This window comes from Aethalodelphis obliquidens, unplaced genomic scaffold (assembly GCF_003676395.1).
Source record: "Aethalodelphis obliquidens isolate GAN/ISIS:26980383/991018 unplaced genomic scaffold, ASM367639v1 scaffold3, whole genome shotgun sequence".
Taxonomy (NCBI): domain Eukaryota; kingdom Metazoa; phylum Chordata; class Mammalia; order Artiodactyla; family Delphinidae; genus Aethalodelphis; species Aethalodelphis obliquidens.
Window position 1 is genome coordinate 61,820,700 of NW_020837947.1, and position 144,179 is coordinate 61,964,878.

General features: G+C 33.5%; 1 pseudogene; it reads left to right on the forward strand.

Annotated features, from left to right (window-relative positions):
- The first annotated feature begins 14,487 nt into the window (after positions 1 to 14,487).
- Positions 14,488 to 65,264, forward strand: LOC113613147 (nuclear receptor coactivator 7 pseudogene; annotated as a pseudogene).
- The last annotated feature ends 78,915 nt before the right edge of the window (positions 65,265 to 144,179 follow it).

The window sequence follows — 144,179 nt, forward strand, 5'->3', positions numbered from 1 at the left end:
TTCATCTTTTTCTTAAATCAGTATTCAGAATGGCATCATACTGTCTAATCTTGGGCCTAAGCAACCACAGAAGTTACATTTTCATTCCTACACAACTTTTTCCTTGAAGTTGCTAATTGCCTCATTTCATTCACTTAGATTTCTGGGTACCTAACATTAATTCATTCCCAAATATCCTGACAAACTATAAAAATTTCTTGCCATACAGTAAAACACACAGTTAATCTGTCAAGTGATTTTATGTCCCATATCTGCTGACCACCCTCTCTTGGAGTCCTCTGACTCCCTGCACTGATCTGAACTGAATGGTCCCAGTCCCAGTAGTCCCAGGAAGTCCTTTCATATGATTCTGAGCAGTTGTCTCCTGTTTGTCTGGGTTTGATCATCGTTCTTTATAAAGACTTTCAATGAATTCTTTATAAAGACTTTCAACTCCACCCTCAAAAGCAACCCACCTTCAAAAGCATCTGGTGTCACCAAATTCCCAGCCTTTCTAAAAATAATGTAAGCGAATGATGATAGCCTTTATTCTCTCTCTTCTCTCACATACACCTATTCCCATTCTCGTAGCATAAGACTTCAGCTTTCTCTCTTCTGCTGCTAAATTTAAAATATATTTTTCTTCCTTCCCCCCTCCCTCCCCCCCTTCCTGCCTTCTTCCCTTCCTTCTTTTTTTCTTTCTTTCATGGAGGTTCAAACCAGATGACCCTGGTAGACCTCTCATTTGAGGAGAGAGCTGAGAGTCTGAGATGAAAAAGATTAGATTTCACCGGGAAGAACAATGGAGAAAGCTATGCAAAAATGTGAGATTCATACAAAAATCAGTCATGGTTCAATATATTACTAACAATCAAACAAAAATGAAAATAAAACAATAATACATTTATAATAGTATCAAAAATATGAAATACTTAAGAGATACATTTGACAAAAGACATAAAAACTATCAAATTAAAAAGACCTAAATAAATGGACAGCTTTACATGAACAGAAGATGTGATATTTCCCAAAATGATCTGTATGTTAAATATATAACCTATATTAAAACTCCATTAGGCTTCTTTGTTTTGTGTTTGTTTTGGTAGAAATTGACAAGCTGATTCTAAAATTCATACAGAAAAGAAAAGAGTCTATGGTAGCCAAAACATAAAGATGTTTTATGACAAAGAACAGAGTTGAAAGGTTAACAATAACTGATTTCAAGTCTTATTATGAAGTTACAGGTAATAAAAACTTCATGGGACTGACAAAAGTATAGACATGTAAGTTGGTAGAAGAGAGAATCTAGAAATAGACCCATGCACATATAAACAACTGAGTTTTGATACAACTGTAAGGATAATAAGTGGAGAGAGAAATTTCCAACATGATACTGAGAAATTTAAATGTATGTATGCAAAAAGATTAATTTTCATCCCTACCTTGCATGATAAAATTAGTTTATAATTCATTTATCTATTATACAGATAACAGATCTAAAAGTAAAATATAAAACTATAAAAATTGTTAAGACTAAAATAAGAAGCTTAGGTTAAACAAAGAGTTCTTGGATAGGACACTAAAAAGAAAAATAATTGATGAAATGGACCATCAAAATTAAAAACTTCTGACATATATATACATACATATGTGTATATATATAAATAAAATCAGATAAAATGATATATATTACATATATGTGTATATATATATATATATAGAGAGAGAGAGAGAGAGAGAGAGAGAGAGAATCTTAAAACTCAATAATAACATAAGAAGCAATCCAGTTAAAAAATTGGAAAAAGTTTTGAGCCAATACTTCACCAAGAAAGATATATGGAAGGAAAATAAACACATAAAATGATACTTGACATCATTAGTCACTAGGAAAATGCAAATTAAAATCACAATTAGATACCACTATATACCTATTAAAATGGATAACATGTAAAAGTCTCATTGTACTTAGTGTTGTCAGGGATGGGAAACAACTTGAGCTCTTATACTACTGATAAGAATGCATATGGTCCAACCACCTTAGAAAACAGTTTTGCATTTTCTTAAATTGTCATACTTTCATCTGCCAGACAAATCAGTCATTCTATTCCTAGGTATCTATTCAAGAAAAATGAAAGCACATGTCCGTACCAAAACTCATGCATCCATGTTCATAGTTGCTTAATTTTGTAAAAGTCCAAATTTGAAAGTAACTGAAATATCCACCAAATAGTCTGTGGATAAATTGTGTTATATTTATGCATTGGAATAATACTTAGTGATTAAAAGATTTAACTATTGATATAGCAACAACATGGTTGAATCTCTTATGCTGAGTTAAAAAAAAAAACAGGTGAAAAAACAATATAAGATTCAATTTATATAAATTTCTAGAAAATGCAAACTAATGTAGGGACAGAAATCAGATCAGTGGTTGCCTAAAGATGGGTGGGTGTTTTGGTGGCAGGGAGATAAGGAAGAGTGGGATTACAAAGGCACACAAGGGACCTCTTCGGTGATGGATAAATTTATCTAGATTGTGGTGATGATTCTTAATTTTATACAGACGTCAGAAAATGCTTTAAATTTTATATACAGTACTAAACAGGCCAATAAAAAGTAAGAAAAAGGTATCTGCTCTCTTGTTTACTTTGTCTTTATAGGATTATGCCTTTCAAAATTCCATTATTTAATGTTTTTCTTGGGGGAGTAGGAAAAGCTGAGTTGAGATAAACATGTATATTTAGTCATATTTAACCAAAGGCAATATTTATTTTCAGTTTCTAGTTTATTTCATTTTAAATTGAGACTCCATTAAATAACACCATATAAAATTGTATTCCAAACACAATTTAAAAATGACAAAATAGTTAATTTCCTCCATATCAGCAATGGCTGGTACACTATAGCCTGTCTCTTGGTGAAAAATTCTATACAGGACAATGAAAAAAAAGATGAGAAGTTGCTTGCTTATATCCTATAAATTACTTTCCCCCACACCTTCAAAACTTGTGGATGTGGTAGGAGATCGGATTATGAAAGACCATTGTTGATTGCAAAGCATTATACAAAAGCAAGGTGACCTTATTATTCAGCCAACTGAAAGAAGGATATGAATCAAAACCAGGTTGTTATGGTCAGATTCAGGGATAACATTCTACGTAACCAATAGTAGAAGTATTCTTGGAAAAGAGGCTTGGATTATAATTGTATCCCTAGAACATGTTTGACAGGAACAGAAAGGGGCCCTGGATGCCATTGGCCCTAACTCCTCAAGGTGTATAAGACAATGGTGAAACCCTGTGAGCAGAGGTCATGTGTCCATGGTACCCAGTCACAAAGAAATTGTCAGGTTCCTGTCAGAAAGGCAATATCTATGACTCCTTGCTTAAATCTCATTCCAGTACACCCAAGACCCCTGTTATCTAGGGAAAAGAACATATGGTTAAAAGTCCTAACTTTACAGCCAGACTGCCTGAGTTTGCAATTTGCTTCCACTACTTACTGGCTGTAACCTTTAGATATAAGGCTGTTCATAAAAGAGATTCACATCTCTCTTTTTTTTTTTTTTTTTTGGAGATATGGTAGGATTGGCATACAGTAGGATTGTACTTTCCTCTTTGAAAGTTGGTGTGATCCTGTGACATGCTTTAACTCTCCAAATGTGAAAAAAACCCCAGCATGTATCACTTCTGGGAAACGCTTAAGGATCAGTGCATGATTTGTCATGTCTGTTTCCTCTTGTCAAAGTGGGAGGGAAAGCTGGTTCCAAATGAGGACTTAGTCAGCTTGGGTCCCTGAGCAACAATAGTGAGCTTGAACCCATGGAAACTTACTAACTTGTAGCTTTAGGAAGAAACTTTGTCAAGCCTCTAAAATTTGCTTTGTTTATTGCAGCATGACCTAGCTTATCTTGATCAGTATTGTGTGTGACCTTGGGCAAGATGCTTATCTCTTACTCTTCAGTTTCTTTGTCTGTTAAATTAGAGTCATAGTAGTATTTATTCTGAGAGTTGCATGAATTAAATGAGAAAATGCATGTAAAGTTCTAAGAATATCCCAAGCACATAGTAATTTTTATTAGTAACAAATTGTTAGTAGCAGTACGTCTTTTGAAGGGTTGAAAAACTCAGCGATCCCCATGTATAATTAAGGTACTATTTAAAGAATACTAACTATAATCCTGATAATATAATAATCACTTTACATAAAATATAAAGAATAATCAACATTGTAAAACTTTATGAGCATTAGAAGCATTATTCAGATCTATAGTTTCCATAAATGAGTACTGAGAAATACTTGTATAGCTGTTTTTGGCAGCAAATGTCCTATGTTGATATCGGCAAATGTTTTACTTTTCAAGTTTTCATTAGAAGGACTTAATTGAATCAAAATAAATGAAAGTATATCTCAGCACGATTAGAGTAGCTTTCTATCTTAGTTAGGTTTATTCTGACTGCTATAACAAATTGACCCAAATCTGCATCATAGATTATTTTTTCCTTACGTGTCAATGATGCATCTCTCTCTCTCTCACTCATAGTTATTCATTGACCCATGGAGACAGAGACTTTGCCACTTTGAACAAAGTGTGCCCAGGGTCACCTTGCCAATTGTCTCCATTCCAGCATTTTTAAGTGAAAACAATAATAAAAAAAAAACATAACGAGTCTACATGGGAGGTTTTTATGAGGCAAGTCTGGGAGTCAAATACATCATTCTGCTCATACTCTGCTGATTACAACTTAGTCGCTGGGTCATACATAAAGGAAGATCAAGAAAAGTATTCTAATAATATATCCAGGGAAAGAGGAGAAAAGTAGATGTGTGTGACATAAGCAATCTCCACCTCAGTTTTTTAGACTTTGAAATCTGTGATTAAATGATCTATCCACTCAAGGTAGCTCCTCACAGAATAATTCTAACATATTTATTTCAATGTTTTCAGCTTGTGAATGTCCTTTCACTTTCATTTATTTTCATTTTGCTCCTCACAATAACCCTCTGAGGAATAACACAGGTGTTATTATTATTCTTCACTTAAAATGGAGAAAATTGGAATAGGGTTAAGAGTCTCTGGGTCAAATGGAGCAGAACTACTTAATAGAGAAATTAAGTGGATATTGTTAAAAGGGATAAAGTGAAGCTATGCTCAATTCCCAAACCTCAAGAGAGGGCTCAGGCAAGAAGTAGTTTTAATAAGCCTTTACTCTTAGGGACATTTATGTATACCCTCACTTCAAGTTAAACTATTTTTAAAAATTTTTTCTTAAGAAAAATTGGTCACATAAGATTGATGTGTTACAGACACAAAATCACTGTACTTTTTAAAATTTCATGAATATATGCACTGTGACACAAAAACTTTTATTGCCTTGTCTTTTCCAAAGGTTGATTCATTCTAGGTGGGTGAAAATAGGAAAGGAATTATAATTTAATGAGCAGGCATGTATTTATGAAACATTCTACATATATTATCTCATTTAAAGAAAGGTTCAGGACAGCAATATCATCTAAATTTTATTCATGTAAACCTTGAAGCTAGAGAAATTAATGTTTCTTGGAAGTCAGGAATGAAATTCTGGAAGATTACACTGTTCCTGAAATAATGGTGATAGAAAGCAACGGGGATTGTTCTGGAGATTGTGAAGGCAATTTTCCATAATAATTATCACATAAATGGCAAGAGAATGTTTACACAAATCTATATCAGGTACAGTTGTCAATGTTGACTTTAGCAAAACTAAATATTGATGGTTAAAACATTAAAGGAGTCTTGTGTTGATAGCTTCAGAAATCAAATAACAAAATCTGATTTCAATATAATGCCATTCTTAAAAATAAGCTATGAGAGAGTAAGTTAATTTTTGAATAACTTATATTCTTAAGCATGGTCACTCCTTTTAAGTCCAGTTGGGTAACTCCTGTGCCAATCAACTCATATATCCCAAGTACACAAGCTGAGCCCCTGGCAGAGGGATGAGTAATTCAGAGAATAGGTGAACAGACTGTGGATGCAGAATCCCAAAGAGCAGATCTACAAGTACTCTCCAATTGCTTGCCCTTTATCCACATATGTTTTGAACAAACCATTATATTTGTAAGAAAAAACAACTAATCTGTCTTATTATCATTCCAGTCACCTGGTGGTTCCAGATGAGAACCTATGGTTTAGAATTTTATTTTAATCTCTGTCATGTACTGGCTCTGCTGTGCTGCTCAAGCTATCCTCTTTGAGCTTCATTTTCCTCATCTTGTCAAACTGAGAGAATAATACCTACTTTTCAAGTCACAAAGTTTAGAGGAATTATAAAAATAACAAAAACCATTTGTAGCACATAGTAAACCCTCACTAAATATTTATAGTTGTTGTTACTGTTATCATCAGGATGATAAGGATAATGATGATGGCGGTGATAATGATAATTGGTCAGTGAAGTCCAATTAATTTAACATATAGAATATCTTAACAGTGGTTCTTTGTGTTTTAGGCATAGTAAGTTTAACATTACCTGAATGTGCTAAAACCTATTTTTGGGAAAACATTTTCAAACATGCCACCTCATTTGATCCCTAAATATTAACTCCCATTTTAAGAACGAATGGAGTCTAATACTGATGTCTCATAGCCACCATTATGATTCTGTTACAATGTTATTTTCCTTCTAACTCAACATTTCTTTGAGAAACATTTTTTAGTACTTACCACAAATATGACATTGAGCATAAAACTGAACCACCAAACTTCATTATATAATTTTATTAAAAAATGTAAATCACTATTTTTTGTTTATCCAGAGCCAAGTACCACATACATGTGGCACAAGCAAATCACTATAAATGATTTCCCCAGAACAGATTCAAGGATGCTGAGGCTAATTTACTTTCACCTAGGATGGACTGAATCAACAGCCTGATGAGGCCTCTGGATCCTGGGGCCAGGAAGAAGTGGGGTCATTTTTCGATGATGTGATTGCCCTCAGAGAGCAAAAAGTATAATCCAAGAGAAAAACAAAAAAATGAACATTTAAAAATAGAACACAACAAATGTCTATTTAAATCTTCTGCACATTTTTTTGAGTTGTTTTTTTGCTTTTGAGCTGTATGAGCTGTTTGTATTTTTTGGAGATTAATCCCTTGTTGGGCACATTGTTTGCAAATATTTTCTCCCATTCTGTGGGTTGTCCTTTTGTTTTCTTTATGGTTTCCTAAAGCACATGAAAAGATGCTCAGCATCACTAATTATTAGAAAAATGCAAATCAAAACTACAATGAGGTATTACCTTACACCAATAAGAATGGCCATCATCAAAAAATCTATGAACACTGATTCACTTTGTTATAAAGCAGAAACTAACACACCATTGTAAAGCAATTATACCCCAATAAAGATGTTAAAAAAAAAAAAAGTCTATGAACAATAAATGCTGGAGAGGCTGTGGAGAAAAGGGAACCCTCTTGCACTGTTGGTGGGAATGCAAATTGGTACAACCACTATGGAGAACAGTATGGAGGTTCCTTAAAAACTAAAAATAGAGCTACCATATGATCCAACAATCCCACTCCTGGGCATATATCAGGAGAAAACCATAATTTGAAAAGATACATGCACCTCAATGTTCACAGCAGCACTATTTACAATAGCCAAGACATGGAAGCAACCTAAATGTCCATCAACATATGAATGGATAAAGAAGATGTGGTACATATATACAATGGAATATTACTCAGCCATAAAGAAGAATGAAATAATGCAATTTGCAGCAACATGGATGGATCGAGAGATTATCATACTAAGTGAAGTAAGTCAGACAAAGACAAATATCATATAATATCACTTATATGTGGAATCTAAAAAAATGATACAAATGAATTTATTTACAAAACAGAAACAGACTCACAGACATAGAAAACAAACTTATGGTTACCAAAGGGGAAAGAAAGGTAGGGATAAATTAGGAGATTGGGATTAACATATATACACTACTATACATAAAACAGATAATCAACAAGGACCTACTGTATAGCACAGGGAACTCTACTCAATACTCCGTAATAACCTATATGGAAAATAATATGAAAAAGAATAGATGTAGGTATGTGTATAACTAAGCCACTTTGCTGTACACCTGAAATTAACACTACATTGTAAATCAAATATATTCCAATATAAAAAATCATATTAAAAATAGAACACAATAAATGCTCTAATATAGGTTCAAAGCAGTGTTTAGAAAGCCACATGTCCATCATGCTGACATGGGTCAGTAGTAGGAACAAACTACCAAGATAGCAAACTTAAATTTGTTAAGAATTAAACAAATTGGGAATAAAGAAAATTATTTGTTGGGTTAGTTGGTCAATTGATTAAATATAAAAGATACAAAAAGTAGACAGCATTTTCATATTACCCATTCTCGAGATCAGCAACATCCTTCAAACTTAAAATAATGGATTCAGTTACATGAGGCTCTCCAATAGACACCATTGCATGGGGCAACCTGGCCCCAAAATTTTAAAATCTGTGGAGTTATGGAACCAGAAAAAGGATCTGTTATAAAGGCAGCCCAGAGTCATCATGCCTTCCGCCATCTGTGAGGTCTCTCCTGCAGGGGCACAAGCAGAGAGGCAGTGCCCTGGAGCATAAAACCCTAGATCTTCTCAACACTTTGAAGTCAAGCGGGACAAGCAGTGTTCATATTTGGAAGTTAACTGATAAGGACTAAGCTGGATATTATGGCCACAGTCAGTGATCTGAAGTTTGGGAAAGGATTCAGTCTAAGAGTGAGGTAGAAAGTACCATGGGGCAACAAGAATGTGTTTTAATCTCAAGCTCCATTATTTGTGGAGTAGACATGGAATCCAGAAGCTATTATTATGCTTTTGGCATTGAATGGAAAGAAGGGTAAACACTGAGTGTGACATTTTTCTGTGAATCCGATTGCTTGAAGTTGTGCAAGTCTAAGACAGAGAATGGGAATATCACCAAAAAGGCAAAGAACATATTGGTTAGATAAGTAGCTAAGTGGATCTAGTTTAGGAAGAACTATAAGTTTTCCACATTAGCCTGAAGCCACACCTCTTTTTCCCACTAGAAACTGTGTTATATGGTTTCTTGAGCTTTAGTCCAAACAGAAGAGTCATTCCTAGAGTTTGAATTCATTTTCATAGCTACGTTTCACATAAACTATGTAATTTGCTTCAAACAGTAATCCTATGAGGTATTATTACTATAAACTTCTTGACAAATAAAGAACCTGAGGTTTAGATAGGTGAAGAGACAGCCAGTAAATGATGGCACCAGAAGTAGGTTTTACACCCAAGGTGCTTCCAACTCCACTTCCCTGTTTTTTCTCTTTCACTTTCTTTTTCTTCTTTAAGGTTATTATTATTTTTTGGCTTTTATTTCTATTACAAAATAACATATGTTAATGTATAGTAAAATGATAAAGTTCATTTTAGCCAAAAAGAAGAAAATAAACTATGCATAAGTTCATCACCCATAGATAATTATAACTAAGATTTTGATGTACTTCCACCATTTTACCTGTAAGTGTGGGTATGTGTGTAGGTGTATGTGTAGGCTCGAGAGTACCACATTGTCATCATAAATGCATACGAATTTGGAAACCTACTTTTTTTAAACAATGTATTTCAAACATTTTCCATATACCCATATATTTTAGTTTTCAAATATTTTTATTAAAAATGATATCTTCTTGATAAAATAATGCAGAAAGGTGTGCACAGTGAAGATCAAAAATCCCTTGAATCTTCCATCAGAAATAAACAGTTAACATTTAAATAGATATCTACTGATTTCCAATCTGTATGTGTATATATAATGAACGAAAGGATGAAAGGAAGGGAAAATACACACACGCAGGCACGCGTGCGCGCTCACACACACACACACACACACACACACACACACACACACATGAACTTCTTTAGTAATGAATGGAGTTACATGAAGTAAAGTCCTGGTTTTAAAGTCAGATTCCATGGAATCAAGCACTGTAAAATAGGGACAATTATAGAACTAGGCTCACGGATTTTGTCATAAGAATTCAATATGTTTGTAGGTAAAACCTTTAAAAGAGTACCTTTGCTTGATCATAAAGTAAGTGTTCAATCAATATTAACTGCTATTATTATTGTCATCATTGTTTTAATATCTATCATGACTATAATTATAATTTTTTAAACAATGCTAATTGCTGTTAGTTTTTTGTTTAGTTTTTTGTTTTTGTTTTAGTGTTTAGTTTTTTGTCTTTAACATTTCCATGTATACCTCATACAGTTCCACAGAGGACTGTTTTTAAGTCCCCTGGGAAGAATACACTGACAAGTCTTTTATAAGTAACAGTTTTCTGAAAGAGCTAGAAAGATATACCATAACAAAAACAACAACAACAACAACAAAAAACAGGCTGGGGTAATCAATCAGGACTCCTGTTGTTCAAGATCCACATGAGAGAAGTTCAGGTCAGTGGTGATTAGTTTCAAGTTGTCTAAATTGAATTTCTGCAAGGCTGTGGGAAACCCTGAGTGTGGCTTTCCAACATCTCAATCTCCAACCAGGAAATGTTGAAACTCTGTGATAAATACCTTTTATAATAACCTTTTATAATGCCTTTAGCAACCCATGTCACCTGGCTCTAACATTTGTGTTGTGAATATAATTTTTTACTATGTCACTGGAAAGCTTACTTACTTTTCCACAATGTATAAAAAGAAATAACCAGGCATCACACATGCACAGTTACATAACAGTAATGAAATGATGATCTGGCTGCAGATAAGAGCTATCTCTATTCTACAAGATGGAAGAGGAAGTAACTAGTCTTGGGTTGGAGCTATCACAGCCCTATTTTGTGTCCTCTTTACTTTTTTTTTTTTAACATCTTAATTGGAGTATAATTGCTTTACAACTGTGTGTCCTCTTTACTTTTTATACTTCCTTAATTTATTTATTTTAATAAATTCTGAAAGGGGGTACTGGGTGAAAGACTATATATAGTTTATGTGTTGAGATCAGTGCTAAACTATGGTAGAGAAATATTAAACAAATTTGCATTCCTGTGAAAAGTTCATAGGGAAGGAAGCCACTGCATTTGTGCTAAGATGGAACACGGTGCTAGGCTCACATTCCTGTGGCACACAGTCCTACCTCAGGGAGGTTTCTCTAATCCAAAACCATCCCACATGACACTCGCTGTCAATGTCTTGGTCCAGGCTTTGTCCACTATTTCCCCAAACCTCAAAAGTCTCCAGACAGGCCTCCCTAGCACCACTCTCAACTCTAATCCACCTTTTCTCATTCCCGCCAGAATGATCTAACAAAAAACACATGACAGTTACAATTTTACAGCAAGAAAATAATCTTCTTAAATCCTTTCTGAAATGTTGTCCCGTTTTAATGTCTCTAAAAAAACCTTTAAGAAATCTACCCTGCAGTAACTGACATTTCTCCTCTCTAGAAGACAACCGAAGGGCATGCATTTATCATACTGTAACAATCAAGACTGTACCTTAAGTCTTGCTATACTGCTTAGTTCAGCTTGTAATTATGAAAATTGCACCCTGTTGTGTTTTATTGATTAGTATTTTTGGCCTAGACCCATATATTCATGCATTTTAAAATTTGCATACCAAAGCAAATTCTTCTGTGATAAGAAATGTAGTAAAATGTCCTAAATTTGTCAGTTCAAGTGTATGTTTAGTCATTTGGGGTAATACTGTTAGTTTATATTTCACAAGATTTAGTGAGAACTACATGTTTTCAGTGCAAAAATATGATACAGGTGATATTTTGTATTCTGTTGCTGAGGAGAATTTACCTCTTAAGTTTTTCTCTAGGGCCTGGTTGTTGCAATAAGAGGCCAGAGGCTCCCCACTTGGAAGAAAGCACCCTCTCCTTTATCCTCTTTGCTTTACACTTTTAGAGACACAAAAGGAACCACAGGAAGGTTCAGAAAAACTGCTAATTTTTCTGGTTGAATTAAGCCAGCTGTAGTAAACCTTATTTCTGAGAGTTCAAAGGAGTTTGTAGCTCCCTCAAATTATTGCCCTTCTCACCAGAAGCTTAATTTATATTCTGGACTCAAATAAATAGCTTTTGTGCCAATTATTCGAGTTATTTAGTTACATGGTCTTCACCTCTCCCTCAAAAAATGTGTGGCATCTGTAGGCAGCTGGATTAATGAAAATTAGACTTCGGTGTTGTTTTAAATTTTTTTCCAAATATCAAAACTTTCATATGATTTTTTAAAAAATAGAGTAAAATTTAGAGTCATATACTACTAGAGGTCCCTATTAATGATTTCCATTTTACACACATGCCTACAGGCGCAGGGTCCCAAACTCTATCTAGCGTCTGAATTCAGCCCTGCTGCAGCCTCAGCCAACCTGGCCCTAAACAGAGTAGATAAAGGAAACCGTTTGATTGGGCCCACAGCTCAGGACTGATTCAATACCAGCACTGCACCTGCTCTGTCAGCTTTTGTGTAGTGATTTCACTAACCATCTTGCCTGTGTTAACAGAACTGTTTTGTATTTGTTCTTTAACCGCAATTTAACTAACTCCTTTATGATGAGACAATCATATTTCTGCACTTCTTTGACTTCAAATTCCTTAATAAAATTCCCTTGAGGGCTTTTGTCTTCCAAACCAAATAATTGTACAGACATTTTTGTTTCTCCAAGTAATGCCAGAAGCTATGTAGTTAAGGTAGATACAACCCCGTGATATAATCACAACATAAAATAGAGAGCTATAACCTGAAACGTGCTATTATTTCCCTTAGGTGGGAGGTGCTAGAAAGACACGAATAAGGTATATGTGCTCACTATTAACTCCAGGCTGTACCAAGAACTGGTAATACAGCATCACCTATAATTTTTTAGTTTATTCCTCAGATGTTTTCAATCACTAATACATATATTTCTTGTAGTGATACAGCCAATATTGTGTACAGATGATAGCATTGCTTTATACAGTCATAAATTCACACTGATGATAAACACAGACTGTCAGAATTTTCCTATCACTCAGTGATTCCATTTTTTTTTGTTTGTTTCTAAGGTGCCATTCTTTTGACAGACACAAACATGTTAGTTTGTTTCCTGTGAGGATTTTCAGTGTTACTCTACTGATAGATATAGCCAGATGGTGAAGAGTTCCTATTAAGCCCACTCTGTGAGTCTCATGTTCATCCTTGTACTTATTTTTGTATTAAAAGGACTTACCTGCAAAATACCTCGTAGTGCATCAAAGTTCAAGCTCAAATCTGGCAAATTGTAAGTTTTTCTTTAACATGAAAACCTGTGTTCCATCCCTTATAAATGGTCTCCCATGAAAATTATGCATAACATATAGCAAACTAAATTCAATGACAACTGATTACAAACAAACAATGATAAAATACTCTCAAGTTAGGTTATGAAATTAGAAGAAGCAGAACGAACCATGATGGATAACAAATAATACATGGAATAGTTGAAGCAGGGATTTGGGGCATGAATCCTGCACGACCTTGGCTGAGTTGCTCTTTGTATCTTAGTGGTCTGATGATAGAAAACATGCCTAGGGCTTCCCTGGTGGCGCAGTGGTTGAGAGTCCACCTGCCGATGCAGGGGACACGGGTTCGTGCCCCGGTCCAGGAAGATCCCACATGCCGCGGAACGGCTGGGCCCGTGAGCCATGGCCGCTGAGCCTGCGTGTCCGGAGCCTGTGCTCCGCAACGGGAGAGGCCACAACAGTGAGAGGCCCGCGTACCGCAAAAAAAAAAAAAAAAAAAAGAAAGAAAGAAAACATGCCTAATTCTCCGTGCTGTGTTAAGCATTAAATCAGTTACTATGTGATAAGAGGAACAATAGCTGCCATTTGGAAACATACTATTAAAATTAACTACCATTACTTGATAGCTTTCAGGCTTTAAGTTTACAATTTGACCTTGCCTTTCTTAAAGGTAATTCAGTAACCCATCCTGGACTACTTCTCCCCTACCGCACCCCCCAAAACAAAAACCTTTTGTTTTGTCAAATGCTTTTTCTTCATCTATTGAGATAATCATATGATTTTTGTTTTTCATTCTATTAGTGTCTTGTTTCACATTTATTGATTTGAATCATTCTTGTATCCCAGGGATAAATACTACTTGATGATGGCTTACGATCCTTTTAATGTGCTGTATATTTGGGTTCTCTTGTAGCTCTCTGAGCATCTTCAGAACAATTATTTCAAATTCTTTGTCAGGCAATTCATGTACCTCTATTTCTTTGAGGTCAGTTCCTTCAGTGGTGCCCTGTTTCCCTGATTCTTTGTGATCCCTGCAGTCTTGCGAAGGTGTCTGCACATTTGAAGAAGCAGGCACCTCTTCCAGATTTGACTGACTGACTTCGGGCAAGGAAAGAACTTCACCTTCAGGTGGCAGCACTGGAGCACGCTGTGACCCCAAGCCTAGTCGCATAGGGAGCTGGTGTAGGGCACATAGTAGCTCTGGGATGGTGGGGCTGTATCTCTTTGGCTCACTGGAGATCACTGGAGTCTGCAGCATCAACACCTGTGTAGTCTTTGGTGAGGGCTGTGCGCGTTCAGCAGTAGCTACAAGTGATGTTGGGGTTCTCAGCAGTGCCTCCAGGTCCAGTGGCAGGTAGTGGTGGTAGCTGGAGTGATGCGCACACACTGGCCTGGGGCAGGTTGCAAATACACACGTTCTGGTGGGGGGCCAGGGCCAGCAGCAAAACCAGGGCCAACTGCAGCCACTCTGGCAACTGCAGTGGTTGTGGGGTCAGCATGCACTCCTGTGGCTGCAGGGTCTTGCCACAGATGTGAGCACGGCAGTGAAGGCTGCTGAGGGAAGTTGGGCCAGTGGGACGCAGGTACACAGTCAGAGGGTCTGGTTGCAAGCAAGGCCAGCAGAGCAGGCCAGCTACAGGAGACAGGTCTAGAGCTGGGTTCACAAGCAGCTGTGGGGACCTCAGCTTTCAGCACTCAGCTGTACTCTTGCCACTGCAGGGTCTTCCTAGGGGTGAGTTCATGGGAGTGGAGGCTAGTGAAGTGACTTGGGCTAGAGGTGTACATGTGCAGAGCTGGTGGACATAGCTCTAGGTGAGCCTGATGGCGCAGGCCAATGGGAGGATATAGGGCCTGATCTGAGTGTGCATTTCACGGTCACCGGATCTCACCACAGGCATGAACATAGGGACCCAGTCACAGGCATCAGAACTGCCGTGTGCAGGTGCACAGGGTCTAGCCCCCAAGGCTCACGCAGCAGTAGGGGTCAGCCACCCATGTCTAGGCTGTCTTGCACTCATGCAGCAACAAGGCATGGGCTGGATGCCCGTGCAAATCCTGGCTCTGGCAGGGTAGGAAGGAGAAAGGGCAGGCAGGGACTCAGGTGGCTGGCGTCCGCAAACTGAGTATCTATGAGGCAAAAAATGGTCAGCTCTGTAGGGCGTCTATGGTAGCTGTGCTGGTCATTGGTTTCTTCAGTAGTGAAAGCTTCTGGGGCCCTCTGCGGAGCAGGTCACTGGGAACCATGGTCATTCCCACCATGTGGCTGATACCTATAGCCCCTGTTCTTCTTCCTTGTTCCTGGCCATCTAGATACTCTCAGTTTTGCCAGTGTCTGGATGGGGTGAAATCAAAGCAACGTCCTTCATGTTGTGCCCCAAATGGCTGAGGAAGCTGGTCACTCACTCCCTTCTCCCTTTCCCAGAGAGGGAAGTCTTTCTAGGTGAGGTTTTTCCCTCTTACTTCTGAGCAGTGCCTGCCTCTGTGGTGGGATGATGCAGGCAGAAGAAAACCATTCTTTCTTCCCTTTTTATGTGGTTCTTCTCAGGTTTTGTTGTTCTACTGTGTTTCCTGAGGTTTCGTACGTGGGCTCCTGAGCAATCTAAGAGCTGCTTTTTTGGGGGGATAGCTATCTACTTGTTGATCTTCAGGGGGCATGGAGACTGAGGTCTCCTACTCTGCCAGTTTGGTAATGTCACTCCTCCAGATTTAATTTTTAAATACTAGTATTATTGGAAAAAGCATATCTATGATTACCGAATGTTATTATCATTCAGTATGGTATGCTCTCATACCATTCTGGAGCAGAGATATACTTTCTACGTACAAAAAGAAATGTTGAATGCATTATGACATTCTTATGGAATTTATAAAAAATTGAAAGGTAATCTAAAAACACTAAATTTTCAGAAAATTGGAAAGCAAGTAGGTCAAAGGTTTCATATGCTAAAAACGATAATTACGTGATAAAATAGATGAAAATACCTTTTAACGATTAGGAAACTATTACAGGGAGAAGTCCAGTTTTATCTTAAAGAATGGAAAGAGTACACTTTTTGTTGTAAGTAACTGAAAATCCAACTCAAATCCACAAACAATATAAGAAATAAAATGTTTAAAGATTGCTGTGGGCACAGGTGAGCATTGAAAGAATTTTTGAACACTGTCATTAAAGTCCAGTTACTTTGCATTTCTGTCCTGTCTTCATCAGAACTGGCTTCATCCTAAGGCTGGTTTCACTCAAGGTCCCAATATGGGTGCAAGGATTATTCATGGCCAGCTATAGCAGGAAGAAGGCATATCTTTGTTGCAATACTCCCAGCAAAATGAAGGGCTTAGAAATGACTGTTAAGTTTCTGACTTAGGCAACGTGTATGGCAAAGTGTACGGCAGCACTGTTTTGCCAAACAAAGGAACTTGTGTGATGGAAAAATTGGTCAATGGCAGACAATTCTCCATGGGTCTCACATTTTTGCACATCTTGAGAGCAAGGCACTGCCTGCCTTTTCTTCCAAAGTATCTTGTCAAAAATGTTTATGTAGTGAACAGCCTTGAAAAACAAAATGAATGCTTCTCTCTAGAGCAAAGAGAAGGGTATCTCAGCACTTCTCTCTCTCACACCCCAGTTCCAATCCACCAGAAAATGTTAGCTCTGCCTTAAAAACATAGCCAGAATCTAATGTCTTCTCCATATTTCTATGGTTGACACCAGGCTCCAGTGGAGTCCCTAGGGGGGCTATCTAGCCCAGCATGAGCCAAACCTTCCCATCCTCATTACTTCTCTGACCTAACCTCTTACTACCTTCCTCTCCATTCATTCTGCTCCAGCCACACTACATCCCATGCTGATCCTAAAGTGGATCAGCAGGCCTGGCATACTTTACCCTTTCAGCCAATGCACTGACTGTTTTTCTTCCTGTAAGTGTTCTTCCTCCTGTTATCCCATTGCTAACTTCTTCACCTTTTTAAAGTATTTGTTCATAATATTACTTTTTCAACTCCTGACTATCTTTTTTTTTTTTTTTTTTTTTTTTTTGCGGTATGCGGGCCTCTCACTGCTATGGCCTCTCCGGTTGCAGAGCACAGGCTCCGGACACGCAGGCTCAGTGGCCATGGCTCACGGGGCCAGCCGCTCCGGGGCATGTGGGATCTTCCCTGACCGGGGCACGAACCCGTGTCCCCTGCATCGGCAGGCGGACTCTCAACCACTGCGCCACCAGGGAAGCCCTGACTATCTTATTTACATTTAAAATCTCTCTTCACTCCCATCCCAGCCCTTATCTTTTCAACCTTTTTTTTTCTTATTTCCACAATACTAATCACCTTCTAATATGCTATAATAATTTGCTATATAGAGTCTTTATTCCTTTGCTGTAATTTGAAGTCAACAGGACATATTTTTATCTATGTTTTCAATGATGTTTCCAAGCACCTAGAACAGTGCTACACACATAATCCCTGCTCAACAAATAATAGTTTAATAATGATAAATGTCTCTCCTCAAAGTTTCTGTGGAAGAAGACAAAACATACTTGTGTGCATACATAATTCATAGTCATAATTGTGTTGTCCCTATGCTTTTCTTAATAGAAGCAATTTTAACAATGTTCCAAAGTGTTCCAACCAGGATAAAACCCCTCCTGGTATGATGTAAGTTTTGAATATACTGTTGGTCATGACTTAGGCATATTGAGGTTCTCAGTTAGAAATTAACCTTTGTACTAAAAACTGTGTTGGGACTGATTAGCAATGCTTTCTTACTGAAAACAGAAAATATGGGCCCCCATTGGAATTTACAGTAAATGTGTCTTCACTGTTTGCTGTTCATTTTCTTGTTTCTTTTAGAAAAATATTTTGCAAGTTTCAGGTTACAGCTTTCTATTTTTCTCTTAAACAACTTTGTCTCAATTTTGATGATGTGATTACATCATAATGCTCTATCTGCTTTAACTACAAAACTTCGGGCACAAGTTTGGGCAATTGCAAAAAGTGTAATTATTTACATTGGAAGAAAGCACAAAAGTGACTTAACTAAGGCAGTAAACATTAGGGAAAATATAGAAACCTGATGAGCTCTTCATTGTCCTATTCTGTTCTGCTAACAGATGAACCAAACAAATAGTGGTGTAGAAATAAAATTTAAAGTTATTATCTTACAAAGTAAAACTTAAATTAATTAACTTTAGGACAAATGTATGATATACCATACATACTGTTCATGCCTTAATCAAAAAACCTTAGATCTAGAAGTCAAAAAAATGTAAGCACATTCTTAAAAAAAAATAAAAACAACTGTTAACTTTATGAAACAACATAAGGTGATAAAATAATTATATAGTTGTTTTTTTGTTTGTTTTTGTTTGGTAACAATGTGCAACCCTACCAGACATATGTGAGATTTCCTGGCTCAAAGTTAATCCTCAATGAATATCAGCTCCTTTCATTAACTTGCTCCTATGCAATCTTGCCAACACTTGGTATTAAAATAAAAAAATTCCAATGTGAAAAGGAAAATGAGGTATTTTATTATTGTTTTAATATGCATTTTTTTGTGATTAAACCCTTTTCCCATAGGTTTATTGGCCATTAGAACATCTTATGTTCCTTGCAGGGGTCTCCCTTTTACTTTTCTAATAGAGTATTTATCTTTCGCTTATTGATTTCTTAAAACTTTTATAGGATAAGAATATAAAGCCTTTGATTTACATATATGGCAAACATTTGACATTTATTTATGATATCTTTTTTTTCACTTCAGGTTAATTAAATTTTTATATAGCCAAATCCATCAACCTTTCCTTTGCTGGAATACTTAGTAAGACCTTCCCCAGCTTGAGACCAGACATATATTTTCCTATACTTTTTAAAAGCTATTTTCTAGCTTCATTTGTTATATTTACTCTATCTGAAATTTATTTTATAATAAGGTACAAGACAAAAATAATTTGTTTTTTTCTAAATAGATAACCAATCTGCATCAGTTTAATGACACAATATTTATCTTGTAGAGATAAAGCTAAGCTACAATTGTCATCATTTGGACTTCTTATTGCAAAAAACACAATTCTTAATTCTTAAATGTCTAAAATAAAGATGTGTGCAATAAAAATTTATTTTAGTGCTTAATTATTCAATGCCTTTATTTAAGTTCTGGGTGAAGAAATCCAAAATGAAAATGTGTACATTAAATGCATTCCATGAATGTATTAATGTTAGAATATTACTATTCTAGAAATTGATAATATATATGATACTTTATAAAAAATAATCTTCTAGAAAACAAAACAAAATTAAATGGGGGAAATAATAGATAGATCAATGGAACATAACATAGAGCCCAAAAATAGACCCACACAATATATAGTCAGCTGATCTTTGACAAAGGGGCAAAGACTATTCAATGGAGAAAGGATAGTTTTTTAAACAAATGGCGCTGGAACAACTGAACATCCTTTTGTAAAAGAAAAGAATTTATAAATAAATGTTACTAAGGGAAAAAAGCCAATTTGGAAAGGCTACATACTGTATGACTCCAATTATATGATATTCTGGAAAAGGCAAAGCTACAAAAATAGTAAAAGGGTCAGTAGTTGCCAGGAGTTTGTTGGGGTGAAGGTGGGGGATGAATAGGCAGAGTACAGGGCTGTGAAAATACTCTGTATGATACCATAATGATGGATACATGTCTTTATAGATTTGTCCAAACCTATAGAAAGTGCAATACCAAGAGTGAACCCTAATGTAAATTATGGTCTTGGGTGATTATGATTTTGTCAATACAGATTCATCAATTGCAACAAATATACCACTCTGGTGGGGGATGTTGATAATGGAGAAGCTACACATGTGTAGGGGCAGTGGGTAAATGGAAGCTCTCTGTCCCTTCCTCTCAATTTTGATGGGAACCAAAAACTGCTCTAAAAAATAAAAGTCTTTATATATAAGGAGAAAAAATAATTCTGGACATAGACCTCACACCTTTCACAAAAATTAACACAAAATGATCATAGACCAAAATATAAAAGGCAAAACTATAAAACTCTTAGAAAATAACAGAGAAAACCAGATGACCTTGGCTTTGGCAATTAATTTTTAGAGATAACATCAAAGAGATAATCCATGAAAGAAACAAACGATAATTTGGACTTCATTAAAATCAAAAACTTCTGCTCTGCAAGGATACTGTCAAGAAAATGAGAAGACAAGCCAAAGACTGGGGAAAAAAAAAAAAAAAAAGGTTTCAAAAGACATATCTAATAAAGGACTGTTATCCAAAATAGACAAAGTACTCTTAAAACTCAATAAAGTGAACAACGCAATTAAAAAATGGGAAAAAAATCTGAACAGATACCTCATCAAAGGCAAATAAGCATATGAAAAGATGTTCAGCATCATATGGCATTCGGGAATTAAAAATCAAAATACCAATGAGATACCACTATACACTTTTTAGAATAACCACAATCTAAAACACCGACAACACCAAATGCTAATGAGGATCTGGGCAACAGGAACTCTCATTCATTGTTGGGAGTACAAAATGGCGCAAGCAGTTTCGAAGATAGTTTTTTACAAAACTAAAAATATTCTTACTATACTGTGCAGCAGGTGTGCTCCTTGGTATTTACCCAAATAAGCTGAAAACGTACGTCCTTACAAAAACCTGTGCATGAATGTTTATAACAGCTTTATTTATAATTGCCAAAACTTGGAAGCAACCAAGATGTCCTTCAGTAGTGAATGAATGAATAAACTGTGGTACATCCAGACAATGGAGTGCTATTCAGCTCTAAAAAGAAAGCTTAACAGTTGTACTCAATCAGTATATAAATGTGTTGAATTGAGTGTTACTTGTAAGTGCTAACAGAAATTTAACCTCTCTGTGAAATGTATACTCATTTGTATGTATATTATACATTGTTTTGATCAAAATGTGATTCTCATAAAAGAAAAAAGGAATATTAGATGATATCTAGAGAAAATAGAAAAGACAATTTGACAGAGCTTCGTAAAGATAACTGGAGAAATAAGGTGATTTCCATACACTCCTTACCTCTACTTTGACTACTTTGTTTATTGGGGAGCTCAGTTAGATGAAAACACCTTCAACATCTTTATATTTTCTATTAAGAAAATTATAATAAAGGAAAATCCTGAATAGTTTCAGATGTTAAATCAGCAGAATAAGAAGGAGAGGGAAATCTATTTTATCAAGGCTTAATAGTGTGATAAAATCATTATTACATTTAGTAGGATGGAGAAAGAGTGGTCACAAGGGAAACAGATAGGTAAATCCAGTTAGTCTCATAGAAATAGGGTGGGTCTTAAAGTAAAACGCTCAACTGAGGGAAGTTCACTTTTATCAGTACCAGTCTGGTACAAGAAAAATTGGCTTAATAAAAAGGTAACAACAACAAAAAGGGCTTAATGCTGTCTGACTGCAATACAGAGAAAAATCCTCCACATGGCTAAATATTAGCATGAAGAAAAATGAAAAGTAAAGTTATTACCAACAGCAGTTTAGAATAAGCCATTATTTATGTAAATTTTATAACTACGTGAAAGAATGCCGTGGAATTCTCCTTTTGAAAAAGTTGAAAAGTACAACTTACATCAAAATGTCCTTAATATGTTTATTTTTTCTTTGAAACTAAACCCTACTCATAGTCATATTCAGAGGCTATTGGCAGGTCTGGAATGAAGCGTTTTTAGAAACTTTAGGAAATTAAGAATTAAACTCATGATTCCCATTATACCCCGATTACATCTTCATGAACAGTAAGGTTTCTTAAATTTTGTATGTTCATGAATATATTAAATCTGCATTTATATACTTTATTAAAATGTCTAATACACACATACACATTTTGCTAAAGTCCAATTAAAGCTGTAGAGTAGAATTTTATCTCTGAAGTGCAGTCACTTTGCCTGAAGTCCAACAGCACACAACCCATTACTTATCACAGCATAAATACTTGTTAATGATCACAATTATAAAGATAGAAAGAGTCTGCACTCTAAAATAGGGTTAAAACTCTTTTTGGTGACAGTGACCCAAACTATAGGAATGATATCAGGGAATAAATCATATTAAATAGATGGACACAAATAATTCAACTGTGCTCAGTTTCTGGAGAGGTTTATTGGTACCTGTGGAATATATAGGCATAGTTGCTTTTTTTCCAAATGAGTAACTAATGAAGTTTATTTATATAACGTGTTTAGAACACATAAAGGTGAAATGATTGATAATTTGGTTTTATTAACATCTATCTAGGGATCAAAAATGAAATGAAATACTCCAAGAAAACGTTTAACATTTTAGTTGTAACTAGTATATTGACGTAACTAGAACACTGAAGAAAATTGGAGTGAAAATCCATAATATCTACAATCAAAGAGAATAATCTTAAAATATACCAAAGGGAGACAAAGCAGCTTACTTATAAATTAGGAACATTAAAATTTCAGATTTTTTTTTCTTGTAAAAATCAATGGCAAAAATCAATGGCAGAAGAGACTAGAATAAATTTGAAGTGATCAGGAAAACAATTTTGAGCCTAAATTTTTTAAAGGAAGAAGTAATTCTGCGAGAAAACATGTAAGATAGACTGTTCTCTCCCTATTTCAAATATGTTGACATACTGGTTACAATTTAACTGCAAAATGATAGAATACTTAGAACCCCCCCCCAAAATAATTAAGGATAAATTTCTAGGGTCTAGAAACAAAAGTATTGGAAGACATTCCCTATGGGTTTCTCACATTAGGGCAGGTCTTGTGGGAGAGACACTGTCATTTTGTTCCTATCTTTTGAAGGAATCTATGTGGCAAACAGCCTTGGAATTTAGAGATGATGTATCTCTCTACGGCAAAATGCAGATTGGGTTACAGATTGGAAGATAAAGATAGTGCATTTTGAAAAAAGTCAGACATGAAAGATCCAGGATCCCTAAACTCATGGTTCCTCTCCTAAATATATCTACTGAGTGTTCAAGTTTCACCTGGCCCTCTTAATTTTCCTGTTGGATTTGAAGCTTGGTAAACCAGCACAAGAAAATACTAATACTCTGTTTACTGCTATTGTTGTGAACAATAAACTATCCTTCACCTCTCATCTAGGAGTCTCATGTCTTCTGCGAAACTGCGGCAGGCTGACTTGATAGCTTGAAAGTAGGATAAAATCTCTAATCTTTCACAGTTCTTGACAGAAGGAAGTAATGATCTAAGCAATCATTGTGTGAATTAGTGCTCTAGATGCCCAGAGAAATATTGTATTCAGATAAAGGCTTTAGAAGCTAGATATTGGAGTTGCAACTTCTTCAAAAAGTCTAGAGATCAACTGAATTCACACAGCTACATAAACAAAGAAAAACTATAATCTGTTTTCTTACTTAGGAAAGCTTGGCTCTGTATGGAGCTGTGAATGGGGAAAGCGCCTCCACTAAATAATAGAAACACCATGTCTACATCATGCATGGATATATGGACAGACTTTCCATAGCCCATGTGGTGCTGGAATCTAGCAGGTGAGATAATATCACAAAAATAAGTAAAATCCCTTGGGCAGAAACAAGGGCAAAATCACAGTCTAGAGATACTTCCTCATTTTAGGAATATGTTGGAATCCCATAAAATATAGTCTCCCACTGAGTATGAGTTCAACAACAAAGATGTAAAACTATATAAAGAAGCAATTCATCATAAGGTAGAGATAGTAGATTAACCAAATAAGAGTATCACAACCCCAAGTCTAAGAGATAATACAATAATCTGAAAGATAATACATAATGAATATGTTTAAAGGATTACAAATATAAAAGAAAAAAAACAAAGTGAAAGAATAGGAACCCAAAATCATATGAATTAAAAAGGAGCTATATAAAAGGAGCTATATAAAAAATATATAATAAAATATAAAAGGAGCTGAATTAAAAAGGAGCTATATAAAAAATACATAATAAAATATAAAAGGAAATTCCAAAAACAAAATGAATTATTGATATAAAACTCATATGAATTTATTAGAATATTAGATACAGTAGATGAGAACATTGGTAAACAAAGAAATCTAAAGAAATTTTACAAAATGCAATATATAGAAAAATTCAGAGTTTAAAAACAGGGTAGAAAGAAAAGGCCCAATACTATATATATCCAATACCTCATTGGTTTATTCAGTAATTTATTTGAATATTCATACATGTAAGTATGTTTGAGTATAATTTATTTATAGTTCTTACAAAATTCATTAGAGTTTGAAGAAATATTATTTCCTTGAACATGCACAAATGTGAGAGGTAAAGATAATGTAGCTTAGAGACTTTTGAGACATTGGTACTTTAAAGATAAAGTAAAATCCTCTAAGTTAGATACCTTTAAAAAAATACTATGGTCAATCTTATTTGGTGTTTGAGTTCTAAATCATCAAATTAAGAAGATGATTTCATATTGTCCTTTTAGGTGAATATCATGTGATTTGCTTTTCATGTGCACAGGAGGCCATGTGATTAGAAGTAATCTAGCAGAATCAGACTCATTGCTAGAGCTGAGACAAAACAGTCCATGGTCAAATCCAATGGGCAAAGTTTAGGATTTGGGAAAACACTTCAGAAAGTGGGCATAGGGAACCTGCTTCAATGTAATAAAGGCCATATATGACAAACCCACAGGTAACATCATACACAATGGTGAAAACATGAAAGTATTCCCTCTAAGGTGAGGAATATGAAAAGGATGCTCACTCTTGCCACTTTTACTCAACATAGTTTTGGAAGTCCTAGCACAGCAATCAGAGAAGGAAAACAAATAAAAGGAAACCAAATTGGAAAGGAAGAAGTAAAACTGTCACTGTTTGCAGATAACATGATACTATGCATAGAAAATCCTAAATATGCCACCAGAAAACTACTAGAGCTCATCAATGAATTAAATAAAGTTGCAGTATACAAAATTAATATACAGAAATCTATTACAGTCCTATACCCTAACAACAAAATATCAGAAAGAGAAATTAAGGAAACAATATTTACCATTGCATCAAAAAGAATAAAATACCTAGGAATAAACCTAACTAAAGAGACAAATGAGGGACTTCCCTGGTGGTGCAGTGGATAAGAATCCACCGCCAATGCAGGGGACACAGGTTTGAGCCCTGGTCCGGGAAGATCCCGCATGCTGCGGAGCAAGTAAGCCCATGCACCACAACTACTGAGCCTGAGCTCTAGAGCCTGCAAGCCACAAGTACTGAGCCCACATGACACAGCTACTGAAGCCCATGTGCCTAGAGCCCGTGCTCCAAAACAAGAGAAGCCACCACAATGAGAAGCTCATGCACCACAATGAAGAGTAGCCCCCACTCGCTGCAACTAGAGAAAGTGTGTGCACAGCAACAAAGACCCAATGCAGCCAAAAATAAATAAATTTATTTAAAAAAAAAAGAGGCAAAAGACCTGTACTTGGAAAACTTTAAGATGCTGATGAAAGAAATTGGAGATGACACAGATGGAAAGATATAACATGTTCTTTGATTGGAAGAATCAATATTGTTAAAATGACCATACTACTGAAAGCAGTCTATAGATTTAATGCAATCCCTATCAAATTGTCAACAGCATTTTTCACAGAACTAGAATGAATAATTTTTAAATTTGTTTAGAAACACAAAAGACCCCAAATAGCCAAAACAATCTTGTTAAAGAACAGAACTGGAAGAAGAACACTGCCTGACTTCAGACTATACTACAAAGCCACAGTAATCCAAACAGTATGATACTGGCACAAAGACAGACACATAGATCAATGGAACAGGATAGAAAGCCCAGAAGTTAACCCACTCATTTATGGTTAATTAATCTATGACAAAGGAGACAAAAAATATATACTGGAGAAAAGTGGGGCTGGGAAAACTGGACAACTACATGTAAAAGAATAAAATTAGAACATTCTCTGACACCATATATAAAAATAAACTCAAAATGGATTAAAGACCTATATGTAACCCTGGATTCTATAAAGCTCCTAGAGGAAAACACAGGCAGAACACTGACATAAATTGCAGCAACATTTCTTTGGATCTATCTCCTAGAATAATGGAAACAAAAGCAAAATAAACAAATGGGACCTAATTAAGCTTAAAAGCTTATGAATAGCAAAGGAAACCATTAACAAAATGAAAAGAAAACCTACAGAATGGGAGAAAATATTTGCAAATAATGCAACAGATAAGGGATTAATTTCCAAAATATACAAATAACTCATATAGATCAATATCAAAAAAAAAAAAAACCACAAACAACCCAAACAAAAAATGAGCAAAAGACACATTTCTCCAGAGAAGACATACAAATAGCCAACAGGCACAGGAAAGATGCTCAACATAGCTAAATATTAAGAGAAATGCAAATCAAAACTACAATGAGGTATCACTTCACACCTGTCAGAATGGACATCAAAAACTCTATAAATAATAAATGCTGGAGATGGTGTGAAGAAAAAGAAACCCTCCTATACCATTGGTGGGAATGTAAATTGGTGCAGCCACTATAGAGAACAGTACGGAGGTTCCTTAAAAAAACAAAAATAGAGTTACCATATGATCCAGCAATACCATTCCTGGGCATATATCCAGAAAAGACTAAGGCTCTAATTTGAAAAGATACCATGCACCCAAATGTTCATAGCAGCACTATTTACAATAGCCAAAACATGGAAACAACCTAAGTGTCCATCAAACAGATGAATGGATAAAGAAGATGTGATATACATATATACATATATATATATATATATGTGTATATATATATATATATATATATATATATGTATCTCACACCAACTGCTGGGTGTGAGCTTGTGCTCCTGGAGCTGTGGGAGTGGCCTGTGTTCCCTGTGGGGACACAGCATGTCCACAAGGGGTGAAGCCAGACAGATGGACTTGCAAATGCTGCTCCTCCATCTGTGCTCTGATGGCACAGGCTCAGGGTGTGTGTATGCAATGACACATCAGATCACCATATAAACATATACCCAATGGAATATTACTCAGCCATCAAAAAGAATGAAATACTGTCTTTTGCATCAATATGGGAGAACTTAGAGATTATCATACTAAGTGAGGTCAGACAGAGAAAGGCAAATATCATATGATATTACTTACATGTAGAATCTAAAAAACAGTACAAATGAACTTATTTACAAAACAGAAACAGACTCACAGACATAGAAAAAAAACTTATGGTTACCTAAGGGAAAAGGGGGTGGAGAGGATAAATTAGGAGTTTAGAATTAGTAGATAAACACTACTATGTATAAAATAGATAAACAACAATGTCCTACTGTATAGCACAGGGAACTATGGTCAGTATTTTGAAATAACCTATAATGGAAAAGAATCTGAAAAGAATATATACATATATATATATATATATATATATATATATATATATATAAATCACTTTGCTGTATACCAGAAACTAACACAACATTGTAAGTCCACTATATTTCAATAAAATAAAATTAGGAAGAAAAAAAAAAGAAATGGCAAACCAAACAGTCTGTTCATAGTGGAGACATTGAGAGTAGGACATATAGTTGAGGGAAAAGGAGGGTCACCAAGGTGATTCATGACTGACTGTGAAGTGAAATCCTATTCCAGGAGGTGTTTCCACATACTACCTTGCAACTTATTTCCTAGTATTTTGAGGAATATTGCCATCAGGCAGGCTATATAGTTTTCAATGATTGCATAGCACCTTACATATGTGTGTGTGTTTGTGTGTGTGTGTGTATGTGTATAAAATAAATAAAATTAGCAATGATTATTGACTATGTGTTTTCTAATGGATAGTGTTCAATAAAATGTTTATGTAATTTAAATCATAGCTGCTTTTTTTTCATTATATGAGTTTCAGGTGTATAGCATTATAATTTGACATTTGATTGAAATACAAAGTCATCACCACCAGAAGTCTAGTTGCCATCCAACACCATAGAGTTGACCCCTTCCAAAACATAGTTTCTCTTAACTGTAGTAATAATAGAATGAATTACAAATATTAGATAGGAAGGAATGCAAGTAACAAAAGTTTTATATATATAACAAAGAATAAAAAATAAATAAGTGAACAATAAAATGATTTCAATATAGAGAAATATAAATGTATTTATGTATATAACCAACATAATTTACATTAAATTATACTGTTTGAGACTTTGAGACTATTCTATGATTCTGATCATATGGAGTATGAAAAAAGAAAGGCAATAAAATGAGGAAACAGAAAAAAACATTTTATTTGCCTTTTAGAAAGGTTGATCAATAGGTCCATAAATTTTCTTGATTTTGGCTCATTAAAGGAAAACAACACATTAAATATGGTTTCCAGTTTCCAGAAAATAATTGCAGTATATGTACATTTGGTTTCAAGTTTTATGTCTTCCTACTGAACTAGTCATACTCTAATCAGTCTACCATAGCTGTGCATCTTTCCTTCCAGTCTATGACAGCAGTAATTCAAGACAACATCTACTTCCAGCAGAATGTTAAAGTTGATTGGGCCTTAAGGAACATATATTTCAATCCTAGCAGTTTACATATGAAAGAACTGAGTATCTGAGAGTTTGAATTATTTTCCAAGGTCATATATCTAGTTAGAAACTGAATTGGTTACCTTCAAAAATCACTGGAGTTGAAAGAGAGTTCTTTATGCACCGCCTGAGGAAATGTAATATTTACAGCAGTGAGGAGAAAATTAGAATATTCTTATCCCACCATGTGCTTTAAAATTACATCTTTAAAATATTTTACAATATGGTTTACAAATTGACATTGGGTAAAAAGAAACATTTAAGATTCTCTGTTAATTCCCTATGGAAAGGACCATCATTATTTCACAATAGTGGTAAAAAAAATAGGGATTCCATAAGACAAATGGGCACTAGAGACTTTTCTACTATTTCTACTGAAATCATAGGATCAGGTTTAAGTATTCTTATTTAAATCAATTGTTATCTTTTTGGGGGGGGGTATTTTAAAATAATTTCCGGTGTTCCCCCTCTTATTTTCCAGACTCCAATACAAGCTAAATATGCCATACAGAGCCCTTATGGCATAAACACATGGGTGAGATTTTGAACTAGAAACATTTCATTGTATTGAATTGGGTTTTCTTCTCCAAAAAATTTACTTTTATTCCCTTCTATTTGGTGAAAAGTCACTAAGTTCATAAATTGATAATGAATGCCCTAAAGTCACAAATATGATGTCAAAGATCCAGACAAAAGTGAAAAAATTAAAATGGATTTGCATGTATGGTTGCAGACCTAGCTTGATACAAAGACTGGCCAGCTCTGAAATGATGCTCAAAGCTAGTCTATCAGCATAAGATCCAGAAATATTGCTTTCTTCTGTCCAGAAAGATAGATTGCTTTGATTGTTAAAAGAATGGGCTCTGGCATGACTCAAAGATAGTTTTGTGTTGTAACTCAGCACTGAAATTGTACATATTGCTGTTTACCTCAATTTTTGTAGTGATTAAATGACAGTTTATGTAAAGTGTATAACCACAGTCTCTAGCACCTGATAACCAACCACTATTCCACGTTTATTTCCTCTCTTTATATTCTCAAGTTCCTCTGTTACCCTCTACTCACTGAAATACTGGTACGTTTATTTGACATCTCTTCATAGAAATTCCTAATGCTCCTCGTGGAGTGAATCGTATCTTTCTCTAACTACTTTTTATATGTCGCTTGCACCTCTTTTGCAGTATTTTCCTTTCTTTGAATATTACGTTTAGTTACATCTGTGTCCCTTTCAAGAGGAATTGCTCCTGAAGTGCTGTATCTTATGCAGAATTCAGTCTTGTATACAAAATGTACTTATAATTTTTCAGTAAAAATTATTCAGAGTAAAATAATTATTGAAAAATTAACCCTACTGAGATGAGTGTTATGCCATGTCTACATAATGCTATATATCTAATTAGCTAGAATCAGGTTTCGTTCATTTCCACAATACATAGCTAGAACATATGTCCTTGTGTTGACGAAACATTGTCATCCTTGACAAAGAAGTTTATTAATTTGTGTATGTTTATATTGAATTTAGCCTTCAAGTTTGCACCTACATTATCAAAACATGTTGCTCAATTTGTCTACTTTGCATAAAATTTTATTTCTATCTATAGTCAGTTTTTTCAAAGCATTAAATTTAATTTCAGTAGCATAGCCAATATGTTGCTAATAAATTAAAATTCAGTTGTTGGTCAGTTCTGGGTGTAACTTTCAGTGTAACCTATATATGAAACTTCTAAGAGGCAATCATAATTCCTAAGACTCTAAGGAGCAATTTATCCTTTGAATCACATATAATAATGACTAAGACTTGTGTTTTGATACTTATAAGAAAAAGCATCCATATGCTTTTTATTAAAAAGTAAATTTTTCAAGTTTCACTTCTATCTTAACCTTTCACTTATCTTGTTACATCTGAAGTGACAGGAAAAAAAAAAGACATATTTGATTTGATTTTTAATCTTAGGTCCCTGACAGTCAAAAAATGTAATTAACATCCAAAACTGAAAAGGAAAGAATAGAAGCTTTAGGTTTAAATCCTTAATGCCAAAATATTTGGCTTACTATATAGGAAAATATGAGGCGGTATTAGGCCAGGTCTCAGTATCTATTTACTTTAATGTATAATTTAGTATTTGTTTGCTTAGATGGAAGATATCTTCCTTCAATTATACCAGATTCTGTACTTCCCTAAGCATTACATGTCATGTTACTACTTGAGTTTATGAATATAGTTTAATCGTGCCTGAGGTATTTCATAAGAAAGTAAATAATGACCATTTGTGATAATTTTATTACACAGTGGAAACTTCTCTCTTCCGTAGGTTAAATTTAGGTGTTTTAAAATAAAATACTCCAGATGAATAGCTCATCCTAGGTTATGAATTTTTCTTTTGCATTTATCTTTTGAACACAAAATTTGTTTCTCTGTAATCAGGAACAGATATTTAAATTACTTTTGTGGGACCAATTAGATATTGAACAAATACAGGTATCTTTAAGCAAAATTAAGTAATATTTTTCATTATATAGTTCTATAAAATTTAAGGTTTAGTTTGGGGAGTTTTCACAGCAGCAAGAAAGGAGGAGTACAGTTTTCCTGCATATCTTATTTTTCCATATCAAAATTATATCTCCTAATAGGTTGCTTTACAAAGGACATAAATGAATCCCTTAGTGTCTGTTATATAATTAACCTTTATTTGCTCAACTTCTTGACTTTCCAAAGCTATGTTACTCCTCTATATCTCAGAAAAATCAAAAGTACAACTCTGACCAGAATTATCTACAAAGGGGAACAGTTTACAGTAATGAATAGACACAGTAGGGGGTATTAACAACCAGGTGCTATACTCAGAAACTTAAGACAATTTCTTAATAAAAACTTTTAAAACACTCTAAAATAAAGTTAGGGATAGAGAAAATTAACTGACATTGCATACTTGGTTGCTTTAATCTGCTCAACCTTATGTTTTACACACCCTTAAGTTGTTACTTCTTTTAAATTTTTGGTTCTTTTTTTGTTCTCTGTACCATAGATGTCTCATTCTACTATTTCCCTTACTTCCAACCGATGAGTTTATTTAAATTATTTGTTATTTTAACTGACCATTTGCAAGATATTGAACATACATACAAACATTAATATATATGTATACATAACACTTCTAATATTAAATCCTTATGTACATACATATAAAATTTTACTTTTGTCATAGGTATATACAAAGAATGAATTATGAGAGAGAATACTAGTAAAATGTTATTATATACCTTTAAAATGTGAAAAACACAGCTAATATTTTAAATGCATTTCTCTATGAGTATTTGAGATTAAAAGTAAATTACTTTTGGGCTTCCCTGGTGGCGCAGTGGTTGAGAGTCCGCCTGCCCATGCAGGGGACATGGGTTCGTGCCCCGTTCCGGGAAGTTCCCACATGCCGCAGAGCGGCTAGGCCCGTGAGCCATGGCCGCTGAGCCTGTGCGTCCGGAGCCTGTGCTCCGCAATGGGAGAGGCCACAACACTGAGAGGCCCACGTACCAGAAAAAAAAAAAAAAAAGTAAATTACTTTTTTACAGTGTCACACTTGTTTGAACAAATCAAATGCACACAAAATTTAGAAGCAGGAAATGCTAAGCTTGTTGATTAAAGTCTTTAAGTGTTGTAAGAAACTCAAATTTAATTTCAGAGCAAGTGTTTGTATAGTTACTATATACTGACGATCATTAGGTTTGGGATGTTATTTTCTAATAATTCTGCATTAGGCACTTGATTACAAATTTGACTTTTTATATAAAAGCACAAGTAATTTTTGGTACTTAATTTCTAATATATGTAATAAAAACTATAAATACCTTATTTTTTACATTTGCATAGCATAGCTATGAAGTATGCATTAAACTGTTGAACCACATTGTCTTGGATGTTTAGATTACCAATGATTTTTAGTTTATTTTTCTGTATTTTCCAAATGTTATATAATTAAGCATATGTGACTTTAATAATCAGAATAGAATTTTTTTCTCTAAAGAGAAAAAAAATTAAATATAAAAAGGTTTTGTTTTTTTTTTTGTAAAGACTGCCCTCTCATTCAGTGTCTTGCTGGGAACCCCTGAATGGTAGTATGGGAGCTGCTTGCCCCTGCCTTCATGTTGATCACTCCAGCATATGTTCCACTGTCACTCTTGGCCCGAGTATAGATTATGTATTTGGAGTGATTTTGTGTCAGTGTGCACAACAACCCAATTTCTAATTAGATTAGTGAACAAGAAAATGACATATAAAGACATTCTAGACAAAATGAAGAGAACTACAAACATGCAGACTATGTAGGTTATCAAGGGTGTATTGTTTTCTAACTCAAAGTTCTATTACCTTATAAATAAGAATATCATTGACTACATTTGTTAATATGAGGCTCAAGTTTCTTATTATTTTCTATCTGTAAACAAAATAATAAGCCCAATTTTGCATTGTGATAAAGTTTTGCTAACGTTACATATATTTGTGGAATTATTATTCTAAGTAATCTGTAACAGGAAACTTTGGGGTTGCACTTGGCCACTCATCATGCAAATTTAAATGTAAATCTTGTTAGAAACAACCCAAAACAAACTTCCTCATAATTCTCTTCTCCAAAATAGAATAAATTGCCTAGTTTGTGAATCACCTAATCTGACTAAAAATTATTTAAATATTCCTTTAGCTATTTTGAGTTTATACCATACAAAGAGTAAATTGTTTTCAATCCCTCTTACTTGTATTCTCATCCCTAGTGTTGAAGTGCATTTATTCACAGCCTTTGGATTATACTTTCTGTTTTAAGTAAAACATCTGTGTGTTACTGCCTGCCTACTACCACCCCTGCAAAACCATGGATTCTGGCAAGCTAGCAAGAACAAACTGACACACCAGATATACATAGCTGTAGATAGCCAAGTTCTTCCATCTGTGGTGCATGCCACTTATGGTCATTCGACAAAGGTTATATAGGTTGGAATAACATATGCAAGGCAAAATTCAATAAAATTAAAAATCTAACTTTATGATATTGAAATCTTTTCCTCCTTTTATCTTTTGATTATATTGTTAAATAAAGATAAAATAAATCTTGATAATGTGCTACAAAATCATTTTTCATACAACTTCACCAAATATCATTGTTGCAACTTCAGTAACAGAATTATGATTATTTCATTTATTTAAAATAATATGGCATTCTTTAGAGGGGTTAAGATATTCCCTTCTATTTTTTGAAACTTTCCTATCAATATGATAAAATTTAACGTGTTAACTTCTAACTATGAGCTTTAAAATTTTTACCTTAGCATATTTTAACCATACAGGAATCTCTCCATATAGAGCACTGGTTCAGGCATCCCAGATTGCTATCAGGATGGTTTCATTTTGACGGGGATGACCTAAAGCCTGTCAATTAATTATAATGTTATTCCAATTATAAGAAGTCTTATTTTAAAGAGGCTTTCAGTGCATAATAGGAAATTAATCACTTTCATCTGTATAAATGACAAAGCCCTCCTAAGCGATATTATATAATTTCAAATATTTATTTCTGTCATTCATTTTCAAGAAATGTTTTCAATTAAATGATATTTATTTTTCTAATTTTATGTATAAGTGATTAAAATGTGTAAATTAAATTCATTGCCTTGTTTTCTTACATTTATAAGGTAGAACTATTCCTCATTTTTGAAAAAAAATTTATAATACAAAAGTAATTTAAAATATAAGAAGCTAAGCCTAATGTCTGTATATACATTTTCAACAAATCATGAGAGAATTTTCTTTTCTCTGGCTATCTGCAGCAACATGAACATCCCAGTCAGATCCCATTAGAATCAAATTCAATTTGATTGAGGTATAATTTGCACTAAAAAAATTCATATATTTTAACTGAACAATGTGATGATTTTAACAAATGTATATCTCCATGTAATTACCACCACAACAGTCAAGATATAGAATATTTCTATCACCACAAACCATTGCCTCATGTAACTTTGATGTCAATTACTTCCTCACTTCTCCGTATCTCTGGCCCAACTAACAGTGAACTGCCCAACTATTTTCTGGCAACGTACGTTACTTGTACCTCATCTAGAATTTTATATAAATATGTATGTGGTTTTGTTGTTTGGTTTGTTTTGTTATGCTTTTTGCCATAGCATTTTAAAAATATATTTTGTATTTATATGTCTATATTTTCATGTATATTGTACATATTATGGATGTACTTTCAATGGGTATTTTTATAGGTATCAACCATTTGTTTCTAAAAATGTGCTGAATAATATTCCATTGTATGGCTATAAAGCAATTTATTCAGTTTTTGTTGAACATTTTTTCCAGTTTTATTATGAATAAAATTATTGTGAATATGACTTGTGTACACTTCTTCTTGTAGATCCATGTTTTCGTTTCTTTTGGGTAACTACCTAGGAGTAAAATTGTTAGGTTATATAATGTATGTGTTTAACTTATTTTTTTTTTTAAGTGATAAATGGTTTTCAAAAGTGTGTGCAACATTTTCTCCTACTACCAGCAATAGATGAGTGTTCCAGTTGCTCCCAGTCCTCACCGACACCTTGTGGTGTTCATCCTTTTACTTGTAGCCATTAGAGGGTCTTAAGTGGATCTTTTGTGGTTCTGATTTCCATTTTGTTGATAACTAGAATTTTAAGTATGTTTTCATGTGATTATAGGGTATGTACATTGATATGTCATTCGTAAAGTGTCCATTCATATCTATTGCCCATTTTAATACATTTGTATCATATTAGCTAATTATAAAAGTTTTTTTTTAATATCTTCAAGATTGCAAATCTTTGTCTTTATACATTCTGGATTGTAGTCCTTTGTACTCTGGATATTTGTTTTCATTTTTTCAAGTTCAATTTACTGTTTATTCTATAGTTAGCATTCTTTTATGGCTTGTCAAAGAAATATTTGCCTATACCAAGCTCACAAAGATCTTTCTTTTGCTTTCATCTATATATTTTATATTTGGGGCTTTTACCTTTGCAGTAATTTTTGTTTATGCTGAGAAGTAAAGGTTGAAGTGTTTACTTCCAGCTTTCAAGTGTAGATTTGGTTGGACTAGTACCATTTGTTGAAAAAAAGCAATCTTTTCCTTTTAATTTAATCTTGAATTTCATTGAAAATTAATTAACCTTGTACAGGTCTTTTTAAAGGATCTCTATTCTCTTTCATTGATATATATGTCTACCTTAACATCTTTTTTCACATTATCTTGATTCCAGTGATTTTATAGTGACACTGAAAAAAGTAAATCCTCCAAATTTTTTCATCATTTTCAAAAAAATTTTGGTTACTATAAGTTCTTTGGATTTCCATGTGTATTTTAGAGTCGTCTCTATTTCTGGGGAAAACTTCTGAGAATGCGATTGGAATTATATTGAATCTACAAGTAAATTTGGAAACAATCAACATGTAAACAATACTGATTCTTCAAACTCATGAATATTTTGTTTTCAGAATATATATCTTGCTCATATTTAAATTGGTTCTTACAATTCATACTGTTGATGCTTTTGTAAATGGTACTTTTTAAAAATTAATTTTCAATTGTTTATTGCTAAGGTATAGACATATAACTGTATTTTATAGTGACATGATGTCTGTGTCCTTGCTACACAGGGTCATTCCCACATAAAAACAGCCCTTTAAGACCATGGTAGATAACTGTTTCTCCTAAATTCATACAGTAAGAGAAATAAGAAAAAGTGAAAAATAGAACTATTCCCAATTAAAGGAACAAGAGAAATCTCCTGAAAGAACAATAATATGGACCTCTCCAGTATACGAGACCCTGAGTTCAAAAAGGAGGTAATAAATATGCTGAAGGAATTAAGAAAGAATATAGAAATGTGGATCATTGACACAAGGAACTAGAAATAATAAACAGGAGCCAGTCAAAATTAGACAACTCAACTGCCAAGATGAAAACTGAGCTAAGGGCAATAAATAGCAAACTAAATAATGCAGAAGAATGAATAAGTGACCTGGAAGTCAGAATAACAAAAATCACCCAATCAGAACATCAGACAGAAAAACAAATGAAAAAATGATGGCAAAAGATGAGATCTATGGGAAGACAAAGGAGGACACTATATCATGATAAAAGGATTAATATGAGAATATCACACCCATTAACATATATGCACCCAATTTAGTAGCACCTAAATACATAAAACAAATATGATAAACATAAAGGGAGAAATTAAGGGGAATACAGTAATACTAGGAGACTTTAACACCTCACTGACATCAGTGGACAGATGTTCCAGACAGAAAATGAATAAGGCAGCAGAGATCCTGAATGATACAATAGACTTAACTGATATCTACAGGACCCTACATCCAAAGAAAAAAAAAAAAATGAATACACGTTTTTTTCAAGTGCACATGAAACATTCTCTAAGATATACTGTATATAGGACACAAAACAAGCCTCAACAAATTTAAGAGGATAGAAATTATTTTAAGCATCTTTTCTGAACACAACGCATGAAACTAGAAATTAAGCACAGAAAGAGAAACGAGAAAAAGATCATATGGAGACTACACAACATGCTACTGAAAAACAGTGAGTCAATAATGAAATCTAAGAGGAAATTTAAGATAACCTTGAGGCAAATGACAATGAAAACACAACCATACAAAATCCATGGGATGCAGCAAAAGCAGTCCTTAGAGAGAAGTTCATAGCAATACAGGCCTTTCTCAAAATATAAGAAAAATCCTAACTAAACAACCTAAACTACCACATAAAAAAACTAGAAAAAAAGAACAAACAAAACCTAAAGTCAGCAGAAGCAAGGAAATAATAAATATCAGTGAGAAAATAAATAAAATAGGGATTAAAAAAAGAAAATAAAATCAATAAATACAAGAGCTGGATTTTTGAAAAGATAAACAAAATTGACAAACATCTGGCTAGGCTCACCAAGAAGTAAAGATAGAGGACCCAAATAAACAAAATAAGCAATGAAAGAGGAGAAATAACAACTGATAACACAGAAATAAATAATACCTTAAGAAAATATTATGAACAGTTATATGTTAACAAAATGGACAACCTAGAAGAAATGAACAAGTTCCTAGAACCATACCGTCTGCCAAAACTGAATCAAGAAGAAACAGATAATTTGAACATACTGATAACTAGAAGTGAAATAAAATTCGTAAAAAAAAAAAAAAAAAAAAAAATCTCCCTGCAAACAAAAGTCTAGAACCAGATTGCGTCACTGGGGAATTCTGTCAAATGTGCAAAGAAGAATTTATACCTATCCTTCTCAAACTCCAAAATATTGAAGAGGAGGGAATATTCCAAAGTCATTCTGTGAAGCCCCATCTCCCTGATACAAAAACCAAAGACTCTACCAGAAAAGGAAATTACATGCTGTTATTCTTGATGAATATATATGAAAATATCCTCAAAAAATATTAGCAAACCAAATCCAATAACACATAAAAAAGATCATACACCATGATCAAGTTGGATTCATTCCAGGGTCACAAAGATGTTTCAACATATACAAATCAAACAATGTGATATACCACAGCATCAAAAGAAAAGACAAAAACCACATGATCATCACAGTAGATGCAGAAAAAGCATTTGATAAAATTCAACATTCATTCATGATAAAACTCTTGCCAAAGTGTGTATAGAGTGAACATATCTCAACATAATAAAAGCCATTTATGGGCTTCCCTGGTGGCGCAGTGGTTGAGAGTCTGCCTGCCGATGCAGGGGACACGGGTTTGTGCCCCAGTCCGGGAAGATCCCACATGCTGCGGAGCGGCTGGGCCCGTGAGCCATGGCCGCTGAGCCTGCGCATCCGGAGCCTGTGCTCTGCAATGGGAGAGGCCACAACAGTGAGAGGCCCGCGTACAGCAAAAAAAAAAAAAAAAAAGCCATTTATGACAAACCCACAACCAAAACAATACTAAATGGTAAAAAGCTGAAAGCCTTCCTGCTAAAATCTGGAACAAGACAAGGATGCCCACTCCTGCTATTCTAATTCTATTTGACATAGCTTTGGAAGTCTTAGGCACAGCAAGAAGACAAGAAAGAGAAATAAAAGTTATCCAAATCAGAAGGGAAGAAATAAAATTGTCATTATATGCAGATGACAAGATATTCTATATAGAAAACCCTGAAGACTCCACACAAAAACTATCAGAACTGATAAATTCAGCAAGGTAGCAGGATACAAGATTAATATACAGAAATCTGTTGCATTTCTTTACATGAATAAAATATCAGAAAGAGAAAGTAAAACAAAACAAAAAAATCCTGTTTAACGTTGCATCAAAAAAAAAAAAAAAAAACAAACTTGGGAATAAACCTAAAGAAGGAGGTGAAAGACAACTCTGAGAATTATAAAATATTGATAAAGGAAATAGAAGATGATTCAAGGAAGTGGAATGATACCGCATGCTCCTGGATTGGAAGAATTAATATAGTTAAAATGGCTATACATACCAAAGCAATCTACAGATTGAACATGATCCCTATCAAATTATCCCTAACATGTTTCATAGAACTAGAACAAATAATCTTAAAATTTATATGGAACCACAAAAGACCCAGAATTGCCAAAGAAATCCTGAGGAAAAATAACAAAGCTGGAGATATAACCCTCTTAGACTTCAGACATTACGGCAAAACTACAGTAATAAAAACAGCATGGTGTTGGCACAAAAACAAATATGTTCAAGATCACTTGAACAGAATAGAGCCTAGAAATAAATCCACACACCTCTGGTCAATTAATCTTTTTATTTAATTAAAAAAATTTTTTTAAATTTTATTTATTTTTGGCTGTGTTAGGTCTTCATCACTGCACACGGGCTTTCTTTAGTTGTGGCAAGTGGGGGCTACTCTTCATTGCAGTGAGTTGGCTTCCCATTGTGGTGGCCTCTCTTGTTGTGGAGCACACGCTCTAGGCACATGGGCTCAGTAGTTGAGGCACATGCATGGGCTTCAATAGTTGCGGTGTCATGAGAGAAATGCAAATCAAAACTACAATGAGATATCATCTCACACCAGTCAGAATGGCTATCATCAAAAAATCTAGAAACAATAAATGCTGGAGAGGGTGTGGAGAAAAGGGAACCCTCTTACACTGTTGGTGGGAATGTAAATTGATACAGCCACTGTGGAGAACAGTATGGAGGTTCCTTAAAAAGCTACAAATAGAACTACCATATGACCCAGCAATCCCACTACTGGGCATATACCCTGAGAAAACCATAATTCAAAAAGAGTCATGTACCAAAATGTTCATTGCAGCTCTATTTACAATAGCCCAGAGATGGAAACAACCTAAGTGTCCATCATCGGATGAATGGATAAAGAAGATGTGGCACATATATACAATGCAATATTACTCAGCCATAAAAAGAGACGAAATTGAGCTATTTGTAATGAGGTGGATAGACCTAGAGTCTGTCATACAGAGTGAAGTAAGTCAGAAAGAGAGAGACAAATACCGTATGCTAACACATATATATGGAATTTAAAAAAAAAAATGTCATAAAAAACCTAGGGGTGAAACAGGAATAAAGACACAGACTTACTAGAGAATGGACTTGAGGCTATGGGGAGGGGGAAGTGTAAACGGTGACAAAGCGATAAAGAGGCATGGACATATATACACTACCAAACGTAAGGTAAATAGCTAGTGGGAAGCAGCCGCATAGCACAGGGAGATCAGCTCGGTGCTTTGTGACCGCCTGGAGGGGTGGGATAGGGAGGGTGGGAGGGAGGGAGACGCAAGTGGGAAGAGATATGGGAATATATGTATATATATAACTGATTCATTTTGTTGTGAAGCTGAAACTAACATACCATTGTAAAGCAATTATACTCCAATAAAGATGTTAAAAAAAATAAATAAAATAAAATAGAGAAAAAAAAAATAGTTGCGGTGTGTGGGCTCAGTGGTTGTGGCACGTGGGCTCTAGGGTGCACGGGCTTCAGTAGTTGTGGTTCATGGGCTCAGTAGTTGTGGCTAGCAGGCTCTAGAGCCAGGCTCAGTAGTTGTGGCACACAGGCTTAGTTGCTCTGTTGCATGTGGGATCTTCCTGGAACAGGGATCGAACCCAGGTACCCTTCATTGGCAGGCACATTCTTAACCACTGTGCCACCAGGGAAGTCCCCTGGTCAATTAATCTTAAATGAAGGAGCCAAGAATATACATTAGAGAAAAGACAGTTTCTTCAGCAACTGGTACTGGGAGAGCAGGACAGCAGCATGTAAATCAGTGAAGTTAGAACATTCCCTCACACCATTCACAAAAATAAACTCAAAATAGCTTAAAGACTTAAACATAAGACAAGATACCATAAAACTCCTAGAAGAGAACATAGGCAAAACATTCTCTGACATAAATCTTAGCAATATTTCTTAGGTCAGTCTCCCAAGGCAAAAGAAATAAAAGCAAAAATAAACAAATGGGACCTAATCAAACTAATAAGGTTTTGCACAGCAAAGGAAAGTATAAACAAAACAAAAAGACAACCTAAAGACTGGGAGAAAATATTTGCAAACAATGCAACCATCAAGGGCTTAATTTCCAAAATATACAAGCAGGTCATAAAACTCAAAAACAAACAACCCAATCAAAAAATGGGCAGAACACCTAAATAGACATTTCTCCAAAGAAGACATACAGATGGTCCACAGGCACATGAAAAGATGCTCCATGTTGCTAATTATTAGAGAACTGCAAATCAAAACTACAATGAGGTATCACCTCACACCGGGCAGAATGGACATCATCAAGAAGTCTACAGGGCTTCCCTAGTGGCATAGTGGTTGAGAGTCCACCTGCCGATGCAGGGGACACGGGTTTGTGCCCCAGTCCGGGAATATCCCACATGCCGTGGAGCGGCTGGGAGCGTGAGCCATGGACACTCAGCCTGCATATCTAGAGCCTTTGCTCCGCAATGCGAGAGGCCACAATAGTGAGAGGCCCGCATACTGCAAAAAAAAGAAAAAAAGAAGTCTACAGATAAGAAATGCTGGAGAGGGTGTGGAAGAAAGGAAACCCCCCCTACACTGTTGGTGAGAGTGTATATTGGTTCAGCCACTACAGAGAACAGTATCAAAGTTCCCTAAAAAGAATAACAGCAACAACAAAAAAATTGGAATTACCATATGATCCAGCAAATATCTGGAAAGGAAACAATCTCTAATTTTAAAAGTTACATGCATCCTAATGTTCATGGCAGCACTATTTACAATAGCCAAGACATGGAAGTAACATAAATGCCCATCAACAGATGAGTGGATAAAGAAAATGTGGAATATATGTGTGTAATATTACTCAGCCATAAAAAAGAATGAAATAATGCCATTTGCAGCAACATGGATGGACCTAGATATTATCATACTGAGTGAAATAAGTCAGAGAAAGACAAATATCATATGATATCACTTATATGTGGAATCTAAAAAAATAGTACAACTGAACTAATTTACAAAACAGAAAGACTCACAAACATGGAAAATAGACTTATGGTTACCAAAGCTAAGGGAGCTGGAGGCATAAATTAGGAGTATGGGATTAACAGATGGTCACCACTGTATACACAATGGATAAAACACGATTTACTGTATAGTACAGGGATCACTATGCTGTACGCTTGAAACTCATACAATATTGTAAATCAATCACACTTCAATAAAAATTTAGATCTATTTTTAATCTCCAGTTTTTCTTAACATTTTCTTTTTTTTCCTACTTATTACATTCATATTTTCTTTAATTCTTTCAACATATTTAAAATCAGCGTTTTGAAATCTTTCTCACTTTCAAGTTTGTTTCTATTGACTGGTTGTCCTCCTTATTATGGGTCATATTTATTTATTCTCTCTTTTTCTCTTCCTCTCTCACATGCCTCATACTTTTGATTAGATGCCAGAAACTGTGATTGTTACATTGTTGAGTGTCCTTCAGACTTTGCCTACTCACTATGTTGGGTTTGGCGTGGACTCAAGATTACCTCCATCTTCTTCCCACCACAAATAACACTGATGAGACTCTTAAACATATTCCCTCATGAATCACTGTGAAGATTTATCTGGAAAATATCCCCAGGAATGTTATTTCTGGGTTATAAGTAGTTTTATCCTCAGTTCCTCTAAGTAGAACCAAATTGCTCTCTGGAAAGACTTCCTCAACAACCATCCCCTAGCAATGCTAGGGATTCATTCTCCCCCCCAAATTATACTTTTATCATCTAACACTGTAATTTTTGTCATTCTTATAGGCATGTAATGATATCTTATCCATGTAATTTGCATTTCTGTGATTGCTAATGATTTTGACATCTGTTTCTTTCTGAGCATCGTCACTTATTGGATGATATCTCCTGTAAATATCCTTTTTATATTATTTGTCCATTTCTCTCTTTGATTTATAGGTGTACACAGATCATTCTGCAGGTGTTAGGCCATATTTAGAAGAGAAATTTAAGCACCCACAAACAGGCTGAAATTTCTTATTAGTATACTCATGTTTCTGCAAGCTTGGATATGTATTCAGTTTGGGAAAAATGACTTGAGGATAGGAAGAACAGATCAAAATACATAAGGTAGCAATGATAGAATTGAGAATAATTTTAAAGAAGAAAAAACCCATGTAAATAAGAACAGAGCATGATTCTTCTTGTCCAGAATTAGTCTGATGTCCACAACCCCCCATGACATGACATTTAAATTTAAATGAGATTGAATTCTATAGAGTTAAAAATGATTAGTCAAAGAAAACAGGGGATAAAAATTAAAGGAGTATATAGTCTGAAAAAAAACACAACACAGAATTAATTTGTAGGAAACTGATTTTTTATAGTGGTTGATATATGTGGTCTGTACTTGTTTATATTGTAAAAATTTTGAAGTCTAAGCTCTTTGATAACAAGCTCTGTTTGTCTCATTTAACACTCTCCAGATGCTGCAGCTTTTATTTTTTCCATTCCTTATTCTTTAAAAAAAAATAAGAATGATCAAATCAGTTGTGCTTAATATATTCAAAAGTACTGCTTACAAGAACTAACTTTTTCTAAGATTCAGGAAAACAAGGAATAAGAAAACAGATCATAATTTTAGTTAATCTTCCTTATTACGTTTAAATTTGAGGATTTGACTCATACGTGACAGAATGGGAAATCATAAGGAATTTCAGTATATTTACAGTAAAATATATTCTATATTCTACTGATCCATCAAACTTCCTTGAATCCTCTTAAAGTCGCAATAAAACAACCAGTTATTCCATTATCTCTCCTAAGCTCAGTATCTAAACCCTGAAAAATGCTTCCTATCCATTTTTGTTCTTTTAAAATAAAGTCATGTCTGGGACTTCCCTGGCAGTCCAGTGGTTAAGACTCCACGCTACCATTGCAGGGGGCACGGGTTCAATCCCTGGTTGGGAAACTAAGATCCCACATACCATGTGGCATGGTCAAAATAAATAAATAAAAATAAATAAACAGTCATACCTTATTGTCTAATAAGGGAACTCTTTCAAGAGCTATCGCATTATATTACTGCTGCCTTTCTTTACCAAAATCTATAATTTTCAAACTGCTAGATTATTCCGTATCAAAAAATTCACTAGGATATTTTTTTTTTAAACATGTTCAAAATCCAATATTTTCCACCAACACTATTGCATTTGATGAGAAAAAAATAACCTTTCAAAGTTTTAGGTAGGGATTTGTATAGACGAAGATAGTGAGGCTTTAGAAAATATATTTTCTTGAATTTGTTTGCCCTGTACATATTGGAAAAAAACTTAAAACTTGAATTTAAATTTCAAGATAAATTTCACTGTCTTAATAACAATATACTCTATATATTTCATTTTTTAAAATCTTTCCCTTTTGTGACACCCTACAACAGAACTCTGACTTAACGACAGTGATGTTCTCAATTGTTTATTCTTCCCCATTATGCTTTGGTTCATGAAAAATTTCTTATTCTCCCTTTTTTTTCTCTTCCAGCACCAATTTCCTTCCTTCTCTTCCAGATGTGCAAAAATCCCTTCTGGAATTCAAGACCAAAATCAATACCACTATTCTATGAAGCTTTATTATAATTGTATAAATAACACTCACAAGCATAATTGCATTTTATTTATGTAATTGATTTATTTATATTTTATTTTATATACACAGATTTTTTTTAAAAGGTACGTTCTTCTTCACAAGCCCCATCCCACCATATTGGACTGAGTTTCTAGAAAAAAGAACCAATTTTAATTTTTGGCTTTATGTAATCTGGTAATAAATACCTTATGCATATCTTATTAATTAATACAATACATAACCTATTTGTCAATGTTCACCCTTTCTGGGATTATAGCATCATTTCAGCTATTTCTTTCATAAAGACTAGTTTTTGATTATCTAATCTACTGGTAATCTAGTGTTTTGGTTTCTTCCGAGGAAACCATATCACTAGGGATATGAACTGATACAAATTTATTTGGCTAATACTAGATGAGATGAGTTAATCTACCTATATTTTATGCTAGTTTGCATTTTTCAGCATCCAACAAAGCATTTTACATTTATAATTTGTAGTTTTTTTCTTTTGTGTTGAAAAGTTCAAGCTTTGATAATCAAGTGATACTATCTAAGCAGAAAAGATGTAGATTCCAAACTTTCTTACTTCTGCTTTTGGCCAGAATGGAAGAAATGGCACTGAAATTAACCACTCATAATAGATAACTGAGAAAAACATACTAAACAACTGTTCAGATATTGGATAACAAGCACTGCCAAAGAGACAGAGAGAAGCATTTAGGGAGTTTAGCACCTGGAATTTGTGAAGGAGATTATTGGAGAGGAGAAAGCTACCCCTCCCCCAAAAAAGAGCCCCATGTTTCTAAGTAGGAGTAATCTTGATTCTTTGAGTAAATACTTAGGGATATAAGTATATGATCCATAAGACATGTTAAAGAAGAAATTCAGGGGAAAAACAACCAGGAAAATTTACATTGAAAAGTTCTTCAATAGCAGAGGGAGGAACACTCCCAAACTCATTCTACAAGGCCACCATCACCCTGATACCAAAACCAGACAAAGATGTCACACACACACACAAAAAAAAAAACAACTACAGGTCAATATCACTGATGAACATACATGCAAAAATTCTCAACAAAATACTAGCAAACAGAATCCAGCAGCACATTAAAAGGATCATACACCATAATCAAGTGGGGTTTATGCCAGGAATGCAAAGATTCTTCAATATACACAAATCAATGTGATACACCATATTAACAAATTGAAGGAGAAAAACCATATGATCATCTCAATAGATGCAGAGAAAGCTTTCGACAAAATTCAACACCAATTTATGTTAAAAACTTTCCAGAAAGTAGGCAAAGAGGGAACTTACCTCAACATAATAAAGGCCATATATGACAAACCCACAGCCAACATCGTCCTCAATGGTGAAAAACTTAAACCATTTCCACTAAGATCAGGAACAAGACAAGGTTTTCCACTCTCACCACTATCATTAAACATAGTTTTGGAAGTGTTAGCCACAGCAATCAGAGAAGAAAAAGAAATAAAAGGAATCCAAATCGGAAAAGAAGAAGTAAAACTGTCACTGTTTGCTGACGACATGATACTATACATAGAGAATCCTAAAGGTGCTACCATAAAACTACTAGAGCTAATCAATTAATTTGGTAAAGTAGCAGGATACAAAATTAATGCACAGAAATCTCTGGCATTCCTATATACTAATGATGAAAAATCTGAAAGAGAAATTAAGGAAACACTCTCATTTACTAATGCAACAAAAAGAATAAAATATCTAGGAATAAATCTACCTAAGGAGACAAAAGACCTGTATGCAGAAAACTATAAGACACTGATGAAAGAAATTAAATGTGATACAGATAGAGAGATATACCATGTTCTTGGATTGGAAGATTCAATACTGTGAAAATGACTATACTACCCAAAGCAATCCACAGATTCAATGCAATCCCTATCAAACTGTGAATGGCATTTTTCATAGAACTAGAACAAAAAATTTCACAATTTATATGGAAACACAAAAGACCCCAAATAGCCAAAGCAATCTTGAGAAAGAAAAATGGAGCTGGAGGAATCAGGCTCCCTGACTTCAGACTATACTACAAAGCTGCACTAATCAAGATAGTATGGTACTGGCACAAAAACAGAAATATATATCAGTGGAACAGGATAGAAAGCCCAGAGATAAACCCATGCACATATGGTCACCTTATCTTTGATAAAGGAAGCAAGACTATACAATGGAGAAAAGACAGCCTCTTCAATAATTGGCACTGGGAAAACTGGACAGCTACATATAAAAGAATGAAATTAGAACACTCCCTAACACCATACACAAAAGTAAACTCAAAATGGATTAAAGAGCTAAATGTAAGGCCAGACACTATAAAACTCTTAGAGGAAAATATAGGCAGAACACTCTATGACATAAATCACAGCAAGATCCTTTTTGACCCACCTCCTAGAGAAATGGAAATAAAAACAAAAATAAGCAAATGGGACCTAATGAGACTTAAAAGCTTTTGCACAGCAAAGGAAACCATAAACAAGACGAAAAGACATCCCTCAGAATGGGAAAAAATATTTGCAAACGAAGCAACTGACAAAGGGTTAATCTCCAAAATATACAAGCAGCTCATGCAGCTCAATATAAAAAAATCAAACAACCCCAAAATGGGCAGAAGACCTAAACAGACATTTCTCCAAAGAAGATATACAGATTGCCAACAAACACAAGAAAGGATACTCAACATCACTAATCATTAGAGAAAGGCAAATCAAAACTACAATGAGGTATCACCTCGCACCAGTCAGAATGGCCATCTTCAAAATATCTACAATTAATGCTGGAGAGGGTGTGGAGAAAAGGAAACCCTCTTGCACTGTTGGTGGGAATGTAAGCTGATATAGCCACTATGGAGAACAGTATGGACGTTCCTTAAAAAACTAAAAATAGAACTACCATATGACCCAGCAGTCCCACTACTGGGCATATACCTTGAGAAAACCATAATTCAAAAACAGTCATGTACCACAGTGCTCATTGCAGCACTATTTACATAAGCCAGGACATGGAAGCAACCTAAGTGTCCATCAACAGATGAATGTATAAAGAAGATGTGGCCCATATATACAATGGAATATTACTCAACCATAAAAAGAAATGAAATTGAGTTATTTGTAGTGAGGTGAATGGACCTATATAGTCTGTTATACAGAGTGATGTAAGTCAGAAAGAGAAAAACGAATACCGTATGGTAACACATATATATGGACTCTAAAAAAAAAAGTTCTGATGAACCTAGGGGCAGGACAGGAGTAAAGACGCAGATGTAGAGAATGGACTTGAGGACATGGGGAGGGGGAAGGCAGGACATGGGGAGGGGGAAGGGCAATCTGGGAAGAAGTGAGAGAGTGGCATGGACATATATACACCACCAGATGTAAAATAGATAGCTAGTGGGAAGCAGCCGCATAGCACAGGGAGATCAGCCAGGTGCTTTTTTTTCAGCTTAGTGCTTTGAGACCACTTAGAGGGGTGGGATAGAGAGGGTGGGAGGGAGACGCAGAGGGAGGGGATATGAGGATATATGTATACGTATAGCTGATTCACTTTGTTATACAGTAGAAACTACCACAACAATGTAAAGCAATTATACCCCAATAAAGATGTTAAAAAAAAAAGTTCTTCAGATTCAAACAGAGTAGAAGATATTCAAGATCCAACCAACCAGATCAGAAAGAATTAACTGAACACCTATGATATTCAGTATAGAGCCTAGAAGGGCCTCAGCTTGTAGTAAGTCTTAACTAGTTAAGGTAAAGTCTAGGCTAGCCTACCCTAACAAAATTTTAAAGTCTCAAACTGATCCCAACGTAGCTTAACTACCCCCCAAAGTAAAACTCATTCCACTTTAAAGGATGCCTCTCTTAGGAGCATTACAGTAAAATATCACCTACGTCCAAAAATGGATCTTAAAATCATAGTGCTCAGTGAACCAAGCACATGCAATAAGTTTTATAACATTATACAGTAGTACATTGTTATAAGAACATGTAGAAGCAAACAACAACAAAAAAAAGATAGTATACGGGCTTCCCTGGTGGCGCAGTGGTTGAGAGTCCGCCTGCCGATGCAGGGGACACGGGTTCATGCCCCGGTCCGGGAAGATCCCACATGCCGCGGAGCAGCTGGACCCGTGAGCCATGGCTGCTGGGCCTGCGTGTCCGGAGCCTGTGCTCCGCAACGGGAGAGGCCGCAGTGGTGAGAGGCCCGCGTACCACAAAGAAAAAAAAAAAAAAAAAGATAGTATAGAAAGATTGTAGCAGAGTAGAGATGGGTAGGGAGGTGAGAGGAATATGTGAATGAAAAGGAATAAATGAAATAAGAGAAGAGAGTGACACTAATAAAAGTGTATTATTAACACAACCCTCTCCAAATGAGGTTAAAAATAAACAGCCTGATAATATCGTATTCACAAGGGTGTCTGTTATATAAGGCCCATAAAACCTAAGCAAAACATGTTGTGAACAGTATTTAATTTGGTTAATGTAAAATATCTGTGTGTGTCACTTCCCTTTCAGATTGACTTATTTTTAATTTACCTGAATAATCTGTACAGTCACCTTTATTTTGTCATGGTTCCATTTCAGCTTACTAGCTGACACATTCTTTAGATGACTTTTTCCTATCAGTTAAATGGCCACAAGTAAAACTGCACAATCTAGAGAGTGAAGAGAGCAGAGAAGGAGAATAAAAGGGAAAATGAAAAACTAGAGTACGGAAAAATGAGAGATGAAAGAGGCAATTGAAAGCAGCAGCAAGAGAAAAGTGGAAAACAAGCTGGACATTGTAAATCCACCCCTCTTAGGGCTCTCTTTTTCTTTTTCTCTGTTTCTCCTTCTGTAAATAAGGACTGTTTTACTAATTATATCCTCCCTGAATATAAAACCTTATTTTGTTTCCACTAAAAGAAATTGTATAGAGGAGTTCTAATTCAGCTAGATGGTGAAGACCAAGATGCAGGTAGCTAAGGAAGGGCTTTAGTGCCTTTCTCTCCCCCTCACATCAGGGTCTTATCTTCTGTCAACCCACGCCTCTCCATAAGCAGCAACACAACTGCTGATGGTATGAAGCTCAAAGAATCTACACACACCACCATTTAAAGATTGACAATAAATGTTTGTGACTATAGGTAATTTGGGGTGTAGTAAATAATATAACACATGGACAGAGATCAGTAAAAGAAAAAATATGTAGGTGAAGAAAAACAAATACTTTTAATCCCTCTGCTGCCAAACTGAACAAATGCCATTGGACTTGAAGGGATCAAAAAGGAGATGATGTAATTTTTACAAAGATATGTATCTTTCATACTTGTTGTCTAATTTTTTCCCCTTTCTATTTTATTATATTTTAATATGTCTATCTTTACTGAGAAACAAAAATGCAGTAATACACTGTACATAAAAGCAAACTCTGTGGAAGAGAAAGGAATTGATGGGCCTAGGGGAAGATGGTAAAGGCAAGAGACTGACAGTAACAAAACAAAACAAAAAGCCCCACAGTCTTTCCTTCTTTGGTGATAGATAATATATATATATATGTGTGTGTGTGTGTATGTGTGTATGTATATGTATATTATATATACACAAATATAAGGTTTTTTGTTTAAAAGACTGGAAAAGTTTTAATTCGGTATCAATTTTCATGAACATATATGCCATCTGGTTTGGACATTTTGATGTTACCTGCTGGGACATTTTCCCACCATCCTTCTCCAAGTTAATATGGCAATGTTAAGTGAAAATATAGAAAATACAATTAGGTTTGTTGATCTACTTAAGCTTTAAAACCATAAATCTATCTATTCATTATTATATTTTAAAGCATTATTTTTATTGAAAATAGTACAAAGTCATAAAATTAGAATAATCTGATATTTAACTTACATATATATATTTTTTTCACCACTAACTTTTAAATATCTACAGTTTTCCTTTTCTTTAGCACTCTTCTCTTAATAAATGGCCACTCCAGCAGCTGCATTCCCTGTGAGTTCTACAACAAACATCACTGAAAATTACTTGTGTTAAGCATAATGTTTTCACAGCTGCAAGCAGGATTTTTAAATAGCAAAGGTGCACTGAAGCTATCCTCAGCAATTAATAAATACAATACTAACAATATTTGTACTTGTGACATTTTTACTCTGAGCATACCAAAGCACTTTACAAATAAACATGTGTTATTAACCTAATTTTTCACAGATGGGGGAAAACCCACTAGATTAGGTTAAGGTGACATAAGTGACTTTGCCAAAGATTGCCCAGCAAATCAGATGCATGACCTTGAACAGAACCCAGGACTCCAATAGGGTCTCTGCTTTGCTTTGTGAAACTCCAGCACCTATTAGAATTTGAAGTTTAAATGAGAACCACTTAATGAATTTTGCACATCACCATATTTGTAATAACATTTGCCATAAAAACCACTGTGCCGGGCTTCCCTGGTGGCTCAGTGGTTGAGAATCTGCCTGCTAATGCAGGGGACATGGGTTCGAGCCCTGGTCTGGGAGGATCCCACATGCTGCAGAGCAACTAGGCCCGTGAGCCACACTACTGAGCCTGCGCGTCTGGAGCCTGTGCTCCGCAACAAGAGACGCCGTGATAGTGAGAGGCCCGTGCACCGCGATGAAGAGTGGCCCCCGCTTGCCACAACTAGAGAAAGCCCTCGCACAGACACGAAGACCCAACACAGAAAAAATTAATTAATTAATTAATAAAAAACCACTGTGCCAGTTATGTTTCCATTATCTTTTCCATAAAAAAAAAAAACGTTAAATTTTAGAGAGATTTTTTACAGAGAAAAAAACCTGCAATCAAACCACTCGGGCACTCAGTGATGCGTCTCCTCAGGAGTCCTGTCAGTGAAACGCACAGGAGCAATGGAGGGACAGTTGGTGGATATAAAGGAAATAATAGTCAGGCTTTGGATGACGTTCAGAGGATGAAAGGCAGGAAGAGGCTAATGGAAAGCCCAGGATGTTTGTTCAAAAGGTGTGTTCCTAGCCAGCTATCAAAGCTCATGAGCCTTTTGTCAACGTAGATTAGATATTTTTAATAGTATACTGTAAGTTCTCAACTAATTCTTAAAGATTAAATTGTCCACTGGTTAATAAGAGATACCCTACTTTCAACCAGTCTATGAACTCTGCATATTCATCAATTTTGTGCTACATAAGTATATCCATAGTTCCTTATTGTTTAGAAGACTGTAAAAGTCATTCTTAATTCAGTATCTTACCTTTATTAACATATATGCCTTCTGGTTTGGACATGTTGATGCTAACACAGATGGTTGCTACCTGCCAGGGCATTCTGCCACCATTCTTCTAAATCAACATGGCAATGTTAAATGAAAATATAGAAAATAAAGTGAGATTTGTTATTTTCAAAACGGTAAATCTATCTACTCATCATTATGATATTTTAAAGCATTATTTTTTAATTTATTTTTGGCTGTGCTGGGTCTTCGTTGCTGCACATGGGCTTTTGCTAGTTGCTGCGAGCGGGGGCTACTCTTCGTTGCAGTGCATGGGCTTCTCATTGTGGTGGCTTCTCTTGTTGAGCATGGGCTCTAGGCGCATGAGCTTTGGTAGTTATGGCATGTGGGCTCAGTAGTTGTGGCTTGTGGGCTCTAGAGGGCAGGGTCCGTAGTTGTGGCTCGCAGGCTTAGTTGCTCCATGGCATGTGGGATCATCCTGGAACAGGGATCAAACCCATGTCCCCTGCATTTGCAGGTGTATTCTTAACCACAGCGCTACTAGGGATGTCCCTAAAGCATTATTTTTTATTAAAAACAGTACATGAAAAGGCATAAAAATTAGAATAGTCTGATAATTAACTGAAATATAGCTGTTTCCTATTAAGACTATGCAAAGGACATTCTTCCATATGTTGTTTCAAAAGCTAATACATTATTGTTTTTAAGAGTAAAAGAGTAACTGAAACACAAGTAAAATGATATGCTTCAAGCAGAATTTCTCTGGCTGTAAATAATTTTTCAAAATAAGTAAGAGTTAAATGATTATAAAAAAAGAATCATGTTTACCTCATAAATATGTATATTACAAAAGCACACTATCTGATATGTAAAAAATCCTGTGCTTAAGTGTTGTCCTGTGGGATTCACAAACAAAATATAATTATAACTTTTTTATAGTATGCTATAGATTACAAATCTCTAATCATGCACAACATATTTGTTTTATATTTTGAAATAGGATTACTTAAAAAATCTCCTTTTGCTTTTTTCCTTAACTATTTTATAATTTATGAAAATAAATCTGCTTAAAAAATAAAACAAAATAATATATATACACAAGAGTATAACATTCTCCTTGCTTCTTCACAATCCTCCAGTTATACATCTGAGTTAAACAAATTAACACAGAAACACACATATTTTATAAAGACTATAAAATATTAATATGTGCATAATCTTATAGCCTTTATGTATATAAATGGAAAATAGTATTCATATCCTCCAAAAACTTGCTTTAAAATAGAATTTTGAGGAATTTATAAACCAATACAATTAGATGCACCTCATTCAAGGTATGCTTAATATTTAAACAACCCTCAGCTGATAAACATTTCAACTTTTTCCAGGTTTATTTCAATTTCAAGTAATGCTACAAAGACTAATGAACATATAATTACTGCACACTTTTTTGAACATATCTCTATAAATTTTCTTAGGTTAAATTATTTGGACAGCAAATATGTAACATTTAGAACATAATAGATATCATCAAATTGCCCTCTAAAAGTTTCAACTAATTTATGATTACTCTAACAGATTATAAGAAGACTGGGGCAAATGTATTTTTCTCTGATTAAATAAGTAATACATCTAATTCAAAATAATATGGCTAAAAGCTGACAATATTGTCTATACAAAATTTTCAGTAAGATAACCATAAACACATTGGTGTACTCTCCAAACTAGACTCAGACAATTGAATGCCTGAATTGTGGATGTACCAACACTTATTTAAGACAGATGGAGCCAGATTTTTTTCAAGTATATTTAAGCTTCAACTCTTTGCCTAAAACACCCATTTAAAAATATAATATAGAATATACCTAAAAAAATGTTACAAGAATTATGCAGTTCCCTACACCATCTGTTTTCTGTGTTAGAGAATCAGAGCATGTAACAATCAGAAAACTGGACAACTTTCAACCCGCCTCTTAGGATTTTGTTCTGGGGCCTCTGTGAGCCATCAGTACTTCTTGGATATCATCTTTTAATGGCTTTTCAGAGTGAGAAATAACAGGATATATTTATGCATAAAGAAAGGAATAGGGAGGAAGTTCTAAAAATGAATTGAGGGAAACCATTGATTCTATTGTTGGAGGAATAGTTTATCAAATACACCACTGGAGAAAGAGTTGAAGACAAAAGCATACTATTAATTATGCATTCTGGAGAACTTTAGTTTACACATTATTTAAAATTATGAAGAGAACCAAGTAGAGGAGTACAAGGAAGTTTCTGGAGAAAGCCAAAAAATATCTAAAGCATGATATGGTAAACATATCAACTTGAACTGTAGCTTCACATATAAGAAAAGGATTTCTTTTTTTTTTTTTTTTTTTTGCGGTATGCAGGCCTCTCACTGTTGTGGCCTGTCACGTTGCAGAGCACAGGCTCCGGACGCGCAGGCCCAGCAGCCATGGCTCAAGGGGCCAGCCGCTCCGCGGCATGTGGGATCTTCCCGGACCGGGGCACAAACCCGCGTCCCCTGCATCGGCAGGCAGACTCTCAACCACTGCGCCACCAGGGAAGCCCCAGGATTTCTTTTTAATTGTCAAAAATAATACTTTCAAGAGGACATAAGTACATAACCATAAATTATAAGCCAAAACCACCTTATTAAGTAAAAAAAATCTGAAAATATTTCCACTAAAAATATAGCAGAAGGGAAAGTGAATACCACAAGTGGCTACATCTGAAATAAAGACATAATTTAGGGTCCTCACTTTTCAAATTTCAGAAAAAAAGTTTGTCACTGTCTTGAGCATAAAAAAGACACATTCTTCATGAAATAAGAACACAAGAAAATATCATCAGTAAAAAACAGTCCAAAAGTGAAAAAGGGTGAGATGAGATGGCAGTAGAATGAAATATGAATAAGAAAAAAAAAAACATAAGAGTGCATCTACTAAATCACAATAGTGTAATCAAATAGTTAAACCCTTAACTAAGAAGCCAATTTGACATTAAAGAAAATCAAATCAATGAGGTAGAAACAGATTTGAAAACATCCAAAAATGCAAATAAATTCAAGAGAGTTGAAAAAAAAAACTTTGAGGAAAGTTTATATGTGTAATTCAGGAAATGGATATACAGTAAATTGTTAATTGATATTCCTGAAGAATAAACCAAGGCAAGTAAAAGAAATGTAACAAAGTAAAAGTAGAATGATAAACCAGAAAAACTCCAAATGATATTCTAAAAAAATGTACACTTCCATGCATATTATGATTCTATTATAAAGATAAAGAAAGATCGTACTGAACGCAAATATATATGTAAAGAAACAAAACTCAGAAATGACCAAAACATGTTTTACAAATTTAAATAAAAATTGTTAGCATGACAACATATATACTGCAATGAACAAATGTGTATCACAGACTATTTTTATACCCAGCTGTTTTCATTACAAATGTCACAGAAAGAACATCAGATAAGTAAGATTTCAAAAAACATTTGATGTATTTATTCTTCTAAAAATTATTTGAGGGTGGTTTCCAAGTAACATAGAAAACTTGAATATTAATAACCAAAAAAGGGTATCATTTTATGATGAGACCCATTGTAAGGATTACAAATTAAATACACAAAAAGTGGTCTCTTTAGCAAGTGGTGTTAGGAATGCTGGATAACCACATGTAATTCAATGAAGTTAGAACATTCCCTCACACCATTCACAAAAATAACTCAAAATGGCTTAAAGACTTAAGACATGACAACCATAAAACTCCTAGAAGAGAACATAGGCAAAACATTCTCTGATATAAATCTTAGCAACATTTTTTAGGTCAGTCCCCCAAAGCAATATAAATAAAAGCAAAAATAAACAAATGGGACCTAATCAAACTTATAAGGTTTTGCACAACAAAGGAAACCATAAATAAAATGAAAAGACAACCTAAGGATTGGGAGGAAATATTTGCAAACGATGGGACCAATAAGGGCTTAATCTCCAAAATATACAAACAGCTCATACAACTCAATAACAACAAAAAAACCAAACAACCCAATCAAAAAATAGGCAGAACACCTAAATAGACATTTCTCCAAAGAAGACATACAGATGACCAACAGGTACGTGAAAAGATGCACCACATCACTAATTATTAGAGAAATGCAAACCAAAACTACAATGAGGTATTACCACACACAGGTCAGAATGGCCATCATCAAAAAATCTACAAATAAATGCTGGAGAGGGTGTGGAGAAAAGGGAACCTTTCTACACTACTGGTGGGAATGTAAATTGGTGAAACCACTATGGAGAACAGTATGGACGTTCCTTAAAAAACTAAAAATAGAGTTACCCTATGATCCAGCGATCCCATTCCTGAGCATATACCCAGAAAAGATAAAAGCTCTAATTTGAAAAGATACATGCACAACAAAGTTCGAGGTGGCACTATTTATAATCGCCAAAATATGGAAGCAACCTAAGTGACCATCAAATAGATGAATGGATAAAGATGCAGTATTATGTATATTACTCAACCATAAAAAGAATGAAATAATGCCATTTGCAGCAACATGGATGGAGCTAGAGTTTATCATACTAAGTGAAGTCAGACAGAGAAAGACAAATTTCATATAATATCACTTACATGTGGAATCTAAAAAATAATGCAAGTGAACTTATTTATAAAACAGAAACAGACTCAGACATAGAAAACAAACTTATGGTTACCAAAGGGGAAGGGAGAGGGAGGGATAACTGGGACTATGGGATTAACAGATAAACACTATTAAATTAAAAAAAAAGTAGAATAATTTCTGACCATATTATTAGCAAATGCAATATAAGTTTTTTTGAAAGGAGAAAGTATGTATAAATGTGAAGTCTAGCTTTTAAAGGCCAGATAATATCAACAATTACTGAAAACTGAAGGAAATTGGGGGAGAGCTAAGAAAGAGCTTATTTAAGCTTTGCTTTAAATGGAGGGCTTCAGTCTTTAAAGATACTGTTAAATCTTTACTTTGACAACTAGAAAAAGCACACTAAATATACAATAATACAACCAAAAATAAAAGCAAGAAATCTAAGAGGGTAAGAAATATAAAAATTTTAACAAGATGACATTATAAACAAATATAGCTCATAAAAACAAATTAAATGCATTAAAATTTCTTGCTAAAAATGTATTTCCTAAGTTTTCAAACATGCAATATAGCCTATGCTGTAGATATAGGGTATACCTCAAGAAAAATATACAAAAAATATTAAAAACAAAAGGTTGATCAAAGGCATGTCTAACTAATGTAAATAAAAAGAGCCCTCCAAATCCATAGTAATACTGCATAAAATAGAACTCAAGATAATGAACATTAAATTATACCTTGAATGAAAGGGTGAAATTCATGATCAAAATATAATTGTAATGAAAATTTTTGCAAAGTCATAAAAATACTTCGTGTAAAACTGTTAGGAAATGCAAATATAAGTAGACAGAAGTAAAAAAGCAATTATTACATTTTGATGTTCTTTCCCATCTTTAGCAGATCAAGTGGGCAAAACCTATACAAAGATAGTGTTTATTTAATGGTATAAGTAATATGGTTAATTTATTGAAGGGATAATACACTTTCTATTATCTTTTTCACCTTCTTTATAACTACATTTTTTACACCAATGAAATATTTACCAATAAAAGTTTGTTCAAAGACAATCTCAATTTTATGGGCCACAATCTCTATACATATTGTGACTCCACACACACTCAGACTAAACTATAACAAAAGCCACCTTTATATCCAGGCATTTGATTTGTTTTTAAATGCTGTGCTATAGAGTTGTTAACTGAACTGTATTTATTGATTTTGTCTAAATTATTTCCAGCATGTTCATTTTCTCTGTTGTAATAGAGTACATTTATGCTTTATAACTTTTAAAAAAATTACCTTCCAATGCTTCCTATGTCAATACTTTATAAAAACATCCATTACAATTATTTTAAAACAATTATACTTTTTAATTGATATTATACATTTTAGTATTAATTTCTCTTATTCCTTTCTTTTTTGTTTGCTAATATTTTCACTTTCTTGGTTGATTATTCAATTCAGTTAAAATAGCTTAACATCAGAAAGCCTTACAATCAATTCAATATATACCAAAATGGCATTTCATAAATTTTAACATTCATTTGTCAAAAAATTCATAAATGCTGAATATGAAGCTATTTTATTATATCAAAAGGTAAAATTATATGAAAATGTAAATGGATAGTATCTGAAACTGAGTTATAAAAATTGTAACAAGTTTTGCCTAATTCTTCTGCATAAACTCTTGGGCATTCACACCCATGCCAGAAAAAAATACACACACACTTGAACACACATGTAACCAGGCAAAGTTAATCAGTGTTCTTTATAGTCGAATGTACCACAGCCTTTAATATGGTAAGATGCATTTAGAGATTGTTTTTGTGTCATTTCTTCAATTAAGACATATTTATTTAAGTGAAAATCATTAACATTGTCCTTATCTCTAAGTAGTTTGATCATGCATGCTTATCCTCTTCCTCTGGTCTATCTATAGTTTCTAATTGCTCTACAATGAATAGGTATTGATGAAAAGTAACATTTTTTAAAAAAGTATTTAACTAGAATAAATCATGGGAGACATTTGAAATCTTATAGTGGGGAAAATTTTCTTATGATATCAAAACTAAAAAAAAACACATAGAAACATGCTTTTATTAGGCAAATTTCAAATGTACCCCAAAGAGAAAGTATTACAAATGAACCCACGTGTAGCACTTCAAAAAGTATCACTTTGCTTATCTTGTTTTCTTTATTTCATCCACCAACACCATTTTTCTTTTCTTTCAAATTCAAGACATATAATATACCTATAAAAACTTCTGTATATATCTCTAGAGATAAGTTTTATTAGCATAAATTCAGTATTGATTTTAAGCAAACAAATTTACCAAAAATCTTAATTTACCCTAAAATGTCCATAATTTGAGATTTGCCACTTTTTTTTTTACAAAAAATATTTTTGGTTGATTTGTCAAATAAGACAGTTTAACTTCAATTTAATAGTAGTACATTATTGAACAATACTGTAGTAAACTATAAGTAATATAATAAAACAAGGTCTATATATATATTTCTATTCATTTACTTAGGTATAATTTTATATATCTACATATATATACACAGTTTCTCTCCCTATCTGTTTTTAAAAATCTTTTTCTATTTAAGTATAATAAATATACAGGAAGATACACATCTTAAGTATATAGTTTAATGAGTTCAGACAAATGAATGTACCCATATAACTCATATCCATATTAAGACGTAAAAAATTCTTCACCAGAAAGTACCCTCTTGCCACTTTGCAGTACATCTACTACTCAGCAGGAAGACACTATTCCAATTTTGGTTACGTAAATTTTGCCTATTCTGAAAATTCACACTAATCAAATCAGAGGGTAAAAACTATGTAAGAACAGCATGATTTTTGTGAGAGTCAAATTTTCCCTGAATATAATGGTTGTTCACTTCTTTTAATTGCTGAAAGTATTCCATTGTATGGTTATTTTACAATATATTTATCTATTCAACCCTTTTAATATGGAATATTTCCTTTTTTTGTCCACTATGAAGAAAACTTCTATGCATATGATTTTAGAAGTCATTTGTGAATATATTTTTAATTCACTTGGATAAACATGAGTGGAACTCCTATCTCATAGATGTATGTTTACAAAAACTATCAAATAATTTTTACAAAGTGGTTAATTTTATACTTTTGCCAGTAATGTAAGAGAGTTTGGTGTACATTTGAGGTTTTAGTATTTTTAATAATAGTCATTCTAGTAACATAGAGTAGTACTTCATTATGGCAAAATTTGCATTTTTTCTGATGAGTATTATTGTTGAGTACTTTTCCATATGCTTCTTGGCCTGTGCATATTTTCCTTTTAGAAATGTCTGTTTAAGTGTGTCGATCATTTTTATGTTCTTTGTATTTTTATTTAAAATGTAATTTAAATATATATTATAGATAATATTCATTGTATATTTATACTACAATTTATTTATAATGTAATACATCTTTATTTTATTACATAATTTACTACAATATTCAACAGGAATAATGGCTAGTAAAATAAGGGAAGAAACACAAATAAATAACAAAGATTAGAATGGAAATAAACCTGTCTTTATTATAGGTATTTTATTGTATTAATATTATAGGTACAAACCCTAAAAGATATAGAAAACTCTATTAGAACAGTTACTTTATCAAGTAATTTTAGCAAGGTCACAGGACACAAGATCAATTACAAATGCCATTTGTAATTCAGAATACTCAAAAAAAAAAAAAAAAACCCAACCAAGTAGCATCAAAATTAAAATACTAAAGAATACATTTAGTCACATATGCTTAGAGCAGGGAACTACAAAGCACTGCAAAGAGAAATTAAAGAAAATGTGATAAACGGAGACCTGGTGTTAATGGATTGAAGGATTTGATATTGTTAAACTGCAACTCTGCCCAACTTGATCTGTGATTGCATATCAACATCCTAGGTTTTATAAGTCAACAGGTTGACTTTAAAATTTTTATGCAGAGTCAAATTATCTAATATAGCCAAAACAACCCTGAGGAAAAAAAACAAGGTTGGACATATGTAGACAGGTAATTCAGTATGAAATAAGACTCTTCACCAAGTGTTGTTAACTAACCATATGCATATCTGTATAGAAAACTAGTTGGGGCAGGGGTTTTACCTGTTTACAGTTTTATTCCCTTCTGACATTCTTTGCCTTTTAGTTGAAGTAGTTTGTCCATTAACATTTAATCTAATTAATATTGTTGGATTGAATATACCACTTCTTAATTTGTTGTGTACTTGTCTATTATTTTATCTAGTTCTCTTTTCTTGCTTTTTCCTTTATTTGAATTTCAAAAAAGGCATTTTAGTATATGTTTAATGTGTTCTCAAAGTATTTTATTTAGAAATTAACATCTTTTTTCATAAGTGCGAATTATAAACCTCATGTATCATATCCTCTTTCTAGAAAAGTTATGGCAGTTAACATATCAACCCATTGTGCATTACAGAAATGTATAATCCCTGTTCTTTTTACCAGGAATTTGTTCTTTTAAGATATAAACATAACTAAATATAAATATAACTAGAGCAATGACTACTTCACTCACAGTTTATTATGTTTTAGTTTGTAATTTTTGTTTGTTTTGTGTTATTTTGGCAGGTTTTAGCAGGATTATATGTGCTTCATAATTAGGTGCCTTTCAATCATTTTCTAAATTCTATGTGTATTTATATTTTATGGATATTATCCTCACTTATAAAATTAGAAAGCTAAGACTCAGAAAGATTAAGTCATTTCCTAAAGTCATGTAAATGATGAAGTCAGAATTAGAATCCAGGCCATATTATTTCTAAAATACATATTTCTAAAACAATATACAGCATTATATCCTCACAGAACTTGCTGTCAGAGAGCTCACATTCTCATTAGCAAATTGTCTATAAAATAATTTTATAATATAAATTGGATCTTAAGTAATTTAAAGTAGATATAAATGTAGAAGTAATTAATATTTATATTAATATTCCTAATTTTATTTCAAATGATTAAAATTCAGAATGAAACTTCTGACTCATTCTGAGTTTATACAGGTACAGATGCTTACAACAAAGGACTGATTCATTAATTGACAATAAGATCAAATGTTGACTTTTAAAATTTGGTATCAAATTGATGAATGGATAGATGAATAGATAAAGAAGATGTGGTATGTATATCCAATGGAATATTACTCAGCCACAGAAAAATGAAAACGTGCCATTTGTGACAACATGAATGGACCTAGAGGGTATTATGCTTAGTAAAATAAGTCAGAGAAAGACAAATACCATATGATTTCACTTACATGTGTATCTAAAACACAAACAAAACAGAAACAGTCTCAAACTTGTAGTTGCCAGAGGGGAGGGGATGAGGGATGCGTAAAATAGGTAAAGGATTAAGAGGTACAAACTCCCAGTTATAAAATAAAAATTTCATGAGAATGCAATATACAGCGTAAGATATATAATCAGTAATACTGTAATAACTTTGTATTGTAACACATGGTTACTAGACTTATTGTGGTGATCATTTTATGATGTATTTAAATGTCAAATCACTATGTTGCACACCTGAAACTAACATATTATTGTATGTCTACTATACTCAAATTTAAAAAAAAGTTTTTATCTAATTCTGTAGTATAAATTTATTTTTGAGATTATTAATTGAATTGATATTATAATCATGTAAAATTTGTCATACAAAATCTTCCCCAGAACTGTTTCATTGTGCTTGTTACATAACTTAAGTAGACTTGCTCTTTCTAAAAAGATTAATTTGGGACTTCCCTGGTGGCACAGTGGTTAAGAATCTGCCTGCCAATGCAGGGGATACGGTTTCAAGCCCTGGTCTGGGAAGATCCCACATGCCGCCGAACAACTAAGCCTGTGCGCCACAACTACTGAGCCTGAGCTCTAGAGCCCGTGAGCCACAACTACTGAGCCCACGTACCACAACTACTGAAGTCCACTTTCCTAGAGCCCGTGCTCCACAACGAGAAGCTACCACAATGAGAAGCCCACGCACTGCAGCGAAGAGTAGCCCCCACTCGCCACAACTAGAGAAAGCCCGCACGCAGCAAAGACCAACGCAGCCAAAAGTAAATTAATTAATTAATTAATTAATTTTAAAAAGATATTACTTTATATTTTCTTTTTTATGTAAATTTCTCTAGTAGCTCTTAACAACCATTCACTTGTTCCAGGGTTTATTATCCTAATTGAGAAAATGTGAAATGAAGTACCACAGCCACTTGAGTTGTAAAACTACTACATCTGTTTAGTTTGGGAAATGGAATACCTGTTCCAGGAATTTACATTCTCATGTTCAGAGAAAGCCAATATAACTGGGGTTAATTTGTGGGAAGACATTTGAAATGAACAAGTAGGTGAGACTTTTCTCTCCTCTAAACCACTGAACATTTATTTCTTATTGAGAAAGGTAAATTATCATCCTTCTGTGAATTATATTTGAGGCAAGGGCATTCAGCAGTGAGTAGGAAATGCAGTTCTCTGGCAGAAGTAGATATAAGTACCACTTTTAACTTATTGGGGGAAGAGGAAATAGATAATGTGATTTTCATGCTGTGAATACTAGTCTGTATTATGAGTTAACAGGTGAATTTCATGAAGCAGACAATTTTACTAGTGCTACCTTGAATCAGGAAACATTTGAATTCTGTTAAGTAATTCATTTAAATATTGATTGATTTGTTTGGTTAATGGAAGGAATGTTATCTATTTGCCAAGCATTGGGCTACAATTCTGAATGTATATTTCAGTAAAGAAAATATCTTCTTTGCTTTCTGGGGATTTTTTTCTCATAAAAATGATCTATATTTATTCAGACCTGGAGGAGAAGTGAAATGATTTTTCAACTTGAATATAAGTAAAAGGGAATTTTTAAACTACTTCCTAGATTTAGTGCATACAGTGGCAGTCATGAAAATACTGGGAGATTTTGAATTAGAATCAAACTCTCTAAAAGGCTCCCATTATCATTCTAGGGTAAAAATACAAGTACATGAATGGTTATAAATCTTGTTAATTGATTCTCTACAAAGCATTACCATTCATGTGCTTAATATTAGGTATGTATTTATTCTATAGTATGCATTATTAATTAATCCTTTAAACATAATTGTGAGGCAAAATTCTTTATAATTACTATAATCCAGCAATATTTATCTTTTATTATTTAAGTAATATACATAGCAAGGCATTGTTCTAAGTGCCTAAAAATATTAACACATTTAAAACTCATTAAAACTCTATAAAATAGGTACAAATAAATATTATTTCTACTTTCAGCTGAGGAAAATTTGAAGAAACAATATTAAGGTCACACAACTATGGATCCCAGTGGACCTGGGATTCATCATATAAGCTATACCCTAAGTTCCATATTTGTTTTGTTGGGAGAGATAATAGCATAATGAATTCTCATATACTCATCACCCAGTTTCAACAACTAGAAATATCTGCCCAATTTTGTTTTAACTGTATCCTCCCCAACGTATCCACATTTTAGTGTTAGATGGAACTGAGTAAGGTCAGCAAGAACCTCTGACACTCATGCTGCATTTGAATCTATAGGCAAAGAAAATTCCTTTTTTAGGGGAAGATGATGACTTTGCTTACTTAGAAGAACTTTCTTCTCAAACTGATAGTGGAAAGACCAAAAAAGACACCTCAAAGCAGTACCTTTCTCTTGACTGCGAGGAGCTAAGGTAGCTAAGTCAAAAAAATTGGTTCTGCTACAGGAATTCAAATACACTCAACTCTGAATTTTTTAGCAACAGGGTGTGATGCTGAACTGAGGGGGCCCTAGATTTAGAAGCTCATGAGAATCATGATATAATGCTGGAAGTGGACAAGCAATTCAGTTCCCCAGAAAGCCAGGCGGAGAACACATTGAACATACATGGAGATATAAAGTTAAACTTATTGAATATTACCTTAATAAGAACAAAGAAGGGTCACAGATACGTGAAAACTTGCAGAAGACAGAATTAAATGATGGAAAAATTATTGAAACAGTGGGAAAATACATCACCCTTAGTAGTTATTTTCTCCAGGCATGTGATCCCTCAACTGAGGGCAATTAAGAGCCGGATAAAACCTGAAGGAGAAAGTCTCTTTCACTGCAACTAGGTTCTTTAACAGAAGAAAATCTGAGTAAAAAGTTACTAGATTCCTCTTTGGTATCTACTTCAGATATCAGCTGCTAAGGTGCACATTGATAATAAATCTGAAATTCAGTTATGACTGTTAAAGATAATTCAGGTACCCATTGGAAATATATGTCCTTCCAAAGAAGAGAAGAGTATTAAGATTCCACCCATATTTCTATAAAGCGGGAAAACCAACGAGAAAAGGCTTTGCTACTCACACTGCAGCTGTGATCCAGCAGTACAACAAAGGAAGGAAGCAACCAGAGTACTGGTTTGTTGTTCCTTGGAGAGAAGTTGTCAGAAGATAAAAGATCACCATGGATCCAGGAAAGCTGGCAGTTTCTTCTTACATACTGAGAGATGCTCACATTCACTGAAGATAAGTGCACATCAACTTTAAACCCTCCTTGTCTACATTGCAGCTTGCAGAATCGCATCCTTCCCTGAATCAGTTGAGGATGACAGTGGTGTGCTTGGGCTATTTGCAAGTGTCCAGAACTTGACTTCTAAAACTGGCTTCTGGGCTGCACCTCGCAGGCCTGCAAGCCTTGTAGTTGCCCAGCCTCAAGACTGAAGGAAGAGCCTCAAGACAGCACCAGAGACATCACTGGTTTAATAGACAGGAGATCTTACACCTATGTTCAGCAGACGGCAGAAAGGACATGGCAGCCATCTTTGCTACTCAGAGGAGAAGGAAGCTACCATTTATAAGGGGAATTGACATCAGGCTGGCTCATCAACTACCAGGGAAACCAGCAGCTGAGGTACATCTCTCACAGCCCGTCAGTTTAACGATCATAATGAGGGCAAATGTTTCCTTTTAATAAACTAGCAGGTGGAGCCATCTGGCCTAAGGGGCTGGGTCAAGCATGTTTGCATGAGTAGGGTGTAGGTGAAGCAGGACTGGTCGAGCAGGGGACATACAAACAGCAAGAGAACAGCCATCATGAGTGGCCTGACCATATACTGGCACATCCAGATTTTTCCTACTCTCAGTCTTGGTGCTAATTTAAACATGATAACAGTGGATAATTCCACCTTATTTTAATTATCTAGTACAGGATTTCTCAAATTTGGCACTATTAACATTTTGAACTGCATAATTCTTTGTTTGAGGGGATGTCCTATGCATTTTAGGATATTTATCAGCATCCCTGGCTTCTACCCACAAGATGCCAGTAGCACCTCCCCAGTTGTGACAACAAAAAATGTCTCCAGACATTGCCAAATATCGTCTGAGGAATAAAATTGCTTCACATTGAGAACCACTGGTCAGTTATTGGACGATTAGACCACGGACTGTAGGCCATTCTGAAAGTAATTATGTGCCATTATAGCTGAGTAATTTAGGGATTTGACTACTCAAATTTTTTTTACTTGATTATATTCGCAGTATTTATTTAACTGCATGTACCTTGTTTTCTTTGCTAAACCTCAATTCTTTTGCAAAGAATTTAATTAAATTTTCTTTAACTTGAAACAAAATTCCCAAAAATGTCCTTTCATGTGTTAATACTTAGTATGTATTTCTAACAGATAAAACTTTCTTTTTATACACAACCTTAATTTAGTAACCACAATAAACACAATAATAATTCTTTGATCTTATCCAATACAGAGCTGATAGCTAGTGTCACCAATTGTTTCAAAAATGTGTTTTTATTGTTGATTCCTGTGAAATGAGATCAAACAAGATCTACATATTGCGGTTGGTTGACTTTTTTTTTTACTCTAGGGCATCATCTATCTTTATTCATTGTTTTTTCAGGCTATTTATTATTTGAATAAATGGGCTAATTTGTCCTGTAGAATTTCCCACTGTCACATTGGTTAAAGTGTGCCACATGAAGTGGGTTGTGTTTCAGGAAATTAAACCTAAGTTTAGGAAACCTATTTTTTAAATAGTGGTCAATAATTACACTTATCGCTCTGTAGGGAGTCATTTTCTTTATTGTACTGGACACTAAGAATGTGTGCACTTTGATCTTGAGGGTGATAACTGTGTCTTCCAAGGTAATCCTCTGCAAATGTCATTGAAAAGGTCCATCAGTGCCTCACTCACAAAGCATGCAGAAACATGAGAGATTTATGGATTATTGACTCCCCAAAATATTTGCCCCTCATTTCTACATTGACTTGAATTCTGATGAATTTTCCAGTAAATATGATGCCACTTTATCGGCCACTCTGATTCATCTGATCTAGAGAGGCTAGTAACAAAATCCATTCAATTGTTCCATACAATATTTAATTAAGGCTCTTCTCAATAAAATTCCAAGCAGCCTGATGAAGACAACCTAAGCTTTTGACTAAAATATGCCATCCAAGGTACCAGACACTGCTGAACAAACAAGTCAGGCTTTAACTCAGAAAGCCTGGTGTCTTACTCTGTAAGTTTCAGCACTGATATTTCCACTTGGCTAGAGGTATTAGTCCAGGCACAGCAGATGCGTTAGTGATTGCACAGTTTCTGCCTTTGCCTGTAAGGAACAAGTTTCAAGCAATCATCCATAACTACTATGACCAGTGAGTCCAGGCTGAATGCCTTCCAGGACCATTGCAATGTAACTGATCAATTCAGTTAAAGTCAGGAATAAATGTTGTACCATGATTTCTAATTTGTTGACACATGGTAGAGATAACTGCCTCCAAGGAGCATATAAATAATGAATCAGTTAGTCCTCTGGGAAGATCCCCAAGCAACCAAGAGCTGCCTCATTTTGAAACGATATCCACAGTTATATGTGAGCTGCATGATCTACTATTAGTGTTTCATAAAATACCTGAAGGTCTCTTACATCTTCCCCTAAGTTTTAAGGTACTGTGATTTGGGGAGCAGGATAAGTTCACTGTTACCAGAGAAGAAGCACAAAGCCACAGACATACAAAGTTCCAAAAAAGAAATTCATTTTCAAAAATTTGGGGTCCTGTAAGTGGAACCAATATCCATTAGAAAGGGCAGAGATTGAGAATGCCTGCAATGTAGTCTCCCTAAAAACTAATAAATTTTGGGTTTCCAAGTTCAGTTTGAATAATTGATCTAATTCTTCTTTCACAGGGATTGTCTAGGGTACCAACAGAATGGCATCTGTCTGCCCCACAGAATGACTGGGAGATGGTTCTGGAATGCAGGTGGGCAAGACGTCCAAAGACCTTGACAGGTGTTTTGTATTGGAGATGGGGTTGCTGGGGGCCTCTCCTCTGTTCCAATATATGTATGAGTAAAAATTAAGAGAATGGCAGTAAAATCATGGATGGTGTTGTCTGTCAGAGACTGGTAGATCTAGTAGTATTTTTTTTACTAAGCATATTAATAAATATTATTTATTTAAAATTTTGCACATTGCACTTTAACATTAAAAGTACTTGCAATAGTTCAGGAGAGTCACATGGGAAGGGGTGTCCTTTATGAAGAAGGTTCTAGGGATGATTCTAAAAGACACACTTAGTGTAACTCCCTCCCAGTGTCTGAAGTCTTACCTTCAGGTGATTGATAAGATTATTATTGTTCTCTTGCTACCACCATAAAACAAGTGTGTCTTATTGTAGTCGTTGTAACTTCACCTATTTTCCAATTATACCCAATACAAAAAAACAGAACTTTTTTCCCAGAAGGATTGAGTCTGAAAATAAATAAATAAAACTTATTCAAACTGAAACGCAAGGAGAAAATCATTTTAAATGCATAACAGAGCATCCAAGAGCTTTGGGGCAATATCAAACTATCTAACGTTTGCAAGATTTACATCACAGAAAAAGGAGAAAGAAAAAGGACAGAATAAATACTGAAGAGAAAATGGCCAAGACATTCTTAAATTGAATTCACTCAGAATGAATTTATTCAGAATTCACTCAGAATTCATTCAGCACAGCCCTTTCCCAGAGTAGTTGTGAGAATTAGCAGAAACTGGTTAACATTTCAGCTGCCTAAGGCTGTGATAACATTTGTGGCAAACAAGAGGTTAACCAAAAAACTTAAAAGGAAAAGCTGGTGAATTCACAGGGAACCTTGAAGAGCTCTGATATGCCCCTGAGAATTTAGAAGACCACACACATGCACAGAATGGTATGCATACTCAGGGTTTGTGCATGCCCAGGAAAGACCTGATCAAGCCCCCATCTCTCAAGTGTGGCTTAACTTGAGGTTCTGCACAAACAGAAAGTGAAGAATAATAGAGTGTTGTAAACTGCTTGCTTGAATATTGAAGACATACACCAGAATCCATACAGAACACCTCAGCAAAGGCTGAAAGACTTCTTAGTCCAAGGCACTTAAGGAAATCTCTATCCAATCGTTAGTTGGCCACTAAACTAGCCAAGCAGACGGTAAGCACATGTGACAGTGAAAACAGACTTTACAGAATTAGTTTGAAAAAGTTACTAAGCAAACAAAGAAAAACTATACTAAATAGTAACAACAACAAACTACATTGAGGGAAAAGAATCTGATTTACACAGTTGCCACATTATTTGATTTAAAACATACATTATTAACAAAAAATTAGAAGATATATAAAAAGTAGAAAATATGGCCAATACATGAGAACATAAGCAGTTGAAAGAAACAGCCCATGAGGAAACACAAACACTGGATTAAGAGACAAAAATTTTAGATCAGTTATTTAAAATATCTTCAAAGAACTAAAACAAACAAATGATGTCCAGATAACTACACAAAGTATGAGAACAAAATAGTGATTATCACCAAACAGAGACTATCAATAAAGAGATAGAAGGAATAAAATTTTGGAGTTGAATAGTACAGTAACTGAAATGAAAATTCACTAAAGGGGCTCAAGCCACAGAGAGAAAGAATCAGCATACTTGGAGGTAGAGCAATTGCTATTACCCATTTTGAATAAGATTTTGCCCATTTTGAATAACAATAAGAAAAATGAATGAAAAAGCGAGCAAATCTTCAGGATGGACCATATGTCAGGCCATAAAATGAGTCTCAAAAATTTTAAAAGGACTCATCATCAAAATTTTTTCTTCAATCTCAAAGGAAGGAAATTCCACAATAACAGAAGGAAATTTGGGGAATTCAAAAGGAATAAATAACAGGAGGAAATACATACAGATTAAACAACACACTCCTAAAGTAACCCTGGGATCAAAACAAGAAATCATAAGAGAAATTTTAAAAATAGTTTGAGATGAATTAATATAAAGACACAGCATGTCCAAACTTTTGTAGTCTAGCTAAAGCAGTGCTTAAAGGGAAATTCATAAATTTAATGCATATATTAAAAACAAATAAATATCTCAAATTAATAAATAAACTACAGCAGAAGAGTAAACTAAGATCAAAGCAAGCAGGAAGAAGACAAAATTAGAGTAGATAAATAAAGAATAGAAAAATAGAGAAAATCACTGAAACCTAAGTTTGTTGCTTTACCAATTTCCACAAAATTAAAAAAAAAATCTTTAGCTAAACTGTATAAGAAAACCAAATTACTAAAATAAATAAAAATGGAATATTAATTCTAATCTTACAGAAATTAAAAAAATAATTATAAGGAAATGTTATGAACAAATGTACGCCAATAAATTAGATAATCTAGATGAAATGGACAAATGCCTAGAAAGACACACACTACTAAAAATGACTCAAGGAGAAATGGAAATTGGAATAAACCTGTAACAAGTAAAATAACTGAATTATTGATCAAAAAACTCCCCTGAAATAGAAGTCCAGCCCTGAAGACTTCATTTTTGAATTGTAAGAAACGTTTAAATATTTAACACCAATACTTCACAAACTCTCCCAAAAAGTAGAAGAGGGAGAAATATTTCCAAACTCATTCCAGGATTAAACTGAAATTAAAACCAGGTTTAGAATCACAAGAAGTGAAAAATACAAAACAATATCCCTTTTGAATATAGACACAAAATTTCCCAACAAAATACGAACAGATTTTATCCAGCAATATGATCTATGTAGATTTAGCTCAAGCTGACAAAGTTGGTTTAATATATCAAAATTAATCAATGTAATACCTTACAGTGATAGAAAAAATAACAAAACCTTATGATTATGTCAATAGTAAATAAAATTTTGAGAAAATCAACACCCTTTTATAATGAAAACACTCAACAAGCTAGAAATAGGAGAGAAATTCCTCAAGCAGATAAAAGACGTATATTTGAAAACCCACAGCTAACCTCAAACTGAATGGAAAAAGAAGAAAGATTTAATCATAAGAGCAAAAACAAGCCAAGGATGTCCACCATACCATTTTATTGAACATTAAGATGGAGGTTATAGACAATGTATTCAGGCAATAAAAATATTTTTAAAAAGCATCCAGATTGAAAAGAAAGAAATTAAACTATCTCTGCACACATATTACATGACCTTTTATTTAGAAAAACTTAAGGAATAAACAAAAATGTATTAGATCTGATCAACAAGTTCATCAAGTTGGTAGGCCACAAGATCTATTTAAAAACATCAATTGCATTTCAACAATTTAGCAATGAAAGTTCCAAAATTAACAATTTCTTTTCCAATAGCATCAAAAAGAATAGATATTTAGGAATAAACGTAACAAAAAATGCAAGATTTGTTCACTGAAAACTACAAAGCATTGTAAAAGAAGTTAAACAAGACATAAATAAATGAAAAAAAACTCAACTGGAAGACTAATACTGTTATGATGTCTACACTCTCCAAATTGTTCTACAGATTGAAGACAATCCTAATCAAAAGCCCAGCTGCCTTTTCTGCAGAAATTGACAAGCTTATTTTAACTTCATGGAATTTTAAGGGATGCAGATCAGCCAAAAAAATCCTAGGGGAAAAATAATAAATTTGGAGGATATTGGAGGACACAAGCTTCCTGATTTCAAAACTTACTACAAAGCTACAAGTAATCAAGACAGTATGGCACTGGCATAGGTACAGCTACATATGTCAATAAAATAGAAATGAGTGAAGAAATAGACACTTAAATTATGGTTAATTAATTAAAAACAAAGTTTTAAAGACATATCAATGGAGAAAGGATACTCTTTTCAACAAATGATGATGACCAAACAACTGTATATACATAAGCAAAAGAATGAGCTGAACTCTTTCCTCATTCATACACAAAAATACAAAAATGGATCATAGACTTAAATGTAACAGCTAAAACTATAAAAGTCATGGAAGAAATCGTAGGTGTGAATCCTCGTAATTCTGAATTAGCCAATGTCGCTTACATATTTCTCCAAAAGCAAAGCAACAAAATAAAAATAATAGATAAATTGGACTTTACAAAAATTTAAAATCTTTGGGCTCCAAAGCACCATCAGTAATTTGTAAAGGACAACCCACAGAATCAAGAAAATATTTGAAAATCATAAAGGACTAGTGTCCACATAAGAGTTGAAGAACTCCTACAACTCAACAATAAAGAGAAAACCCAGCTTTAAGAATGGGCTGTTTAAATATATTTCTCTACAGAACCTATGAAAACGGACAGTAAGCACAGTAAAAGGTGATCAACATCAATAGTCATTAGTGAAATGCAAATCAAAGCCATAGTGAGATACTATTTTATATCAACTAGTATTTCTCTAATCAAAATGAGGAACCATAACAATTATTTGTGAATACACTACTAAATTATAGCACTCATACATTGCTGATGAGAATGTAATATAGTCCAGCCACTTTGAAAAACATTTGACAAAATGTTTAAACATAATTTGACGTAAGTTTGACAAAAAATTTAAACATAGACTTACCACATGACTCAGCAGTTCCTTTCCAGATAAGTACCAAAGAAAATTTTAAAATTACGTTTACACAACAACTTGTACACAAATGTTCATAGATGAATTATTAATAATAGTTAAAAAGTGGAAACAACACACATTCCTATCAACTGATAAATAGATATTTAAGGTTTATCCGTACAATGGATTATTGTAAATTATTGCTATTTAGCCACAAAAAGGAAAGAAGCATTAATACATGTTACAAAATGATTAAACCTTGAAAACATTATGCTAGGTGGAAGAATCCAGACATAAAAGGCTACATTAGGTATGATGCCACTTATATGCAATTTCCAGAATAGACATATTCATAGAGACAGAACGTAGATTAGTTGTGGCTGAGTGCTAAGGAAAGGGGAAACAGGAGAGTGATTCCTAAGAGATAGTTTATTTTAAGGTGATAAGATTTGTGGTGACGTTTGCACTAATTATAAATACACTAAAAACTACAGAACTGTACACTTAAAAAGGGAAAATTTTATGGTGTGTGAATTATACCTTCAAGACCATGAGTATAGACAATGATATTTAGACAAAAAAAGCATCGATTATAAAATTTAAAAAGTGATACTTAGGCTAATTTTTAATATTTTTAATTATAAAGCATTCATAATGATATTAATAGCAATTAATAGTGATATGTTTTAAATTATAAAGCATTATTAAGTAAGTGAAATATCATTGTAAAATGAGAGAAGTTATCTTTAATATATTTGATTAACAAAGGAGTCTTATCTGGATTAAAGATTGCTTACAAGTCAATTAGAAAAAACAAATAACTTAATAAAATAGGTCATTGTCTAAACATTATATTCAAAAAATCAGTAAATGTGTGATTATGAAATACAAAATTAAAACTGTAATAAGATGACATTTCACATCCATCAAGAACATTAAAACAAAACAAAACATTGACGCTATTAAGAATTGCCAAAGATGCGGCACAGTTGGAACACTCATACGCTGCTGAACAGAGCATATACTGATAGAATACATTTGGAAAATGGCAGCATTTACTAATGCTGAACATCAGATACCATATGACTTAGTAATTCCATTCTACATACATGCATATATTGACCCAATTACAGGTATATATGTGCAACAGGTGACATGCATAAGAATGATCACAGCAGTATTATTCAAAATTCCCCAATTTAGAAACAACCTAATGTTCATTAATAATAGGTGGATAAATAAATTATAGTATATGTATACAATGGAAGACAACACAGAAATGAAGACGAAATAATACTGTAACACGTATTGACATGGATAGATCTCACAATCAAAACATTTTGAGAGATAGACTTTTGACACAAAAAGATGCATTCTACATGATTCTATTATATAAACTTTTAAACCAGGTGACTAAATCTATGGAAGTAAGAAAATTACTTACCTTTGTGTTCATTATAACTAGAAGGAGCCCCTGCTCCCTGCCATAGTAGAGGTTTCTAGAATACAGATATAATTCTATTTCTTGCTCTGTTTAATGGTTAAATGTGGGTACTTCTTTTGACATACCAAACACAAACAAAACCTTGCCAGCTGTCTTCCTCTGATAGGTTCACTTACTTTTATGCATGTTATACACGTTTAAATATAAAGTTGAAGTTAAATATTAGGGAAATTACATTGATTTGTATTTGAGTAAATTACCATAGTTATGTTAATTTCACACTATTTTTTACAAAGTAGGAAGTAAAGTAGAAAATAAAACTACTTTTCAAGCCACCAATTGTAGCTTACAAGCCATCTTCTTTTATACTGCCTCTATGACATATCAATCATGGGCAAGAAAAATATTTATACTAAATTCATGAAATTATTAAATAAGCTTGAAAATAAACATTCTTGCTTGGATCTCATTCTACATTTACAGTCTAATGGATAATATAGTTAAGGGAAGTTAGCAATGTGTATATCTCCCCAATAAATCAAATAGTGGACACATTAATGTTTGTGAGTTCATAAACTGTATTGGCAAATACACTTTTCTTATATTGAGACTCTATAAGAAAAGTTTTGTTTGATTGAATTACAAAGGAAAAGTCTACAAGCCAAAATGAATATCATATTCCTTTAATAAGCAGAAGTATGAATCATTCTCTGGATGAAATATGTAAGCACTTTGTACCTGCTAAATAACTGAAGGTTATTCTCTTTCATTGTTTCCCTTCTAATTCATTAATGTACAAAAATGCAGCAACTATGCTGATATCATCAGGGGTTACTTTAAATATTTTATAGAATTAATGTTTAAAACATTGTTCAATAAATTTGGGTTTGATAAGAAGTCTGGTTAATAATTAAAATCTATGTATCAGTTTTGAATATTTCAAATAATTTAGAAGTGATGCTGTCGAGATGAAGACTCGAAACAAATTTTTATGTTACATCCAAGGTTTACAATTACACAAAATTAGAGCCCTTTTCCCTAATTTCATAGAAGGAAAAAAAAATGTTAACCGTTCTTACTTAGGCAGCACAAATAGGACTCTGTGAAGTTGGCAAACCTTTAAAGCAGGAGAATAAGAAAACTACTGCATTCAAAATTTATTTTGATTAAGCTGTTTCAAAACAGAAGGAATAACACCAGTGGTAGCTTCAGAATGTATATTTAAGTGGGGCTTAGGAGAGCCAGTCTGGCTGGAAGGAGACTGTCGGGGACTAGTGTTGAATCTTCCTTTGAAGATTCAACACTAGGTGATTTGATTCCAGAGCGTTGTGCTATGTAAAGAGTTTGCATATAATTCATGATCAATTGAACACTCCTTCCTTTGAATACCAAGCACGGTGTATTTCGATTTGGTATTTACGTGGGATGACCTAGTGGAATGAATGGAGATGGAAAATACGTACCACAAACACCTTATTGCTGCCAGTTAATAGTATTCTGTAGAAACAGTCCTGTGGAAATAGAACTTCTCTTTAGAGACTCATGAATGTTCTTCAGTAGCTGGTTTGCAATGCAGAGAATAGACTGTTTTCAGGAAGAACTCATCTGCTCTGCTGGGATGTACCAAGCTAACTAGTCTCAGTTTTATTCAGATACTAAAAGTTTTATTTCTATGTCGGAATTTGTACCCTGACTCTCTAGTATTAATGGAGGAAATATTCACGAAGGTAAAAATATTCCTATATTGGGGAAAATAAATACAGACTCTCCTAGAATTGAGTCACTCAAACCAGTGTTTTTCCTATGTCATAGCAGCTATAAGTCAGAAAATAATGGAAAACACTTTTTTTGAAAGCTATAAATATTGGGGGGAAAAAAACTGGAGGGCAGTTTTTAGGAGAACTTTACCTGTTTAGCGTAGCTTACCTACAGGGAACTCAACAAAATAAATGCATGTAGTATTATGGATAAACTGTGAAGTGAATTTTCTTTAAATATTACTTTTAATTATAACTGGCCCTTGTAAACTTAATACTGGAGGCAGCTGAAAAGTGGTATAATTGTTAGTTAGGTATAGCAATGTGAGTCTCAAGAATAAGTGATTGGTTATGGTTTAATAATCCTAAAAAGTCCACATATATAAACCAAACATTTAATTTCAAATACTGAACATCAAAGTACTTCCTTTTTCTTCTGACACTTAAACTGCTTTTAACATAGTCTGGAAATTGGTTTACAGACTTTTCTTATAGCCAAAGACATGAGAACAGAGATTCTGGCCATGTGGCTGCCTCAAGCTATAGCCCTTGGCCTGCCATAGATGATTAAAAAGGTTCTATGCAGAAAGAGTCAAGACTTTTTTGGTCTATGATTTTAAGTGAGTGTGGGTTGGAACAATTTAAGTGGGGAGAGACCCACATTCTTGAAAACCTTGACTCTTTTTTTACTTTTTCCTTCTTTCCAGCTGGCTAGAGCCTCTGCTTTTCTCTAAATCAGGTGCCTGTCTAGATGGAAACCAAATTCTTTTAGAATTAAGTGGAAATAACACTTGTTATTTCATATTTTCAAATGTCGAATCTCCACAGAAAGGCAAGGGCAATTTAAGCCAGAAACATGTATAAGTTGGCTTGAAATTGCTAGGAGGAGTTAAAGGAACAGATATGTTGTAAATTATATGGCAGAAGTGCCACATCCTACCCGAGTCACACATGATTTTCTTTAAAAGAAAGGACACTCCTATTATGCAGAGAGTATCTCCCTGCAGCTATTCACATCCATTTAGTGTTCAATCACTTGCAGAAGTGAGAGTCTTTGAAGGCTTAAGTATACTCATACGTTCATAAAAATGACACACTCATTAGCAACTATTGAACCAAAGGAAACTCTGCATTTAAAAAAATAAGAAAGGAAACTCATGAATAGCAACTGAAGTATTTTTCTTTTGTCTTTTTAAATCTAATCTTTATTGATCGTGTATTATATACAAACCTTTTACATAGCACAAGGCTCTGGAATCAAATCACCTGGGTTCCTAGTTCACTTTCTCTTTGACCTTGAGCAAATTATTTAAACTCCGTTTGTCTCATTTTCTCAATCTGTAAAATTGGGAAGTAATAATACATAATTTATGGAGTTGTGGAGGTCTAAATAAAATCATTTATCTAAAATTTTTAGGAGAGAATTGGGCACATCACATCAAGGACCACACTTGTTACATAGTAGGCACTCAAAAAAGTTACTCAGTAAAGATTACCTATTACTACTATCATCACAATTGATACTCATGACAACCCTATGAGTAGATGACCTTATTGACAATTTGAATACGACACAATTGAGAATCTGTAATGCCAAATTACTTTCTCAAGTTCACTCAGTGGTAGAGCAGGTGAGCTGGTACACAAGCCAGGTCTCTGCCAGCACCAAGTCAGCAACTCTTCTCCAGCTTCTTAAATTACATTCAACACAAATATATTAAGAATCAGTGCTGGAGAGGGTGTGGAGAAAAGGGAACCCACTTGCACTGTTTGTGGGAATGTAAATTGATACAGCCACTATGGAGAACAGTATGGAGGTTCCTTAAAAAACTAAAAATAGAACTACCATATGACCCAGCAATCCCACTACTGGGCATATATCCTAGAAAACCATAATTCAAAAAGAGACATGTACCACAATGTTCATTGCAGCACTCTTTACAATAGCCAGGACATGGAAGCAACCTAAGTGTCCATCGACAGAATAATAGATAAAGAAGATGTGGCACATATATACAATGGAATATTATTCAGCCATAAAAAGAAATGAAACTGAGTTACTTGTAGTGAGGTGGATGGACCTAGAGTCTGTCATACAGAGTGAAGTAAGTCAGAAAGAGAAAAACAAATACTGTATGCTAACACATATATATGGAATCTTAAAAAAAAAACAGATTCTGATGAACCTAGGGGCAGGACAGGAATAAAGACACAGACATAGAGAATGGACTTGAGAACACGGGGAGGGAGAAGGGTAAGCTGGGACGAAGTGAGAGAGTAACACTGACACACATACACTACCAAATGTAAAATAGATAGCTAGTGGGAAGCAGCCACATAGCACAGGGAGATCAGCTCTGTGTTTTGTGACCACCTAGAGGAATGGGATAGGGAGGGTGGGAGGGAAACGCAGGAGTGAGGGGATATTGGGATATATGTATACATACAGCTGATTCACTTTGTTATACAGCAGAAACTAACACAACATTGTAAAGCAATTATACTCCAATAAAGATATTAAAAAAAAAAAAGGAATCAGGTATGTGCTTGGTCCTGTGCTTGGTCCAGTCAGTCAAAGATAAATCAGACATGATCCATCACCTAAAGAGATTATATTATTCACAGATAGTCATATGTGAAAATCAATCATTTAAATAAAATACATTAAGGGCCTTACAGAAAGCATAGAGTAAGGCGCTGCCTCACTGTAGCAGTGTAGAATGTTGTCTGTGAGGACTGGCAAGACATCACAAAATACTCAGCCTTCTCAACCAGGCTTAAATAAGCAGAATTTATTTCTCCAATTAGATACACTTTTAAAAAAATTGAAATCACTAAAAGCAAAATCCAGTAAAACTCACTTATAATAAGTGATTTTTTTTAATTGGAAATATTTGATACTCAAACCTATAGTTTTTGATATATATCCATGGCAACTGTGCTCACTACTTCCTTCTAAATAACTGATTAAACATTAAATTGGTATTACTGACAACTTTCATCTACATTTCAGAAATCTGATTCAACAATAGCTTAAATCCAATTATTTACAAGAGGAATAGTTAAGGTGCCATACAGAGTTTGGTTTTCTAATTTTAATTGCTTCAAGATTTGCAAGGAAAAATCAAAATACAGAAAAAAAGTGAGAATACTTAAAATATTTGTGGGCTGCTTTTTCCAGATAAAATTAGAAATTTGCAATAAATTATTAGTAGACACCAATACAAGTTTTGTTACATTTCTCTACATTTTACTCTTACTGTGTTATACTTTCATTAATCGCATTTTAAAACATCTCTAGGTGACTCAAAAACTGGAGAAAACTTAAATCGTAGAAGTCCACTCACTGGAGTGAAGGCTCTGAGCCACACATCAGGCTTGCCAACCTGAGGGCCTGGCAACGGGAGGAGGAATTTCTAGAGAATCAGACTTTGAAGGCTAGTGGGATTTGATTGCAGGACTTTGGCAGGATTGGAAGAAACAGAGACTCCACTCTTGGAGGGCACACACAAAGTACTGTACGAACTGGGACCCAGGGGAAGGAGCGGTGACCCCACAGGAGACTGAGCCAGACCTACATGCTAGTGTTGGAGGGTCTCCTGCAGGGAAGGGGGGCAGCGTGGCTCACCAAGTGACAAGGACACTGGCAGCAGAAGTTTTGGGAAGTGCTCCTTGGCGTGGGCCCTCCCAGAGTCCGCCATTAGCCCCAACAAAGAGCCCAGGTAGCCTACAGTGTTGGGTCACCTCAGGCCAAACAACCAACAGGGAGGGAACCCAGCCCCACCCATCAGCAGACAAGCAGATTAAAGTTTTACTGAGCTCTGCTCACCAGAGCAAAAGCCAGCTCTACCATCCACCACTCCCACCCATCAGGAAACTTCCACAAGCCTCTTAGATAGCCTCATCCACCAGAGGTCAGACAGAAGAAGTAAGAAGAACTACAATCCTGCTGCCTGTGGGACAAAAAATACACTCACAGAAAGATAGACAAGATGAAAAGGCAGAGGGCTATGTACAAGATGAAGGAACAAGATAAAACCCCCAAAAAACAACTAAATGAAATGGAGATAGGCAATCTTCCAGAAAAACAATTCAGAATAATGATAGTGAAGATGATCCAGGACCTCAGAAAAAGAATGGAGATTCAGAAGATGCAAGAAATGTTGAATAAAGATCTAGAAGAATTAAAGAACAAACAAACAGAGATGAACAATACAATAACTGAAATGAAAAATGCTCTAGAAGGAATCAATAGCAGAATAACTGAAGCAAAGAATGGATAAGTGACCTGGAAGACAGAATGGTGGAATTCACTGCTGCGGAACAGAATAAAGAAAAAAGAATGAAAAGAAATGAAGACAGGCTAAGAGACCTCTGGGACAACATTAAACACAACAACATTCACATTATAGGGGTCCTAGAAGGAGAAGAGAGAGAGAAAGGACCCAAGAAAATCTTTGAAGAGATTATAGTCAAAAATTTCCCTAACATGGGAAAGGAAATAGCAAACGAATTCCAGGAAGCACAGAGTCCCATACAGAATAAACCCAAGGAGAAACACACTGAGACACATAGTAATCAAATTGGCAAAAATTAAAGACAAAGAAAGATTATTGAAAGGAGCAAGGGAAAAATGACAAATAACATACAAGGGAACTCCAGTAAGGTTAACAGCTGATTTCTCAGCAGAAACTCTACAAGCCAGAAGGGAGTGGCATGATATACTTAAAGTGATGAAAGGAAAGAACCTAAAACCAACATTACTCTACCCAGCCTGGATCTCATTAAGATTCAATGGAGAAATCAAAAGCTTTACAGAGAAGCAAAAGCTAAGAGAATTCAGCACCACGAAACAAGCTCTACAACAAATGCTAAAGGAACTTCTCTAAGTGGGAAACACAAGAGAAGAAAAGAACCTACAAAAACAAACCCCCCAAAATTAAGAAAATGGTAATAGGAACATATATATCAATAATTACCTTAAACATGAATGGATTAAATGCTCCAACTCAAAAGACACACACTTGCTGAATGGATACAAAAACAAGACCCATATATATACTGTCTACAAGAGACCCACCTCAGACCTAGGGACACAACAGACTGAAAGTGAAGGGTTGGAAAAAGATATTCCATGCAAATGGAAATCAAAAGAAAGCTGGAGTAGCAATACTCATATCAGATAAAATAGACTTTAAAATAATGTTACAAGAGACAAGGAAGAACACTATGTGATGATCAAGGGATCAGTCCAAGAAGAAGATATAACAATTATAAATATATATGCACACAACATAGGAGCACCTCAATACATAAGGCAACTGCTAACAGCTCTAAAAGAGGAAATCAACAGTAACACAATAATAGTGCAGGACTTTAACACCTCACTTACAACAATGGACAGATCATCCAAACAGAAAATTAATAAGGAAACACAAGCTTTAAATGACACAATAGACCAGATAGATTTAACTGATATTTATAGGACATTCCATCCAAAAACAACAGATTACAATTTCTTCTCAAGTGCACATGGAACATTCTCCAGGATAGATCACATCCTGGGTCACAAACCAAGGCTCAGTAAATTTAAGAAAATTGAAATCATACCAAGCATCTTTTCTGATCACAACGCTATGAGATTAGAAATCAATTACAGGGAAAAAAACGTAAGAAACACAAACACATGGAGGCCAAACAATATGTTACTAAATAACCAAGAAATCACTAAAGAAATCAAAGAGGAAATCAAAAACTACCTAGAGACAAATGGCAATGAAAACACGATGATCCAAAACATATGGGATGAAACAAAAGCAGTTCTAAGAGGGAAATTTATAGCTATACAAGCCTACCTTGGGAAACAAGAAAAATCTCAAATACACAATCTAACGTTACACCTAAAGGAACTCAAGAAGGAAGAAAAACAAAACCCAAACTTAGCAGAAGGAAAGAAATCATAAAGATCAGAGGAGAAATAAATGAAATAGAAAGAAAGAAAACAATAGCAGAGATCAATAAAGCTAAAAGCTGGTTCTTTGAGAAGATAAACAAAATGGATAAACCATTAGCCAGATTCATCAAGAAAAAAAGGGAGAGGACTCAAATCAAGAAAGTTAGAAATGAAAAAGGAGTTACAATAGACACCACAGAAAAACAAAGCATCCTAAGAGACTACTATAAGCAATTCTATGCCAATAAAATGGACAACCTGGAAGAAATGAACAAATTCTTAGAAAGGTATAACCTTCCAAGACTGAACAAGGAAGAGATAGAAAATATGAACAGACCAATCACAAGCACTGAAATTGAAACTGTGATTAAAAATCTTCCTAGAAACAAAAGTCCAGGACCAGATGGCTCCACAGGTGAATTCTATTAAACATTTAGAGAAGAGCTAACACCCATCCTTCTCAAACTCTTCCAAAAAATTGTAGAGGAAGGAAAACTCCCAAACTCATTCTATGAGGCCATCATCACCCTAATACCAAAACCAGACAAAGATACCACAAAAAAATAAAACTACAGACCAATATCACTGATGAATATAGACACAAAAATCCTCAACAAAATACTAGCAAACAGACTTCAACAACACATTAGAAGGATCATACACCATGATCAAGTGGGATTTATCCCAGAGATGCAAAGATTCTTCAATATATGCAAATCAATCAATGTTATAAACCATATTAACAAATTGAAGAAAAAAACCCATATGATCATCTCAATAGATGCAGAAAAAGCTTTTGACAAAATTCAACACCCATTTATGATAAAAAGTCTACAGAAAGTGGGCATAGAGGGAACCTTCCTCAACATAATAAAGGCCATATATGACAAACCCACAGCAAACATCATTCTCAAAGGTGAAAACCTGAAAGCATTTCCTCTAAGATCAGGAACAAGACAAGGATGTCCACTCTCACCACTGTTATTCAACATAGTTTTGTAAGTCCTAACCACAGCAATCAGAGAAGAAAAAGAAATAAAAGGAATACAAATTGGAAAAGAAGAAGTAAAAGTGTTACTGTTTGCAGATGACATGATACTATACATAGAGAATCCTAAAGATGCCACCACAAAACTACTAGAGCTAATCAATGAATTTCGTAAAGCAGCAGGATACAAAATTAATGTACAGAAATCTCTTGCATTCCTATACACTAATGATGAAAAATATGAAAGAGAAATTAAGGAAACACTCCCATTTATCATTGAAACAAAAAGAACAAAATACGTAGGAATAAACCTACCTAAGGAGACAAAAGACCTGTATGCAGAAAACTATAAGACACTGATGAAAGAAATTAAAGATGATACAAATACATGGAGAGATATACCATGTTCTTGGATTGGAAGAATCAATATTGTGAAAATGACTATACTACCCAAAGCAATCTACAGATTCAATACAATCCCTATCAAATTACCAATAGCATTTTTTACAGAACTAGAACAAAGAATCTTAAAATTTGTATGGAGACACAAAAGACCTTGAAGAGCTAAAGCTATCTTGAGGGAAAAAAACAGTGCTGGAGGAATCAGAGTGCCTGACTTCAGACTATATTACAAAGCTACAGTTGTCAAGACAATATGGTGCTTGAACAAAAACAGAAATATAGATCAATGGAACATGATAGAAAGCCCAGAGATAAATCCATGCACCTATGGTCAACTAATGTATGACAAAGGAGGCAAGGATATACAGTGGAGAACAGACAGTCTCTTCAGTAAGTGGTGCTGGGAAAACTGGACAGCTACATGTAAAAGAATGAAATTAAAACACTCCTTAACACCATATGCAAAAATAAACTCAAAATGGATTAGAGACCTAAATGTAATACCAGACACTATAAAACTCTTAGAGGAAAACATAGGAAAAACAGTCTTGACATGAATCACAGCAAGATATTTTTTGATCCACCTCCTAGAGTAATGGAAATAAAAACAAAAATAAACAAATGGGACTTAATGAGACTTAAAAGCTTTTGCCAGTAAAGGAAACCATAAAGAAGATGAAAAGACAACCCTCAGAATGGGAGAAAATATTTGCAAATGAATCATCGGACAAAGGATTAACCTCCAAATATATAAACAGCTCATGCAGCTCATTATTAAAAAACCAAACAATCCAAAAGTGGGCAGAGGACCTAAATAGACATTTCTCCATATTAGACATACAGATGGCCAAGAAGCACATGAAAAGCTGCTGAACATCACTAATTATTAGGGAAATACAAATCAAAACTACAGTGAGGTATCACCTCACACCAGTTAGCATAGGCATCATCAGAAAATCTACAAACAACAAATGGTGGAGAGGTTGTGGAGAAAAGGGAACTCTCTTGCACTGTTGGTGGGAATGTAAATTGATACAGCCACTATGGAGAACAGTATGGAGGTTCCTTAAAGAACTAAGAATAGAATTACCATATGACCCAGCAATCCCACTGCTGGGCATATACCCAGAGAAAACCGTCATTCAAAAAGACACATGCACCCCAATGTTCATTGCAGCACTATTTACAATAGCCAGGTCATGGAAGCAACCTAAATGCCCGTCGACAGATGAATTGATAAAGAAGATGTGGTACATATATATAATGGAATATTACTCAGCCATAAAAAGGAATGAAACTGGGTCATTTGTAGAGACGTAGATGCATCTAGAGACTGTCATACAGAGTGAAGTAAGTTAGAAAGAGAAAAATAAATATCGTATATTAACGTATATATGTAGAATCTAGAAAATGGTACAGATGAACTGGTTTGCAGAGCAGAAATTGATACTCAGTAGTAGAGAACAAAGGTATGGACACCAAGGAGGGAAAGCGGCAGGGGGTGAGGGTTGTGGTGTGATGAATTGGGAGATTGGGACTGACATGTATACACTGATGTGTATAAAATGGATGACTAATAAGAAAATAATGAAATTAAAAAAGAATAAAATTTAAAAAAAGACTAAAACATCTCTAGCAGTCTTCATTTAAACTTCTTCCAAACAACAAGGATTTATCCCACCTGAATCTGAGCCATTGTTTGATCAGGTATTTGAGGCTATTTGGGATCCTGGCACTTGGCATATTTCTGCCTATATCCATCTTATATACATTGCACTATCTTCTCCTAATGTAGTAACAAATAATTAGAAATCACAAGAAACATTTATCCATTCATTTTTCAAAAGCAGTTATCACCTCACACTAATAGAATGGCCATCGTCAAAACCTCTACAAACCATAAATGCTGGAGAGGGTGTGGAGAAAAGGGAACCCGCTTGCACTGTTGGTGGGAATGTAAATTGATACAGCCACTATGGAGAACAGTATGGACGTTCCTTAAAGAACTGAAAATAGAACTACTATATGACCCAGCAATCCCACTACTGGGCATATAGCCTGAGGAAACCATAATTCAAAAGGACACATGCACCCCAGTGTTCATTGCAGCACTATTTAGAATAGCCAGGACATGGAACCAACCTAAATGTCCATCGACAGATGAATGGATAAAGAAGATGTCGTACATATATACAATGGAATATTATTCAGCCGTAAAAAGGAATGAAATTGGGTCATTTGTAGAGATGTGGATGGACCTAGAGTTGTCGTACAGAGTGAAGTAGGTCAGAAATAGAAAAACAAATATCGTATATTAACGCATATATGTGGAATCCAAAAAAATGGTACTGATGAACCTATTTGCAGGGCAGGAATAGAGGCACAGACATAGAGAACCGACATGTGGACATGGTGGGGAAGGGGGAATGGGATGAATTCGGAGATTGAGATTGACATATATACACTACCATCGGTAAAACAGAGAGCTATTGGGAACCTGCTGTATACCACAGGGAGCTCAGCTCGGTGCTCTGTGGGGACTTACATGTGTGGGATGGGGGGCGGGTGTGGGAGGGAGGTCCAAGAGGGAGGGGATATATGTATACATATAGCTGATTCACTTCTTCGTTGTGCAGCAGAAACTAACACAACATTGTAAATAAACTATACCCCAGTAAAAAAAATAGCTGCAAATACTCTTAGGACACCCTGTTGATTTTTAGTGAAAGATACTTTGTTTTCAACAAAATTGATACTACAATATACCACATATAAATGGAATGTGACTACTGCACAGAGTTAGACTTGGTTTCATAAAAGCAAAGTTGATTATTGTGGTTCACAAAAGTACTATCTATAATTCATGATTTGCTTTTGTTTAAGTTTTTAAATCTTTTACTTATTTATTATCTAACAAAGTTTGTATCAACAGCGCACAGGATGATTTTCAATGAGATTTATTAGGCAAGACTGAACTAAATGCAAAACAGAAGTAGCTCTCATTAAGCCGCAGAAAAAAACCTTTGCTTCAACTTGATGAAGCAAAGTTTATGTGTAAAATCTCAAGATTATAATGGTCTTGACAGTTTTATAAATTAGAGAAGAGTATTACAAATTTAGAAGTGTTCAAAGGAGAATGGAGATCAATCTAGTAAATATGTAATTAATATTCTTTTCATAATCTTAGACCTTCTTTGAGATTTAGATTTTTTGTGTTTCAAGCTCAAGGCATCATTTAAACAATGTTGTAAATTCTGATTTACTACACCAAGGAAAATATGTATATTAAGGTAGAAAATTACTCAGCATCATAATCCTACTTTGCTTATTCTGAAAATGTTCTGGTACATTTCCATTTCATGTTATTATTATGAAAAATGTGAAATATGTAGAAAAATGAAAGAATCTTATACAAAACACCAGTGTATCATATTCATTACTTAGATTAAAAATTCTTTCACATTTTGTCTTTTTGCTTTATCTATTTATTAATATTTATATATACATATTTTTCTGAACAACTTGATTATTACACTCTATATTTATAAATATATGTAAATATAAATAATATATATAAATTAGCATGTATTTCCTAAATAGGACATACTCTTCAACCACAATACCTGTATCCTACCTAAAAATAATAATATTTTTCTAATACCTTAACATACAGTCCATATTCAAAATTCCCCATGTGTCTGCCAGTATATCATTTACAGCTATTTTATTTTCAATCATGATCCAAAATATTTCACACATTGCACTTGTGGTTATGTCTTTTTATTTTAAAAAAAATCTGTTTTAAACCCTCACCTTTTTACTACTTTCTTATGATATACATCTTTTTGCCTTTCTTTTGAAGTTTTGAATTTTATTTTATTTTTTATATAGCAGTTATTAGTTATCTTTTTTATACATATTAGTGTATATATGTCAATCTCAACCTGTAAGGTACTTTTGACCCTAAAAATATCTGATCCCCAATAATACTTCACTCACTTTTTATTGCATGCATTAATGATCATTTGCTAAATCATCTATTCAATAAGAAATAATTTTCTAATTATATCGTTCTTTTTATATTTTTAGCTGGCCCTCTTTAAAAAAGATCTTTTGATTATCAATAGGAAATGAATTATAGTTGGATTAAAGGGCAACATTTATGTTTAATTCTGCCTCTTTAATCAGAGAACAGAGTTGGGTAATATTGGTGGCAAATGAGCTTTTCTTTATGCTTATCTCCCGTTTTCAATGTCATCATGGACTCATAAATTTTTATTAATTGAATATTTTAGAATCTTTTCCAGTCATTGTTCATTCTGATGCTCAAATTATGGGAACTTATTTTATATAGAAGAGGAATATTCTACAGAAATAGAGAAAACATCTGTAAAAAATAAATGAATACTTTTGGTTTATGCCTCAGAATATGTAATTAATTTAACATATATCTTGGTCCCTAAAAAATATTTAAATAATTACCTCATGTGCTTTTTTGTTATACATAAATTCAACAGAACTGAATAAGTTATCGAAACATTCAGGAGATACAAAAATTCAGCTAGAAGTTAAATAATCAGACATTGTTTGACTTACCCTACACCATTGCAAAGGCTATCATTATCATCTTCATCTAATAATTAGCATACCACCACTTAGGAACTGGTTTTCTCTGATACCTATATAGTTTCCTTTATGTTACTAAATAGTTTTTAATCTTTCTTATGTCATACCAGTTAAAAACAGCATAATATCAGTTTTGTATTCAAATGCTATGTGTTTTATTCAACTGCTATATGTTTTATTTTCATGTCCTATTTTAAAATAAACCTGTACTAAAGCTGCAGTATTTATTAGAAAAAACTAAGAATCAAACACTTGTCAACACAAATCTTGTTGAATTAAAAAGGACTTAAAATGTTCTACAATTTGTTTTTCTAACATCTGGAACTCAAGAAAGGTACTGCTTCTATTAACAATTAAGTAAAACACACAATGATATCAATTTATAAAGATAAAATCTCTGCAAAAATTATAACTGCAAAGCAGATTCTGAAATACCATAGTAATATCATAACATCCAAAAAAAGCATCCATTCAGTCATTATAGAAGTGGCCATCTTACACAGTTCTGTCATATCTCGGCACATAGCTAAATCTACCTTGGTAAATTTTATGGAACAAAAAGAGAGTTGAGGAAGGAATCTGTAAGTAGACATTCTTGCTAGAAGGTGGGAGACACTAGGAATATCCTGTAATGGGGGGAATTTAAGCTCAGCATTTAGAACATGACAATCAGCACTTCAGATATTGGAACTTCAGTAAGTATCACTGAAGTTAACAACAACAAGCAAGGGATAAGTAGGCTTCATCGACAGGGATTATAAAACCTGGATCCATTTAGAAATTGAATTTGACAATTGAATTTGACAGCTAGGCAGAATGCAACTGATGTTATAGAAATCTGTCTTATGGTGGCCAAAGCCGCCAGAATAAATTCAGTACGACTTCAAGAGAATGTCACAAGCTTGACAGATTCCTAGGCTTACATGGAAAAAGATACTAGCAAGCTACTAATAGAGGGGATCACAGGCACAGCAAACAAATGGAATCTAATTAAGCAAATTAGATTATAAGACAGGTCTTAGGTTTGGGGAACAGGAAGAACATACTTTCTTTTTTAAATAGAGAATAAAACACATCAAAGCTAGTCTAGTTTCAATAAATGACTTGATATGCAGTCTTAATATTGAACTGGAATTCTTTAATTCTGTACAGACCAAGATTAAGTCTGATGGGTCCTGAAGTATGATGATCGAATCATGAATTGAGGGAAAGCATGTTGAAGCCATGAAGAAATAGGATTTGATGGCCTGCAGAACAAATAGATTCCGGATGCTTTCAATTTACAACTATAATTGGTTCTAATTTAAAAACTAAACAAATACAATAGAAGAGTGCAATTGAAATGATTGGAGAAGTTCCTATATTTTAAATTAAGCATCAAACCATGCACTTATATTTAGGTTACTGCAATGTTTAACAAGCAGAGTATCATATGGAATAATTCTTAAAGTAATGTTTTAGATACACATATCACATTTTGATAAATCATTGTAGTCCCACGTTACTGAGATATTTAATGTTTTAATATTTGCATGGTTTCTTGATGAAATTTCATCTTAAGATTTCCTTTTCTCCATGCATTTACTCTGAGTGTACCACTCTTGTGCCATATAAATACTTGCTTTGCCTTTTTTTCTTATAAAAATATACTATTTCCCCTGAGATGAATTCCAAAATGGGTATCAATTGAAGTTTTATTTTTTGGTTATTATATTAGTTTCATGTCTTTTTAAAGGGAAATGATAGTGCAGCTAATCACTCTGGAGCAACTTCATATTTGAGTCCAGAAAATGGAACACTTTTTTTCCTGTTCAAACTTTCAATATATGAAAGCATTTCTATGAAACCTTAAAAAAACTCAGAAATTCTTCACAAACTTGAATAAAGCATGCATTATTATGTAGTGTGGAATATTAAACACATGATTATGTATAAAAGCTTTACACCATCATTTTAATAGCACATTGTTTTAATTAGTTTAACTAAATACTGTTCATTGAAAAATGTTGTGGCAGATTGTCTGGTGGCAGTTCATTTTTCCTGATTATACTTTTAATAATATTTTATCGATTACATGGAATACAGTTTTATCTCTGTGATAACAGACCTCACAGAAATAAATCTTTCATAAATACACTGAAAATATTACTTTTGCTAGCTTTTTAAGACAAATATTCTGAGTTCATTTTAAAGATTTTAAAACTTTTACCTGTCGTTGAAAATAAATAATTTTATCCACACTCAGTGGTCAAAAAAGTGTTGTTAAAATTAGGGGGAGTGGCACGTCTGTCAAGATCTAGAGTAATCAAATTTATCTTCTTTTGTAGTTTACTTTAATGCCTTGTACCATGTTTTAATTCAGAACTTAGAAATGTGTTCAAGCCTATGAATTGAATATGCCCTATAAAACAGAGCCAGTTTTCCCTTGGCCAAATTTAGTTCTCTCAGTGATGACTCAACTTGCAATATTTCTGATCTGAGCACTGCTTCTCAAAGACCTAGTTTTGGATTGATAAAATGATTGTCTTTGAAAATGCAAAATCTTATAAGAATTATATTAATTATATAATTATATTATATTTTACTATGAATTATATGAACTATAATTATATTAATTATATGAATTCCTTTTTTAAGATTATGGAATTGGATATTACTTATTGATGTTTGGTGATTTCTCTCTCTCTCTCGTTAGCATACCTCTTCTATATTATGTTTTCTGTCCTCTCAATACTGGACAATTCTATCTTAAACATTTATTGCATTTACATTTAAAACTGAGTAGCCAAATTGTGCCCCAGAACATAATTTTCACTGGGTTCACATGGCATAGGTCCTATGGATAATTTCTAATATTTATGAAGGTTATTTATTTTTTTAGTTATCATTTTATGCCAGACAAGAATAATTATATCTTTGAAAATATGGTCTTTCAGCTCTCTATGTTCAGGCTCAACAATCTATATAGACCATAGTCAAACCATAGTCAAGTTCTTAAAATATCAAATCAATTTATTCCAAGTTATTTTAATAACTAAGAATAAATTGCCTGCTTTCAATTTCCAGTAGACAATTACATCATATAGAATATCTTATGTTTACCATCTGCTCTTCTATCTTAAAAAAATCATTCCTTGACCTACAACTACATACAGTTATTTTAGTTCTTTTAACAGGAAAAACTCTATATGCACAATCTCCAAATTAAAAAAAAAATCCTTCAATTTTAAAAAAATTTTCCTTCCCTGAGTTTTATCCCCAAATTAGAAAGAAGTTTCAGTTCTTAAAGTCTTATTAATACAAGATTCATGTAGCCTGATCAAATACCAATTCTTAATTCTCATCAGTCACCAACATTTAACCCAGATAATTATTCTCTTCTTCCAAAAACCATTCCCCTAATCACCACACCTCCAGCTACCCCAGCTCCTCAGCCGGTTTTGCTGGTTTCTCCTCATCTTCCCAATCACTGTGATCAGTACAACCCAGGTTTCAATCTCTGACATTTTTTCTTCTCCTTAAAGGATCTCATCAAGTCCCTTGTCTTTAAATACCATCTCCTCACTGATAACCACATAATTTAATCTCTAATCTGATGGCTTGTTTAAGCATCCGATTTATATAGCCAACTGCCTAACTCATTTATCCTGTTACATATCTAAAAAGCATTTCAAATTTAATATGTCCAAGATCAAACATGTATTCACCCTCATCATACCTAATCCTCATTATGTTTTCCCATATTAGTAAATCACAAGAGTATTCTACTACTTTGCTCAGGACAAAAACCCAAAGACGCATCATTATCTACCATCATTCTTTCCTAAACCACATTTAATCCATCTGCAAAAGTTATCATGCCTTTATTCATTACACACCTCAAATCAACCACTATTTACTGCTCCATCATTATCATCCAAATATAAACTGTTGCCGTTATCTTACTTGAATAGCAAAAGCCTTACAACTGGTGTTTCTGCTTCCATCTTTAACCTACAAGCCTTTATTTGACATTGAAAACAATAATATACAAATATGGCAGATTAAGTCACTCCTCCATTGCATACCCTATGATTGCATTCCATATTATTCAAAGTAATACCTAAAATCCACCACCTTTAATGGAGACTAAAATGAGTTATATGATCTGGCCTATATTTCCCTTCTGCAGTACCCTATTCTTCTGCTTCAGCCACACTGGACTTCATGACAATCTATGCTTGAAATGATTTTCTCCCAGATAATTAACTGGTCCACACTCTTGTTTAATTCATTTCTCTCAAAAATCATGAGAGGCATTCCCTATCCACTTTGTGTAAAAGCACAAATGCCTCCAAGGTGTGACTATTTCACGTTCCCTGCCTTTTTCCTGTTTCTTCCCCTACAGACCTATTAACATAGCTAAAAATGTTACCTAGAGTTATTTCAATTTGGAAGATTTTCTTTTTTCTAACCAAAGTTTTCTTTTGAGGAGCAGTAGATCTACAGAGTGAGAACAGAATTTATTTTATCATGGAAGAGCATTAACTGCTCAGGGTTCTTGCACTGAATAGTCCAGGAAACTTCTCATGATGTCGTGTGAAGAGAAGCAGAGCTCCCAGGGGTGAAGGCCAATTTAAATTCCTTCTTTTCTCTGAGACAATTGACATAGGGCACATTCTGAGAGAAGGCACTGAGAAAGTATTGTATTGCTCTCTAGGGTAGCCCAAACCTATGGTCCTGCTAAAATCATAGTTTGTGCTGCAAAATGACTTTTCACGTTACCAGAGCTCTTTATAAAATTCAAAATATAACTGCATTGCATCATTGACATTCTTTGTGGTTCAATGTTTATCTTTATTAGGTTAGTTTAAAATAGTAATGTTCCATGTTACGTCTTACATGGATGGAATGGAAGTTAATTCCTGAATTTAAAAAATCAAGGCCTACAGAGAATAAGTACATGGAGGAGAGAAAGAAGGGTCATATTAGGCTCATTTAACAGTATTCCATTCAAGCATGTTCCACTTCCCCTCAGGGCATTGTTATAAATATGGTCCCTGCTGAGTTTAGGTCTATACATCACTTGTAATATCTATAGGGAGAGACAGTTAATGGTTTTACATACCCCTTGCTGTGCTCAGAATCATATGTCTTCTCAATCAAATGATACAGATAATTACTAATTCTAATAAAGACTCAAGCTTGACAAATTTTACAGAATTGACTTTGTTTGCAGCATGTTTAAAATTCCCAAAGTTTTAAGGCAAACCTTATCAATACGTAGTCCAATGGAGAGCAGACCTGATTTTGCTGTTGCATATCGATCTTAACAAAGTTATCCAAGTTTAACTCTCTCATCTTTGAAATCAGGTTCTAAACCATTAACAGAGTTTAATGTTCATTTTCTAGTTTTCTCAACAACGAAATGGAAGAATTTTATTAATAAAGGTTAGTAATAAATAGAGCAAAACTACCAAAAAAAGGATATGAGTTTTGTAGCTGCTGTGTTACACCTCCCAAAATTCATTGTTTTACATTGTAGAGTTAGATAAATGACAATTATGTAACACTGAGTTCAATTAGTTTTTATTAATGTATGACTTGGGAAAAACAGTAAGGATACTTTATCTAATTCTTAAGTCACTTAGAATGTAAGATATCTTTTTAAGAAGACTTAGCACGCAAATTAAAATTTGTTAGGCTAGCATTCTGGTATTTCATGAAATATAAGAGAAATTTTTTCAATGTTTGATGGAAAAATTTCTGATCAAGTAAAGTACATAAACATAAGGCATTACCATGGATAATTCTTACCAATAGAAATTTGAAGCATCCAAAAATCTCTATAGTAAGTAAGTGGGTTAACTTTTGTTTAAATCAGAACTTCTAAAAATTATTTCATAATTGCTTATATTCAAAGAACATCTATTTGTATAATGTACAATACCTCTTTATCAGGACATAGTTGGCAGACAAAGGTAAACAATGATTGCTTCTTTGATTTCTTCTAAATATAATACTATGATAATAATAACTGAAAACTTTTACTTCCTTTTATTGTAGGGAAGGGAATAGAAATATAATTGTTAAGGATATTTTATCATTTTTTAACCCAAGACAAAAAGGTTTTTTCATTATCTTTCATGGATACTATAGATTATTTTAAATTCTTATTTCTATTGAGTTTTTTCTTTTTTAACTATGATTTTTGCAATATAATACAACATAATAAAAATTAGAAGAAAATAATAAAACAATTATACCATCCCAACCACTAAATTTGTATTAATAATTTAAAGTCACTTTTAATAACTGTAAAAAGGTTTATACGTGGGCTAATTTTTAACGATTTTGGATTTATAAAAATAAATCAGAATGAATAGTTGGAGCAAGCTATGTATGAATATATGATCTGTTTCAGCTTATGCTATTTTTATATTATCCTTAGAATTCTGGTTATTCAGCATCTCTTATTATTTTGCATTTCCTAATTAATTATAGCATCATATTTTGAGTTTTCAAATTGTGGGTTTTATTTGATTGTTCTTTCATTTTTTTCATTGTTTGATTGTTGATATGATGTGAAGGAGTTTTTCAAACAAATCTAGAGGAAGAAAAAGGGATCATGAAGGAATAAAAGCACTTATCATTTCTTTTAAGGAAGTGGATATTGGATATTTTTAAGTGCATACTAAATATATTTGTGATGCTGAACCTCGGAGTTCCGTTCTAAGATCACTAGATCTTTTGGCTATAAAACAAGGAATGTTGCTCACCTTTCAGTTCTACAAGGATTAAGTCATTAGCCACTATAGTTATTGACCAACAGTGCACCCTAAAAGGAATTCATGACAAAAACCAGAATGAGGCACTCTGTCCTTTGGAAAAACTGGCTCTTTAGTTAGACAGGAGTATCTCTAGGCAAAAAAATTATGAATGCAGATTCTTGCATCTTCCCATACATAGAAAAGCGCTCAAATCACTAACTGAGATACCTGTTCCTCATAACTAGCAGTAACCTTCTACCAAGATGAATGTGGATTGCACATATTCCTTAGCCAAAATCATATATTATACTGGCCTCTCCTCCTACCTCTTCAGATCAGTGCCCTCAGAGCTACAGGGAGACTGTTTCCCAGGCTATAATCCTCAGTAAGGTCCCCAAATAAAACTTAAACTTACAACTCTTACTGTGATTTTTTAAAACAATTCAGTTGACATGGCCATATGGTCATCATATATGATTTTTAAAAGAGCAGATTTAGAACTTTTGATTATAAGGGATAGTGAAAATGTGAACAGTAATCAAATGTAAAAGTGGTTGGAAGTAGAGGATGACACTAGATCTAGGATTTTGCATTTTGGGTGAGGTCTCTTAGCAGTTCAGTGCTTTAGAGAAGGTCAATGTATCTTAAGAAACAACCCATGACATGACATTCTATAAAGTGAATGTAGACATAGTAAGTCCCAATATAATAACTTTCTCTATAGAGAAAGTTTTTAAAATAATGGAACCATTACTCAGCTTGTAGATATTGCACTCAGACCTCCAGAGAACTCCAGGATATTTGTATCATTGAATACCTAGTGAAATGGGGAGAAACCTGTATCTGTAATTTGATGCCATACTGTGACATGTTTATGCATCCTGGGCTAGACAGATAAAACACTAAACTCTATCATCATTTGATATTTGAAAATTTTAAAACTCAGCTCTACACAGTTTCAGATTGATGTAATTTTATTACCATGTGCCAAGAAATTAAAATTCATACATGCTTCATTTCTTTTTGATATTTTAATTTTGGACATCTTTTTAAAATTACTTTGTTATGAACTTTTCTGAATGGCAAGGTCAAAAAGACAGAGAATCTTTTTTGCTCTAATGAGAAGTAGATAGCACAAATACAACTATTTCATACTGTTGATCTTCCAATAATTCAGTTCTGAATTTTAAGTTCAATATAAACACAGAGTTGTCAGAATTCACACCAGTTATATTGGTGAAAATAGACCCATGGTAGCATCCACCTACAAACACATACTCTTGAGTTCTAACAAAATGAATGCACATTTAGACATTTTTCTAAATTTCCTGGCTAAATAAAACTGGTTTTGAATTAAAGTGAGAGAAAAGAATGAGAAATAAAGAAAGGAAAATTTACTTAATGTCTTTAACAGAAAAGAAATGACAAGAGGGTGGTCTTAGTAACAACTTGAAATGCAAATTAGTGTGGAGTGGCAAACAGGAATTGATAGGAAATGCTGAGAAACAGCATACTGAACTGAGAAGAAAAAAAAAGAGAACAGTATATGGTGGTGGCAATCACAAAAAGACAAAGCAATTATGCACCAAGATATACTAAAAAGGAGAAAATAACATAAAAAGAAATAGTCCAGTGAAGTGAAGAATCTTATTTTTAATTTAAACATTTTGATGATTTAAAAACTCTAATCTGATGATTATTGCTTCAGAACTTTCTCCTTTCCTTGCTTTTCCCCAAATTAGTCACAGCCTCTGTCATAATATTTTTATCATCAAAATAAACGTTTTAGCAATTGTTTTGCTATTAAAGTAAATCTTTATAATATATTAAAAATCTCCAAAATATATAAAGATAAAAGTAAAAAATTGATTTTAGCATTCAAAGTATATCTACTAATTTTTCTAATTATTATATTATTATTATTGTTCTAATTATTTTTAGTCTGCCTAGATATGTATTTTTGTACAGAAATATATTTTAAATCTATACATTTAAAATAGAAGTAATATATATGTGATAATAACTTTTTCATGTGAAATTTGCCTTATCTATTTTTACTTGTCAAATCAAATTGATCTGTGGCAATTTTCCATTTTATGGATATAAATATATTTAATCCATTTTGGTTATATTAAAATTTTCTGTTTCTATAAACAATGTTGCAATTAATATATATATGAGCATGTCATATAATTATTAAATTCTTCCTTTGAAATGAATTCCCAGAAGTAGAATTTCTGGGTCAATGGTTACGTATATTTTGCATAACTTTATTCATATTTATCAAGTGCCTTCCAGAAATTTTATAAGAGATCTTTTCTTACAATCTGTTAGATTACCTATTTCTTAATAACCTCCTGGACAATGGAAGTTTTCATATGTATATTTAAAATCTTTTATCTTTCATAATTTTTTTCTCAAAATTTTGTAAAAGAATTTTGTATATGATGGACATGAACCCTCTACCACGTGTATTGTGAATATTTTTTCCATTTTTTAACTTGTCCTTTATCTTATTTGAATTCTTTATCCTGTTGAGAAGCTCTTTAATTTTTACATTATTAAATTATCAAGCAACTCTTTTTTGATAATTGCTTTGGTATTATGCTTAGGCTGTCTTTCCTGCATTCCTAAATTAGACACGCAATCAGAAGCCATAAAGATTGACAGTAAACAAAACAATCTTTTATATAAAAGAAGATATCATGAAAAAGAAGACGTGAAAGAGGCAGATATTTTTAGCAGTATGTATAACAAATTATTAACTCTAATATAAGATCTTTAAAATTTTTGAGAAAAGTAATACAAAATTTTTCTAAAAATTCTAATGTTATTGCCAGATAAATTGCACATCAAAACCACAAATGGTTGGGCTTCCCTGGTGGCGCAGTGGTTGAGAGTCCGCCCGCCGATGCAGGGGACATGGGTTCGTGCTCCGGTCTGGGAAGATCCCACACGCCACACAGCGGCTGGGACCGTGAGCCATGGCTGCTGAGCCTGCGTGTCCAGAGCCTGTGCTCCACAATGGGAGAGGCCACAACAGTGAGAGGCCCGCGAACCGCAAAAAAACCCCACAAATGGTTGATATATATACATATGTACAGTATAGACTGTGCTAATGTTTACTAATATGTCACTATTAAACCATCAGATTATGCAAAATATAAAATATTGGTAACATTCAGTGTTGGCAAAGAAGTACCTGATAATAAATTTGTATCTTATTTCATTAAAGTTTAAATTAAAAGAAAAAATAGAGTGAAATATTTAATTGTATTTTTCCAAATAGAAACTGTATATAAATTTGACTTAAATGAGCAACTTCTAGCTATTTTTCCACATACACAAAAAACACCTGCACATATGCACAACTCTATAGATGAATGTACAGTCAGCTCTCCTTATTCCTGGGATCCACATCTATGGAATCAACCAACGGCAGGTAAAATACATACAAAAAGAAAATTCAAGCAACTGCCAAAAAGCATAACTTGAATTTGTCATGCACAGGTAACTATTTACATGACATTTACATTGTATTTACAATTGTTTGCATAGTATTTGCATTGTGTTAGGTATTATAAGTAATCTAGACATGATTTAATGTGTACAGGAGAATGTACATAGGTTATATGTAAATACTAGAGCATCTTATATAAGGGACTTGAGTATCCAAGGATTTTGGTATCTGTGGGGGTCCTGGAACTAATCCCCGCTCAGATACAGAGGGACATCTGTATTTGTTTTAGCATTGGTGTGATAATTAAAAATAGACACAGAAAAGGAGAAAGAAAGAGAAAGAAAGAAAGAAAGAAAGAAAGAAAAAGAGGGAGAGAGCCCTACATATTTATTAATTTTGGTTGCAAATGACAGAACCTAACTCAAACAAAATTAAGGAAAAAGGAATATACTCTACATGCAATGGAAATATTCAGAGATAGTTCTGGATTTAGTCAAAGGGAGATTCAGGGGTTCCAGCAATATCCTCAAGTAATACTAACACTTTCTCTCTATCTTTTTATTTGTGTTGGCTCCAGGGTGATTCTCACTGGTTAGTGGCAACATTGCTGCCACTTATTTGAGGCTCAGTTTTTGAATGCAGCAGAAATATAAATGTTTTCATTTTTCACTGTACTTTTGTACAGTGTTACACTATACAAATCGTATCATTTGCTCATCCCTAAACAAGATACTGTTTCCAGGAATATTCCATAACTTACTTAGCTAGGCTGAAGTCATGTGACCACACCTGGGGCTAGGGATGGAGCTGGCATACACAATCCACTTAGATAGAGGTGATGGCTCAGAAATATGATTGTGTTAAAAGAATACGAGGAATGGATGCTAGAAGTCCAATGATATACCAAAATGAGCTAAATTGTTAGGTAAATACAATATGATTCACAGAATGATATAAATTATCTTTTTATAAAAAGTTAACATTAAGTAAAGATTTTCTTAAAATATTCATGTATGAAAGTAGATGTAAAAAGTATTTAATTGTATACACAACTGTCAATATTGGTTACCTATGGGGAAGGGCTGGAATTTGAATGAGATCCTTTTTATTACTTAATATATTTCAGAACGTGTAATCTTTTACACTACTAATTAATAGGTAACATTTATTAAAGTTTAACTACATCTCAAACACTGTTAACTTATTTTACATGTATAATTTCATTTAATAGTGATAAACATTTCAAGAGGTAAATGTTATTTTTATAATGATTTTCAGATGAAAAAAATGGATAACAGATACTTAGTAATTGGTCAAAATGTCAGTCCAGAGACTGTTTTTAACTACAAGGATATATATATATATATATATATATATATACACATACACATATATACGATCATATACTAATATATTTTCATATATAAAATCAGTGCATTATTTTGAATCACTTCATACTATATTATTGACATATACATATATAAAATTATAAACTACATTTTGTGTTCATAATTTTATTTAATATTAAAAATATTGTATTTTCCATGTTCACACTATAAAATAATGACCTGTCATTTCTAAAGTACTTCTAAAATTTGTACTGTTTTATTTAAACTTTAATTCATATAGCAATGAGGTATAAGACATTAATACACCCTTATTATTTTCCAAATTGTTAGTAAGTTATCCCAAAAGAGTGTATTCAATAATTCTATTTTTCCACTAAATATAATGGCTACTTTATTATTGTAATAAATAATTTTAAAATGATAATATTTGCTAAATATATATTCTGTCTCACTGGTCTATCTATTCTGATGCCAGAACTATTTTAATTCTTTTTTTTTTTTTTTTTTTTGAGGTACGCGGGCCTCTCACTGCTGTGGCCTCTCCCGTCGCGGAGCACAGGCTCCGGACGCGCAGGCTCAGCGGCCATGGCTCACAGGCCTAGTCGCTCCGTGGCATGTGGGATCTTCCTGGACCGGGGCACGAACCTGTGTCCCCTGCATCGGCAGGCGGACTCTCAACCAATGCGCCAGCAGGGAAGCCCAAAACTATTTTAATTTTTAAAAAGCTCTTTCTAGTCTCAAAATTATATACATCTATGGGATATTTAGAAGAAATGTAAAGCCCAAACCTTCTCAAACCCATCAGTATTATATTTTGATAGAATTAGATTTATACATTATTTTAAGAAAATAATGTATAAATTATACATTAGCTTATATATTAATGTATAATGTATACAATTATACATTAATGTATACATTTTATTTGTAATATTGACTGCTTACCCTTTTCTTTGTAATATTGACTACTATGACTATGACAATGGACTTTCCCTTTTTAAAATAACTTTTATGACTCTTAATTAGCTTCATAATTTTCTTCACACAGTATTTCTCATTATGGCATTAATATCCCAGGGCATTTTATATTATTTAAAGTTATTGTAAATGCAGCAATATTTTCACTACCATTTCTGTTTGGTTATTACTGAAATATAGGATAGCTACTGATGTTTTTATTTTTCTTGCAATATTAATTTACTGTTTGTATGTTACATTTTAAAAACATTATTGAAATATACGTCACTTACCATAATTTCATCAACCTAAGGTTGTTTTTAGTATATTTACATGTTGTACAAATATTGCCATATCTAATTATATGTGCCTGGTTTCTTTCACTTAACAAAATATTTTCAAGGTTTCTCTATGTTGTAGGATCATTACTTCATTATTTTTATTGCTGAATAATGTTTCATTGTATGATGCATGACATTTTGTTTATCCACTCTTCAGGTGATGGCCATTTAGGTTGTTTTCACCTTTGGGCTATTAAGTTAGAGGGGGCTGCAGTTAGGTGTTGTATTAACTGTGTCTTATTTTCTGTACCCTGATGTTCCTCAGTTTCTTCATCTGTACAAGTACTACATAATAGTGCTTCCTTCATATGCTTGTCATGAGAATTAGTGATGTCAAAATGTACTGGGCCTTGAGTATTGCCTGACACATAGTAAGCAATCTGAAATATACCAGCTATTAAATTTAATATATTCCTGTACATAGAGAATCCAACAGATTAAATCTTTATATCTTGTAGCTATATATCCAGTATATAACCCAAGGTATCTCTGAGCATTTGCTTTAGGTAATTTTTACTTCCACAGTGGTATGCTATCATAAATCTAGTATTTATTATTGAGCACAAATCCAAGACAGCATCATTAAGGAATAAATAAAATTCATCAGGTCATGTGACTGTGAAACTTATTTGTAGAACTGTCTTCATACAAGCTGTATGTAAATACTCAAAAATGTCATCTGAGTTCTTGATTTTCTTTCTCCATCTCTTAGTCTAGTCTCTCCCTTCTCTTTGCATCCTGGTTTCATATCCTTTTTCCTGCAGGTAGGCTCTTCCAAAGTGATATGAGACATGACTCTTCCTAGTCCCATATTACATTGTCTACTTTAAAATTAACCAAGAGAATAGAGAATATATATTTTTCAATTCTAGGGGATATATCAGGATGTTTCTTCCTTCCCTTCCTTATACAAATCACCACCATCAAGAGATAGTGTCTTATTGATCAAACTGGCTCACTTGCCTCTCTCTGTGTAGGCTGCGAGCATACAGTGGACTGTCAGTCCTCTCACAGCAATATGGACATGCAGAGATAGTTCCTAAATGAGACAATGCTGTATAGGCCACAGCCATATATAACCTCTAAAAGGAATATGGAAAATTGTGAAATTATTTTCACTAAATTATCCTCAATATACCATTGCTATTTTTTAAGGTTAGATTTGTTACCTGAGAAGATAATGTAGTATTTAAAAAAATATATTACTGTCAATATTTATAATAAGCAGATAAACTACATGGAAAAGAAAAAGACATGCATATTTCCTTACGTACATCCTCAAACCTCAAGACTAACATTATAAATGATAGACATTATCAAAAATAAATTATTATTTTTATGCCTTCCATGTATTGCTTTTCAGCCTTTTTAATATACAAACTAGGAATAATAACAACATATATAAAAATAATCTTAAATATACAAATTTTTATCAATCCTAGTATGCATCTACAAAGTGATAGTAATATGTTAATATATTTAACACTAATGCACCACTTTTGATTTTCTAGGATGGTGTTTATTGAGATTTGAAATTATCTGATACAAAATGATTTTAAAACAAGAGAAGTATACTTTTACCCATTTTTATATAAAAAGAATAATTAAAATACATTCTAAAGATTGTCTTATTCCTCCATTACAGTCACTAATTAAAAACTACTTATTGAGTATCTTTTGTCATGGGCTCTGAGGTTTGCAGAAGTATAGAGAAAAAGGAGTAAGGGTCTAAAACCCTACGTTACAAATCTTTAGTCATTTTATTACAGCATCAAAAAAAATTCAACAAATACACATTTTATGTTTGAAAATTTAATAATAGTTACCATGGAAGAAATTTTTAGATTATTTAAGCCAATTTATCCCTTGACCTGAGTTTTAAATGAAAAAAAAAATCAAGTTAGAGTTTCAGTGATTTGCTTTTGTTCAAATAATGTTTATAAATTTGGGGACAAAGAGGTGAATTTTAAAATTTTTCTAAATAACATTTGGATGGCTAAATTTTAGGGTTAGACAGGGCATATATAATTGAGTTTCTCTTCTTCCTAAAATGATTCAATGAATAATAAGATTGGTATTTGTGGTTCCCTCATGGTCAAAGGGTTATAAAAGTGGGCCACAGTGAATCAGATTGACTTAATCTTCTGACCATGCTCAATTAGACCACACACATATGAATATGTCCAATGTTAGAAATTACTTACATTCTTATGAATTAGTGTGGTGTCTACCTATTAACATGATAGCTATAATAAGATATTCTAAAACACACATTGAACTTTCATTTAGTCTGACTGAAATTGAGATTATAGTTAAGATCTGTTGACTTGTTTTTAGTACACTACTTATTTCAATGATTCCCCTTAAAATATTAAAGCAAAATCTTTTTTTTTTTTTTTTTTTGCGGTACGCAGGCCTCTCACTGTTGTGGTCTCTCCCGCTGCGGAGCACAGGCTCCGGACGCGCAGGCTCAACGGCCATGGCTCACGGGCCCAGCCGCTCCGCGGCATCTGGGATCTTCCCGGAACGGGGCACGAACCCGTGTCTCCTGCATCGCCAGGCGGACCCTCAACCACTGTGCCACCAAGGAAGCCTTTTAGTGTGCTTCTTATGTAATAAAGACTTTGGCTTGTCTTTGTACCCAGTTCCTGGGATGAAGCCTCCAAATTCTGGGTATTTCCCCATTTGTGGGGAGTGTCTTTTATTTATGGTGAGCCTCTCGGACCTCGCCTGCGTTTATGCTAATGAGGTGACTCCTGTGGGTCCGTAGATTATTTGAGGATGGGCCTGGCAATACCAGAAAGGCCAGCCATGTGGGATTAGATGGTTAGAGTTTTGAGTCACATGATATCAGTTCAATCTCCTAGGAAGAAATGAGGGCTGGAGATTCCATTTAAACACATGACCAATGATTCGATCAATCATGCCTACATAATAAAACCTAAAAGAACTGAGAACATCCAAAGCTCAGGTATGCTTCCTGGTAGGTGATACACATTGATATGCCAGAGCGTGACTCATCCTGACTCCATGGGGAAATTACAAGAAAGCTCTCATTTGGAACCCTCTCAGACCTTGCACTATGTGTCTCTTATTTTGGCGTGTTCTGATTTTTGTGCTTTATAACAAAACTATAATCATAAGTATAGTCTTTTCCTGATTTCTGTGAGTTATTCTACTGAATTATAAAACCTGAGGAGGTAGTTAGAACCCCAAATTTAGTAGCAAGTTGGTCAGAATTGTGTGTAGCCTGGGAACTTCCAAATTTGTAGTTGTCCAATATGAGAGAAGTGTTGTAGAAGACTGTGCCCATAACCTATGAAATTTGACCTAACTTCTGGTAGTCAACAATCAGAATTGCATTGCAGTAATATAAAAATTATTTTAGTTAAAATATGAAGTACTTAATGAGAGCAAATTATTTAAATATTCTGTAGCCATAAGCATAAAATACTGAATAATCTACAATAACAGGATGATTTATTCTTTAAAATAGAGTAGTTTTGTCACAAGGGCATTACAAACAATACATTTTATCAAACTGAGTAGCATTTTGAATAAACTAAAATATTAACAGGTGTCATATTTGAAATAAGTATGAAGAGTATTTCAAGCATCATATAATTTCCACATAAAATTAGTCAAAATAAGAATATGTCATGGAAATCTCTGAGAAAAACCAAGCAAGAGAGATATGGCAACAAAAATAGTTGTAAAGAGTATTAGTAAAATACTCAAAAATCTACTGGGCTCATGATGTTTGACATCTTGGTATATACAAGTAAGTACAGAGTAACAGATTTTGCAGTGTGTGTGTGTGTATGTGTATGTGTGTGTGTTGCATTAATCACCTGAGATATTAAATATATAGACAGAAATGGAAATTATAGTATTCAAAAGCCAGAAGAATTACTCAAGTCCATGTTGTTAAATCTCAAAGCTATTTCCAGGGTCTCAGTTACTTCAGTCTCCATTATCTTTTCTTGATATCAGCAGCAGTGGCCAGAACCGATGGCAAGAGAGATTTAGAAAAATCTAACCTATCAACCCAAACTTACCTATGTGCTCTGGGGCTAAAAGGGTAAAACTCAAAAGCAAAATAGAGTTGGTGATGGCATTCTTCTGTTTATCCCTCTCATAATTCCTCCTTTGGCCTTATTATTGGCAATATAAAATGCAGCTCCAAGATATAAGTAAAACTGAAACCTTCCCCTAGCCTAGTGTAGTCTAATTGCTTATATCTTCAAGGACATGTGGTTTTTCTGCAGGTCACTTTGAAAAACAAATTGGAAGTACATTTTTATTGCCTTTTTTCTCAGACATGCATAATGGTTCACAAGAATAGATAAACATTTCTATATTAAGAAGAAAAGATTGGTAATGGAGGTAAGCATATCTGACAACTTTTTTCAATTAATTTTTTTCGATAAACATTTTTTGGGCAATAGGTTTCAGGAATTGTATAAAAGGCTAGAAATGCACAAATATGCCTTCAAGGAACTATTTAATCCAGGACTAAAGATAGTAGTGCAAAAAATAAATGCAACAAAATTGGCAAGCGCTATAATTGAGATAAGCTGGCATAGAGGAGAGAAAACGTGCTTTAGTTTCAAACAAATATTTGTCTCAGTTTTTACTTTTGGGAAAATAAATTAAATACTCAAGGCTACTGTGCCCTTATTTTTGAATGTATGTAAGAAGACAGATTGCCATATTTTTATAATTGAGAAACTGTATATTAATTATGCAGCTCAAGTTTTAAAATATATTTTAGCTATTACTTTTGCTTTGAATTTCTCTAGAAACATGTATCAGAGCATGTTCAGAGAGTACTCAAGGGAAATTAGAGAGAGAGAGTAATACTTAGGTTGAGTTTTAGTGATCAGCAAGATTTCTCTTTGGATAATGCGTGGATGGTATTTAAAATAGAGCAAAGGTAGTGATGATGTTTAAGCCATAGGTAAAGACAAAACAATGTGATTTGAGCTATGCAAGTGTTCACCGTGTTCAGGGAATAGTGCAGTTAAGCACAGTATATATGAAATGATTGTTTGGATAGGGGATTCAGGACAAGAATAACATCTCTTCTATGGTCCTCAAAGACAATATACTTTAATTCCTGCAGTCTCCACATGATTTTGTAAGAATGTCTTCACCCATCATTCTCCCATTCCTTGAAAAAGACTGTGCCCCTTTTATCTTAGCAAAGCCATAGTCACTGTAATAAATGTGTTCTACAATGTGGGCTGACAATTCACAGCCCTTGAGCCATATCTAATCCACTGACTGTTTTCATAAATAAGGTCTTATTGGGACAAAGATCATTTATTTCTGTAGCCTACATAACTTTCATGCCTATAAAGGCAGAGTTGGGTGTTTGGACACACACCTTATTACTCACAAAGCCCCAAATGTTTACTATCTTGCCAATTACATAAAAAAAAATTTACCAACCCCTGTTCCATAACATTCAGAAGGATGGAATGGAAAGAAGAAAGAGAGAATTGGTGTTAGCACACCAAGCAAGAAGATGAAGGATTGAACTAGGGCTGTGGCCATGAAATGGTGAAAAGGAAAAAGAAATAATTAGTCCTACCTGAGCCCAGGACATTGATGTTGAATTATAAACATTAGTGGTATTAATAATACAAAAAATACTAGCAGCAAGGTGTTTTGGATTGTTCTTATTTTCTTTGTTTTATGTCAATGAAAAAAAAGTTAGCAGAATGCTATAAAAATCTGTGAAGTTTTTAGACCACAATTATACCCCCAATGGAGCAGGGCCTATAAGTAAGCTTTTATTGTTGTTATTTTTTGTTCCTAGGATTATATTCCAAAGCAAAGAGCAGTATATTCTTTTGCTACCCTACTGGGCACTTTCTAATGTAATGCTTTCTCTTCTTTTTTTTTCCTCAAGTGAATGCCAACCATTAGAGAATTCCTTTAACAAAAATAATTCTTCCCTTTGACAACGTAACGAAAGTTATTTCCTTTTGACATTTACAGGGCTTATTTACCCATGAAAATCTAGAGAGTAAATATAACTTTTCACTCCACTTAGGGCTTATTGGCCTCAAATTCAATACAATTCATTTAGCCACATATTCCCTTCCCAAAAGAGCTTAGTAGTTGGCTAACTATTGCTGCCCTCTCTAGCACACTCTGTAGTTTTTCTTCCTTCACTATTTTGCCCTATCTTGGTAACTATCCAAATTCCCAGAGTTCTTTAAGTCTTAGGTAAATCTCATTCTTCTCAATAAAGATCTCTAGATTACTTCAACTCACAGTAGCTTCTCTTCCCACTGAAATCCTGGCTTCTTATTTTATGAGCCATTAATTTTAATCACACTTTACATTTTGATGTCTCTTATATTTCACTATGAATTGTTTGGTACCACTTGCAATTTTTTTTGCATTGTATGTTTATTTCCCCTTTCTCCAAGCACATTGCAAGGTCCTTACTACTATGGACTATGTTGAATAGTTGATATGTATCTGTACCATCTTTATCTATGAATGATAATTTTTCCTTTCTCAAATGTTACCTTTTTCCTTTTATTTTAAATTACTACATTGCTGTGGGGTCTTTTGGTGGGGGTTTTGCATCTCTGAACAGTGTTTATTCTTCAGAAAAAAAACAAGTAAGGAAGAAATTAATAACTTTGTCTGGGTAAAGGGCATGTACTACAGCCAGTATCATATTTATTTATCTCAGCATTTGAGGAAATGGAAAGCGATTTATCTTTTAGTTAGTTGTTGACATAAACTTCAATCTTCTAGGATTTGGTGAGGACTAAAAGTGAGAAAACAATAGAGGATGTCCAGTAGATAACCTGGCATATATTAAGTGTTCAACAAATTCTAGCTCTACTACTTCCTGCTTTTCCTTCAGAACAGAATTCTCATTCTTATTTTGAAAATGTTCACTTCAGGAGGTATGACAGTCCATGCTATGCATGATATAGATGCAAAAAAATTCTTCAATAAAAGTGTTAATTGTTTCTTTCTGCTCCCACAAGTTTTTTACCTTTTTTCTATACTTGTGAGTGATATATGCACATTAGTTTAAAAATACATTGTGGAATACAAACTCTATTTTATAAGTATATACAAATAATATATTTTTTCAGACTTAATAGGCAATTCATGATATTAAAAGTATGATTGGCTAATACACTAAAATTAGATAATTTATTTTTACATTTGTCATGAAAACTATTCAGCTGATCCAGAGGTAGTATCTCTGTGATTCTCACACTAAAAAGGGCTAATTTCAACAGTACTTGAGTTGGATATTGTGTTATTACTTCTAGATACACTCTTACGATTTAAAGATTCATCCTCCCAGTTTCTGGAATCAGTGCCAGAAAATATCCATTAACTGTCAGCCTATTGTAGATTTTGCCTTGGTTCAAAAAACTGCCTTGCTCAAGGTCACACATTCTTCCAGAGGCATCCCTCATTCAATACTTAATAAATATAAGGTTATATAGACATGGCTTCATCTTCCCAACTCAGAGTAAATCTGAAAATCCATACTAGCTCTAGAGCTCCCACTGTTTTAATTAAGGCCTTTGACATGAACGCATTGTGGCTCAACGTCTACCCCTTCTCATATTGCTTCTTTTTTTTTTTTATTAGATTGTTTTTTTGTTGTTGAATTATAGAAGTTCTTTATATACCCCTTTATATACATCTACCCCTTCTCATATTGCTTCTTTTTATACAAGGTTGAGCCCAAGAGCACTCCCCTGTGAACATCTTCCATGCTAATGTATGTTAGAGTCTACTTTCTGGGAAATCCAACTAGAGAGTATTAATTTTGAATATTCTTCCAAATGCATAAAGATTTCTTTAGTCTAAATCCTTCTACATTTAGAAGCACAAAAGTGACATTCTCTTATGAAGTTGTATTTTTCTACTTAAATTTTTTATAATACTCGTAAGTAGGAGGGAAAGAGATGCCACAGTAAATCCTGATATGATTCTCATTTCTGAATTCAAGTATCAGATTCCTTCAACTTGAGAAACTAGAATAATATTTTATTATTCATGTAAAAGTGATGGAAAGAAATTGGCATCAACCTGTATATTAAGTTCACTGTACAAGGAATGAAGAAAGTAGACCAGATTTAAAGAACTTGGCAGGATAATTTATTTTTGTTTAATTTTTTTTCACTTTTTCCTTCTTAGTTATCTATTTTATTTATTGTTTTTTAACATCTTTATTAGAGTATAATTGCTTTATCGTGTTGTGTTGGTTTCTGCTGTGTAACAAAGTGAATCAGCTATACACACACACACACACATATATATATATATATATATATATATATATATATATATGTCCCCATATCTCCTCTCTCTTGCATCTCCCTCCCACCCTCCCTATCCCACCCCACTTGGTGGACACAAAGCACCGAGCTGATCTCCCTGAGCTATGTAGCTAATTCCCAAGAGCTATCTATTTTACATTTGGTAGTGTATATACGTCCATGCCACTCTCTCATTTCGTCCCATTTTACCGTTCCCCCTCCCCATGTCCTCAAGTCCATTTTCTACATCTGCGTCTTTATTCCTGCCCTGCCCCTAGCTTTTTCAGAATCCTTTTTTGTTTTTAGATTCCATATATATGTGTTAGCATAAGGCATTTGTTTTTCTCTTACTGACTTACTTCACTCCATATGATGGTCTCTAGATCCATCCACCTTGCTACAAACAACTTAATTTTGTTTCTTTTTCTGGCTGAGTAATATTCCATTGTATATATGTGCCACATCTTCTTTATCCATTCATCTGTCAATGGACACTTAGGTTGCTTCCACGTCCTGGCTATTGTAAATAGTGCTGCAATGAACATTGTGGTACATGACTCTTTTTGAATTATGGTTTTCTCAGGGTATATGCCCAGTAGTGGGATTGCTGGGTCACATGGTAGTTCTATTTTTAGTTTTTTAAGGAACCTCCATACTGTTCTCCATAGTGGCTGTATCAATTTACATTCTCATTAACAGTGCAAGAGGATTCCCTTTTCTCCACATCCTCTCCAGCATTTATTGTTTGTAGATTTTTTGATGATGGACATTCTGACTGGTGTGAGGTGATACCTCATTGTAGTTTTGATCTGCATTTCTCTAATGATTAGTGATGTTGAGCATCCTTTCATGTATTTGTTGGCAATCTGTATATCATTTTTGGAGAAATGTCTGTTTAGGTTGTCTGCCCATTTTTGGATTGGGTTGTTTGGTTTTTTTGATATTGAGCTGATTGAGATGCTTGTATATTTTGGAAATTAATCCTTTGTCAGTTGCTTCATTTGCAAATATTTTCTCCCATTCGTAGGGACGTCTTTTCACCTTGTTTATGCTCTCCTTATCTGTGCAAAAGCTTTTAATTTCCATTAGGTCCCACTTGTTTGTTTTTGTTTTTATTTCCATTTCTCTAGTAAGTGGCTCAAAAAGTATCTGGCTGTGATTTATGTCACAGAGTGTTCTGCCTATGTTTTCCTCTAAGAGTTTGTTAGTGTCTGGACTTACACTTAGGTCTTTAATCTATTTTGAGTTTATTTTTGTGTATGGTGTTAGGGAGTGTTCTAATTTCATTCTTTTACATGTAGCTGTCCAGTTTTCCCAGCACCACTTATTCAAGAGGAGGCTGTCTTTCCTCCATTGTATATTCTTGACTCCTTTGTCAAAGATATGGTGACCATATGTGTGTGGGTTTATCTCTGGGATTTCTATACTGTTCCATTGATCTATATGTCTGTTTTCATGCCAGTACCATACTGCCATTACTGTAGCTTTGTACTATAGTCTGAAGTCAGGGAGCCTGATTCCTACAGCTCCATTTTTCTTTCTCACAATTGCTTTGGCTATTCGGGGTCTTTGGTGTTTCCACACAAATTGTGAAATTTTTTGTTCTAGTTCTGTGAAAAATGCCATTGGTAGTTTGATAGGGATTGCATTGAATCTGTAGGTTGTTTTGGATAGTATAGTCATTCTCACAATATTGATCTTCCAATTCAAGAACGTGGTATATCTCTTAATCTGTTTGTATCATCTTTAATTTCTTTCATCAGTGTCTTATAGTTTTCTGCATACAGTTCTTTTGTCTCCTTTGGTAGGTTTATTCCTAGGTATTTCATTCTTTTTGTTGCAAAGGTAAATGGGAGTGTTTCCTTAATTTCTCTTCCAGATTTTTCATCATTAGTGTATAAGAATGCAAGAGATTTCTGTGCATTAATTTTGTATCCTGCTACTTTACCAAATTCATTGATTAGCTCTAGTAGTTTTCTGATAGCATCTTTAGGATTCTCTATGTATAGTATCATGTCATCTGCAAACAGTGACAGCTTTACTTCTTTTCCAATTTGGATTGTTTTTATTTCTTTTTTGTCTCTGATTGATGTGGCTACAACTTCCAAAACTATGTTGAATAATAGTGGTGAGAGTGGACAACCCTTCTTTTCTTCCTGATCTTAGTGGAAATGATTTCAGTTTTTCACCATTGAGAATGATGTTGGCTGTGGGTTTGTCATATATGGTCTTTATTATGTTGAGGTAAATTCTCTCTACCTACTTTCTGGAGAGATTTTATCATAAATGGGTGTTGAATTTTGTCAAAAGCTTTTCCTGCATCTATTAAGATTCTCATATGATTTTTCTCCTTCAATTTGTTAATATGGTTTATCACATTGATTGATTTGTGTATATTGAAGAATCCTTGAATTCCTGGGATAAACCCCACTTTATCATGTTGTATGATCCTTTTAATGGGCTGTTGGATTCTGTTTGCTAGTTGAGGATTTTTGCATCTATGTTCATCAGTGATATTGGCCTGTAGTTTTCTTTCTGTGTGACATCTTTGTCTGGTTTTGGTATCAGGGTGATAGTGGGCTCATAGAATGAGTTTGGGAGTGTTCCTCCCTCTGCTATATTTTGGAAGAGTTTGAGAAGGACAGGTGTTAGCTCTTCTCTAAATGTTTGATAGAATTCGCCTGTGAAGCCATCTGGTCCTTGGCTTTTGTTTCTAGGAGGATTTTTTATCACAGTTTCAATTTCAGTGCTTTGATTGATCTGTTTATATTTCCTATTTCTCCCTGGTTCAGTCTCAGAAGGTTATGCTTTTCTAAGAATGTGTCCATTTCTTCTTGGTTGTCCATTTTATTGGCATATAGCTGCTTGTAGCAATCTCTCATGATCCTTTGTATTTCTGCAGTGTTAGTTGTTACTTCTCCATTTTCATTTCTAATTCTATTGATTTGAGTACTCTCCCTTTTTTTCTTGATGAGTCTGGATAATGGTTTATCAATTTTGTTTATCTTCTCAAAGAACCAGCTTTTAGTTTTATTGATCTTTGCTATTGTTTCCTTCATTTCTTTTTTGTTTATTTCTGATCTGATCTTTATGATTTCTCTTCTTCTGCTAACTTTGGGGGATTTTTTGTTCTTGTTTCTCTAATTGCTTTAGGTGTAAGATTAGGTTGTTTATTTGAGATGTTTCTTGTTTCTTGAGGTAGGATTGTATTGCTATAAACTTCCCTCTTAGAACTGCTTTTGCTGTATCCCATAGGTTTTGGGTCGTCGTGTTTTCATTGTCATTTGTTTCTAGGTAGTTTTTGATTTCCTATTTGTTTTCTTCAGTGATCTCTTGGTTATTTAGTAGTGTATTATTTAGCCTTCATGTGTTTGTATTTTCTACAGTTCTTTTCCTGTAATTGATATTTAGTCTCATAGCATTGTGGCTGGAAAAGATACTTGATATGATTTCAATTTTCTTAAATTTACTGAGGCTTGATTTGTGACCCAAGATATGATCTATCCTTGAGAGTGGTCCATGAGCACTTGAGAAAATGTATTGTGTTGTTTTTGGATGGAAACTCCTATAAATATCAATTAAGTCCATCTTGTTTAATGTATCATTTAAAGCTTGTGTTTCCTTATTTATTTTCATTTTGCATGATCTGTCCATTGGTGAAAGTGGGATGTTAAAGTCCCCTACTATTATTTTGTTGCTGTGAATTAGCCCTTTTATGGCTGTTAGCATTTGACCTATGTATTGAGGTGCTCCTATGATGGGTGCATAAATATTTACTATTGTTATATATTCTTCTTGGATTTATCCCTTGATCATTATGTAATGTCCTTCTTTGTCTTTTGTAATAGTCTTTGTTTTAAAGTCTATTTTGTCTGATATGAGAATTGCTATTCCAGCTTTCTTTTGATTTCCATTTGCATGAAATATCTTTTCCATCACCTCCCTTTCAGTCTGTACGTTTCTCTAGGTCTGAAGTGGGCCCCTTGTAAACGGTATAGATACCATTCAATCAGTTTGTCTTTTGGTTGGATCATTTAATCCATTTACATTTAAGGTAGTTATCGATATGTAGATTCCTATTACCATTTTCTTATTTGTTTTGGGTTTGTTATTGTAGGTCTTTTCCTTCTCTTGTGTTTCTTGCCTAGAGAAGTTCCTTTAGCATTTGTTGTAAAGCTGGTTTGGTGGTCTGAATTCTCTTAGCTTTTGCTTGTCTGTAAAGGTTTTAATTTCTCCATCGAATCTGAATGAGATCCTTGCTGGGGAGAGTAATCTTGGTTGTAGGTTTTTCCCTTTCATCGCTTAAACATGTCCTGCCACTCCCTTCTGGCTGGCAGAGTTTCTGCTGAAAGATCAGCTGTTAACCTTATGGGGATTCCCTTGTATGTTATTTGTTGCTTTTCCATTGCTGCCTTTAATATTTTTTCTTTATATTTAATTTTTGATAGTTTGATTAATATGTGTCTTGCTGTGTTTCTCCTTGGATTTATCCTGTATTTATCCTCTCTGTGCTTTCTGGACCTGATTGACTATTTCCTTTCTCATATTAGGGAAGTTTTCAACTATAATCTCTTCAAATATTTTCTCAGTCCCTTTCTTTTTCTCTTCTTCTACTGGGACCCCTGTAATTTGAATGTTGGTGCATTTAATGTTGCTCCAGAGGTCTCTGAGACTGTTCTCAATTATTTTCATTATTTTTTCTTTGTTCTGCTCTGTGGTAGTTACTTGCACTATTTTATCTTCCAGGTCACTTATCCGTTCTTCTGCCTCAGTTATTCTGCTATTGATTCCTTCTAGAGAATTTTAAATTTCGTTTATTGTGTTGTTCATCATTGTTTGTTTGCTCTTTAATTCTTCTAGGTCCTTGTTAAACATTTCTTGTATTTTATCCATTCTATTGCCAAGATTTTGGATCATCTTTACTATCATTATTCTAAATTTTTTTTTCAGGTACACTGCCTATTTCCTCTTTATTTGGTCTGGTGAGTTTTTACATTGCTCCTTCATCTGCTGTGTATTTCTCTGTCTTCTCATTTTGCTTAACTTACTGTTTGGGGTCTCCTTTTCGCTGGCTGCACATTCGTAGTTCCTGTTGTTTTTGGTGTCGGCCCCCAGTGGTAAGGTTGCTTCAGTGGGTTGTGTAGGCTTCCTGGTGGAGGGGACTGATGTCTGTGTTCTGTTGGATGAGGCTGGATCTTGTCTTTCTGGTGGGCAGGGTCATGTCCTGTGGTGTCTTTTGGGGTGTCTGTGAACTCATTATGATTTTAGGCAGCCTCTCTGCTAATGGGTGGGGTTGTGTTCCTGTCTTGCTAGTTGTTTGGCATAGTGTGTCCAGCACTGTAGGTTGCTGGTCATTGAGTGGAGCTGGGTCTTAGCATTGAGATGGAGATCTCTTGGATAGCTTTTACTGTTTGTTATTACATGGGGCTGTGAGGCTCTGGTGGACCAGTGTCCTGAACTTGGCTCTCCCACCTCAGAACACAGTCCTGACACCCAAGTACAGCACCAAGACCCTGTCAACCACACGGCTCAGAAGAAAAGGGAGAAAAAAGAAAGAAAGAAAGGAAGAAAGAAAGAAAGAAAGAATAAAATAAAAGTTATGAAAACAAAAAAATTTTTAAATTATTAAAAATAAAAAAGTAAAAAGGAAAGAAAGAAGAGAGCAACCAAACCAAAAAACAAATCCACCAGTGATAATGCTAAAAACTATACTAAAAAAAAAAAGGACCGACAGAGAAAGTAAGGAAAAATAAAAAGAAGTAATGAAGAGAAAAGTAATAAAAGAAATTGGTTGAAGAGAGAGTTTTCTGTATCAAATATTATAAAGTTATATATGTATTTTTAGGTATTGCCATTTGTCTAGGACTTAATACAAACATTAATAATGGCAATGTACAAATGCTAACCTTTGTGATAATTTAGTATATGAAATATTGAGATGTCATATTATGGTGAATAATGTCTCATAAAATTTATTTTTAGAAACTTGGTATTTTTTTGAACAATGAAGTTATATCTGTATACTACTGATTATATTGAGAATAATCCCCAATAGATTAAAGATTAAAATATAGAAAATAAAACTATGGGATGAAGACATTATACATAACATGGACACAAACACACATGCACACAGAGAAATCAAAAAGAATAGTAAATATGTTGAAGTCATAGAAATAAAAACTTTTGAGTAATAGTGCTATATAAGTAAAATCAAAAGCTATAAAAAATACCTTTAAAATAGTCTTCAACAACTGAAAAAGGTGTCCTACCTCACTAATAAGGAAATTTACATTTTAACTCTCATATTAATAAATTTTACACCCATTCACCATAGCAGTGTGTCTTACACAAGTTCAGAAACATTACAAAATATTACATTTATATTTATAGTAAATATAATTTGACCCAATGATAAAGTCCCATTTGTATAAATAGCGAAGGATGTCAATTACATTAATAAGTGAAAGAATAATTTCTAAAATAATATGTGTAATAAACTCACATTTACTCACTATAACTCTAGCATAAGGATTAAAAGGCAAAAGTATTGAAAATAACTATAGCTACTATAACTTGTTAATGGATACACAATATAAAATAAAAAGATGTAAATTTTGACATCAAAAACATAAAATGTGGGGAGGGAGAGAGTAAAAAATATAGAGCCTTTGTATGTAATCAATTTTAAGTTGTTATAAGCTTAAAATAGACTATTATAAGATGTTTTATGTAAACTGCATGTTAACTACAAAACAAAAAACCACAGTAGATGCACTAAAGATAAAAAGGAAGGTATCAAAGCAGAAAGTCACCAAATTACAAAGGAAGACAGCAAGAGAGGAAGAAAGTAACAAAAGACATAAAACTCCTAGAAAACAATTATCATAACTGTAATAGTAAGTTCTTATTAGCAATATTAACTTTCAATGTAAATGGATAAAATTCTCTAATCAAAAGTCACAGAAGGGCTGAATGTATTAAAAAACAAATAAACAAACCAAAAAAACAATAAAACCTAACTACAAGAGTCACACTTCAGCTTTAAGGCTACATATAGACTGAAAGTTAAGAGATGGAAAAGATATTCCATGCAAATGGAAACCAAAAGAGAGCATGTTAGCTATAGTTATATCAGCAAAAATAGATTGTAATTCAAAAACTGTAACAAGGGGAAAAGGAGATTACTAGATAATAATAAAGGGGTCAATTCATCAAGAGGATATACATGTAAACACGTATGCATACAATTTTAGAGCACCTACATATATAAAGCAAATATTAGCAGAACCAAAGGGAGAAACAGACAATAATACAATAATTGTAATAGACTTCAATATTTCACTTCCAACAATGAATAGATCAACCAGACAGAAAATAAATGAGGAAAACTTTGGACTTTAACTACACTTTAGATTAAATAGGCCTAACAGATATATAAAGAACTTTTCTTCCAATAGTCATAGAATATACATTCTTCTCAAGCACACATAAAGCATTCTCTCAGATAGATTAGGCCACAAAACAAGTCTTAACAAATTTAAGAAGGTTGAAATTGTATCAAGCATCTTTTCTGAATACAATGATATGAAACCAGAAATCAATAACAGAAGAAAAACTGTAAAATTCACAAATATTTGAATACTAAACAATAAAATCTTAAACAACCAATGGATCAATAAAAACTAAAAAGAGAAATCTAAAAATTAAAAAAATGAACATTTGAAATGTGAATGTGAAACAAAATAAAATGGAAACACAAAATACCAAAACTTATGGGATGCAGCAAAAGCAGTTCTAAGAGGAATGTTTATAATAATAACCATCTACTTTAAGGGAAAAAAAAATCCTAAATAAACAACCCAACTTTACAAGTCAAGAAATTAGAAAAAAAGAACAAACTGAGCCCAAAGTTAGCAGAAGGAATGAAACAACAAAGATCAGAGAAGATATAAATGAAATAGATAGGAGAAAAACAATAGAAAGGGTTAACAAAACTAGGAGTTATTTTTTTTTTAAGATAAACAAAATTGACAAATCTGGAGCCAGACCTAATGCAGAAAAAAGAGAAGTCTCAAATAAATAAAATCAGAAATGAAAGATGAAACATTACAACTGATGCCACAGAAATGCAAAAGATTTTAAGAGACTATTATGAACAATTTTAAGTCAACAAATTGGATAATCTAGAAAAAATAGGTAAACTCATAGAAAGAAATAACCTCCCAAGACTGAACCATAAAGAGAGAGAAAATCTGAATGGACCAAAATGAAAAAGGAAATTGAATCAGTAATCAAAAACCTCCCCCAAAAAGAGAAGTCCAAGACCTGATGGCTTTATAAACAAATGAACTTACAAGCCAATAACCTTGAGGAACATAGATGCAAAATCCTCAAAAATTATCAAAATGAATCCAACAGCATATTAAAAGTATCATTCACCATGCTCAAGTGGGATTTATATGAGGGATGCAAGGTAGTTCAACACATGTAAAACAACAAATGTGATGCACTACATTAAAAGAATGAAAGGTAAAAATCAATCACGATCGTCTCAATAGATGCAGAAAAATCATTTGAAAAACTTCAACATCCTTTCATGTAAAAACCCTCAACAAATTAGGTATACACATGGCACGTTCTGCAACATAATGAAGGCCACTCATGACAAATCAACAACTAACATTGTATTCAATCATGAAGAGCTAAAACCTTTGCCTTTAAGTTTAGGAAAAGACAAGGATGCCTACTCTCACTGTTTCTATTCAACATAGTACTGTAATTACCAGTCAAAGCAATTAGGCAAGAAAGAGAAAAAGCATCCAAACTGGAAAGGAAGAAGTAAAATTTTCTCTGTTTGCATATGATATGATCCATGTATAGAAAACCCTAAAGTTTTCACCAAAAACTGTTAAAACAGTTTAAAAACTTCAGTAAAGGTGCATGATACAAAATCAATATGCATAAATCATTTGTATTTCTCTACATTAAAAACAAAATATCTGATAAAAACATTAAGAAAACAATCCCACTTACAATAACACCAAAAAGAATAAAATACTTAGGAATACATTTAACCTGAGAGGTTAAACATCTGTACACTGAAAACTATAAAATGATGCTGGGGGATATTAAAGAAAATATAAGTAGATGGAAAGATATTTGATATTCATAGATTTGAAGATTTAATATTATGAAAATGTCCATACTACTTGAAACAATCTACAGATTCAATGTAATCCCATCAAAATTTCAATGGCATTTTCCACAGAAATAGAAGAAACAATCTTAAAATTTGTGTTGAATGACAAAAGTCACTGAATAGTGAAAGCAATCTTAAGCCAGAAGAGCCAAGTTGGAAGCATCATATTTCCTGATTTTAAACTATATTACAAATCTGTAGTAATCAAAGCAGTATGATATTGGCATAAAAAGAGACAGAGAGATCAATGGAATAGAACAGAGAGCTCAAAAATAAACCCACACATATGGTCAGTTAAGTCACAGCAAAGATGCCAAGAATACACAGAAAAAGAATAGTCTCTTCAATAAATGGTGATGAGAAAACTGGATATCCACATGCAAATGAATAAAATAAGAACCCTATCTTACACCATACACAAAAATCAAACTAAAGTAGATTTAAGTGCTAAAGGTAAGACCTGAAATTGTAAAACTCCTAGAAGAAAACATAGAGGAAATCTCCTTGACGTTGGTCTTGGCAATAAATTTCTAGATTTGATAAAAGCAAAGGCAATAAAATTTTAAAAAGTGGGCGTACATCAAGCTAAAATGTTTCCTCACAGCAACAAAGGAAACCATAAAAAAATGAAAGGGTAACCTAAGGAATGTGAGAAAATATTTGCAAATCATATATCAATAAGCTGTTAATACCAAAAATATATAAGGAGCTCACAAAACTCAATAGCAGAAAAATGAAAAATCCACTTACAAAATGGGCAAAGACCTGAGAAACATACAATTGGCCAATAGGTACTTTAAAAGATGATTGGCATCACTAATCATCAGAGAAATGCAAATCAACACCACAAAGAGTTATCACCTCGCATCTTTTCTGATATCTATTATTAAAAAGACAAGAGATAACAAATGTTGGTAAAATATTGAAAAATGTGAACCCTTGTACAGTGTTGGTGGGACTGTAAATTGGCATAGCCATTATGAAAAACAATACAGAGATTCCTCAAAAATTAAAAATATAACTGATGAGCCAACAAATCCTGCTTCTACATATCCAAAGGAAAAAAAATCACTGTCTGGAATTGATATCTGTACTGCTGTGTTCATTGCAACATTTTTCACAATAACCAAGAATGGAAACAACCTAAGTGCCTGTAGAGGAATGGATGGCTAAAGACACACACACACACGCACACACACACATACATTCACACACAAGGGAATATTATTCAGCATTAAAAAAGGTAATCCTGTCATTTGTGATAATACAGATGAAATTGGAGGATATTTTACTAAGCAAAATAATCCAGATTTAAAAAGACAAATACTACATGTTATCACTTACATGTGAAGTTTTACCCCCAAAATTGGTCAAACTCATAGAAACAGAGGGTAGAATGGTGGTTGTCAGAGGATGAGGGATGGAAGAAATGAAGGAGAGGTTGGTAAAGGGTACAAGCTTTCAGTTATAAGATTAATACATTCTGAGGATCTAAGGTATAGCATGGTGACTATAGTTAGTAATAGCATATTGTATACTTGAAACTTTTTGAGAGAGTAGATCTTAAACATTCTTACCAAAAAGAAAAAAAAAAGTAACTGTTAGTTGATTGATGTGTTATGTAACTTGACGGTGAGAATGATTTCACAATGTATGTATATATCAAATCATCATGCTGTACATTTTAAATTTATTACAATTTTATTTGTCAATTATACCTCAATGAAGCTGGAAAAAAATAAAGAATAAAGCAGAAAACAGGAAAGAGGGAGAGATAAAGAGTTTTAGAAGTATATCTAAATATTCACTAAATATGTAATGGTTTTCTTGGGACTAACGATACCAGAAGTTAGGGAAATTTACATTTGTTTAAACTGTTATGCTATCTTGTAATTTATAAAGTGTCATGTGTTTTCATGTTGGGGAAAGGTTACTGCTGTTTCTGCTCTAGTTTATTATTCTTACTCATGCTGTCTATTTACCTTAACGGCAATATCATTAGATTAGCCACTCATCTAATTTTTTACATAGAATTATCTGGATGCAATTGGACGGCTCTCTTGTCCAGGATCTATGCATCATTAAATTATAAGAATTTTAAGATACTTTAATAATCAAATCTTTAATAGTTTGGCAAAAACTTTATCCATAGGCTATCAGGTTTGATAGGTGAAGAAAATTAAAAGGGACAAACTTCCAGTTACAAAATAACTCCATGTTATAAATGAGGCATCTGAGGCACAGAGTGTTGAGTTAACCTGCCAAAGATTAAACATCTTAGTGAGTGGTAGAGTCAGAATTTAAATCTATGTAATTTAGTTCTAGTGTCTGTGCATTTAACTACAACCATATAATCTTGATGACTGTTCCACTTAAATATTAATTTAATAATACACTGAATATTTATTCGACTTAAATATAAATAAATATAGTCAATAATAATGTAATATCTTTGTATGGTGACAGAGGGTAACTAGACTTACCATGGTGATCATTTTGTAATGTATAGAATTAATGAATCACTATGTTTTGCACCAGGAAATAACATAGTGTTATAGGTCAATTATACTTCAAAACGAAACAAGTAAACAAATAAACTCATAGAAAGGGGGATCAGATTTGTGGTTACCAGAGGTGGGGGCTCGGGGAAAGGGAACTGGATGGAGGTGGTCAAAATGTACAAACTTCCAGTTATAAGATAAATAAGTACTAGGGATGTAATGCACAACATGATTAATACAATTAACACTGCTGTGTGTTATATATGAAACTTGTTCAGAGAGTCATTATGCTGTACATCTTAAACTTATACAGTACTGTATGTCAATTATATCTCACTAAAAATGGAAGAAAGAAAAAAGAAAATTGTGCCCTTAAATTTGTTTTCTCTCTGGATAACTTCTAGAAACAAAGAGGAAAATATATTCTTAACTCTATATGTATTGCCAGAGACTAGGAACACTAAATGACAGATAAACCTTGAGCTAATTTTATTTGGAGTTCTTATGAGGGAGCAAGTTGATTCAATCTGTGAAGCATTTTTTTTCCTTTTAATCTTTATGCATACACATAAATTCATCTGAAAGGCCCATTTGACTTTTTCTCATTGTGATGAAACCACAACAGAATTAGTGAAATTACTTGCAAAATAATTAATCTCAAATTATAGTGAAGACCCAAAAGAGAAAATATGGGAGAAAAGTTTCTGGTTAAATAAAAACAGGAGGATCAGAACAAATTTGGAAAACATCAGAGCTGACAAAAAAGGCAAGGTTTGTTGAAGGAAAAACTCATATCCCTGGGATATCTTCAAACATAAAGAATATGAGTATTAACTTTCCAAACATTAGAATAAGCAAATTATGAAAAATGTATACTGCAAAGATTAAGCCACTCATCAAAACTGCTTATCTATTCATCCCAGTACTTCTGCTTGAATTGCTCCTATTTACTTCTTCCATCAACTATATTTGCCCAGTGAATATAGTGTACTTGTAATTTGTTTCTCTACTATTCCCAGAATTACTTCCTTCACATTCTTATAGTTACATAGACTTAAAAGTACATCAAATTGCATAGCTAGTAGAAAATTTACTATTTTCTGTGCCAGATCTATTGCAACTTAGAAAAAATATATATATACATATATATATTTAATTTGTGAAATTAGCCTCAATAGAAATCATAAAAATGTATTATTTATTTTAGAAATGAGATTCAATTATGGTATGATATTTTTGGTTTTTAATATCATGGCCACTATCTCTTAATGTCCTTTGGCTTTTAAAATTACTCTTTTTACTTTGCTATTAAATCTAAACAGCTTCTCTCCTGAATCCAGCACCCTCGATTTTATTTTACTATATGTTAAAGTGGAAATTATCCACTTATTTTACTTGCTTCAGACTGTTTATACATAACACATGGAGAATGATTTTTTTAGAATGGAATGAATGATTTTTAGTTAATTACAAACAAGTCTGACTAATCCATGCATAATTTATGTTTCTCAGTGTGGCTGCAGAAAATGAAGTTGTGATCAACTCAGAAGAAGGAACTAGTGTGTTAACAATACTATTTTTTAAAAATATATCTTTATTGGAGTATAATTGCTTCACAATGCTGTGTTAGTTTCTGCTGTACAACAAAGTGAATCAGCCGTATGCATACATATATCCCCATATCCCCTCCCTCTTGAGCCTCCCTCCCACCCTCCCTAACCCACCCCTCTAGGTAGTCACAAAGCACTGAGCTGATCTCCCTGTGCTATGCGGCTGCTTCCCACTAGCTATCTATTTTACATTTGGTAGTGTATATATGTCAGTGCTACTCTCACTTCGCCCCAGCTTCCCCTAGAGTAGGCCATTTAATTTTCTTCCTAGTATCATGTGAACTCGGAAGGGTCAGATGACCTGAAAGTATAATAATAATTGTTTATGTTTTTCTGCAAAGTATGAATGCTAAAGATGTCCTAACACTTAATCCTAGCTTTTCCTATAATACTTAAAGATTTAGTATATGTTAAAATGCTCTATTAGAATTATAAAAAATAAAATGAGCCTGTGAAACAAACCAGTTGAAGAATACAGAATTCCAATGATTAATACAAATAGTAAATTACATATTAAAGTTTACTTACTTTATAAATACCAAATTCAGGCTAGTGGATATTATAGCCAAGAATTTCAAATTCATAATAATTTGAATTAATTATATTCAGAATAATCTAAGTAAGAATATTGTGATTTTCTTCTTATTTTACTATGATTTTCCTATTATAAACATTTTGAATCCTAGAGAAAAGTTGAATTTTTCAGTGCATATTCTTATATGATTTACCTAGATTTAAAGAAAAAATAATTTTGCCATATTTGATTTAGCTCTCTCTTTGGTTTTGCCATACTTTTAGAAGGTAAAGTGCAGGCTTCATGCCAATTTATTCCTAAATATTCCAGCAGAAATCTTGTATTTTTAAAAATTGTACATACAATTAAAAAAATGTTATCTTCATTTTACTTAGGAGCTGTTGAGACAGTTTGTTTAATTGACTTCTTACTAACCATAGTAAAAAGTCAGAATGACATTTTGAATTGAGAACTAATTTCCCCTCAAACCTATTCCCTGATACTTGAATGCTATAATCAGAAATCAGCAAACTACAGCCTATGTCCTGTTGCCTATTTTTATAAATATATTTTTATTAGACCACAGCTACACCTAGTTGTTAAACAATTGTCTGTGGCTGTTTTCATGCTAAAATGATGTGGATCTGAGCTGTTGTAACACAGGCTGTATGGCCATAACCCTAAAATATTTAGTATCTGGTTTTATAAGAAAAGTTTGCCAAACCATGCTGTAGATTCTTTCAACCAAGCTTCTTGTACAGAAACTTGCACCAGCTGAAGAGATTCTGTTGAAATGGGTCTAACTCAAATCTGTTAGCCTTTTGGGTCAACTGGTTAATTCATCAGAACACCTAAACATGTCATATGATGCCTTTTGTCCTCCATTTTGAGAGAGATATCACAACATGCCAGGCCCTCCTTTTCATCAGTTGATTTACTCAGGGTCAAACTTCTGCATGTTATGGGATATATCTCTTACCATTAAAAGAGTATTGAGTTTCTATTAATTTCTGATTTCCTGTTTTATCAATATAATATTTTAAATTTATGGACCAATTCAAGGGTTTATGAAGTGAGTACATGATTAAAATCTTACAATCCAAATTATGGTGCAGAATTTAAAATTCACTTAATCTGAAGGAAAAAATGGGAAAGATGTTCTAACGTCTCTGACAGACAAAAATAATTTCTACAATATTTTTATTTAATGAGACTGAGAATATAAAGGACTTTCTTCAGCAACAGCTAGATACCAGTTTCTTTACTACTCCAGCTTGGCATCAATATGTATTATTCTGAGTTTTCCTAGTTGCAAGCAATAAAAACTGATTCTTAATTATTTAAATAGACAATATATTTATTGGTCACAGAACTCCTGGGATAATTGAAGAACCAGGCTATAGAAACAGACAGTAACAAAGAAGGTTATGTACCCAGAATCACTGTCACAATCCTACCATGGGGTCAGTTTGTTTAGAGTACTATTACATCAATCAGTAAACATCAGAAGCAACAATTTCTTATAAAAAGATGACGTCTTATGTAGTCTTACCATAAAAAGACCACTGGACACTGCCTCTGCTATCATTGTCATTTCTGTTTGTATATAATAAATATCACTATTACCACTTCTGTCACAAACATGACTTCATCAGTCTTGCTTTTTGGTATCTTTAGCTTCCAATTCAAAATCCAAAGCAGGTATACTTAACTTCCCATGTTTAGGTCACTCCTGTGTTTTCACTACATGGGAGTCTTGAACTATGAACATCAGATCTTTTTGGCTTTAATACTGTGAGACAATTTACGCCATCCACAAGATTTATCAATTATGTGGAGAGGTTTTTGATGTGGAACCAAAAATAACACCTACTAAAAGTAAGTAAAGTTTTAAATGATGGTGTTTAAAGATGGTGGTAGGAAAAAAGGTATTCCCAGAAGAGAAAGCTAACAATTTAGGAACATGAATGAAAGGCATAGCTGAAGCATATGACGGAGTACTTTAGATGTTCACCATGTTTACATTTGAGTATATATTGCTCAATATTGTATATATTGAGAATATATGTATTCAGTAATACTGTGTATTGAGAAATAAGGCAAGAATAACTCTTTGGAATGAAAGTTAGGCTGGTCTAGAATGTCAAGAGAATAAACTATAAAGAATTGTTTGTTCATCATTTTTCTAATCTTGTTTGGAAATATAAAACTCACCCACCGAGGAGAGAGTGGTAATGGCCCAAGTTTTATAAACAGAGGAACAGACTAAGACTACCAGGCAAGTGTCAAAAACCTGCTGATAAAACCAATGTGATTCATAGAAAACTATTATTAATGTGGTTTCATATATTAATGGACCATAAGTTATTGAACTTTAGCCCATTTTGTGAGTCCTTATGTTATTATTCAGTTCCTATTTATCTTTGAAGACCAAGAAAAAGTGCACGTAGTCTCTAGAACCTAGACAATGATAAAAGTTACAATACTTTCCACTCCCTCTTTTCCTTTAGCATGTGCTAAATAACATCCCAGTTACAATCCTGAAACTTAAAGAGTTTTATTTGAGAAAAATACCATCATGCTGCACAGAAATGGACCTAATATATAAAAATAACATAGCAACAACTTGAATGACTGAATACAATAAACATTTATTAAAATGTAGATCTTTGATGGTTGTTGCTTAAAATGCAGTAGCTATTATATTATTAATTAAATTCATAATGTGGCACATCACATTAGATTGTTTCTTTTTTATCCTTTAAATGAGCAATACAAAAAAAATCACGACCTCCTTCTAATAAGCATAGATTTGAAATTAATGACATCATCAAGATCAGAAATTTTCTTGAAATTAGGAAGTTATTGGATACATTCTATTACATAGTAACTTTTACAGCATACATTATCAAAGATGAGTCTATAGCTCAGTTTTTCTTAGGGTAAATGGATTGTTTTATTTAGGTAGGAAGTTAGAATTAGAAAGCATAGTCAAATATTTTAATTTTGCAGCATTGCTCCATGAGTATCAAAAAGTATGGTCGGCAATCATACTAACATAATTAACTTCAAATAATATACAGTAAGAAATGCAATAAATTCTCTGGGTTACACTCCAAGCCACACCCACTCCATCACTGCTCTGCAGCTAGATGTCAATTGCCATTTACTAACTATCTGCTCCACTGGTGCTTTGCTTCAACCCCACCTGCCTGGCCTGTAGGCACATGTGTCTTTGATCCAATGCACTACTGGATGTGAGGATAGTAAGGACTGTGCATCCCAGAGGCTGCAATGGTGCACTGGCTCTGGTTGAGAAGAATGTATTCTTATCAGATAGAAAGTATTTTCAGGACAAGGTATGAGAGTCGGCCAGAAAAAGAGGTTTAAGCTTTTAGAAGTAAGTAAAGAAACAGTAAAATCCCTGATCTGGTGAAGAATGAAGCTGAATGCTTCTAAGGTACTCCAGGCTGTGCGTGAAAAGCTTCAAGTGATCAGGATGATGGTATTGTTAAGGTGTTGTGAATGAGAGCCCTCCAGAATCTTCCTTATCAATTTCCCTTTAAACAGTTCCTTCTTTCTTGCCTCAGTATGAAGTGTCAATTCTGGTATTTTTAGAATTTTTTCTTCCCTTGAATTGTTACCCCAACAGGTTCTTTTGAAAAAATAGTACATTTAAAAGCTTTATGTAATTACAACCTGAGGTCAACTAGCACTGAGAGGAGCTTTATAGTTAGAACTCCTTGCTGTTTGCACAGAAAAATCCTGTGGTTCACTGCTTGTCTGATATTTCAATTATATGACTGTAAACACATACTAAAGCAGATATTGATTTCCTAGGTATTCAAATTACACCAAGTGCAAGCACCAGTAAAAGGGTTTTTATCATTTTGAATGATATTCAATTTGATGTAATGGGCTTGTTCTCATATACAGGTATATATTCATGTATTTTTAAAGTTATATTATAAAACCCTATCATGTGGATAATTTTTAGACATTTTTAGACTTTTTCTTGTAGGGTGTATTCTTTTCATTGGCATATAAAATGAAAGGTACATTATGATTAGAAGATTGGGACATTCATGAAAGTAAACACTTATTTTTTTTCTTCTACAATATAAGCAGTCCATGTATATTTATTTTCATTTTTGTGATTTATAAAAGGTGTGTGATTGTAGAATCTCCAGGCACATATCAAATGTAAAAATAGTGAGTATTAGCAAATGAAAAGAAGCTTCCCTTGTCTAATTTTTTTTTGAACTATTTTCTTTCTCAATATACCATGGACATCTCAGGGAAAGATATTTTATGCTGTACCTATTTAAAATGGTTGATTATATAAGTGTGATTTCAAAACCAGTGTTTGAATATTTCTATGAACAACTCATTACTTGGAACAAAAAAATGTGACTAACCATTCACAAATTTGGCCCTGACCAAAGCAACTATATATTCCTTTCCTATCTGTTTCCAAAGCTTAGGGAGAGAAATCTTGCTCATAAGATACAGAAGGAAACATTTTCCAGTTGTTCTTAGAGGTTGGGGTAGCTGGTTTGAGTTAGAGCACACAAGCTGCACCAAGGGAGAATGAAACTTCTTCATCCAACAATTGCACTTTTTGCAATGGGCCATTTTTCGCATCTGGAGAGAGTTTTGGTGAAGTCCTTGGCACTTTTAGATTACTGTCTTATATAGAAATAAGAGTCTCCTACCTTTTTGTTCTCCTCCAAGTAAATGAAACACTGTGAGGAATCTGTAATTAGTGATTAAAAATTTGCCTTATTTCTCAAATGGCCATAGTTTTAAAGGAAAACAACATGTACCTGGTTGGATTTATTTTCATTTTTGAAACTAAATTAAATTTTCAAAATTAATTGAAATTAATTAAATTTTAATTAAATTAGTTAAATTTTGTGAGAGGTGTTTTTTTCTCTTAAGAATTTCTCAATCTATCAGAGTATTTATTTATTTATTTATTTTTGAGGTAAACTTGGTATGTAACAGAAGTTTTGAGTGTAGAACATTATAATTCAATATCTGTATACCTTAAAAAGTGATAACCACAGGTCTACTTACTATCCATCATCATACAATTGACCACCATCACCCATTTAGCTCACCCCTCCACCCTTTTCCCCTCTGGTAACCACCAATCTGTTCTCTGTAGCAATGAGTTTGTTTTTGTTTTGTTCTCTTTAGATTTCACATATGAGTGAAATCATACAGTGTTTGTTTTTCTCCAACTGACTTATTTCACAGACATAAATCCTCAAGGTCCATTCATATCACAAATGACAAACATACCTTCTTTATCCATTCATCCATTGAAAGACATTAAGATTGTTTCCATATCTTAGCTATTGTAAGTAATGCTGCATTGAACATAGGGGTGCATAAATCTTTTCTAATTAGTGTTTTCATATTCCTTGAATAAAAAAACAGAGAAGGAAGCTAAATCATATAGTAATTGTATTCTTAATTTTTTGAGGCATCTCCGTACTAGTTTCTGTAGTGGCTACACCAATTTACATTCCCAGCAACGGTGTACAAGGGTTCCCTTTTCTCCACATCCCTGCCAACACTTGTTATTTGTTGTCTTTTTGATAATAGCTATTCTAAAAGGTGTGTGGTGATACTTCATTATGATTTTAATTTGCGTTTCCCTAATAATTACTGATGTTGAACATCTTTTCATGTGCCAGTGTGTCTTCTTTGGAAAAATGTCTATTTAGATACTGCGCCTGTTTTTAATTGGGCTTTTTGTAGTTGAGTTGTATGAGTTTTTTATATATTGACATTTTGGATATTAATTCCTTATAGGATACATGATTTGCAAATATTCTCTCATTTGGTAGGTTTTCTTTTGATTTTGCTAATGGTTTCCTTTGCTGTGCAGAAGCTTTTTAGTTTAGTGTAATCCCATTTATTTTTGCTTTTGTTTCCTTTGCCTGGAGAGACATATCCAGAAAGATATTGGTAAGACTAATGTCAGGGTGTACTGCCTATGTTTTTTTTTTCTATGAGTTTTATGGTTTCAGGGCTTACAGTCAAGTCTTTAATCCATTTTGAGTTAACTTTTTGTACGGTATGATATAGTGTTCTAGTTTCATTCTTTTGCATGGATCTGTCCAATTTTCCAAACACCATTTATTAAGGAGACTGTTCTTTCTCCATTGTATGTTCCTGGGTCCTTTGTCATAAATTAATTATCCATATATGTGTGGGTTTCTGGGGTCTCTATTCTATTCCATTGATCCATATGCCTGTTTTTATGCCAGTACAACACTTTCATTTTTTTTTATTACTGGAGCTTTGTACTGCAGTTTGAAATCAGAGAGTGTGATACCTTCAGCTTTGTTCTTCTTTCACAATATTGCTTTGGCTATTTGGGGTCTTCTGTGTTTCCACACAAATTTTAGGATTATTTGTTCCAGTTCTATGAAAAATGTCATTGGTATATTGATAGGTATTGCATTGAATTTGTAGATTTCTTTTGGTATATGGACTTCTAAACAATATAAATTCTTCCAGTCCATGAGAATGGTATATCTTTTCATTTATTTGGGTTGTCTTAAATTTCTTTTATTACTACCTTATAGTTTTAATTGTATAGGTCTTTGACCTCCTTGGTTAAATTTATTTCTATGTGTCTATTCTTTTTGATGCAATTTATAAATTGTTTTGTTTATAAATTTATTTTTATTGTTTATAATTTTTTATGAACAATTGTTTATAAATTTATTTCTATGTGTCTATTCTTTTTGATGCAATTGTAAATGGGATTGCTTTCTTTGATGCAATTGTAAATGGGATTGCTTTCTTTATTTCTAATATTAGTGGAAGCATTCTTGTGTCAGTTAACAAATGTTGAGAACTACTAGGCAGTGTCCTTAATGATATCATAATTTTATTGGCTTCATCTCTCCTGTGCGGGATCTAAGGGTTGGGGTACCTAATGTGGAGCAAAAACTCCTCATTTCTTAGGGAAAATTTCCCTATTTTTGAGGTTATTCACAATTGTGGACCATGGCACCTGGGGTGGCGTTTTTTGTTTGTTTGTTTTTTTGGTAAGACCATGTCTGTGCCTCTTCTACACATCTTGATGCTGCTTTTGTTGTGGAGGCTCTGTTCATGCAGTTTTTAGGGCTTTTTCAGAGGAAACTATTTCCTACGTAGTCATAAATGTGCTGTGTCCATGGGAGGAGGTAAGTTCAGGAGCTCCCTATCTTGCCATCTTGAACTGCCTCCCAGAATTATTTATTTAAAAATATAATCACCATCTTCTCTTGACATGTTTTCTCTTATATTTCCACCAATAAGCAATAATGGAAATCAGGATGATATTTTTATGTTTTTATTCTGTTTTTGAGTCTTCTATTAAATATTTTATACATAATATAATTAAGATGATTTAAAATAGTAGTTTATATTATTTATAAAGATATTGAACACCAAATTAAATGTCATTTTGACTTTAAAGAAAAATAGTTTGACATTTATCTTCCCAAAAGAGATTTACTGACTCTTTATTGACATATAGCCTGAGAGGTAGAAATAATTTTTTTGCTGTCTATCATCTCAAAACTTTCTAGGTTTATAAAGCTGTGAATAATAAGCATTTACAGAGAATTCTAATTCTTGGTAGTAGTTATGGAGAAATAATTCTACAGTTGGTTTTATATCATATTGTTTTTTGCTCATTTTTAAAAGCTATTGAAAACATCAAGAAAATTAATGGGTCTATGCAATGATGAACACACACACACACACACACACACACAATCAAGTGTACAATGGAGCGAGGTGTGGTGTCTTACTGACCAAGCCTAATTATAACTCAATCTAGCTTTCTCTTTGATTAATATAATTTACAAGTTGTATTTAATAAGTGTGATTAATGATAAGCACAAATCATCTGGCAGCAGAAAGAACTGTGTTAGAATCCAGTTCCAATTTACCTATTGTGTGACCCTTAAAAGGGACTTAACTTTTTGAATACTGAAGTTTCATTTTCAATAAAATTATGATATCATTAAGGACACTGCCTAGTAGTTCTCAACATTTGTTAACTGACACAAGAGTGCTTCCACTAATATTAGTGCCTCTTTCAGCTTATAACCTAAATGTTCTAAAATTATTTTCAAAACAGCACCTGGTGCAGTGTGACCAGACTATAAAAAAGTACTCAATAAGTATTTATGGAACAACCAAGTGAATTTTTGAAAAGAATTTGTATGGGTTGAATTGTGTCTTCCCCACACTGAAAAAAGCCATGTTCAAGCCCTAACACCTGGCGCCTGTGACAGAATTTAGAAATAAGTTTTTGCAGATGTAAACAAGGTAACATGAGATCATACGAAGTTATGGTGGGCCCTAAATCCAATATGACTGGTGTCCTTGTGGAGAGGATGCAGACACATAAGAGAAACACACAAGGAGAATATCACATAAAGATACACAAAGGGAGAATATCACATGAAGACAGAGACAGAGATTGGATTGCTGAATCTGCAAGCAAAGAAAAGCATAAGGATTGTCAGCAACAACCAGAAGCAAGGAAGAGACTAGCAAAGAGTTTTCTTTTGATCTTTCAAAGAGAGCATGACCATGTTGACACCTTAATTTTGGACATCTAGTCTCCAGAAGTTTGAGAGAATAACTTTGTATTGTTTTAAGTCACCTAGTTTATGGTATTTTGTTAAGGCATCCCAAGGAAATGAATGCAACTGTTCATATTTCATTCCAATAAGATAGTTTAAACCCGTAATATAAATAAGTATTGCTTACATTGTGCCAGGTATCATTTAGATACATATAATTTTCTTTGGTAACTTATTTATGAATGTATAATTTTTTACATTATATGCATTAGCATTAACTTTATGATTTTGTATATATTTTCATAAATTAATTGATTTAATTCCCAGAACTTCTGAGGTACATATATATTTCTATTTTACAGCTGAGTTAACTGAGGCACAAAGAGGTTAAGTAATTTGTCTTATGTCCTTAGAGCCAAACTATCAAAACACAAGGTTAGGATCTGCTTATAAAATTAAAGAAGAATAGAAAGAAGTTGCTATTACTGTCTCAGTAAGGGACACACATATACAAAACTGAAATAGCTGTAAAGGATCCCCACCTTTAATTGTTCAGAAGTTAAACTGCACCTTAAGCCTCCTTGACCTGTGTATTCTTTCCCCCATTAATATAGTTCTCACAATTCTCTATTCTTCTCTATTTCTTCTTCAGTAGATAGGAAAATCCCATGATAACCATGTAACTGATATAGTATCCAAGCTATTCATTACCTTCCAAATTGAAGCAGCTGTACACGCTCATGTAAATCATACTTGATACTGTCATTCACTTTATTTCATTTGTTGAACACAGTAATATCAAAAATGATCTTGAAGTGCTTGTTTGTTTATATTCCTTTTTCTCCCCAGAATAGTTAACATCATAACCAGCAGGGCCTAGGGCAGTACCTGGCCTAAATGTTAAATAAACCTACATTTCCTATTTATTTCCTTAGAACTATTTTACATGTGTTTGGTGGGTTTTGTTTGTTGTTGTTATTTTTTTGTTATTGTGGTTTACTAGGGTATATTTGGATAAAGAAGACGGCAGTACTGACAATTTTCTCTCGTCCCACATTTCATATGTACAGTTAATGTAAGGAGAGGATTTGTCTCATCTACCACATGTGGATGCTGATTTCATCAATATCCTTTGCAGTGAGATACTGGGAGCACCCAGATCCATCTGGGAAATTGTTAGGGCTAATAGAGTTATCCATTCCATATAGGTTTGCAATTATATTGTGATTATTATTATTTGCTCAACATTTAATACAGTGTCTGGCACATATCTGACAGTACTCTTTTATCAAGTGAAAGAACAGATTTGATGTATCAAAAGATGCTATAAAATTCATAAGCAAAATGTTTAATGAGATTCCTGAGAGTTGGTGGGGACAACTGCAAATGGGAGGAATTCATCCCATGAAGAGGGTTACCCTCACCCATCTATCTTCATAATACTTTCTATTATGGGATATTGGTTGCTGTTGTGTTGATGGTAAGAGGATCAAACTAAAAGAGATAGCAAAAGTGATGCAATACAGAAAAGGCTTAATCTATATATAAAACATTGTTAAATCTGTCAAAAATGAAATCTTGCATTGTCTATTTCAGTTCCATGTTGCTTATATTAAACAGAGAATCTATATATAAGTACTGACCTCTGTTCTCTTCTGGTTAACCCAGAAATTCCATGAGGTAGGACTAGTGGAGAGGGGGTATCCTGAAACATTAGCATCCCTTTCTTAAAAGTACTCCTTTGGTAGAGAATTGTTTGTGTAAACTTGAACAATTTTTGGTTAGTTAAATTAAAAACTGAGCTTTTAATATGTTATGGTATATGCTTACTTACGATGAGATATCAGAAGGTTATTTTATTGCTGCTAAGACTGGCAAAACAGAAAATGTGCCTTCAGACCTTACTGGATTTGGCAATGAAGAACTGGCATTTCTGTTTTGATACATAATCAGGATAACTGCTACCTTCAGCAGCATGGAAGCAGTTAAGATATGTAGTACAAAGAGCAGTGAAGAGTCTCTGAGATTGATTAGATGCCAAACATAAGCATTAGTCTTGTCAGTTAATCAGACTTTAACGATGTTTATTGCAAATATATTACAAGGTACTGGAGATCATTGCTGCTATGAAACTAACTAATACAATGTGTAGAAGTAAAAATTAGGAGAATTTTAGAGCCACACGACTCTAAATGGGAACTACCTTTGTTGATGCATTGAAATTATTCTTGAATGACTATACGCTGGTCCATAAAACAGTGAAAGTCCAAAATAAGTTAAATGTAAGATATATAAAGTCTTGCCTTTTACTTGTGTTCTGCTGCTCATTTTGATTTTGTTACTAGGATAAATCAAATTGTAACTTGTTCATAAAAGAATTCTTACAGGCTTAACCATCACTTGTGAGTTTTAAATAACTATTAAATTGCTAACTATCAAATATTTGGAAATATTTATAAAACTTCAAATAAAAATTTTATGTCCATATGCCTCTGACTTAAAACAGAAATATAAAAATATTTCTGTAAATATAACAGAATCAAATTTTATTGTCTTTAATAAATTTCTGTGAGCTGTTCACTTCACTGAGTTGCTTTGAAGGAGATGGTCCATTATAGCTATTCCATAGATAAGAGCAGTCACCTTAATTCTTTTCGGAAAACACAAATGCCAAATGCACAAAGTGAAGAGTCACTCAAATTCACTCTCTTTCTCTCTCTCTCTCTCTCTCTCTCTATCTCTCCATCTGTCTGTGTCTCTTCTCTTTCTCTCTTCAAGTGTACCTCTTCTTTATAAACCTGAACACTCTACTGCTTACAAGTACAAAATACTTCATAACAATGTATTTTTAAATGATTTAGAAACAACCTAAATGTCCTACATTAGGTAAATAAGTAAACAAGGAATCATTTACTCAATGAAAAATTATGTCCTTATTGAAATGAACCACAATGAAGATTATTAATATCTAAATACTTCTATTATTGTGATTTAAGGAAACAAGATTTTTTATATTGTGTGATATGACTACCTAAATTTTTTTAGAAAACATAATAGACTGGCCAGAAAGATTTGTAACAGACTGTTAATAATGGATGTATATGTACTATGGAGCTTAGGATGCCTCTTTTCTACTCTTCTTTCTTTTCCCCTTTCTCTAAAGAAACATTATATACATATTTATTTCAAGTGAATAATGGATTACTCTAGAATAAACTATAAAGCAATATATTTTCCCTCTTTCCATTATATATATGTACATATAATTATTATATATATATAATTACTATTTCCTATGTACTTACTCCTTAACAATACAGAAATAGTTTTGTATTAGCTTTCATCCGAATATATTCTGAAAAACTCATATAATTTTTAAGTAAACAACACTGAGTTTTATTCTATAATATAGAAATACATTTTTACTTATAATCCAAGATGAATTCAAATCACCCAGATGAATAATTCTATTTTTAATAAACTTTTTATAGTTGAATAATTTTAGATTTATAGAAGCTTGCAAAGACAGTACCAAGAATTCACATATACCCAGCACTAAGTTTCCCCCATTATTAAAATCTTATGCTTTTCACAATTAATGAACCAATATAGATACATTATCATTAACTGAAATACACACTCGATTCAGATTCCCTTATTTTTTACCTAATATCCTTTTCCTCTTCCAAAATTTTATTCAGTATATAACATTATACTTAGTTGTCATGTCTCCTTAAGACTCCTTTTAGTTGCAACACTTTCTTAGCTTTCTTTGTTTTTCATAACCTTGATGATTTTGAGGAATGCTAGTCAGGTATTTTGTAAAATGTCCAACAACTGGGATTTGTTCGATGGGTTCCTCATGATTTGACTGGAAATTAATCCCATCTTTTATAATGGGTTTTGACCATACAGAGAAGCATTCATAGAAATATCCATTTATTTATTATCTGGAATATGCCAAATGCATTGACTACCAGGTAATTCTCCTGAAGCATCACGAAGTACTTCATATTAAATGGCTAAATATGAACCAGAAATTCTACTGTGCTTTGGAAAAATATATTCCTGAATTTTTAAAATATTCTGTCTTTCATGGTTAGCTGCTTTTCTGTAAAAATTCAAAAAAAGAAGGTACTCAAACTAAAACTACTGATACATTGGTCACTGGAGTATGACAAATATTGTAGGATAGGCCAAGTTTGGGGAAATAACAAACCTGGCATCCAAAATGTAAAGTCACAGCATCCCTAGCAAAATCTAGCTAAAGTACTGACATCAGTAATCTAAAACAAAACAGATTATCCTTTCAAAAGAGAAATCCCTGTGACAGAGAATGCACATAGGCCAGTTTCAGAAATTCAGTTAAGCAGATCATCAACTTGACATCTAGTTGAGTTGTCTGTGCCCAGGAAGTGGAGCCCAGCTCCAACTGAAATTTAGAACCCTGACTTTGTAAAGGGGTCTATTCACTCTGAAAAATTATGTAGAATGACTTTCTGCTTCTGAAAATGTTGACAAGATATGACTTGAGAAAATGTATATGATCACATTATAATTATAATAAAATATATTATTCTTAAGAATAAAACAAAATGAGCAAAAACCTGACCTAATTAACCATGTATTCTAATCCTATTATCTTTAAGACCAATATATCTCTCTATTTTAAAATTTAATAGTTATATCATAATAGACTTTAAACAATCTTTATATATTTTATTCCAAAGTTTTGCATTTGTTTCAAATTTATTTTTATACCATTCAAAAATATTTAATTCCCTCTGGTGTTCATTTAGTGATTTACATAGGAGGCATGCTGTGCAGACAAAGCAAGTTGTATTACAATTTTCATTTCTCTCCAATTAATTTTAAAACCTGAGACAGCAGCAAATTCATCAATCGTGATGTTGGAATGATCTTTCAGGCTTACATAGGCACATAAGGATATCATTATGGAGGTTTGAATCATTTCCCTTCAGTAAAAAAAACTGATGCAAATCATTGGTTTGCCATATTTTAAGATAGACAAGGACAAAAGTATCAAAAGGTAGAAATGTTTATTTTTCTTTTTTATAAGCTTTAAAAATCCTTATTTCTTGTTATACAGCCTTACTAGTTAAACTATTAAAGCCAAATTAATAAATATGTTTATTATAAATATAACTATAAATCAGAGTGGGCATGAGTGTTATTGGTATTACCCTTAGGAGGAAAATAGGAATATGACTTTTGGGGAGACTTCAGGCATGCAGTGCCTTCATTGTGAAATGAGAGTCATCAACCCATCATTACTAGCTGATTGGACAGGAAGTGAAAAACCAACCCAAATTGGATGCATCAATTTCTTTCAATCATAAAGTTAATATTTAAGTAATGTCATCTCTGACGGAAATTTTAACTGAAAGCTATGCAAAACTATGAGGTACAAAGAAAATCCATCAATAGAAAGAGATAAGAATGAAGTCTACCCAAATAGAGAAGCAGAGGCAAGTAGAGACAAAAGCATGCTTCAGGCAAAGTGAACTGTTCTCCTGACATCCCTGGTGAATACCAGTTCACTGAGCTTTAGATTTTTTTACTCTGCCTGGCTTCCATGAGATGGCTTTCTCAACTTCCAACTCACTTATCTTTTTACTTAAAACATGTGAGTGGTTTCTTGCAAGAAATTATCCCTGAATAAATATTAACTCTTTCAATTAATTAGTTGATCAGTAAATTAAAAGATACTTTCAAGTACTTCTGCTCAATTTTTGTCTCATAAAATAAGGTGGTTTAGGATTATTGGTATCATTCTTGACTAGCATTTCACAGGGGTACAGAAACTGTCTCTTGCTCATGGAATCACATCAAGAGTAGAGCACGAAGGTACAGAAACTGTCTACTGGTCACGGAATCACATCAAGAATAGAGCACAAAGGTACAGCTCTGTAGCCACCTGTCCCTAAAATCTTTAGAGTTGTCCCACTCTCGCTATAACACAGATATAAAATTTTCCATGAATTTTGTAAGACATATGCCATTAAAATAATACCTCAATTTCTTTTGTTTAAGCTATTTTGCAGAATTTTTGTTTCCTTCAACCAGAGGTGACTTAAGATGAAAGACTAAGAAATGATTATTCTTTCTTTCATAATCAACTGCATGATATTAAGAAAAATTTAAAATTTATTCTTAACCTCAGTTTTTCTTTTGATAAAATGAAGATATAGGATTGTATGAGGATTAAGTGAAGTACTATATATAAATCACATAGCATAGTATCTGGTACTTAAAGATGCTGTAATATCATAGCTAGTATAATAATAATATGATGATTCACTATGAAGTCATTGATAAAGAGAGGTGACAACTGAGAAAATAAATAGAAATGAACAATTCTGTAAATGGAATTAATATAACTTCATGAATGGGGATCACATACCTGCAACCTTTTAATTGACAAGTGGAATTTTACTAGACAGAGAATATGAGGAAAGAATTTCAAGCTGAAGGAACTATATGTGTAGATGCCTAGAACTGTAACACAGGTAATATTTTAGCTCAGCAGTTAAGAATTTGACATACTGGGATGCAGTGATGTGACTGGATAAGAAGGTTGGGTCCCACATGGCTGGATTCCTTTCTGAGGCTGATTCTTCCATCTAACAAGTTCCCCAGGTAAATTTTCATTATCAGAGAAGTTTGAGATTCCAGACTATAGTAACAATTACAAAAAGACCCTTTAATTCCCTATAAAGGGTACTTGTTATGTAGGTAGTTTCTATCTCATAAAAACCACTTCACTTTCCTTAACAGACATATAAATATTGAAGATACATGGAAGATTTTCTGAACTTGAGATTTTCAAGGTAAATAACAGCAGGAAGCATTAATATTTATTTACTTTTATTCCCCACTTTAACAACAAAGTTGTATTTACTCTCTTTCTCTAAAACCGAGTGAAGTGAGTGAAGAATTTGCAGGTTAGAAGGTGGAGAGACTGATTAATCTTGCTTAAGTCACACTGTACTTGTTCACTACTAATTATAAATGATATGGTAAGTGTGAGTCAAGAGCAGTAATGTATGTAGTATCATCTCTATTGAATATCTTAACACACAGGATTATTACCTGAGAAGTAGTCAAGGATCGTGAAGAATTTGAGAAGAGCACTGTGCTTTTCTCTTATAAAAAGGAAAAAAATGTTAAACATATATTCCAAATAAATTGCATTTCAAAACTTGCAATTTTTTTTCTAAATAAAGCACCACTCTCTCCCTTTGCTGTAGTAATAAAATTAAGTCAGCCCATTATTTAGAATTAGGAATGCATTTTCCATATAAACAATTTTTTTTTTTTTTTTTTTTTTGCAGTACGCCGGCCTCTCACTGTTGTGGCCTCTCCCGTTGCAGAGCACAGGCTCCGGACACACAGGCTCAGCGGCCATGGCTCACGGGCCCAGCCGCTCTGTGGCATGTGGGATCTTCCCAGACCGGGGCACGAATCCGTGTCCCCTGCATCGGCAGGTGGACTCTCAGCCACTGTGCCACCAGGGAAGCCCCAAGATGAAGATTTTTAAAGGAGACTTCTGGACATTTTCAGTGGCTTTAGAAGTTGATGGTTCTGGTACTTATTGTTCCTAATCTCATTCTGAGTTTTAAATTTGCTTTTTCTTTATGCAGCACTTTTCATATTCTTTTCAACAGAAAGAGGTAAGGAGGAACACTACTCTCCACAGTAATTTTATTGGAAAGGAAACTGAGAATTCATTTTTCAAGTGAGTACCAGAATTACCCTATTTCCATAGTTTTAATTATTTATACTTTAAAAAAGGTAAAGAAACTGATTTCCCCCAATCTGTGTTTTTCCTTCCTTCCTTCTTTCCTTCTTCTCTCTCTCTCTCTTTCTTTCTTTTCTTGTGTTGTTTTTGCTTTCTATTATAATGAAAAATAAATGTGGATTTTTTTAAGCTTATAAAAAGGGTACTTCTATTCACCAGCTATTATAAATTTTGAAAAGGTTACATACTATCTCTCAGAACCAGATTCTTTATGTTTTAAATGAGAAAATAGCATCTATCCCTTAGACATATTGTGAAGATTAAGTGAGATAATGTCCTAGTATTTGTTTTGTCACATAGAATCTTCTCAATAATTTTAGTATTTATAATATTAATAGGCCTTTCTTTTGTCTACTCTGAGATATTTTTTTTGCTAACTCCTTGTGATATTTCTGCATGTCAAACAGAAATTAGCCACATTTCTAAGGTTCTTAAAAATGCAAAAATATGCTTTCTCTTTTCAACCAGCAGATGCCTTAAGAATTTGATTTTATCATAAGAAATTGATTTTCAAACACTACTCCCCTAGGGGACACTAGAGTGAAAAAATATTCTTGGAAAACCTTCATGCTTATTTGTAAATGCCCACATCTTCAAGATTTTTAAATGAATCAATGTGAAATATAAGCATACTAACAAATGAAATGCTCTCTGTGGCTGTCCCTCATTGGTGGACAATGTATCCAGTTATGTAAGAATTGTCATTGTAGTATGTGATGTTTTAGTCACTTCCTATTCAACCCTTTGGTGAAGGAGAGATGCCCACCCTGCAATTACAGGGATGGATAGACATAGGATACTGGGCACTGGACAGATAAGATAGTAATTTACGAGTCATGTACACTCACAGTTCAGGGGAGGAGGACACCCACTCCACACAGGGCCACACAAGGTCTGCAGTCTGGAACAGAGTGAAGAACCGGGGTCTGTGGAAGGCAGACACACAAAAGGGTAACTAAGGTGCCCACTGATTTCCCGGGAGGATGTGATGGGCTTGTTTGAATCACTTTGTGGGCTGCCCTAGAACTGAAATCTGCTACTTAATGGTAAGCAATAATTTCATCTGGTCCATTTGATAAGGGGATTTGTTTGGCTAAGGGGACCTTATCTGCAGGAACAGAGAGAAAACCTTAAACTTTTGGTTAGGCCATTTGAGACTTTCTTAATTTCACCAATCAAGGCTGTACATAACATTGAACCTTAATTTCAGACATTACACCTAATGTGAGGGAAAGAAAGTCCAGGGATTAATATGATAAGTTTATACCAAGCCATGACTCCCAACCCTCCCAAAAGGGTTGTATAACTCAGATAATTAGAAAAGGCATCTCTAATATACATAAGAATGGAGAGGAGACATTTCTTGGGATATCAAACTGAAATCTATAGTCCTAATGGGTATTTCCTAGATTCAAGTCATCTCAATTAATTTTAATTGCAATTACTTTTAGTGTTTAAAATATCAGAAATTCGCTATTCTTTGAACAAGATTGTTTTAAACTCAAAATAAGTGGCAAAGTTATACTTTTCTAAGTCACTCAATAAAAGTGGTCTTACTAGTTTGAGAAGAATAAGTATATCAAAATTATCATTTTGTTCACTTGTTCTTTCTATTGCTAGAAAATTAGCAAGGCCTTTTAGTTAAGTTCCTATCAATCAAATTAGCATTTTAAATAGATTATTTAAATAAAAGGGATCATTTTTTGTTGTTTTAAAAGGATGATTTAGATGCACCTCTAGTGATTTGGGGTTAGTTTCAACCTCTTTGTACTTTCTCTTTCCAAAAACATGTGCTAATAAGTTCCCAGCAATATTATAAAGATAAACTGAAAAGCACTTTGCATAAATGAAATGGTATATAAATGCAAATTAATAGCACTAATGTATGTTATAATTGTATATAGAATCTTCCAAAGTGAAGCAGTCTTAAGTTAGGATACATCCCCTGAGGGAAGATAAGGATCAAAGAGTTCATAAAAGGACACATAAAATGGTTAAAGTAGAATGAAACTTACGCATACACAAAAGGAAAGTAGGGAAGCTAAGATTATTTAGCCTGGAAATGTGAAGAGATAGAGCAAATATAATTGAGTTATTTAAGATTTTGAAGAGTACAGTAAAAATTGATAAGATCCTTTTTATATGCTATTCCATAATATAAGAAGGAGAGATCACTCAAAACTAATGGAAGTTTAATTTAAAAGGAATAAAAGGAAATACTCAATTTTCGCATAGTGTAAAGTCAAACCACATAATTCAATACTTTAGGAGATTATAGATTAAAACACAGAGGCTACATTTTTAAAATAGGAAAAAAAAGGACATTTGTAGACAAAGCAATTTTCCATATCAAATGGAGGAAAATAAAAATGTATGTCCAATGTAATTAAAAGATGACCTAGTAAAATGGTTACTTCATTTCTCAATTTAAGCATAGAATTAGCAATGGGCCATGAAGATTGCTAAAGTTTTATTATTCCTGAATCTTTTGTAATTTTATTTAAAAGGAAGAAATCATTGAACCTGTAGATGTGTCTATGCCTCATCATCACCACACTCCATATTCATCCCACATTCTTCTTTTCCCCTACGAATGACTAATGACCTGGATTCCTTTCACCAATGTACAATTTCATCTATGTACATGATTTATGCTGCCAGTAAATTATTGGTAGCACAGCTACAGAATCAAATATTATATATAAAAGTTTGAATTTTGCAAACTTATTTTGTATTGAAGAGCTGTGGGCATGAATTCAGTAAGCAGAAATTCTGCCCTTATAATTTTCAAAATTTTGTGCTGTTATAGTTATAAAAATTAATACATTAGCAATTTCAATATAAATATTTTAGAAAGGAGAATGTTTTTCAAGTATCCATGCATGTATTTCAAGTATCCATATAGTTTTTTAGAAAACAAATTTCTGAGAAATAAACTATTAACATTTAAATGTTTGGGGACATTAAAAAATGGGGAATGAAAGTAAATATAAGAAGCTGAATGTGAAAAGATATTCCTAAATACAAATAGTAAGGATACATAGCTCTTATTTTTTTTCTATTTTAAAAGTTTAAATAAACTTTTAATTTAATGTAAATTTTTAACATTAATAAATGTGACGTCATTAACAGTTAATGTCATTTTTATTAATTAACATTGCTTCTAAAATGTTTTGAAAATGCAAGTTATATTTTGGGGGGAAAGACTACAATTTTACTAGAACAATGTTTGCTTTGTTATAAAAATCAATAAAGTCACACTGACTCTTTTGTTTTTCCTACTAGAGAGACAGACATTTTTATTTGGTTCTTAGATTCTTTCCTGGGCAATATCCCAGTGTTAGAGAATTAGAGGTTCCAGGAACAATCCAATAGACCTGTTTTAGTTGAAAGTTGATTTTAACAGCTCAAGATTTAGTGACCAAGGATTTTGCTTAAATGGGACATGTACAAATCCTCTATTGGGCAGAAATTTTAGGATTTTCAAACTCAGAAAATTCAAAGCTCAGTGTCTGATAGCTGTGACTTTAAGTCATATCTTCCAATAACCAGAGTCAAGAAATGAGAAATGTTAAGAAAAACTAGATGAACATACTGTGCCTAAATTGTGAGAAATGTGAGACGTTAAGATAAGCTGATAGAAGTGATATGCATTATGAAAGGGAGGATACAAGGTGTTTTATTTGTTTTGCTTTTTTGTTGTGTTTGCATGCAATCAGTGCATATTTTAATCATTATTACATATTTGAGATATATATATGGACTCTAAAAAAAAAACCAACCAAACAAAAAATCTTTTATATTTACTGAAATATAGAAAACTAATGGAGAAGGAGGAAAGAAGAAAGAAAGAAAGAAAGAAAGAAAGAAAGAAAGAAAGAAAGGAGGGAGGGAGAGAGGGAGGAAAGGAAAGGAAGGAAGGAAGGAAGGAAGGAAGGAAAGGAGGAGGGAGGGAAGGAAGGAAAGAAAGAAAAAAAGGAAGAAAGAGAGAAAGAAGGAAAGAAAATATGTGAAATATAGAGGTAAAATGAGAAAGAGAAAATATATGGGATGGGAAATTTACACAGTAGCTGTAGTACTACAGTAGTAAATGTACATAATGAATATATATGTGTGTTAATATATATGTATATATATATATTAGAGTACCATATTATAGTATTATAAATATTTTTATTATGTTTCTTAAAATTTGCATTTATTCCAGGATTCAGCTCAAGTATATGTTGCATAACTCTTATGACCCAAGTAATATGCTAGATCCCAGTAATGAAAAGAGTAATAATAACAGAAAAATAAACTTGATTCTTTTCCTCAAAAAATAAACATGATTCATAAAATAGTAAGGTTATAGTATTTATACCTCTATGGATCATTTTAACAAAATATGTATGCCTACATACATTTGGTATTCATGTAATACAATCAGAAGAAAGGAAGTTAGGCTATGATAGAAATTCTATAAATTCTTTCCATTTAAGTGTTCTTGGTCACTGTTTCCCAAACTACTACTGGTGATTTGTGAGATAGTTTTACATCAAAAATGATGAAAATTTTAATTTTTGTTTTATAAACTTACTTAAATGTACACATTAATAATATACAACATAGGGCTTCCCTGGTGGCACAGTGGTTGAGAGTCTGCCTGCCGATGCAGGTGACACGGGTTTGTGCCCCAGTCCAGGAAGATCCCACATGCCACAGAGCAGCTAGGCCCATGAGTCATAGCCACTGAGCCTGCGCATCCGGAGCCTGTGCTCCGCAGCGGGAGAGGCCAC